This window comes from Magnolia sinica, chromosome 2 (assembly GCF_029962835.1).
Source record: "Magnolia sinica isolate HGM2019 chromosome 2, MsV1, whole genome shotgun sequence".
In the NCBI taxonomy this organism is placed as follows: Eukaryota; Viridiplantae; Streptophyta; class Magnoliopsida; order Magnoliales; family Magnoliaceae; genus Magnolia; species Magnolia sinica.
Genome location: NC_080574.1, coordinates 10,420,580 through 10,548,574, shown reverse-complemented (window position 1 = coordinate 10,548,574; position 127,995 = coordinate 10,420,580). Strand labels below are relative to the sequence as shown.

Below are 127,995 nucleotides of genomic sequence, written 5' to 3'. Positions count from 1 at the left end.
ATTCTGGACAGGACTGACTGCAGAATTTTAAAAATTTTTGTAGTTGAAATTTTAGGTAAGATTCTACAGAGACATAGTAAACTTATAATAAGATATCTAAAAAAAATTTTGAACCTAATCTAAAATTTTAAAGTATAATAAAATACAATAGAAACAATAGTTTTCAAACTGAAAATCAATCTGCCTATACTAACTTTCTATAGATTTAATTAACAAAATTTTTCATTTTGATAATTATCCTTGGTTAAATAAATATTTTTATTTAAAGTACTTTATTTAAAGAAAAAAATATATTAATTATAATTAAAAAAAAAAAACCATAATCTCTACTAAAATTTAAAAATTTCTTCCTATAGGATCATAAGTCCATATTTAGTAAAAAAAATTTACTTTAAAAAAATAATAATAAATAAAAAAATTAAGAAGAAAAAAAAATTTAAATATCAAACTCACTAGAACCTTTTTCAGGTATAAGACAATATCTTCCCCAAATTTCAAGGTATGGAAAAATTATTTCTAATTTTCTAACAAATTCCAACATTATAGAGTAAAAATCTGAATTATTTTAATATCCTTGATTAAACCAGATAAAATTATTGCTCAAAATAGTTTTCGAATTTTTTTTTCAAGTCATGTGCATACCCCCGGACAACTCCATAAAATTTTACGATGATTTGAGTTGTACAAAATTTTTAAACATATAAGCGTTAGGTTGTAAACGATAGAAACGACTGTTGGACAACAAAATTTTTCCCCCTTAGCAGTGATAAAAACCTTGGTAAAGATAATAAATTTAATATGATTTTTTTTTCCTTTTTTCACCATATAGTTAATGACATACTTTCCAAATCTCAAGTCATTCTTACTTTTGGTTCGAATGTTAAAATTTCGTAAATAACATTTTGTTTGTCAGTTCAAATTTAAAATTTTTCATTGGTCATTTTGAGAGATGCAATACATAAGATCATTGATTTTTATGATGTTTGAAACTTATAAATCCAACTTAGAACCCCATAATATTTAAAAATAAAATAAAATAAAATTTGCCCCTCATATTTTGTTAAATAATAAAAATCACCTAATTTGAGAAATTCATAACTAATTAAGTATGAGTCCAAATAAGGTGATTTAAAGGTCACATCGTAGATTAATAAATTGAGTTCAAAAGAAAATAATTAATAAAATAGAAATTTTAGTTTTTTAAAACCAAATTTCGTTTTTTTTTTAACTAGAAAAAAAAAATGTTTATTTCCAGACAACCCTCACTGACTAAAATTTTGAATTTTCTATAAAGCTCATTTTTTGACAAAATTTTACATACTTATAAATTCACTATTAGAAGAATCAAAAGACCAATCCAGTGTTTAAAACCATCCATAATATAAGTGTGACCAATGCTATTAAAACAAAGAAATTTTGAGATGTTAATTTCTAAATCTCGAGGATGAGATTTTATTTTGAGGGGGTAGAATGCAACAACCCTAAAATTTGGTGCATTAAAAAAAATAAAAAAAATATTTAAAACTTTTATTTATAAAAAAAAAATAAAAACAAGTCAATAGTTAAGTTGGTAGAGACATTTTTAATTGTGAGAGAGGTTTAAGGATCGATTCTTGAAATAGTAATAATAAATTTTTTTATCAAATATCAAAAAAAAAAAAATCAAATTCAGGATAATGGAGGATGTACTCAATCCTATCTTATTAAGAGAAGTTTCTTTTTAAAAAAATGATACGATTTTAAGAAGGCTCGATCAGGTAAGTTTTAATCGTTAGATCTTTTTAATTTTTTATTATATTGTTAATTTCTTCCTGATCTATACAATGGATTGTGTGAATTATTTACACTATCATTGTATAGGTGTGTAGAGTCAATTTTAATAAAGTGATGTTTTCATGATTTCGGATTTGATTAGTAACATTTTAGAAATATATTGAATGGATGAAATATGATTGTGCTAAGATAGATTTGTATGGATCATATGATCCCTAAGGCTAAAATATACATGGGCCATAATTTTCAGATCAATCTGACTATCAGATAGGGCATATTAGTCAAATCTAAAAGTGTTTAATAAAAGAATCTTAGATTTTTACGCAAGTGTTTGTATCACTTGACGTAGAGGTCGAGATGGGCCATTGGTGTATATGTGATTAGATCAATACCATTCATCCAATGTGTAGAGGCAAAATATGCCAAAACCTCAAGAATCTGGATGATCCAATCATCCGGTGGGTCACCTCAATTAATTATTTGACATTCAATTTTAAATCTTAAAAAGAAAATTTAAATTTTGATAATTAAATTTAATAAACATATAATTTTAATTATTTGATTATTTAAGATTTAGCTACCTAAGATATATATATCAAAGGTGAGCTCCACCATATAAAATAACTAGATGGATAATAATGTTGTTGATATAATTTATAGGATCTCCGAATTCTAATCAACCCATTTACCCTGTAGATTTTACACTATTAGACTCAAGTGAATAACCCAATTTGTCTCATAATTCATTAAAATTAAAATAAATCGTTTGTGATTATTTGATTGATTTGAGTATTTTGTTATGATACTTGTACGTTAAATTTATATGTAAATATTCTGATCAAGATAACTATGCCAAATACGAAAAATATGCATTTACATATCATTCATTATTCATTACATTTATATAATGCACGGTCGATCCTGTGGGCCCTCCCTAGAAGAAATGTCGATCCCCAAGCGTTATCAGATGCGGGCTATGCCCAAGCTTACCGAAAGGTGGAAATCTACCAAAGGGGTAAATGCAGGTTGATGACCTCCAACCCAAGCAGATGGACAATCACCTCATCTGATTCATTCATACATCATTTGCATCCATATCATTGTACATCCATTTTATGTTATTTTAATTGATATGATTATGAACCATGCCGTGTTATTTCACTAAGCCTACCCAACTTACATTTTTATTGATAAAAAAATCGTATAGAGGAGCCATTAGCAGATGATGTGGCGCATGAACCGGAAGGATGCATCGTACCTGAACACGATCCATGTGAAATATGACCATACTTATTTGAAGATGAAGTGACTCCATTAGACAATTTCTGATTACTTACTAGTATAGTTTGATTAACGTAAAATGCATATCGGTATTGATTTTGAAATTTTAAGAAATTATTTAGATTTATTTCATCGAAACAATGTTAGTATAGAATAAATATAATTGTAGTATGACAATATAAAAAATGAATGATTTTTAATATTTATTTTATTATAAGGGTTGTCAAGATTTATATATGCCTGGTTGATTAGTGCTAAGTGTCATATATGTGTGATTGAGATTATGGTGGAACTTAGACTGAATATAATTATTATCTCTGATTAAACTGATTAAGAAATTAAATTAATACACTTTGTGTACGAGTTACGAACTAAAACTTAGGTCTGAGGGTGCACACTCTGTTCCCGAATTTCGTGGCGTGACATACACAATGCCAAATTGCGTACCAGCTGTAAAACAAGATACATTTTAAATGGGATCTGATACTCAAGCCTAGTGATTCAGCCCGTCTGGCATGAAGGGGACTAGGTCTAAAAGCCCAGGAAACGAGCCTGGCCCATTGACAAACTATCCATCTGCACAACAGATTTCACTTACACTTGCCAACTTACACATGTAGTGAGCTTTGAGAGGGATGACTGTGGGGTTAGTCTACCGCAAGATAGTAGCAGAGCCATGAATCGTGATTAAGGCTGGCAATAGGCTGGGCTACCAACTAAATCAAAATTTTGAAGCTGAATGCCCAGACTAGCTAGTTTAAATTCTAGGCCTGAGCGCATGGCTAACCGTGATTCATTTCTAGGGGCCACCTGGGTGAGCGAACAAAACAACAACATGCATGGTGATTTGGGCAGATAGGATACTTGTAAGAGATCCAAGCCGCTCATTAGGCAGGGGACCCTTTGCGCATACCATACACTATAAATAAGAGTGATACACTCATCAAGTCAACCACGTGTACATTCAATTTGGATTGTTAGCCTATTTTCTAACCGACTCATTTTTCTATTACATGTTTGACCTCCTTGGTCGGCGTACGTGCAGCCCAAGTGGACTTGCAAGTTTACCTACAATCATATGTACGAGTGGCAGAGATGTGAGCCGCTAAACAGTTGGGCACGCTGTGTGGTTCTCATGGGCCCAAAAGAAGCTGGTCTTCCAATCGCATTGGCACATTTACTAAAGCGCGAAATCAAGCAAAGCTTAACCCATTTCCTGAAAAGACCAAAGGGCAAGACTTCAATATTCTGACCGATTCTCAACTCAAGAACTACAGCCCAGCCGTATCCATTCACTCAGGGCCTATTTGGGAGCCACTTCAAAACGAGTTCTCTCATTGTAGCGAATCACGGATATCATGTATTATAGATCAATTTCATTTTGTCAAGATTAAAACTAATATTGATAGCCAAAAATCGTGGTATCTAATACATAATTAGGATCGTTTAAACTGAAATAGACCCATTCCAAGGTAGCACCCAAACAGGCCCTTAATGAATCTAATTTAAAATTGTAGGGCCATGATAAATTATTAGGCCCATGCTCTACTCAGCTTGACCTATTACTTAGTGGTCCTTGCTTTCATTGTTTAAGAGTTTGTGGATTAAAACTTTCATTTTCTGAACTTTCTGTAAGAAAGGCTAGCTCGCTTGAGGTAAGCTTGGTTGGAGCCCAAACCCGGTGGAGAAGCCGCATCATAGTAAGTTTTGATTAATCAGACACATACCTTATCCATTTTCTTAGGTGCTAGATAAACAATATAAGAATAGTTGCTGGATGACAGCGAAGTCTGTAATCCGGTTAGCTTTGACCATGACATCTTGTCCTGTACTAAGGGCTGTAAATAATAGCTTATTACTTATTTTTATAAAACAGCGATTTTATTTATTTTTTAACACAGCTGGTGTGGTTTTTGGCCATGTGAGATATGTGTGATGCTTTGCAGGTATGTCATAGCCAATCAAGTTCGATTCAAACCATAATTACCGTTGACCCCAGCGTTGAGATAGATCGGTACTTTGTTCACGTGACCAACATATCAGTCCTCTATTCACCCAACAATGCTCTAGTTAATTAGGCAACTTATAAAGGTTAGAGTTGTAACAATGATGAATAAATAATAATAATAATAAATTTTTTTAATCTCATATCTATCTCATTACTATCTTATTTGTATCTTATATCCTATTTAATCTCTATCTTATATTATTTATTATCAGAATTCATAATCCTTATCCTTTATAAATATTTCTCTTCTTACATCTCTTCATCTTTCAAATAAGTATTCCTTTTAAGAAGTGCGTCAGAGAGAGAGGGAGGAAATTTTGAAGAGCTTTATATACAATAAATTTATTATTTATTATTTTCATTTTTTTTTTGTACATTTGATATAATTTAACTCGATTCAAGCAATAAACGGTGTAGATCCACCACATGTTTATTGCATTGATCTGTGGATAGATACAATGTAAAGATGATAGAAATCTAGAAAATTCAATACGAGTTTCTTTCAGATTGATTGGTGTACATCTGATTGAATCAAATTAAATATGTCCGGATCATAATGACTCTAACTTCCATATCAATTTGACCATTAGATGGGCCATACTAGTCATATTTGAAAGTTTTTAATAAAAAAAGCTTAAATTTATGCGTGAGTGTTGGTATTACTTTGCGTGACATGTTGAAATGGGCTATCGGTGTATGTGGGTTTATATTTACACCATTCATCCAATGTTTACAGGCTAAATATTACAGGACCTCGATAATCTTGATGAACTAATTATCCGGTTGGCCAACTCGATTAATATTTGCCAATTAATTTCAAAATCTTAAAAATAAAATTAAAATTAAAATAAATCTAAATTTTGATAATTGAATTTAATGAACATACCTAGTCATTTAAAGTTTGAGCATCTTTGATGTTAATAAAAAATAAGCCCCATAATATATCCAGATAAATATAAATGTTTGTGTATATAATTAATTGGATTTTTTAATTCAATCCTGTCTGATTATCTTATGCATTATACACCACTAGATAGACCGCGTACTAGGGCTGAAAGTCAGGAGGGTTGGTGCTCAACCTTAGCCCAACCCAAGGTTCTTATACCTCAACCCTAACCCAACCTAACCCAACCTCGAGTTGGGACTTCTTGACCCAAGCCCAACCCAAGCGAGTTCGCTCGGGTTGGTCGGGTAGATATATGCTAATATTTTCATTATTACATTAGTCTATAATATTTTCAATACAAGATTTATTTTTTATACCTACAATTTTATTAATTATATATGTAATTATTTATCATAAAGAATAATTTTTTTAAACAAACAAGCTAAAATATAGGACAACTACTCCTTTAAAGTTATATTGTGTACCAAGCAATCTATTTGGGAGAGAGAAATCCGGTGTATCTTGTTAAATTGAATCATCAGAAATGACGTGGACCGATGAAACCTGATGGCATTGGAATTTCCCGTGCCTTTAACATAGATGATCTGCACTCAATTATAATTAACTTATAAGGAACTAATATATTGATCGGGTTCGAGCCAGGTCGGGCAACTGAAGACCTCAACCCGAGCCCAACACAAGTTTTATTGGGTTGGCGTTTGTATGGCCCAAGCCTGAAACCAAACCTGATAAATCCTGCCCAAGCCCAACCCAATGTCGGGTCGGTCACGGGTCAATCGAGTTGAACCCACCCAACTTTCAGCCCTATTGCGTACTGAGTAACTCAGCACATCTTATGGGATTCACTATGATTTATGTATTTTATCAACCCAATCCATTTATTTTTAAAGTTAATATTAAATCCCGATCACATAAATGAAACATATTCAAAGCTTAAGTGAACTACACCACATGAAGTAGTGTGAATCGAGTGTCAACCGTTGAAATATTCTAAATGGCCACGGAAGTTTTGGATCAAGCCTTTTGTTTTCCCTTTGTCCAGGTACATGGATGATAAATAAAAGGTAACTGTGGGCCCTGGAAAGGTTTCAATAGTCAAAATCATTATTTCAACTGTTTCCTATGATATGGTCGACTTGAGCTTTGGATATGCTTTAATTTTTAGCTCAACGGCTAAAATGAGCTGAAAAAAGGGATGAAGGGAGTGGATAAACTGAATACATTCACGGTGGCCCAATCGAGTTTACTCAGTCTATAAAAGCGTCCCAAAGAAATTTTCCAGCAGCATACAAACAGTTAATCTAAACCGCTGCACCCTGTTGTCACGTGGCATGGAAGTGTGTCAATCTACCCGTCTCGAATCACGGACGTTGCCGTATATTGGACATAGATCCGAAAACAGGCTAAACAATCCTCAAATACCATCGGCGAGCATTTGCTTTTCGAACTTGTACATTTGATATGTTTTCATGTTAACCGTCCAGTTGAACGGTTAAAATCACCCCGCGACACATTTTTGGGGTATGGTCAATTCACAAAGCAGTTAGACGGTTTGGCGTGAGGCATGTCTATGCCAGGCATACAACGTATACGTGAGTGTGCATGAATAATCATGGTCGACCAGCACATATAAGAACTCCTTCAAAATAATTCGGTGGTCTGGCTGACGACCGTATTAATCCATTTCATATTATATTCCAAGCTACCTTATCCGAGAAAGCATGTGGATTAAGGAGACCGTATTCGAATTCGTGAGGTCCAGTAAGTGCAGCCTTAAAATAACATGTATTTTCAGCGAGTACGGGTGCCGGCCAGTGCCGAAGTTTCAGTAATCCCGACCGTTGCTCCCATCAGAACCGCTATAAGTCGACCACGCTCCAAAAATCATCTGAAGAACCTGCCAACCAGTCCCAGGACCTCTTCTGGTTGAATATTGACTGATGCTCTATTTCTCTTCTTATCATCTCTTTACACGTAGAAACTGAGATAATAGGCTTGTAGGATCAAGAAAATTCAATGGTCATGGACCATCCACGGTGGATCTCAACATATCAATGGTCTGGATCACTGAACCATGATTCTCGCTTGCACCAAATGGTAAAACCCGGAGACACTGCGCACCCTCTAATCGAGGAACATACAGGGCGTGTTTGATTTTCCAAACACTCGGGGAATACATTCCAAATGGGTAACAATGATTTCCTCTGCTAATTACAGCATTGTTACTTATGTTTGATTTGGCGCTTACTTTGTTTAGCACTAAAAGGGATGACACCGCTAAATATATGTGGGGCCCACCATGATGTTTGTGGCTTATCCATACTGTCCATTCGTTATTCCAGCTGAATATAAGGCTTTAAATAAAAAATGAAGTTGATCCAAAGCTCAAGTGGACCACACCATAAGATTTAGGGAATCCAACACCTACTGTTAAAAATTTATTGAGGCCACTGTTTCCTTTGGTGTGGTCCACTTGAGTGATAAATATGCTTAATGTTTTTATATCATGCCTCAAAATTTTATGCTAAAATGATTGGACGGCACAAATACATTATATATATATATATATATATCAGATTAGGTGTCACAATTTTAAAATTTAAATTACGAGTGTATTTTCAAACAGGTAGAGTAATGTATTGGACCTGCTTTGGCTGGGGCCCAAAACTTTTACCTTCGAGGAATAAAGTGGAGAGGAATTACACCATCGGAAGCGGTTCCGTCCTGGCGCAGCCTGGTTCCGTCCAGGCAGGAGCCTGTAGGACCCGCCATGATTTGTGAGTTCTATCTACGCTGTTCATACATTTTTTTTTTAAAGATTATTTTCGACATGACCCAAAAAATGAGGCAGATTTAAGGCTCAACTGGACCACACAGTGAGAATTTAATACCTACCATCCAAAACTTCTTAAAGGCCGAATAAGTATTGGATCAAGCTGGAATTTGTTTTTTGTTTTTTTGTTTTTTTCACTTCTTTTTTTGTGACCTTATCAACAGGTTTGATGGCAAATAAAAATCAAGGTGGGTCCTAGGAAGGTTTCAACGCTGGACGTCATCATCACTACTGCATAATGTGTTATGGTCCACTCGAGCTTTGGACCTACCTCATGTTTTGTATACCATTCCAAAATGATTCAAAAAAAAATGGATGAACGGCCTGGATAAAACCCACACATCACGACGGTGGGTACCATAGAGCAACTGCCTTGACTGATTTCCGTCCAGGCCGGGACAGAACGCAATCCACTTACCACCATATCTGCCTGAGTATGTATCCTCCGTACGATCCCTAGTGGGGGTGGCTAACATGGAGTGTGTGTACTGACATGGATGTGCACTAACAAGCTAACCCAAAAAATAAAATAAAATTGTATCCTCCGTACGCGAGCCAGGCTTGTGCCTCAGTTTAGCCGTCAAACGATGGGACCCACTACTAATGCGCAAAATGAAATTGTCCACATGATTCTGACCATGCAACTAATTTTCTTTCATTGGGTTCCTTGTTTAATTACCCATCCACAGGGACTCCAGCAATTTTAACGGTTTGGATTGAGATAAATACATTTTAGCCATACAGATGGCCTTATGAATGAGTACGACATGTCATAGTACGGTAGAGCACCTTATAATTTTGTATTTAGTCCGCGTGTGTGAACGTTGACTGAGCCGGCAACAAAGACTCGCACCCTAACGCTTTCGAGACGGTAGCGTCTCTTCTGCTGGCAGCCTCACTGCCATTACCGTGACGAAATCTGCCGCAGCAATACCACCGTAAGTTCCCTGTTCCCGTACCTTCTTCTTCCGATTATCTCTTTCTCTTTTTATTTTGAAGAATCAATGCTCCCTTTTATTCATGAACATAGTCATAGTAGAATATCGCTGTTTCATGAAAGCTTGAAAGAGGCTGTTCTTGTATCGGTGGGAACTCATATGTTGCTTTTTTTCCCCTTTTGAAATCTTTTTTTTTTTTTTTTCCTGTTTGTTTGATTTTATGTGGTGATACTTTGCCGCCATTTTTGAATTTGGGCTGTGTCATTTGCACGTTGTGTCGGTGTATGGCGATCTTGACCGCATAAACCGTGGGGCCCATTGTGACATTTAGAACGATCTTTATGTCTGATCTGGATTGTTGAATTTGCGCCAGCAGAATGTTTTATTTTTAAATGTCCTTTCTATTCCCACCAATTGGATGGTCGTGATCGTTTAATTAGCATGGGCTATGGTCCATCTGAATGGGGCCTACAATTTTGACGGTTTGGATCGATGTTCATTAATGTCACTTGGATGGTGGATGAGATACTGCGGCTTAAAAGATGGCCGTGGATAGTCTGCGCTCTCGTCCTTTAGTTTCACACAGTTGAGAAGGTGAACATTGAACTGGAACTCACAATGTACGGACTAAAGAATGTGGTAGACATTTAAGAGTGGGATAATGGTTGGAGCTTGGAAGCTGTGCTAAGAAGCCCAGACCCAACTCAGATTCAGCTGTTTTAGTTTCTTAGCTCAACTTGGCTGAGTCAAAAGAACACCACATGGCCAAACCCGTCTTTGAACCTGGTTCTTGGTACCTGGCAGAACCGAGTTAAATCAGCTGAGTTTATGACCAGTGATTTCTTGCAAGCTTTCAATTACTACCCTTTTGTTGCATTTAAGCATCATGCATATGTCAAGGGGAATGGTAACGTCGCATGCAATATAATATGGTGCACATCACAATTATTAGACGCATGGATAGTCCAATTTTTGATCTGGTTGTTCATCCAGTGTTGCACATCTTTGTGGGCCACCTTGCTAAAATTTCAGCTATTTGACAATTCTATATACGCAATCAATGGCCTGAAACGTGGAAGGTATGACCCTTCTGTAACAAAGTCCAGTGATCAATCTGGGCCATCCATTTTAGTGCACCACCCTGGACTGGGTTTATTTCTCCAGAGTCACTTTGATTGCACAATTCAAATCAGTCAAAAGGTGGCCTGAGAAACGGATGCTTAAGTGTAAATGTCAATGATTGGATGCTTAGGAACATTTGATTGGTGTATTGTGGCAAGGTGCTCGGTGAAAGGTGAGCTGGACCAGAAGGAGGATGTTTGGGCCATTGATGTTTATATATTGATAAAAAAACCATCCATTAATAAGCTGGGAGCATCAGTTTGCTGGACTGGTCCTCATTAATTATTTTTATATACAGTGCAATGTCTATTTAACTTCAACTCTAAAGTAGACTACGTTAGGTTTGAAAATATAGATTTTATCCAATGAGGAAAATGCATTAGAAAGCTGAAGATGAAATATATGAATATCATTCCTTAACAGCATTTTTTTTTTTTCCCTTTTGTTTCTCATCATATTGGATCTGATGCGATGTTATAAACTATTTACAGTACTTGATTCTTTGATGCACTCTGCTCATTTTCTTCCTTTTTATGCATACACTAACTTTTCATGGACCCATGATACACTTCCTTTACGCTGGCACAATGCAGTTAATTTGCCTATAGACCGGAGTGGGGCAAGAGTTCTTCATATCATGGCTCTTCGTTTTGAGGTATGACATCTAATTTGGGTGTTTCAATATAGAGCTTGGCTAAATGCTATTTGACAAAATAGTTTTTCATTGGACATAGCTTCTTTCCATTAAACTGTCCATCACTGTTTTACAGAAAAAAAGGCCCTTCTTTCATTTACTATAATTAAATATGCTGAAGATATGGATGTAGATGTGATGAACAGAACTCGCTGAGGATGCAGTCTCAATTCTTTATTATGTTAATTATCAGAATGGATAGATAAATGGGAGAAGTAATGATTGATACTGTGCTCTAGCTCATTTATAAGGATACCAACTTAACCTTTGAAAATTTTCTAAATAATTGGGTTGTCCTTTTGCGTTTTTTGTATTGAGGGCACAGCGTAATGTTTTGCAGTGGGGATATGCAAAATATTCTACTTTTGAAGGTTGCACAATCTTTTACAAGTATTTCCATATCTTTAAATTTTGCAGGACATGCCGGTTACCAATCTGTGCTCAAATGTGTTACTTTATTTTATAGCTTGAGCCTTCTTCTGTTAATTCTTTCTGGATGATTCTTTGAAACTTATTCCTTAATTGCATTTTTTGTGACTGTAGGTGTTGGGGAGGTTCAATCGTGCTCGTGCAGCTCAACTGATGCTTCCTCACTTTATGTGTCAGACACCACTGTTCATGCCTGTGGGGACACAAGGTTGGATAACTGGTTTCACCTTCTTCATGCTGACAATAGTTTATAAGGACACTAGTACTTCATAAGGTGTTTGCTTCTGATCACACATGTACGCAATATCCTACATTGGAATGAAGGATGTAGGTAATAGATTCCAACCTAATATTCCACTTAATATGATTAGGAGAAAGGCTTGTAAGTGGGTTACATTTTATAATTTCTAGATCAAGTGTTCTTCAGAGATTGGTTTATAGACCCTGGATAGAGTATGTTGATCAGATACCATAAAGACACGCAATTCTATACCCAGGAAACACACAATACCTATCCAATAATATACAGCAGTACAACACATCTTTTCCATTTCTTTGTTGAGAACTTTGTTGCACCTCCAGGACCCTTTAATCTCAATTGCAACCACTTGGTTGTTTCACTATGCCTCATACCTCTTTAAGATAGGGCTGTCCACAGGACAGGTACTGGTGTACTTGTGTCCCAACCTCCCTAACGAATTTGGATTTGGGTCTTCTCGGGATTGGACATGGGTGCTATATATGAGGTAACAGATCTGAACCGGACCGGATTCGGGTACCGCATTGGACCCTGTTGGTTCAGGCACAAATTCAAATTTGAAATGTGGTTTGGATTAGGAATGGGGCCTGGACGCGCGTGTTTGTCTGGATTTGGATCCACATTCACATCAGAAGCTGTAACAGCCCACGCCCACACTGTATGATATTGTCCGCTCTGGGCATAGCCCGCACGGTTTTGTTCTTGGGGAACTCCCCCAAAAGGCCTCATACAGTATAGGGTGACAACTCCACATATAACCACCACAACTTCAGACGACACTTCCGATGTGGGATAAAGTTTCACCTTCACTGTGTGCACAGTAGCCTGCCAGCACAGTACCATGCCAGTCACACAGTAGCCTGCCAGCCATCTTGGGGCCTGCCTACATATGCGCCCGCCCACGTGTGCCCGCCCACATGTGGCCACAGTGACGGGGCGTCACAATATCCTCCACCGAGGGCAGAGCCGTCCTCGGCTCTGATACCATTTGTAACAGCCCACACCCACACTGTATGATATTATCCGCTCTGGGCATAGCCCGCACGGTTTTGTTCTTGGGGAACTCCCTCAAAAGGCCTCATACGGTATAGGGTGGCAACTCCGTATATAACCACCACAACTTCAGACGACACTTCCGATGTGGGATAAAGTTTCACCTTCACTGTGTGCACAGTAGCCTGCCAGCCATCTTGGGGCCCGCCCACATGTGCGCCCGCCCACGTGTGCCCGCCCACATGTGGCCACAGTGACGGGGCGTCACAGAAGCATACCATTTGAATGGTTTTTAACTGATAACTATCATTAAATAAAGCATAAACTTTTAAAAAACACATACTCAGGTACTTGACGTGACCGAATTTCTATTTGGGTCCAAATCTGTGGAGCCGACCTAATTATTGATGGGGCCCGAAATCTGGATACTTTGGGCATCCACAGATCCAGTAACCCATTGACAGCCCCACTTCTAACCTGTCATTTGTCAAGGAAAGAGTTTATTGTTCCTCGTGCTGGGTTCATCACACGGCTTTTGCCCGTGATTTTATTTGTTAGTATGATTCTCTAGTCTCCGTCGTACTTTCAACATCTCAACTTGTGAGGACTTTTGAAGATATGAACTTTCCAAGATCATATGTGCTGTGTTCGAGTCTGATTGGTATGATATTGAAGATGCATGGAACCAACAGCTGTTAAGTCCATCAGAGTTTTGTTCCTTTCAGAATCTTAGGTTTTTTTTTTTGGATGTTTTGAGTTCTAAATAAACCTGTTTTGTACTTTTAGTTGCACTTTCTCCTACCTCTTCTTGTAATATAGGTCTAACTGATGTTCTTGTTCCATTTTTAGTGATTGGTTCTTATACATAAAGATTAAAGAGTTCATGGTCCTAATGTTTACTGCTGTCTTATTGGTATCTATGCAGGCACAATGTAGCCATTTTAATGTTTATCACTTCCATTCTCAGCCATGCACCCCTTTGATAAATGGCATGCATCTTCTCTCTATTACTTTTAGGTAGGGGTGGAAATGGGTGGGCCGGGCCTAGCCCTACACGTAACCCAAGGCCCAAGCCTGGAAAAAATTGGTTGGGCCTGACCTGACCTAACTCAACCTGTTTGGCCTGAAAATTTTGATAAAACCCTGTTTTCCACCTGAGTTTTCCTAATCTATCCGTCAATCAAGTGGGCCACACATGCACAAAGAAATAGCATTTCAAAGGAATGAAACTACCTGACAGGGTTTGGGCGAGCGGCCAACGCATGGGTTTGCTCGTCACAGGCGTGGGTTCGACTCCTCTCCCTGGCATTACCCGATGCACGTGGTTGCGGGTGATTGTGTGCATCCGCAGGGAATAGTTTCGCCTCAAAATGGGGCAGGAACACCCTGACATCATCATTAAAAAAAAAGGATGAAACTAAGGGTCTACATTCAAGATAAATGGGTTGCTTAACTAAGGATTAGAATGACATATTTGTAGGATATAACACATGTACCTAGAAAGTTGGGTTGGGCTAAAATGTTTGGAGCCCAAGCTTTCCCTGAAAATTGGTTGGGCCATGCAAGGCCCAAGCCCAGCCCAGGGCCAAGCTAGTAGGTCCAAGCCTAGCCCAAAACCAGATTGGGCTCGTTGGGCCGGGCAGGCTACCCGACCCACTGCCACCTTACTTCTTGGTACCTCTGACTACTTGTTTCCTTCTATAGTTTTTTTTTTTTTTTTTGGCTCTTCCTTTAATTTTTGTCCTCTTGCTATATGTACAAATATAGCAATGCATTTTACTGCCTTCAATAATTCAATTACAGATCCTCTTATTGCTTTATACCACACATCCAGTGAGTGAATTTAAAATAATTATTCATTGATGACTGAAGGGTAGGATTGTTTTTGGCTTATTCCATTTGATAGATGCATGTTGGTTCTGATTGAATGAAATTTTCATTAATGGCCGCTTTCGTTTGTTTTAGGTACAATAAAAGGTTTAACAACTAGCCAACTTGAGGATATTGGTTGCCAAATAATACTTGGAAATACTTACCATTTGGCACTTCGCCCTACTTCTGAATTGATTGATGAATTGGGTGGTCTTCACAAATTTATGAATTGGCCAAGAGCACTGCTTACTGACTCTGGTGGCTTTCAGATGGTTGTCAATTGCTAAGAGTTTGTTTCTTCTTTCATGTTTCTTTCTATATATCCATTCCATATAAGTTATCCTTTTTCATGGCTTCCCATTAAACAATTAATTTATCAGTTTCTACGTTCCAGCTAGTTGATTGCCAATTTTGCATAAGTACCGCTTTGTAACTTCTACGAGTTCTATCATTACTTGAAACAATGATGTTTGGAATGACATGAACCATTTTCTGGCACTTGTTGCTTACCCTCGTGTTTTCTTGGACAAATAGCAATAAAATTTGAAATTATACTGCAAGTTTTCTGCATAGCAACTGGAAACTCCTTGTTGTTTCCAACTCTACTGGTTGTTAATTTGGACATGAACCTTACATTCTGCTTTATCTGGATCCATGAACCAAAGAATTGTTTGCCACCTTTAGGGCACATTCCTAAGGGTGGATGGATTTTGGATGGGGGGAGCTCTTATAAGTTAAAACTAATGAAGAGAGTGACTTGAGACCCAAGAATGAAGACTTTGGGATTGTTTGCTGGGTGAATTTGAGAAGGCATATGCAATGCAGGAAGGGAATCCATGGTGCTGCTTTTCGCAGGGGGAGGAATTCGATTTCGGTGAGCGGCTCTAGCATTAACTGTTGGAATCCTCTAAGGTTGCGCTATCCACAAGTGTCTCAAGCGTTGGTCGATCCCAATCTAAGCAAGATCAAGAGAAATCCTCCTCTCACTCTCTACTTAGAAGAGTATCAAATTTCATTTCAGAATTCCAAAAGCTCCATTACAATCTATCAAGAAAGTATTTATAGAACAATCCTAACTAACCTCTAACTAATCATGTGATTAGTGTGGTAATCACAACTAACATTTAACTAATCAAATGAACTCAAACAACCTTGTAACTCTCTAACTAACAACTTATAGCCAAAATGAAATGACTAAAATAAACTAAAAAAAGCTCAAAATTACAGAGAACCCCAAATCCCGCCAAAATAGAGACGACTGCATTCGTTCCATCTTGGTCCTCTTAAGGGGTAGTCTGCTAGATGATGATGCGGCCCACGATCGGGATCTCTTTGGGGTTTCTCCTTTCATATTCTTTGGTGTATCTAGGTGTCTAAATGTAAGCCTATGCAGCCCACAATGAAGGGCTCCGCCATCCTCCTAGATAGGCGTGGAAATGAGAAGGGCTGCCCGGCTCGGCCTACCAGCCTGACCTTGCAGAGTTAGGGTTTGGGCTCCTTAACTTGGCCTAAAGGCTGGGCTTGGGCTTGAAATCTAGGCCTAGTGTCCAAATACTAGGCCTTTAAAAGCACTTTTAGGTTTAGGGTCATGTTTCTATGATCAAAACCATTTATTTGACAAGATTCATTGTGGATGGAGGGAATGTTGGGAAAAACCAATCTCAAAAGGATAAAAAATCTGGGTGACGAGATTTGGGCTGAGTACAGCAGCGACGAGACAAGAAAAAGCGATGAACTGCATGAAGAAAAGCGATGACAAGAAAAAAAGCACCAACAACTTCCAAAACAGCAGTGACGAGATCTGGGCTGAGTACAGCGGCAACAATAGGGGCGGTGATCAGTGAGAGTGGCGAAGATGGGTGTATCGAGGGTGACGAGGATGAAACCGAGGTGGCGCTCCGCAAATCCATTCTATCGTTCGAGGAAGATAGGAGGCAACAACATTCTACGTTAGAAGGGGTAACTAATCCAGGGAAGAATGCAAATAACTAGATTTAGGTGGGAGAAAAATCGCGGGTAAGGTCCACGAGGAGCAACAAATTCGATTTCTTACCCACTCTTTTCGTTAAAGGCTACCCGCACAGCTGGTTTCCTCTGAATCTTGAGAGAGTGTTTGGGAGGGCAGGCGCAGTCATGGACGTAATCATGCCCAGAAACAAGAAAACCGGCGAATATCGGGGATTCGCCCTTATCAGGATGAGCTTCGAAATTGAGTTGTCTCGGGCGGTTGAGATGTCGCATGGACAGAGTTTTGGAGGGAAAAAGCTGTTAGTGCAAAGAGCTAGATTCGGACCAGAACGAAAGGTTAACAAGCCCACCTTCATTCCAAGAGTAGTAAACAACGACATTTCCGTCCCAGTTCCTATCCCAGTTCATCAACCCCTTTCTTTCAGGGACGCGCTCCTAAAACCCCCTCATGACAAGCACCAGTTTCTAGCGCCGTCAGCATCCTCACATGGTCATCATGGCAGACCCGCAATCGCCGAACCTCCCTGCATAATCTATTCCCCCTGATGAAACCCCTGACCTCCCTCATGCCATTCGCATCAAATTTGACGTCCTCCTGAAAGCCAAGGAGGCGTTGAAGGATACGGTAGTCATCTTGAGTCACGATAACGCCACCATCGACCAACTCAATGACTGGATTGATGGGTGCACCAACATTCGAGCTGGCTCTTTCAGCCTTCGGCCTATAGGTTACAATGAGGTATGGGTGAAAGGTAGAGCTGGGCATTTTTGGTCCGATGCGGTGGATTTGACCCAATCCTACCCGATCCGACCCGACCTGAACCGAACCGAAGGCCTTGATCGGTGCAGTTTGACTTGGATTAGTCAGATCCGACCGTTCATCGGATCGAGGTCGGATCATGGTGGATTTGGACCGATCCGAACCAACAACTGAACCGAATGGATCCAATCCAAACCGATCCGGAGTGATTCAAATGGTGGAAATCAATACTTTTTTCCTATGTTATGGTCCACTTGAGCTTTGGATATGTATCAATTTTGGGTTTACCATTAAAATGATCTGGAAAAACGAATGGACGGTGTGGATAATCCACATGCATTCACGATAGGCCCCAACAGAGTTTACTCGGTATGATCTGAGCCCGCAGTGTAATTTCGTTGGGAAGCGGATTGGGTACTGAATAACTCACTACGCTAAGTGTACTGAGTAAACTCTGTGGGGTCTCTCTTGATTTATATATTTTATCCACTCCTCCCGTCCATTTTATAAGATAATTTTAGGGCTTAAGCCCAAAAATGAAGCATATCCAAATTTCAAATGAACCACACCATGGGAAATAGTGTGAATTGAAAGTCTACCATTGAAAATTTTTTGGAACCATAGAAGTTTTGGATCATGCTTATATTTTTATTTTCCCTTCATCCATGTCAGTATGATCTTATGAACAGGTTAGATCACAAATAAACATCACTGTGGGGGCCTAGCAGGGTTTCAACGGTGGAAATCATTATTCTCACTGTTTCTTGTGGTATGATACACTCGAGCCTTCCATATTCTTCAATTTTGAGCCCAACCCCTTAAATGAGCTGTAAACACGGATGGACGGCATGGATAGACCACATACATTCATGGTGGGCCCAACTAAGTTTACTAAGTACAATAAGAGAGTACTCACTAAATCGCAAACCGAATTCAAATTTCGTGTCGTGCATGACACGTTAACACAGACCTTACAGGCTGGACGTGGATTTCAAAGTTTCTGCGCAAGATGCTGGGTGGGGCCCATTGCAATGTACGCTATAAATCCATTCTGTCCATCCGTTTTTAGAGCTAGTCTTAGTACATTCTACCAAAAATGAGGTGGATACAACTCTCAGGTAGGTCACACGAGAGGGAAAATTGGGGAAAGAAATTTCTACCGTTGAAACATTACTGGGCTCCACCTTGATGTTTATATGATATCTAAACCTTTTACAAGGTTATTCCCAATGGGATGTAGTGAAAACACTAAAATTACAGCCTGATACAAAACTTTCACGTCAATACATACGCTTCAACGGTGCTCACTGAATGCCCACTTTTTCCTCTTGTATGGCCCACGTGAGTGTTGGATATACCTCATTTTTGGTCACACATCCTAAACTGATCTCATAAAACGGATGGACGGGATGGATTTCTCAAAAATATTTCGGTGGGCCCCACCCAGCATCCTTGTGCAACAACAAATCCGTTTCATTACAGGCTACAGTTACAAATCACGTCACTAGTCACTACAGGCTACAACTGTGTGCAGATACGTGTCGTGCAAATACTAGCGGAGACGTGCCTCGAGCTCCGAGTTGTACGAACGACCTAAATGAGATCAAAATTACATGGGCCCACACGATGTAGTTATTATATCCATACCGTTTATCCATTATTCACGATCATTTTAAAGCATTTGAAAAAAAAAGACCCACAGATTCAACCGATCCGAACCATACCTTACCCGATCCGACTTGGTTTTCCTGACCGAGTCGGACTCGGTTCGAGTCAGGCCAACTGTACACCGGATCGGTTCGGGTTATATGTCCCGAACTCGGTCTCGGATCGGATTGAGTTTGGGTTAGTCCATGCAAATTGCGGACCGATTTGAGTTGGACCCAATTCGGTCCGCCTCGGTCCGATGCCCAACTCTAGTGAAAGGTGATCCGGGCGTTAACCTGGACCCTTTGCTGATGGCAGGAGCTATTCATAGGGATGATCTGGTTAGGGGAGTCATCCCCTGGAACGACTATTCTATGTTCGACTTTGAGGAGATGTGGATCCTTGTCTGGGGGGTTCCTCTCGAACTATGGAATGATCGTTTCTTCCTTGACGTCGCCTCGTGTTTGGGATCTTTGGTTGAACTTGATCTGAAGACCAGTCAGGGAGTGGAGATGGGGGTGATACGACTTCGTACTAGTAGAAAGAAAGGTCTACCCCTCCCTCCTATCTTGATTCTCGTTGACGACAGATCTATCGAGCTTCCTGTCTAGAGAGAAGGGCCCAATATTCCCCTCACGCATTGGGGGGGCCTCTGGCGGAGTAGGGTTTCTTCTCACCTGCCGGAGGCTCCTTTCGCCTGAGTCAGAGAAGAAGATGATATTCGTTTTCGGTGAGCACCAAAAAATTTCACAGGAGTAGGTGAAGCAATTAATTCCTCTCCAGCGAAGCGTCCCGTTCTCTCCCCATGTGGCGGGCGTACAGATGTCTTTCAGTCTCGAGCCGCGCCCCCTGTCAGTCCGTCTGCTCCGTCTACCCCACGTGGCACGAGGAGAAGCTTTTTCCCCTGCAACGACGTCGCTCGCTCGATTTCGCCAGCACGTGTAGCCCCCGAACCTTGGATCAATAAGGCGGTGGCCTTACCCGCGAGCCCACGTGGCGATCGTCTGGCGACGATCCCACCTCCTAACCTCACCTTTCATCCCGACCCTCCCTCCCACCCTGATCCCGCTTCCACCTGTCCTGCTTCGGTAAGAGATGAGGATTTTTCTCCCTTTGATCTCAACCGGACACCTGTCTCCCCTAACCTACACCTTGCCTCTCTGTCCTTCCTTCCGTTTATTCCCACAAATTCGGCTATCGACTCAGAGGAGGAGGATTGTAGCTCAGCGACACTGGGCTCACCTTGCAGGAAGACAAGCTTGCAACTGCAACTAATACCGTTCGACGCCCCTCCAGACCCGCTGTATTTCGAAGAAGACTTGTCCTTCTCCTCGTTATCCCCTTCATCCTTAGCGACTTCCAAATTTGAGTGTATCTCACTTCCTTTTGAGGGCTCCGACCTCAACCTCCTTTCTCTGTTCCAGGATCACACAGGCGCAGACGTCATTATGGCGAAACCTCTTCAGACTAGAATAACCATTACAGAAGTCGGGTTGATAGAGGAAGAACAGAGGGCCATGTTGAGTAAGAAGATGCAGAGAAAGAGGTGGATTCGGGACGCCATGGATCACATTGGAAGATTGTTGGGTCTCTCTTTCGGCGACTGTCCTGAGGATTATCTCGCACTTTTTCAGTGCATGGAGAATAGGGGTCGTCTGTTGGATCCCAACAGATCCTCTCAGAAAAGAACCCCAAGGGGTAGAAGGAAAAAAGAACAGAAGCAGAAATCTATCAGCTCAGAAACCATTCCAGCTCTCTCTGACGAATCAGAGACTAAGGAAGCGCGGGGAAGTGAAGTTGTCCCATGAAGATAATTTCATGGAATGTTTGGGGGTTGGGGTCCAAACAAAAAAGGAGACTTATCAAGTCCTCCTGCAGCAGAAGCAACCCCCAGATTATCTGCCTTAAGGAAACCAAGGTGAAAGCGACGGACAATCGGCTCATGAGTTCTATTTGGAAAGCCACAGATGCTAGCTAGGTGCTCAAGGAAGCTTCGGGAAGTTCAGGCGGCATTATCATAGCCTGGAGATCCGCGCATTGGTCCCTTCTAAATAGCTCGGTGGGCTCTTTCTCAATCTCAGCTGTTCTTAGGAACAACGTATCGGGTTCTGACTATCTCATTTGTTCGGTCTACGGGCCCACCAACAACAATCTGAGGAGCGAGTTCTGGAAAGAATTATATTCTGTTTGCCAGAGTTTCAATGGCCCTATCTGCTTCACCGGGGATTTCAACACCATCGGGTTTTCGACAGAGAAATCTTTTGGGAATTCACCAGGGATTTCAACACCATCAGGTTTTCGGCAGAGAAATCTTCTGGGAATTCCTCTTGTTCCCAGATGACTGCTTTCTTTGATTGGATCGATAGCAATAGCCTGATCGATCTTCCACTTTTAGGCTCCCGTTTCACCTGGACTAACGGGAGGTTGGACCCAATCTTGTGTAGATTGGACCGTTTTATTATCTCCGCTAAATGGCTGAACCTTGAGCCTTCCTCCTCTCAGTCAATCCTTCCCAGGACAACTTCTGATCACCGGCCTTTGATCTTATCGGCTGAGGAGGCAGACTGGGGCCCGAAGCCGTTTCGATTTAACGTTTCTTGCCTTCATGTGACATGTTTTAAATCGATGGTCATTGATTGGTGGATAGAAGCCCAGTATCAGGGCTACGCGGGCCACAAACTTTGCTGCAAATTAAAGTTCCTGAAAGATAAACTCAAGCAATGGTCTAAAGAGGAAAAGCATCGATTGGAGCAGGAGTTGGATTTGATTCTTATGGAAATTAAGAAGATCGATTCTCAAGCTGAAAGCAGTCCTATGTCAACCCAATCTCTGGTGAACAGAATTCAGTTAGTTCAAGCTCTCTCAGCAAAAATTTATCAGAAGGAAATTTCTTGGAAACAGAAAGCCCGTGCGAAATGGATCAAGGAAGGTGATAGGAATACGAGCTACTTCCACAACATTGCTACAATTCAAGCTAAAGTTAACCGTATTAGCTGTATTACTTTAGATGGTGTCTGGACTGATGATAGAGACACGATCAGTAGATCTGCGGTATCTTTCTTTCAAGATCTCCTCCAAAAAGAGAGTTGGGCCAGACCGCGATTGGACAACCTTCCTTTCAAATGCATCAGCGAAGAAGATGGCAGATTTTTGGAGTGTCGTTTCTCAACGGAAGAAGTCTAAAGAGCCGTGATGGACCTGGGTAGCGATAAGTCTCCTGGCCCAGACGGGTTTCCCATTATCTTCTTTCAGGCGTTCTGGGACCTCCTCCATGAGGAAGTGTTGTCCTTCTTCAACGAATTCTTTGATAGAGGAATATTGTCAACAAACATTGGTGCAACTTTTATCGCGCTGATTCCGAAACGTCCGGGAGCCTCTGAGTTCAAGGATTATAGACCTATTAGTCTCATTGGTAGTTTGTACAAAATTCTGGCTAAGGTGCTCGCCAACAAATTGAAGAAAGTAATTGGTTCGATTATAAGTCCAAATCAGTGTGTTCATCCCAGGAAGACAAATTACTGACGCTGCACTTATCGCCAACGAATGCCTTCACTCCACCTATCATTCAAAGAAGAAGTTTATCCTCTGTAACTTGGATATGGAGAAGGCGTACGATCACGTGGATTGGGAATTCCTTCTCTACCTGATGAAGCGTATGGGCTTCGGTGACATTTGGAGACATTGGATTGAGGAATGCATCAGTTCTGCCTACTTCTCAGCCGTTTTAAACGGATCCCCGAAAGGATTTTTCAAAAGTTCTTGCAGTCTTAGACAAGGAGATCCCCTTTCGCCCTTGCTCTTCCTCATCATTGGCGAAGCCTTATCTGCTATGTTCCTGAAAGCTCAAACGGAAGGCATCTTCAGGGGAGTTCAAATGAAAGGTGTGAAAGATCCGCTATCCCATGTCCAATTTGCGGACAACATCCTAATCTTTTCTGAAGCAACTCCTGATTCCATTGCCAATCTGTGTACGGTGATCAGATGCTTTGAAGTTGTTGTAGGTTTGAAGGTGAATCTATCTAAATCCAAATTATTTGGGGTCAATTTGGATGTCCAGGAGAATGCAGAGTTAGCTGATCTTATGGGATCGTGTCTCGGGGTCCTTCCCAACTGTTTTTGTTGGCCTTCCCTTATGTGTTGGGTAGCCCAAAAAGCAGCTATGGGAAAAAGTCTTTCAGAGATTCTGTCACCATTTAGCTGGGTGGAAGCATCGTTACCTTTCAATTGGTAGGAGACTCACGCTTATTAAAGCCGCTTTGTCCAGCCTTCCCACCTACTTCATGTCTCTTTTTCGTTGCCTAGCTGCGGTCCTCAAGTCCATCGACACGCTCAGACTCAACTTCCTCTGGAGTGGCAAGGTAGACAGGAAGAAATTTAGTCTGATGGAATGGAGAAAAGTCTGTAAACATTTTAAAGATGGAGCTGGTATCAAGGATCTTAGACTGATGAATCGGGCCCTTTTAGGTAAATGGATCTGGAGACTTGGATATGAAAAGGATAGTCTATGGAATATTATTATTAAAGGAAAATATGGGAAATTGAATGGAGGCTGGTGGACGAATGACTCTTCCCTATATAGGGCCTCTGTGATATGGAAAGGAATTTGTTGGATGAAAGAAGAGGTCACCCGTATGACCGGTTTTGAAGTGGGCAAGGAAGACTGTATTTGGTTCTGGTTAGACACTTGGATAGGAGATGTGCCGCTGAAGGACAAATTTCCTTCCATTTTCCGGGTGGCGAGCAAGAAGAACAACTTCATAGTTGATAACTACTCCCTTGTAGCTGACAAGGCTGTTTGAAATGTCCCCTGCAGGAGGAACCTTGAGGATTGGGAAGTTGATCACTTCGTGGAATTGATGCAGTTCATCCAAGACGTCCCTCTTAATCAGGCCCGCAACGACAGCATCATTTGGAAAGCTGATAAGTCATCTGTTTTCACGGTGAGGTCTTTTTTTAAGATTCTATCGGCCAACAATGGTACTACCCCCTCTCAACATCCCCATTTTATTTGGAAATACGCAGGTCCTCCAAAGCTTCAGGTTTTCGGTTGGCTCGTTGGGAACAATAGAATTCTTACCCTGGATAACCTTAGGAAAAAAGGAATGATTCTCCCGAATGTCTGTTTATGCTTTATGTCCTCTGAGGAATTGGTAAACCACTTGTTGATCTACTGTTCTTTCGCCTTTTTAGTATGGTTTGCCATTCTTTCTTGTTTCAAGATTAGTTGGTGTTTTCTTAAGGATGTGGACACGCTCCTTAAAGCCTGGCATGGGGTCAGAATAGGCAAAATCAAATCTAGGATCTAGCGGACGGGAATTTTGGCGGTTTGGTGGGTTCTTTGGATTGAAAGAAACAAGAGGTGTTTTCAGAATGAAGCGAAGCTCTCCCACTTAGTTTCCTCCTTTGTTAAATGTTTCATTGCTGAATGGGTGTCCCATAGGGAAGGGATCAATGTATATCTTTCTTTTCTTCTGTCTTAAGGGTCTGCCTCCTCAGCAGCTCCCTTCTTTTGTGTTTTTCTATCTTTTAATACAAGTTATCTTTCAAAAAAAGAAAAAAGAAAAAAAAATAATCTTAGATTCAGATTACTTCAAACCTTTGATCATGACACTCTTTTCCTACAAGGCTGGCCCTAGCCTAGCCCTGCAGGGTTACGACCAGGGTTGAGGCCTTTTTAGCCTGATTAGGGCTAGCCCCGGGCCACTTCCAACCGCAGGATGTCCCAGTACGACCCCTACTAATCCCTAGAAGGCTTATTTGGGATCTTCGACGAGGACCCTTTCTTTCTCTATGCCATTGTGTCTGAGGAACCTAGTAGGCTTATGAGAGTCTGGTTTGAACCTCTCGATATCTCCTCATCAGTTTATTGATGATTCTGTTCTATTCCTTTTCTTTGTTCATTACCCAAGTGAGGCTCTTGCGATTAATCCTTGGATGCTACTAGGCTATGTTAGGGCAGCATGTTTGGCCCTGTTTGGATGACGGTTTTAAATGAGTACCAAGTTTTTCAAGTGGACATGTATGGCGCATGACCAAGAATTCAGCAAATCCATACAGGTGGCTCAGTGGAGTGGCATAACTTTCAGGATAGGGTACATGGCGGTGACCCACCTAATGAATGCCTCAGACTGCTCCCATGTGTGCCATGTTGGCACATCACATGTAAAAGGGAAGGGGTTAACTTCCCATTCATTGGGAAATGAGGAATGGCATGAGAAATGGGTGAAATCATGCTTTTAAGGCCATTTGTCATTCTCGTGCAAAAGCTTCAGTTGTACCCCTGACACATCCATTTAACTCTAAGCCTGGGTGGGTATAAATCATTCAAACACAATCATGGGGTTGGTTTAATTGGAACAGGATTCATGTAGGCTGTAGCTGACCCCAATTAATTGGGACAAGGTTTAGATGATGACGATGATGATGGGGGTTGGGTTAAGTATCATTATTAGAGTATGGGTCTAGGAGATTGGGATGTAAAAAGGCTCTTTGGCTATCATGTATTCAGGGTTTCCTCTGCATTAGAGTACAATGGGCATTGGGTTTAGGGAGGAGATTAGATGTAGAGTCAGCATAGCAGATGTAATAAGGTTGTTGAAAGATGTTTGGTGAGTGGAGATGTCTTCTGTTAGTTTTGGGTTTTTGCTAACAGATGGAATCTGTACAACATGGTTGCATTATGAATGGGAATATTAATCTTAAATTAATCATAATTGATCATCAGTTACAATTTCTGTTATGTTTATACGAGGTGATCACATTTACAAAATATCTATTTGCTTCCGTTGTTATCAATGATTTGACATGAACACGGTAAAGATTTCTTAGTGAGTGTGAAAGAACATTGTCTGATCAACGAATTCTATCTTGGATCCCTTTCCCTACATGTAGCAATGCCACATTGTTGGGTTTGTATGCAGTTGCTTTACATTCACCCTATGAGTTAGGACTGCTACTATTCTCTATTATTACTTCAGTAAACCACTTCCATGATCAAGAACTTCTTGCATGATATGTCATTGGTGCCATATGTTTTCATGTGGAATTGCTATGATATTCACAAGCTCTTTAACTTGGGTGGATAAATGCATTTAATCTAAAAAAGGTTTGCAATATTCTATTATGTGTGTTCAGGTGTCCTTGTTGCATTTAGCTGATATCACTGAAAAGGGTGTTACATTTCAGGTAATTCTTTTGTACTGCTAAAATGAACTTCCAAGAGGTGCACTATTATTGATTTGTGTGATTTATCAGTTGCGATTTTATGCAGATATATCCATTTTGTCTTGAAATTTGTAGCTTTTATCTTCTGATTTCTGTGTTCATAGGAAGCTGTCTTCAAAATTTATTCACAACAACAACCACTGTCCATTCTATGCTTCTCTAAAATGCTTCTTCAAGGAAATGCAAGTTTTGATGATCTACTATTGTGTCAAAAATATGAAGTAGCATTTTACTGGAAATGTGAATCGACAGGGATATGGTTTCACTTGCCAAATATATCAATTTTAAGCATTGATATCTTTGAGAAGTAAACCACAATCTCACAGAAGGAAAAAGGTCTTCTTTTTCCATTAGCAATTAATGAACATATATCAATAATCAATGCAGCCACCTATTACGGGAGGGAGTTGGTATACATAACCAATGTCAGAGCTTCTTCGTCTCTGCCATTCTTTGTATTTCTGTTGTGTTACTTCTCACCTCAATTCAACTGTTAGGACATAACAACAGATCATTTTACCACCTAAAGAATGAGTGGAAAGGTCTTTTATTTATGTACCTTTTTTTGTTTTTGAGTTTTTTGCGTATGGCTCCCTCCCTTTTTCCTATGCTGTAAATAGGCTCTCATGTATGCATATTTGTAAAAACCCCCATCCATTTCGTCCTATGGGTGCAATTAACCCTTAGGTTACTTTTTCTAACTTAAATAGCAATGCCGTTAAGTATTTTTCATATAAAGACAAAAACGCCACTGCTCAAAGATTTAAAAAAAAGGCACTTAAAAGAGGCTACAATTCCAGCGGTCTGAACAATGTGGTGCGAATGTACGGTTATAAATAGTGAGGGAGGAAATGAGCAGTGGTGTGCATTCAGTGGGGTGGAGTTTGCATTTATTGGATGGTTAGTGTTGTCTGGTTGCGGTGATTTTGGGCTATGGACTTGTCCACATGGTGGCCCATCGGATCAATGGTTGTATCATGTGAGTGCTTGTGAGCTTTGGTTGAGATGGTTGCTTGCTGTCACTGGCACCTTTTTTTTTCCAGAAACAATCCACCCCGCTAGAGAACAATTTTTTGGATTATTCTTTAGTATAACAGGAAAAAATGCCATGGTCCAAAACTACATAAAACCAATGTCTCTCTCTCCTGGCCATGAACATCCCATGCAGTGAAGCTAACGTCTCTCTCCCACAGCTAATGTTTTTATATTCTGGTGATTGGGGCTTGTCCTGTATTGATGAGGATATTTGATGATTACAAAAGACCTGGCTTATGTTGATAATGTGTAACTTCTGTTTGAATTTGTTATAGCATATATGTAACCCTTGATTAACTTTGTTCCATATACTCATTCCATCTGTAAGTTCAAAGGTCTTATTCAATATGGCTTTCAGAAAAGTTCTCTCCCAGATATGGCTGCTTTTTTGTTCATCATCTCTTTTTGGTACAGATCTGCATAAAATGGCAGGCAATAGATCAAAAGGTCTTGTAGGGTTTGAATGTCTGTGCTCTATGTTCAAAGATGTGTGATAATTCCTCATTGACCAGGCAAAACAATTTCAACTTTCTTTACCAAAGAAAAAAAAAAATCTAAACTCGGAAACAAACTCAGAAGATAAAGACAGAAAAGGTCAGGTGATCTCTAAAAACGAAATTCCAAACAAGATATGTTATTCAAAACTTGTTAGCTCCCCTGTGAGTATTGGAAACCATACAGTTGAACTTGAAGCTGTCACCTAGAATGGGGCAGATCTCTCTAATCCCCCAAATAACAGTAGGGGACCTCCCTTCTCGACGACTGAAGGAAGAAGGGATCCCCGAGGATCCTAACAACTCTTAACATGAACTTCAAAGCCTTTGTGTATGCTTTGTATCATCACCGATCACTAGTGGAACAACAAAACAGGTATTTTCTAATGCATCCTTATACACCACTGTAGACTAATATTATGTCATGGATAAAGAGCAAATTAGAACTATCTCAATGTTTGATTGTTTTCCTCATACTACCCTCTTCTTTTAATAAGAAATGATGTTATTAAGGAAAACAGACAAGAAATGCCTTGGATACACCTTTAGCCAACATGTTGGCGTTAGATATTGCCTCTTAGGCACTAACCTAAATGAGGTGGAAGTCAATAACATACATTTGATCTCATTGCATTAAATAAACAATTCCAAGGACAAGGAAATGACTGAAGACCCAAGAAAGTGCAGATTTCAAGTAACCTTCTGGGGCCTGCGACTCTAGAGAGCCAAGGAAGCGATGGTCAACTCCCCCACCCCACAAGGAGTGGAGAAAAGAAACTTGGTTTGGCCCTGATCATCTCTAACAAATCCACCCCCGGGGAATTAGCTGGGCTGCCAAGGGAACTCCTGTCAACATTAAGCTTCCACCACCATGGGGGAGTGACCCAGGCAGCAGTATTATTGGATGGCTTTTTTTTAGTCATACTACCTATCGTTTTGATCAATGGTAACATGAAGGGAAGAATGTCATATCCTCCCTGAACCTCACTTGTTTCAGCCGAAGATATCATGGGACCTCTGAAGACAATTATTACAAAATTGTGAAGTTTGTCTTTGTTTTTTTAAAGCTGTATTCTTCCTTCTTTATGTTCTCATGAACATCTACTCTTAACAATATGATTGTCCTATTGGTGAGATTGAAATGCCTTTATGGATGTGTGATTGGTGATGAGGTCCTTTGTTGTTGTACTGCTTCTTACCTTTTACATGTAATCTTGAAAGGCTTATACTATGAAATATGGCTTTTTTGTTGCTGCATTTTGACTGATGCCTACTTTCTATTACATGCATGAAATGCAAAATATGTAATGTATTATGGCAGTGTTTTCTTATTCAAGTATTCGACTTGAGAATTTGTTTTGTTAATCTCAGTCACCAGTTGATGGGAAGCAAATGCTTCTAACGCCTGAAGAGTCAATCCAAATACAAGTAGGTACATTTTGTGCACTTCCAACTCAATATTGGCATATTATGAGTTGTATGAATGGTATTGTTGATTTCTGTTTAATTTGTTATCCCTGATTTAGTTACATTGGTCTTCAACCAATATCTAACTCATTGATGTGGGACATCAATATCAAATATGATGTGCGAGATTTTAGGCTTAAGAGTTCAGAAACAATTACACAAATTCCATATCCTACATGAAAGTCCAAACATTCAATTAAGGGGAATCTATGTGGGTCCAGGCCTACACATGTTCGGCTGGATCAATAAAAATTATGAACCAAACGATACTAACAAATAAGAAATAATCATCCACACATGCACAATAATCAGTCCTTAATCCAATGGATTCACTAATTTTAACTCAAGGAACCATAGAGTGAAAAAAAGGGCAAATAAATTAAGGGTAATGCAATCTAGGGTTAGAGTTTATGAAAATAGGTATGAAAATGAGAAAATAAGAGAAAACCTGAACCAAACGACAGCTCCCGTGTGCGGACTGCGGCTCGGGCCTGACGCACGTGCGATGGGGGCTTGAATCCCCAAACTGCTTCCTTGACCCTGGTTGGCCGGGGGGGGGGGGGGGGGGGCCCACGTGGCGATCCGACGTGCGGTCGGGGCGCAATACTCCGTCGAAGTTTTGGCCCTCCTGCAGGGCCAAATTCTGGAAACTGGCTGTAGGGAGATGATCGGCTACAAAACAGTCGAATTTGATGCGAGAATGATCATAGAATGAAAGAATTATGAATGATATGAGATGTGGGCGGATTGGGATAAATGTGGCTTCGCACCACGGTAGTTAGCCCTTCGAAAAGGGAGGGCTTCGCACCCAGTTGAATTTTTTCCATAACTCAGAAACTCAGAGAGCAGAAAAAACACGTAGAAATTTTTTATTCAACTTTAATGCCTCAAAAGAACTACAAGGGGTGCCTATTTATAAGAAAACTCTATATCCCAAAACTTGCGTCATGTGCGCAACCTATTACTTGGTGATGAAGTAAACCAAAATAACAACTAATCAAAGAAATTTAAAGTGTTCATGATATTCTAAATAACATAAATAATCAAAACCTAAAATATGAAATCAATTCGACTAGTGGGCCCCGATCATGAGATCCCATGATGGGCTTTACTTGATTATCGGGCCCACTCCAATGAATCAAAACTCTGTCTTCTAACTAGGAGGCCCTCCCTAGAAGTCGTCATCGAGCCAGATCGACGGTGAGGCCATCCCTCTCCTTGTGTACGTGCGTAGGGGCGGCGTGCGTGTGCGCGTGATGTCCCCATCAATTCTCTCAGGCTGTGAAGATTTCGCCACTGGCGAAATAAAACTCCTGAACCACTCCAGGATGTCAGGATCAAGTCTCTGAAGCTCCTCCTCAGTGAGCCACGTGCTGTTTGAAGCTGGGCGTGACTTCCATTTAACCAGATACTTCTGAAACCCGCCGTCCGATGTTGAAACTATCTGATGGTTTAGGATATTCTCTATTTCCTCTCTAGGTGTGTGAAAGCTAGATATGAGAGGTAGATGCTTAGACGAAAGGTCGGGAAGAGTAGGTATGGGAGGTAGAAGCTGTAAAAATGGGCCGGGACAGGTAGATATGGGACTTAGAGGCTGGGAAAATGAGTCGAGAAGGGTAGGTATGATAGGTAGAGGTTGGGAAGATGGGTCAGGAGGGGGCCATAGATCAAGGGAAAGGTCTAGGGAATTAGGATGGTTAGGCGAAAGGCTGGACAATGCATCAATGGCCCCTTAAAATGCAATTAGATCCTCCACATTGAATGTGGATCTAATTCCCATGGAGGGTGGAAGATTTGCCACATACGCATTAGGACCGTTTCATTTTATAATTTTAAAGGGTCCAGCGCTACGCGTGTGTAACTTACGAACGGCCCCCGGAAGATACCACTTGGGCCTGATGTGGACCATCAAAGAGTCCCTTACATTGAATTCCTTGAAACATTTATGTTGGTTTGCAGAAAATTTGTAATATTCATTACTAGTAGTGATCTTCTGCCTGATTTCTTAATGCCATGAATGAATGGGATGCGCAAAAGACCAAATCTCATACTTGGAGAATGGCGATCCTCACTATTTGTTGGGCTGTTTGGATGGAAAGGAACGACCGATGCTTCAACAACACTCAATCTTCGGCTCAAGCTGTGGGATCTCGGGCTAAAAAACTTCTTATCGAATGGGTGGCCAATGTTTCTAGTCTTAAGGGTTGTAATCTTTTGTTTTTAGGCTTGTAATTCTCGTTTTGCCATCTCAGCAGAACTCCTATGTCTGTTTTTTCTCTTTTAATAAATCGTTGCTTCTGAAAAAAAATGTGATGCGCAAAAGACTCTGCAGTCTCTGACAGCCTATGGAAACAGTAATGACTTCATAAGGACTGAGACCTGTGGACCTATCGACATAACTATTAAACGTAAACTCGTCTGTAGGTATTACGGTGTTTCATGTTCTGGTGTCCTCCATATCCCTCCTAGGGGGAGACTCATCTGGTAGATCATCAGGAAAGACATCACGAAACTCATCTACTACTGGAATGACCTCAATGGGTAACTCCACACTAGCATTTGGTGCACTCTTTCTAGCCACAAGGTCGCATATGTTGTACCCTTCAAAATAGTGGTCTTGATGTCCCTCATGGGGTGGGTGCATGGGTGCACGCCCATAATTGATTCCTTGGCCAACTCCATTCATTGGTCTATCCTCCTGGCCACCTGCCTGAGATTGGACATCCACCCCAATGGTGGGGTTTGTCCCGGTGGAGGCCTTTAGTTGGGTAATGCGCACATCAAATTGATCAAAGCGCTGGTCTATATGTTGTTCCCAGCGATTACCCAAAGACTCGATCTGCTGGGACAGTTTATTTAATGACTCTAGCAGTTGCTCCATGTTTAGTGTAGGGTACAAGCCAAAACCATGGCCCGTGCGTGTGGGCATACACTTGCTAACTCCACATAAGGACTTTCTATGACGACAATATGCAACTAAATAGGACTAAATGATCCTATGAAACTCTATATGAGGGAAACTACGCAGTGCTACTAAAATCCAGCAACATAGTTGTCAAAATAAGGGAATAACAGAAAGTTACAGCAATGTGAATTGCTAACTTCCTGCTAACAGAAATTTCAGCAACTAATATCAGGGACTACGGTCTTCTAACAGCTATATTTGATGAACTGGATGCATGAAGGACTCAAACAAACTAACCCTAAACATGTAATGTATTCCCCTATAAGAACCCTAACAGCTATATGTGATGAACTGGATGCATGAAGGACTCAAACAAACTAACTCTAAACATGTAATGTATTCCCCTATAAGAACCCTAAGGTCTGATACCAAATTTGATGCAGGACATGAAATTCAAATATGATGTGCGAGATTTCAGGCTTAAGATCACGTTAGTTCAGAAACAATTACACAAATTCCATATCCCACATGAAAGTCCAAACATTCAATTAAGGGGAATCTATGCGGGTCTAGGCCTACACATGTTCGGGCTGGATAAAAAAAAATTATGAACCAAACGATACTCAAAGATAAGAAATAATCATCCACACATGCACAGTAATCAGTCCCTAATCCAAGGGATTCACTAATTTCAACTCAAGGAACCCTGGGGTGAAAAAAAGGGCAAATAAATTAAGGGTAATGCAATCTAGGGTTAGGGTTTATGAAAATAGGTATGAAAAATGGAAAAATAAGAGAAAGCCTGAACCAAACGACAGCTCCCGCGTGCGGACTGCGGCTCGGGCCTGATGCACGTGCGTAGGGGGGTTGGCCACACGTGCGATGGGGGCCCGAATCCCCAAACTGCTTCCTTGACCCTGGTCGGCTAGGGGGGACTTCAAACCCTCCAAACCTTGTGGCGATCCGACGTGCGGTCGGTGCACAGTGCTCCGTCGAAGTTTCGGCCCTCCTGCAGGGCTAGATTATGAAAACTGGCTGTAGGGAGATGAATGGCTGCAAAACAGACGGATTTGATGGGAGAATGATCGTAGAATGAGAGAAATATGAATGATATGAGATGAAGGCGGATTGGGATAAACGTGGCTTCGCACCACGGTAGTTAGCCCTTTGAAAAGGGAGGGCTTCGCACCTACTTGAATTTTTTCCACAACTCAGAAACTCAGAGAGCAGAAAAAACACGCAGAAATTTTTTATTCAACTTCAATGCCTCAAAAGAACTACAAAGGGTGCCTATTTATAAGAAAACTCTATACCCCAAAACTCGCGCCATGTGCGCAACCTATTACTTGGCGATGAAGTAAACCAAAATAAAAACTAATCAAAGAAATCTAAAGCGTTCATGATATTCTAAATAACATAAATAATCAAACCCTAAAATATGAAATCAATCCGACTAGTGGGCCTAATCATGAGATCCCATGATGGGCTTTACTTAATTATCGGGTCCACTCCAATGAACAAAAAACTCCGTCTTCTAACTAGGAGGCCCTCCCTAGACGTCGTCATCGAGCCAGATCGACGGTGGGGCCCTCCCTCTCCTTGCGTACGTGCGTAGGGGCGGTGTTCGTGCGTGCGCGTGATGTCCCCATCACTCATTCATGTAGATAATAATTGCAAGAGCCTGAAAGATGAGCTGCAATATTTTAAATGCATGGATGCTTGTGATACCACACAGAGAAAGCAGGCATAGAGTGGCCTCTTTTACAAGAGTTCATCTACCCATACATACCCTTCATGCTACTACATGTGCCAAACCCGTTAAACGAGTGTGACATGCATGCGGTGCATCAGGGTATGACCAGGCTCAGAAAGTTTGGTTCCTCATTTGGCATGGTACATGTGTACATTGAATATGGCCTGTAGGTAATTTTTATAGCCATCCTTTGTTTTGTACATGTATGCTCATCTGATGAGTTTGTTCAGCCTTTTTTTGGGCCAGATCATCTCCATGGTGAGCCCCAGCTGATGCACAGCACTGATGTCCAAACACATGCATTGTCTCATGCTTGTTGGTATCGAGGTGTGAGGGGAAGCTGAAATTGTTTGGGTCCAGTAGTGGGAAGGTCTGTCCTAGGGGCCTGTTTGGATAGTGGGAAAAGAAAAGAAAATGGATGACTTTTTCCATGATGGGACATTTCACGATGCTTGGGTAGCAAAGAGAGATTATATTTCAAAAAAGAAATCATTACCCAAACACCTTAGTCAGATTCTCACGCACAAGAATGAGGTAACAAATGTGAGAGCTTTATCAGATTTCCTTTTCCTATTCAAACAAGCTCCAAAATGGAGTCCATGGGACTCCATTTCTCATGGAAATCTTGGGAAACAATCACCGAGTAATCATTACAATGATTTCTTATCCTTTCTTTTCCCACTATCCAAACATGTCCTAAATGTTAGAAAGTGCAAATGCCTAGGAATCAGGTGTGAGAGTGACAACTTAGGTAGTGGGTTCCTACGAGGCTACAACTAAGGCCTCAGGGGGCATGTGGGCTTAACAGAGGCCCTTTTAAAAAAGATCAAGCACTTTTTGGGCTTTAGTTTTCAGGTGTGATTTCTCAAGTGTGAAGATAGTCTTTTTCTATTTCCTCTTTTCAGGAGGCTAAGCTTGTTTTACCTGTATTTATTTTATTTTACCTAGGGTGTATTAATATGAGATTTTAGGCTTTAAGATGGGACTTTGATGTTGCATTATGGAATCCACAATAAATACAATCTTATGATTTTTTTTAATTTTTATTTTGAAGGCCTTTAAAGCAATATACTTGACAATGAGTCGACTACAAATTTATTATCACCTATTAATCTTTAGATTTTTTTTGTGATCATTCCATTTTGATCTACTCTATTGAGAAAAGAAAAAAAAAGACCCACTCTATAACTGGCTTCAAAGGATCACTGTGACTAGATTTCCTCAACCATTACCAAACAATCTGAAATGTTCATTCCTTGCATCACTTGCCTTTTTACCATCCCTTTTTCTTTTGAATGGCAACTGAAACTTTATTAAAACAGAGAAAAATAAGAAACCAGCATCGCCATACAAAAAGACTTGGATGCAACTTGGCTTTTACCATCTTACAAATGGAAGTCTGAATCTTGCATCTATAACAATGTTGTCCAAGGTCGCATTGATATGTGTGTATAAATATGTAGGAACGTGCACACACAAGCATGCATATGCATTTGTGAAGTACATATGTGTATGCTTGAATATGCATATCATATGTATAATGATAATCTGGCGCTATTTCCCAAAATATTCATTCACACTTGAAAGGCCATATCAGGTTACCCCTTGGGAATGTTTTTCATTGTGCCTCACGACATCCACCATTAGATGAATGCCTTGGCTAGCATTTCCATGTACTGCCAAATCATGTTTGTTTGGGCTTGGCACGCGCCCTTAACTGCTTGCTGTTTGAACCTGGCATGTAAAATGTGGCCCATGTCAAGCAGGCTAATGTTTCCCCACTTTTTCTGCTCCAAATCTGAGGTTGAGATCAGAATGGAAGGTCCTATTCATATATCAGCCACAATTTTATGCTAGTGCATTATGTCAGCTTTGGAGTGCTGAACACCTAAATGTGCCCTTGATTTGCACCACTCACTTTCCAGAAATAATTTAGTGTTGAGTTAGTGAGCTTGCATTGAATTAAAGCAGGCAGCCTCTTTTTGATACTTCAAGGATCCTTGAATGTGAATTTTTAGATTTTTGGTTTCCATGTACAGCGACTCGGTTAATTTTCATCCAATAGAAGTATGTGATCTCTTATGTTCCACATGTTGGCATGGTTTGCAAAAACTTTTGCAGAATAAAATTGGAGCAGATATCATCATGGCCCTTGATGATGTTGTGAAAACAACTATTACTGGTCCTCGAATTGAGGAGGCTATGTATCGCACTCTTCGTTGGATAGACAGGTGTATAGCTGGTAAGATCTATTTAAGGAAACAAACATCTAGTCTCTCTCTCTCTCTCTCTCTCTCTCTCTCTCTCTATCCCTCCCTCTCTCTCTAGTTTTTAAGGCTGACCTTTCCATCTTTTTAAGCCTTGATGCATCAGTTAGAACTTTCAGTCGAATTTCTGCATATACGGGCAACTATTGCAGTTTTATCTTTCATCTCAAACAACATTATGCATGAGGTTTGGTGTTGAAGTATGTTGAGATGATTGCTATCGCTGCTTTTTTACCCCCTTAATTTATTCACATATTCTTTTATTAGTTACCAACTGGTATTTATGCTTATATTCATGTGGTCTTTTTCAAATTTTTTTCCCAATAAATGATGAATTTTACTAGAAGGGAAAAAGGAATAAGAAAAGTTTTACTGAGTGTCATCGTAAAATTTCATGATATTTGGTACAACAAAATGCACCCAAAAAGAAAAAAGAAGAAGAAGACTGGAATAAGAAAACTGAGAACTGCTATTGTTCATTTTCTTATGATGTTTTAAAATTTAAAAGACCCCCATTATTCTTGTGGTTCTATATGCCTCAGTTTCCACATGATAAGTAACATTGTAGCTCCTTAAAAAAAATTATTCCCTCTGTGGATTTGTTAGTTGTTAGAATAAAAAAACTCAAAAAACACATCATTGAACTTCATTTGCATGCCTGCTATCATCATCGTCATCATCATCACCATCAAGTTTGCCTTTCTCCTAGAAGTTTGGAATTGGCTTTTAAATGGTAGATTGGCAAAAAGTTGTGCGATCAGCTGCCCTACAGAAATCACCATCTTCTTTTACCTGGGCTCTTGGAACCATCTATGGCAGGCTCTATTCGATCCCACTCACATGCCAACGTGGTTCAAATATTGACCACATGTACGGTGGTGGCAGGCAAACAAGCAAAGTAGGGTCATGGATGGGCAGTAGCTAGGAAAACCTCCAAGCAGAAGGTGCTGAACTCTATAAATTACCAAATTTATGTAGATGAGTTGGTTCGATCTTGGGTTGCTGTCTGCACCCATCTCTTACAGTCGCTGCTTTTTTAGTAACAACTCTGATATATGTATGCATGTATTACTTTTTTATGGTGAACTTTTTATTTTTATTTTTATGACTTCACATCCATTGCTGAATACTTCCTCTTTTATTACTTGTTTTCTTGGGGTTTTCCTTCTGGTATTTGTTTAGGAAATCATTGATGTTTCGTGACTTTCTGAAAGTTCAATAGCTTTAACTGTTAGCAACCTACTGATTCTTGGAAGTTGGTGTTTGTCTACACCAAATAACAGCTCATGAGAGACCTAGTGAACAGAACTTATTTGGAATTGTACAGGGAGGATTAGATCCTGTCCTCAGGTGAATGAAAATTTGATCTTGAATTTTGACTCTTTCTTTGGAGCAATGAAACATTTTCTTTTCAACCAATAACAAGATGTTACCACCTTAAAAGATACCTTAAAAGACATGAAATGAAACTATTCTAATATGCTGTTTTCAGTCCTAAAATGTAATTTTCACTGGGTAGTTTCTTATTACTGAATCTATGATAATCTCTCGGTCTGCAGAGATATATGTGTGAGAGGCTTGGTCGATCGCAATTTGCCAGGGTATGTGCATATTTCTATCACAAGTTATGTATTTAAATCTAGGCTTAGCTGTATAGTTAGAAAATGCTTGTGAAATTGCTGAGATTTAAGCTTTGAATTGTACTTCCTCTTCTGTTTCATATGTTTGCAATAAATATATAAATAAATGATAAAAAGTGCATCAGATGCTCATATTTTGTTGAGCTCTGGAAAGGCAATTACGTTTTCATGTGTGGTTCTCCAATGGTTGCTCTTTGACTTGTCTGCCTATATAGAAAACTTTTAACATTTGTAACATAATGCAGCTGTGCATTCCATTCCTTTTACATTATTTTTTATTCTTTCTACCTGTTACAGTTTGTTTACTTCATCTGTACTTGTAGAAGAGGACTTATTGTGGACATTTCATCCTTTTGTCTAACAAGTTGCTAATAATTATTTAATAGATTCTCATATAAATTCAGCATTTGTGTGCATACACACCAAGGTATTCCAAAACGGCTCTGTAACGGTGGTTACGTAATGGCCATAACGGCAGTTATGTGACAGTAACGGTGGTAACTGTTACGTGTTCCAAGGTTGTAATGGCCGTTATGGAAAAATTGACCCATGACTGTCCTGTAATGGCCTTGTAATTGTCCGTTATGAGGCCGAAATAGGTTTTCTCAAAAAATAAAAATAAAATAAATAATGGCTGTTACAGCCACCGGTACCGTTATGGAATATCATCATACAAACCAATTAGGCTATTTTTGGATAGCATAGAAAGGAGAGTTGCAATTCCCACTAAATCTCGATTCCAGTGGGACCTCACTTGCCACATTGGAAAAGCATGGTAAAACTCATTTCGTATTGCGGAGGAACCCTGCAAAGCCGTGGGGATTGCTGCTTTCCTCACAAAGCCACAACTCAGATCCAACATGGCATGAGCAGGTCCTCCAGAATCAGATTTAATTGAAGTACTGATTCCTTCTTTTCTCATGTCCCATCACAACCTTAAATAAATGTTATTTATGCATGGCAAGTTCACCACTCGAATTTATATAATCAAGGAGCTGATGTAACAAGTTTACTTTTGTGACAGCTATGCTATTGGTGGTCTTTCAGGCGGTGAAGACAAAGATTCATTCTGGCGTGTTGTTGCTCAGTGCACTGCTGCATTGCCCGAGGATAAACCACGCTATGTTATGGTGCAAATTACTTATTTTATCTCATCATATGCATCTTCTGATAACCATGAAGGGTTCATTGAAGTTAAACAGCTATATATGATTGTTTGCTTCCTATTTTCCGCCTCAAAACTGAAATCCATATTATTTTGCAGGGCGTTGGTTACCCGCTTGATATAGTAGTTTGCAGTGCTTTAGGTGCCGACATGTATGATTGTGTTTATCCTACACGCACTGCCCGCTTTGGCACGGCCCTTGTACCTGAGGTATGTCTTTTACGAAGCTTCCTCATTCAGGCAATTGCTTTTCTGAGCTTTATCATGACAATTTTATGCAGGCCTCAACATGTCCCTTTTGAGGATTGAGGGGTAATTTCACAATCCTCCTCTTTAATGTTTCAGGGAGTGCTGAAGCTGAAACACACAGTAATGGCGGATGATGTTCGCCCGATTGATCCTACATGCACATGCATGGTATGTTATCTTTGACCCATTTTTATGGAAGCATCAACTTGAATACTGTATTTGTTCTCCTTCTGATGGTACATGTATGTGTTCCTTGATTCTCTCTGTAGGTCTGCAAGAATTACACGAGAGCTTACATCCATTGTCTTGTAACAAAAGATGCTATGGGCTCACAACTTCTATCGTATCACAATTTGGCATACATGATGAGGGTACACAGATTTCCTAACTAGTTAAATTTTCCTGCATTTCATGTCCTATTTTATGTTGACGGGTGAAACTCTTTATGATTTGCAGCTTAGCAAGGACTTGCACACGTCGATAATTGAGGGAAGATTTCCAGAGTATGTGGCCTTGGTTTCTAGTTTTAATTTCTGTAGTTGGATGGAGAAGTATTAGGTCAAGCGGATTGAGTTCTTGCTCAGACTTAACCAAATCAAAGGCTGATATCCTCTTTCCTTTTTTATTCTCCTCTTTGGCAGGTTTGTGTGTGGGTTCCTGCAAAAGCAGGTAGGTTGTGCACCCAAAGTAGTTCAGATATTCTTATTTTCATTTTAGGGTAATGGTAGGGTGCTGTGTATTATACCACAACTACGCTGTTGGGATTCTCCCCCACTTCCCACATGTCACATACAATAAATCCAAACCGCTCAAATAGCAGGAGTCATTGTAGATGTCTGATTTCTGAGTGGAAAACACATTTACATTTTCCCCTTTATATTGTGAGAGAATTTGTGGTCAATGCCTAAGACGAGTATAAAATTGTTGATGTGCAGTTCCCAAACGGCGATGTCCCAGAATGGGTTTGCAATGCCATGGAGGTCGCAGGCATTGATATCTCTTCCTGTTGTGCACTGTTCTCATCATCACGAGGCTAGCTACAAATACATTCACACAGAAAATACAAATTTAGGCGTTCTACATCTCTGCCTGTTTCGCTCAGCTTGGCAGCAAATTTTTTTTTTTTGAAAGTACACACGGCAGCATGTGTTGTTTTTGTTTTTGTTTTTTTTTGTTTTTTGCAATTATGGCAGCATATGTTTTGTAGCCAATATGCTGCTCGAGTAGAACCCAATCAAGCGCTGTCTTGTCTGTACTGCTGGGAATTCATCAAGAGCTGTCTTGTCTTTACTGCTGGGAATTCTGTATGATGCTTTAAACTTTTCAGCACGTTTGATGGGCATTATTTGAGGAGGAACAAAATTAAATGGAGAAGCTTGTTAGTATGAGGTGGAAATTGATAATTGTTTTCTCACCATATGCTTTTGATGATTTCATTTTTTTTTTTTTGAAGATGTCACTTGTCATTTTCTTAAATGTTGTGTGTCTTTCTAGGCCTCCTGTAAAGAGTTAAGAAGTGTTCGGAGTTGAGAGACATGGTTTAATCTTCTTGAAGCAATGGGATTTTTAAAAAAATAAACTTGGATTCTGTATACCGTTATCAAGTTTTTCTCTTGCAAATTTGGACTAAAAAGTTTTTCCCCAAGTGGAAATTTTCACCATTTCTCCTTGCTGGAAGGCAATTTCTTCATATTTGATTTTTTTTTTTTTTTTTTGAAGAGATGGAATTTTATTAAGAAAACTGCAAGCAAAACTTGGTGGGGAAAGAATACAAGAAGCCAAGAAAGCAAAAGGAGCCGCTAACAACTCAAAAAAGGCTGCAGCATCAAACAGAGACAGGAGCAGGAGTGGCAAACCACTCTGAAACCAGCAATCTAATGGAAAGCACTAAACATCAAAAGGAGAGGAAGAGTTACGAAACCATTTTCAATTCCTCTCGCCCCATATGACCCACCGTCACCATTTTGTTTATTTATTTATTTATAAACACACGCGCACACACCCCACACACTCACGCCAGTGGAATTTCACCACTTATGGGTAATTGAACCCTTAACCGGGTGTTGAAACTCCTGAGAGTCTGCCACCCAAGCAAGAGTAAGGATCAGGAGTCTGCCACCCAAGCAAGAGTAAGGACCCTGACCCACCGTATTGTTGGTAATGTAATAAACCACTAAGAACTCTCTTACTCCTGCCACCCCCAAGCCAAGCCCAAAGGAGGTCCATTATCGATCCGGGCATTATCCAATGCACCTCAAAGGCAGCTAAGAAATGGAACAAAGTAAAGAGGAATAGCAGGAACCTAACCTAGAAATCGACAGTGCTCACGTTACCAATTTATACAAGTGTTGGCCCGCAGTTCAGTTATCTGGACAATTGTACTGATGCAACCAGTCATTGATGGACTACGTCCCAAAAATCATCCAAATTGAGAGGATCCTATCCAATCATATTTGGCCTTTTTTTACTTAAATATGGGCTGCTGCTTTGAAGGCTACAAATTGATTGATAAAATTTCCTGGGGAGATGCTCATAACAAGGTTCCTTTAGAGGGGTCCAATAGACCACTGGTCAATCCAGATGGAGAAACAGTCGATTGTACGGTGGAGACTGGCCATTAAAACCAAATATGCCTGACACTTTTTTTTTTCCTTGTACAACAGGCATGGGATGGCAAATGAGATCTGGACAGATCATTCAGAGGGACCTAATGAGGATGGGGGCATACTTCCCCACAGAGCTTTCTTTGGATGGTTATGATCAAATTCATTGATGTGAGTTTTTGGGGCACAGCCCATTTATAATATGTCCTGCCAGAACAGCTCATTTGATGCATTTTCCTACGTGCATGTCCAAGATCTCTTACATGTATGTATGCCCCATGTATGTAAGAGGATCTCATGCCTATAATCTAGGAAAATCAATGTGTCCAACATGGGATCCATCTTCAAAGAAAATGTAATCAGTTCATGGACAAAAAAAAAAGAAAGAAAAAAAAAAAAAAAAAACAAACCAGAGAATGAAAAAATAAAGAGGACCCTAAACAAAGAGTACCCACTTTCATGAAGAAAAACACCAGTCAAATGATAGCCACAAGAATTAAAGATTACAAGGAAATAAACCAACTTATATGAGAGTAATCTCTACTAAAGAATTTATTTCTGGACTAGTTCCATTTTCAGACAAGACTCCCAACTCTTTTTATTTATTTATTTATTTAAATTTTCATGTGTAATATTAGCCAAAAATTATTACTCTGAATCCTAAATATCAATTTAACCAAGCATACCTTCACCAGAATATCCAAAACTGAAAACCATGTCAAAGAAATTGGATGGATCCAACAGCAATATCCACGAAGCCTATTTGGGTATTCATATCCCCGGATTATTACAAGTGTTGCGGAATGCAGGCCGTTGATGCATCATGAAGCAGGCTGTTGTCCCGTGAAGTTGTTTCCATTGATCAAACCATTTAAGCAACCATCGGATCCGAAACTGTAAATATGACCACTCTTCAAATGCTTCGTCTCCATCTCTCTCTCATTTTCCAGTGAAATTGGCCTTAATAAGGGGACCTTTTCCACTACTGACAAACCATACCCTTTAAGCCCAGTGTACGTGGCAGGGTTGTTGGTCATCAACTTCATTGTCCGAACACCCAAATCCAGTAATATCTGTAACAAATACGAGATAATTGAAGTATCTGAAGAGATTTTTACAGCTAGAGCTAAACTACAGCATGTGTCAATGATAGAAGGGCAATATTCCATTTTCCAGGGGAAAAATAGAAAAAAGAAATATATATATATATAGTGAAACTTGTAGGATGTCACATTAAAGACACTAAAGCTACATTTTTCCCACTCATTTTAGGACATGAGCCCAAAAATGAGTTAGATTCAAAGCTCAAGTGGACCAAACCACAGGAAATAGTGGGAATTGAACCCTTATCGTTCAGTTCGTTTTTGGGGGAACAAGCTAATATTTGTGTAGGATGTCACATTAAAGACACTAAAGCTACATTTTTCCCACTCATTTTAGGGCATGAGCCCAAAAATGAGTTAGATTCAAAGCTCAAGTGGACCAAACCACAGGAAATAGTGGGAATAGAACCCTTATTGTTCAGTTCGTTTTTGGGGAATCAAGCTAATATTTATGTTTTCCCTTCATCCATATCCGTGTAACATTATGAATAGGTTGGATGACAAGTACAGATCTCTATGGGCCCTACACTCATCTTAACTTTCAATGATGGGTGTTAAATTCCCCCTGTTTCTTGTGGTGCGGTCCACTTGAGCTTTGTATTTCCCCCATTTTTTGGTTCATGCCCTAAATTTAGCACATACAACAAATGGACAACATGGATCAGACACATGCACAATGGTGGGCCTCACAAGTTTTACAACCACAATTTCAGTTGGTTTCAAAGTTTTACGCCACAATTTTCGAGGCAAAATTACAGTGTAAATCCTTCTTTTTCAAACGGGTGTAAAAAGTAATAATTAGCTATTTACTCTCCATTTACCATGTAAATTGAAAAACAAACAGGGCCCTTGGGGAGTGCCATATTGCCACACATAAGCTGTTTGAAATGCAATGCAAGCATGGAAAAGGTTAATGATTACTTTATCGCTTTCTTTGTATATCAAAGAGGTGAAAAAGTATTGTCCAAGGAAACACACTGTCCTTTCTTTTTCCTGCTTATCAAACATGCCCCTGAGTATCTATATGGACTGGATAGGCACCAAATTACAGTTATGTTGCTTTCAAGTCAATAGTTGAAAAGGGATGTAACTGCATTCATTCCACTGCCTCTTTATTATGAAATACTAATGCAAATGGAAGCCTAAAATATCATTATTTCCTCTACATTCCACTAATAATTGCAATTCAATTTGATATTACATGCAACAGAAGCCTATCCTCTAATAGCTTTCTCGAGGGAATTCACGGTTGCATATTGGCATGGACCAAAATATCAAGCCTGAGTTCTCTTAAACAACCATAGAATATCCAAATGCTCTTAACCAATCATAAAATATCCATTGAGAAACTGAAAACTCTACTGGATTCTCATGGAAAAAGAATCACACGCCTAACAATGTGAGATATAAGATAAATCAGCATTGCGAGCACAAATGGTTTTGCAACTTATTTACCTGAGCACCGATGCCATACTCCCGTGAATCAACGGGCAATACCAGTTCTTCATTGGCTTCCATGATGTCGCGCCCAGCATCCTGTAGGTTGTACGAATTGAGCTTGTGGTCTAGGCCAATGCCCCTTCCCTCATGACCACGGAGATACACCAACACACCTCTGCCAGCTTCCTCTATCTGTTGCATGGCAAGCCCTAGCTGTTTTCCGCAGTCACATCTGGCTGATCCAAATATGTCACCTGTTAGGCACTCAGAGTGTACCCTCACAAGAATATCTTGTCCGTCACTGATATCGCCCTGTTCATATCATGAACAAACTTGTATGTGTCAAAAAGTCATATTAATTTTATGATTCTGACTAATGAGTTGGTATATGGGTCATTTGGAGTTTTGCACCTACACCTGAAAATATCATTTTCAAATGAACAGTATGATTTAGATATTTCTCATATTGAAACCAAATACCTTAACCCTTGTAATAGAGGATACTGTCATGAAAAAGTTCCTGATAAGGTTACCTGTCTTACACCTGTAGGATTAGGCGGCTTCACTACACATGTTTCATGGCTTCAAAAGACTTTCCCAATCATCAGATGGGCCACATGTATCTGAAGAAAATGGACGGCTAATAACGTTGACCAGTGGTTCAAATTAAGTTCGAGCTTGACAAACCTAATGAGCAATTGGGCCTAGATTTTGGGAGGCAGGAGCACATGGCTGGTCCTGCCTAATGAACATTACAGATAACGCATGTGTGTCATGCGTAGATGTGCACCAAAGAGTACCCTCAATTAGCGAGCCGCTTCCAAATATCATCCCTGTAAATGACACAAACCCTCTAATGGGAAATTTGTATCAGATTTGGGTGTTCTCTTTCTCTTTGCAAATGATTCATTTCCTAGGATGGTAAAACATGTGAAATTTGGTTACAATTATCAATGACCAAGTACAACCCTAAGCATTGCTTACTTTATTTTGGTACCACTTGAGCATTTTGAGGTTTTACTAACATAAAAGAAATGGAAAATAAAAATAAAAATGGAAGGTTTACTTTAACCATCGCAATATGTTCAATCCCATCCAGTTGTGATCGATAGCAGTAGGCTTGAAACGGACCCCATTCTGTGGGTATGGGTGCACCTGAAGATCGCTCCACCAATCTCTCTCTTTTCCTCCTATATCTGCCAATAACATTCCATGTAAGCAGAACCTTTTATTGTTCACTTTAAATAACAAATGACAAGCTTGCCACTAAGCATGAAGAAATTGGTTGTATTATCTATTTGCTTTCTAGTATCACATATCATAATTGACTTTGTCTAAACACTCTGAGGAAGTATTTATTGCTCCTAATGAAAGCCTAAGGGGTCGTTTGGATGCATGTAGAGATTTAAGTTATAAAACACTTTACACCTAAAAAGAGTTTTAGGTGTAAACTGTTTACATGCTATTCTATTTGGCTTTTAAGTGGTAAACTCTTTACAGATAAACAAATTACATGTTTGGCTAATTTGTAAAGTTTTTACAACCTATAAATTAGGTAGTCAACTAGTCACACTACATAGAGCTTGGGATGGTAAATCCTGACAAAATATGCAAATCACAAAAAAAAAAAAAAAGTTTGAATTTTTGGGGCACTAGGATAGGATCAAAATATGCACACGCTAAACGGATTTGATGTACTACACCCATGATAATGGCCCCCGCACACAATCTCGAAGCTTTTAATGGTGGGCATCCCATCCCAAATGTTCCAATCGTGTGGCCCATTTGGTGATCAATTAGGCTGTTTTTTTTTTCAGGCCCATAGGAGAGAATCAAGGGACGCAGATGATGGACAAATTGGATGTACTGGGCACATCACAATAGGCCCCACATACAATGAGTGTGTATAATCACTGTGTTCTACCATGCATAATGTATTTTCAGTTGTAAAGACTTTACCTGTAATATGAAACATGGCTTTTTGCCTAGAAAAAAGGGTGAGTTTAACTGTAAAGTGTTTACAACTCGTAAACACTTTACAAGCAAATTTTGGCATCCAAACACTTGTAAAGTGTTCAACCGTAGCCATTTACAAATAAGGATTTTACAAGCGTCCAAACAGCCCCTAGTTGGTTTCACAATAGGCACCATAGTTTTTTTTTTTTAATTTTTTTTTAATTTTTTTAAAGCAACAATATGTGTTGTTTGAGGGCCAAAAAATGCCAAGGCACCAGTTTGAGGGCTGAAAGTCACAAGACTCACAGCTTTGTAATATATATAAAAAAAAGCTTATGCCCTTTAACATTCGAGGCATAACACACGTGAACCTTTGGGAAGCATTACCGAAAGCTTGTCCTTTTCCATTTTCTCTATCTCTATTTGGTTCCTTGAATCAAGCCAGATAATATGCAATTGCTTTCCACATAAAATGTCACCTTCAAAGTGAAAAAAGAAGAAGAGTGAAGAAAAATAAAAGTGGTATTATTGAATTAAAATAGTCTCAGAATTGATTCTATTGTAGACTTTATTTCTGCTACTTTTTTGTAGCAGACTTAAAATGAAAGGAAATGAGAGATAATAGACTCATTTCTACCAAATTTCTTACATTTTAATCTTTTTCTATTTTCCGTGCATGATTTTCTAAAGATATAACTTTATGAAAACTAATTTGGGGTCACAATTGATAGCTATAAGGATGATAGTAACTAACTATTAATGGAAATGGCAATCTACATGATATATCAAGTCAAAAGACAATGAAATCTTAGTAACTTTTCAACTGGAGTCATGATGCCGGTGTACCTAATTAAGTCAGCAATTGACACAATTTTCAAGTTCTCTTTCTTTGCAAATTCTCGGAGTTTTGGTAATCGAGCCATGGAACCATCATCGTCATCTACCATCTCGCATAGTACTGCAATAGGGTCTAACCCTGCCAGCATTGCAAGATCAACTGAAGCTTCTGTATGTCCGGCTCTTTTTAGAACACCCCCATCTCTGTACTTTAAAGGAAAGATATGACCTGGGCGATTGAAATCCTCAGGTCTCGAATGAGAAGATGCAAGAGACAAGATTGTCTTTGCCCTATCTTTAGCAGACACCCCGGTGGTTGTACCCGCTTTTGCATCCTACCAAAGCCAATTTTAGATAATCATATAAAAGGCGAGACCTGATAAAATATAACCTTTGTCTCATGACATTGAAAAAAAAACACGGGCCTGTTTGATTTTTGAAAGCTTGTGTAATTACCCCTGTAAATGGTAATTATTACCATTTCACCCCGTTTGAAAATCAAACGAATTTCTGCCTTGGAAACCGGTTCAAAAGAGTTAGTTTAAATTTGTGGACCCCAATGTGATGTGTATTATATATCCACTCCGTCCATCCGTTTTAACACAATATTTTGACGCATGATCCGAAAAATGAGGCAGATCCAACACTCAAGTGGCCCACACCAAAAGAAACAGTGGCCCCAAGAGGTTTTCAATGGGAAGTGTTCGATTTCCTTTTTCCCATGGTGCGGTCCACTTGAGCTTTGTATATGCCTCATTTTTTGGCTTATGCCATAAATTCAGCTGGCATAATGGATGAACGGTGTGGATAAGCAATATGCATCACAGTGGGACCCACAAATATTTTGTGGCCTTCTCAGTTTTTGTGTCTAAAGAGCAGCTGGTCAAATCAAGCACTAGGAATAGTGCTGTAAATACCAGATAAAATAATTATTACCCATTTACAGGGTATTTACCACTGAATTGAAAATTCAAACAAGCCCTTGAGTGAAATATAAGTGTAACTGATCTACTTAGGAGAGAGATATGATATTAATATTTGTAAAGAACTTTTTAAGTACATCATATATAAAGTCCTCATGACATTAGAGTAACAAATAACCCTTGAAAATGAATAATCCACCGGCACAACAATGCAAAAAGATGATACAATAGCAATCATTTAATAAATGGATCATTTTTATTTCAAACTAGTCTATAACTTGCATGGTCATCGTGAAAACAATTAACCAGACCACCTGACATAATTAGCCAAAACTTCACATGATGATATTTGTAGCATTCAGATACAGAAACAAGTGTCAGACAGAAACGAGTGTTAGACAAAGGGAGCTTAGAAACCAACACTTTGCCAAGTACAGACTGACCAAGGGTTGAAAATCAGTTTCGGTGAACCATATTGGTCACCACTGAGACCGATATGTTTTGGCTGATACTGACTGACACATATAAGGGTTCTCAAGCACAACAAGTACAGGCACATGGCAGGGTGATACAAATCATTGTTCTGTTGTATTCCGGACCATCTTAACCTTTTGATTTGTGGCCAACAAGAAGAAAATTACAACAAATGTCTATATTCAACCCATCTGGCATCTCCAGTCTGAAATGACTTTTGGGAATGATACATCCACAGTAGTACAGATCAGACCACGGCTTGGATCATTCTATCTACCTCCTCTTGCAAGTTTTGCATTTGATAAACAATAGGGTCTAAAATTTCAATTTCATTCTGGAGATGGGGCTAGACTACTTTGTCAGTTCGATATCACTTTGAAAATGGTGGTGACTCAACCTCTACAAGTGGCGCTGATGTCCAGTTACCTATACGGCTATACCATCCAAATTGCTAGTCCCATCATGGATGTATCGTATCTCTAAAATCAAACTAATCAAGCAATTCTAATCATCTAAGTAATGTTATCAAATGGATGGTTAAATGCAAAATAGTAAGTGGTCTGAATTCAACGGGGAAAAAAATCAGATAGCTAATATTATCCTCCGTGTAATTTTTACTCTCCATCCACGATTGGGTCAGCGATTGAGACAGTCTGGATTGCAGTACAACTATTCCATGTGTAAGATTGAAGAGTCACCGCGAGCCTAGCCGATATATGACAGTATGCCAACTTATCATGCCGTACCGTTGAGCTATTTTGTGGGCCCAGCCTGATGTGTGTGTGGCAACCAAATCGTGCATCAGTTGTTCTCTACCATGAAAGATGCCTGAAAAAAAGTATGATACAAAACTCATGTGTGCCATCTGACAGGAAATAATATGAAAACACACCCAGCACCTCCAAATCCAAGTGGTGTAGCTCACCCGAGTTTTGCATCAGGTTGATGTTTCCGGCGTCCCTCTGGTAGGTTGCACCTTATGAACTGGTTGGATGGCATATAAACACCATGGTGGGCAACGCAGAATCGGATATTTTTCTACGGTGGCCCATTGCCGGTTTTAGAGGTGGCATAAAAGAAGAAGGTTGATGTCTTGTGGGCAAACAATTGCAAATTTTTTGCCAATCTACCATTTAAAAGCTGATCTGAATAAGAGAAACGCTAAGATGATGATGATGAAATGCTTGAGTTATATAAAAAAATCATTCAAACAACTACATGATAGATATATAATAGAACTATATAAATACATTAGAAAATCAAATGTCCTTGCTAACTTCTACATGATGTCCTAGTGTTTTGATTGATCATAAAACAATATACATTGGACAATGGAACAAACTACATACCACTGACACTGTGAATGCTGTACGAAGTTTCTCTTCATTCTCCTTTTGTATTACCATCAAAGGAAGGTGTAACCGCTCTAGGTCTTCCCCTTTCATGCTCACACACACAATTCCAGTTCCATGCTTAACAATATAAGCCATGGCTTCTGGTGTTACCAACGATGCTGCCATGATAAGATCTCCCTCATTTTCTCTATCTTCATCATCTACAACAATCACAAACTGCAATATCAACAAAAAGGAGTAAGTAACAAACAGAATAGTGTAGCAACCAAAATGTAGAAACATAAATTGTATAGAGGAGAAAAACTGTTAAGAGGTAGCATGGGTGTGCAACAAGAACTTTCATATTTCTACATTTCCCATTGGTACTTTCTACTTTCAACCTTAAGCTGTCTCTCTTTTCTGTATTTCACTTAAGGGTATTTTTCACACTGTAGATGACATTTGTATATAAGTCAATAGCATCCTTACACCCAACATTGTGTGGGAGGAATTTCACACACTTTCACTACTAACCTTGCCTTGGCGAATGTCTTCAATGGCCTCAGGTATTGAAGCGAATCCTTCTGAAGGACAATCCAAGTTGAATTCGCCATTATCAGTGAGAAAATCATCAGCTGCAGGTACGACATCAGCTACAATTGTTCCGAATGCTATGGCATTGGCTTGCATCTCAATACTGGTTGATAGATTTGACTGTTCATTAACAGATTGCGCTGCAACTATACCAAAACAAGATCTTTTCCTAAGACTGATTGATGCTGAATTTGATTTGTTTTTATGTGCTGCCAATGGGTTCGCGAAATATAAACCTCTGAACTCCTTGAAATTCTTGTACCCACTAAAGAAACCACAGAGAATTATGACAAGTAAAAAGATAAAATAAAAAATAAAGAAAAAAAATTAAAGATAACAGGAGAATGGACTAGAGCCTATGCAACAAAATCACATGCTTTATTCAACTTTTGTGCTTATAAATATGTTGAAGAAGGAAAAGCAAAATCAACTTTTGTATTTTTTATGAGTTTCCTTTATTATTATTATTATTTTGATGAAGTTAGTGGTTGTCTATAAAAAATAATTTGTATAAGCATGTCCACAGATAAGTGTTTCTACAATAACAGACAACCAAGAACCATGGTTTTAAAATTGTGCACCAAGAAAGTTCCCAAAATCTAGTTTATAGACTACACATAGCAAAATCATGTGTAGAGATAGCTTAAATGGAACACAGCAAACCTCTCCAACAAACAAGTGGTAGTGGACATATGAAATGGGACCATTCAATATTGGGTCCTAAATTGGATCTTTAAGGTTCAGAAGTCAAACTAACTGGAAAATCTTAGCTATCACTTGTACCTTTTTTCCCAGTGAATGTTGACAGTTAACCAATTTTGTTATCTATATCAGTTTGAAGGGACTGATTGGATGGCTGGATATTGTTCCTAGATTCCTCTGATTTCTGAATCACGGAATTCATAGACCACGGCAGGGTCCATTAGGTGGATGGTCCCAACTCATATACACTGTGCCACTGTAGTTTGTAGAGGGATGGGTGTTGAATGGGACGGGTCTCTTCCCAATCGGATCTACTCCAATCCCTCCCTATTTCCAAGGCTTGATGTTACGATATAGGTCTTTGTGATGTTGTTGTCGCATTGTGACATGAGATTATCGGCTCATGAGTTTTCTGCCTTTTTTTTTTATAGGTCTTCAATTGTGACCAACTCTAGAGACTCATTTCCCCTGTCTGTATTTTGGTTCTTATTCAGCATGAATTTCGCAAAAAATGTCAAAGTGGGAGTTTTATTTAGAAAATGGGAATTTCATCAAGAGAAATTGGATAGAATTCACTTGAACAAAAATTATACAGTTTGGAGCCAAAGATGAACAGTTTTTAATTCCTTGGATTCGATTCTGCACCTCAACTATTGTAAAGTTTGTAAATGCAACATGTGAAATAAAAAACCTAAAACCGGCATTTGAATATTCAAATCAGAATTGTTCACCTTTTACAAAACAATAATTTTTATTTTTTTTTACTTTTTTTTTTTTCCTTCCAAGGGGCTATATGACCATAAATCCCTTATATTGGCACTATTGGAAAAAATAAAATAGAGTTACAGAACCTAGTTTAACACATATTTCCAAATAAAAAATAAAAAATCATGCGCTACAAATTCAAGAACTTAAAACCATCTCCTCCTTTAACATGTATCCAGAAAGGGAACATGAAACCATCCCCTTCTTTAACATGTATACAGAGGCAGAGAATGAAAGAAAGAAAAGGAAAAACAAATTAGATTAGTTTCCGGGGTAATGTCTAGATCATAATATGTATATGGCAGCTGGGACGGTGAGTTGGGACTGTTCGCCTAGTGGGCCTTACCATGGATGGTCCATGGCTCAAAAAACCAAAGCAATTGGGCAATCCTAGACATCAATTCCCTGAACTTCTACCCACCAAAGTCAACAGTTAATTACACTATCCATTTGAAGACCACCAATTAGGTGATTAGGATCATCCAAATTGTGTGAGTTGTGAATCATTGGCAGATCCCATCAGATGGACGGTTCTGATTCAACATACCGCATGCCACGTTTACTATGAAAGGGTGGCTCTATCACATTAGGGTAGAGAGAACTCTATTGTATCATTTCCCTAGTTTCTGATTCCCTCCCAAAAGAAAATAAAGAAAATCCTTAAGAACCCAAATTCCAAGGAATCCAAATACACAAAACAAAAGCCAGATGAGTTTACCGTCAAGAACCCATACAAATTTCATCACAACTAGCAAGAACAGTTAAACCCCCCCCCCCCCCCCCCAAAAAAAAAAAAAAAAGGAAAAAAAAAAAGAAGAAAAATCAAAATCCAGACGAGTTTCATGCGTAAGGTCCATAAAACAGCCATTTCTATACAAATTTCATCACAACAAAAAAGAACAGTTACAACCCAAAAATCCAAACGAGAAAGATGGGAAAAAGAAAGAAAGAAAAAGAAACTCAGATGAGTTCATGCATACACTCCTTAAAAACCGACATTTTCACAAAAAATCCATCACGACGAGAAGGAACGATGACAACCCAAATTTCCAAACACATGAAAGAATCCTCAAAGTAGACATTTCCACCCGAATTTCATCACGAGACGAACGAACAAGTACAAGACAAAATACAAAAAAAGAACAGAAAAAAAGAAGAAGAGGACTTTCGTACAAAAGAGAAATTCTATATGGATTTCAACAGAACATGGAAACTAACAGCCGTCCAACTTACTGCAGACGAGAGAGATCCGTCGTTGGGCTAGAAAGGCTGGCAGAAGCCATTGTTCCCGTCCCAGCCATTGAAGGTGGCGAAGCGCCTTAACCTACGCACACCACAGATAAATCTGCTGAGAACATATCCGTAAAAGCGAGCGAAGCAAGAGCATGAAAGAAAGAGGCTGTTAGCCCACGAACCAAAGGAAAATAGACGGCTAGGATTCTCTCCTACTTGTTCCTTTGGAGAGAAACTGACACGACCGTTAGATTTCTCTTTAGAACTCGACCGTGTATGCTTTTCACGTAGAAGTCTCTCACACGTGGAAAACTGGTACATGTGAGCCAGATTCAAGATGTCCGTCGTTGGACGCCCAGCAGTTTACTTTTTAGGTGACCCACGCATGAACAGGACAATGGACGGTTAAAGAATCTTTACAAACGGTGTCCACTCGGCGTACACGTGTGGCCTACGTAAGGAAAGTACCTGCGTGATGTTAATGTGAGAGAAGTGATGTGTCTGCTTACACGTGCGGCCTACCTGAGGAAAGGACCTGTGTGATTTTTGTGTGAGAGAACCTGACGAGTCCTGGATCTTTCACATGTATGTTTAGTTGGCATTCGTGACGCATATTTCTCGATCCAACTCACGCTTGCGATTCCACACTCAGTCTTACGGTTGAAATTTTCATTGAGACCATTAATACAGGTGTCACGAGCTAGACCGCTTTGCGCGCGAATTAGGTACTACCCTCGCCTGTTGGGGACAGCAGAGGCTACGAGGGCCACTGAGGGGCACTGTGATGTATAAATTTTATCCACACCGTCCATCCACTTTTATATATCATTTTTTTTTTTAAAATTACGGGACTGAAAATAAGACAGATCAAAGTCTCAAACAGAACACACGAAATGAAGCAGCGGTGCTAAGGATGCCCACCATTGAAACCTTTTTAGGGTACACCGTGTTGTTTATTTTCCATCCAACCTTTTGATATAGTCATATACACATGTATTAAGTGAAAAAACAAATATCATCTTGATTCAAAGCTTCTGTGGCCCCCAAGAATTTTTCAACGTTGAGAATTTAATACCCACTTTGTGGTCCATTTAAGCCTTGGAACTTAGTTATTTTTAGTTTCATGATCTAAAATGATATTTAAAATGGATGGAAGGTGTGGATAAAATTCATATATCATGTTGGCGCCTCAGTGGCCCTCGTAGCCTACGCCTGTCCGAGCTCCGAATAGGCGGGGCAGGGACGCGGATTGCCTCCTACCCCCGCCCGGACGGTAATCCGTCCGGGCAGGGCTCTGTTGGGGCCACAGTGATGTAAGTGTTTTATCCACGCCGTTAATCGTTTTTCTCGTATCATTGTAAGGCATGATCCAAAAAATTAAGTAGGTTCACAGCTCCAATGGACCACACCAAAGAAGCTTCTGTGATAATGATACTCCCGTTGAAACCTTTCTAAGGGCCACAGTGACTTTTTTTTACCATACAACCTATTCATAAGGTCATGTAGACGTGGATTAAGGGAAAAAACAAATATCAGCTTCATCCTAAACTTCTCTAGCTCCCAAGAAGTTTTTAATGGTGGACATTCAATCCCCATTTTGTGGTCCAATTAAGCCTTATGCCTTCCTCTTTTTTTGGGTCATACCTTGAAATGATTTGAGAAAAATTATTAACGGCGTGGATAAAACACTTTCATCACTGTGGCTCCCACAGAGCCCTGCCCGGACGGATTACCCACCGGGTGGGGGTACGACGCAGTAGTACCTAATCCGCTCCCACCCGTTCAGAATCGTCCATGTGGATGGCCCACTGTCCAAAAGTCTTTCGGACAGTTCAAACAGTAATTTCATGGTCTTGGATGTAACAAAATGAGTGTTGAGAGCCTTGGCCATCCATCACATGACCGTTAAGATCATTTGAAGATGCTGCTCTGTGCACCTTATTTCCACTAAGCTGGATTTATGTATTCTTTTCTTGGGACCACTTCAGCACGAGTGTGCCTGGGCACTAATAATTCACAAGGACAGTTGAGAAATGAAAGAGGTTTGCTAATTCCACATACAGGCCCACAAGCCAATGTGGATCAGCCGCACAAAATCTAGGTTTTTATCTGGTTGAAAATAATGTTTAGATTTTCCACCTTAGAAAAAATTAAAATTTGTATAAAATAATTTTCTAGTGGTATGCTTGGACCTGACTCGAGTTTAAGGGACAAGATTATTTTAGGAGCTAATTTTGAGATTTAACTAAAAGTTTACCATTTTTAGTGTTTAAGATACTGTAGGATTTTGAAGAGTCTTAGAGTTGTAAGTCTTTTGTTTGAGTCATGTGAATGGGTTTGAGTTTGTTAAAAAGTTGTTTATTATTTTTAGTAAATTTATTATTTTGAAAAAAAATTTATTTAAAAAATAATAAATTTAAAATTTAAGACTTATTAAGTTATATTAATAGACTTTGTAAATGGAATTTATTTAGGCTTTCATTAATATTATCGATTTTATCTCATAGTTTTTAAAGATTTCTCTTTCTTATGGATTCAAATGTTATTTTTGTAAAGTAAATGACCTTACATCTGCTGGGCCCGGTCTTGTAATGCTCATACTTGTCTTGAATCCAACTCAAACCCTAGATCCAAAGGCCCCATAGGTGGATGAACCTGATCAAATTAAGGTCTAGGTCTTTAAGAATGAGAGACCCGGGTCCATAGGACTATGACCCTGCAAGATCAGAACCTAGTTAGTTTGGATACGGGTACCATAGGACCCGAATAAGATTCATCCTGTTGACATCCCTATCACGAGGACTATGGTAACAGGAGATTCCTTGCACTGGTCAACCAGGTCTAGCAGCCGTAGCCCTCAGGGGATTGAGGCTTTCAGCTGGTGGCAATGATCCCGGTGGGTCCGTCCTATAGGACTGATGATTGGCCATTAGCCAGTCTAGTTATCATGGGCCACCATCCTATAGAGAGACTGGATGGTTTAGAGACACTCGTGAGCTCCTTTTTCAATATCCATATAGGTTAAAGGCACTCATGGATCTGCTGTCGAGTTCCATAGGTAAAAACCATTTATATGATGACTCATCTAGGATGGAGGGATGGCTTAAAATAAAACTTTTAGATTGAGCTATTTCAAATCTTTTTTCATTTTACTCTTTTTCTCCACAGGACCAACCCAGCCCAGCCCAGCCCAGCCCAGCCCATGGGGTCAAGGTCCTTTTAGCCTGGTTAAAGCCAAAAGCGAGGCTAGGGCTGGGGACCAAGGCCTTTGTAGGCCCAACCCAACTCAGCCCATTTTGGGGCTTGGGCTGAAACGACCTGAACTTGACAGAACCATCTGGGAGCTGGAGATATCAATCAGGGCCATCAATCTAGAGGACCACATTGTCAATGGTACGCGATCCAAAAACTACACCCATGCTACATTTATATTGATGTAGGACATGGCACGAGTACATTCCTAGCATAGCTGGACCAAAAGACGGCTAAACATAAATGAAAGTGATCCATTAGATTTGGTCCCAGTCCTACATAAGGCATGATGTAATTGGGTTTCAAGTACGTCGAAGAAATTCAATTCTGACAGGAAGAAATTGATATTTGAAGTGTGAACTATAAAACGATCATAACTTTTGATCCGGGTATTCTTATGGAATGCGTAACTTATCAGTCTTTACTGTAACACTTTTCTATAGAAAAATACACTTCCAACTCAAAAATGAGATTTTAGAAAGAATATGTTATTTTTAATAATTTCAATTTTTATAGTATATCTTTAAATTTTTTTTTTTTTTTTAGAATTTTGGATTTTCATCCTTTTAGAAATTATTTATAATCATATTAGGATTTTTCTAGACTTTTTTTATTTTTGACAAATTAAGCTTTAGATGAGTTTACGAATTTAGGTAACTTCTATTAAGATTAGAATTTTACTATTTTTGGTAATTATAAGTTTTGGTTTATATTTTCTTTATTAATAATGTAATTGAGAAATATGCACAAAATTTATTATTATACATTATTCAATAAAATTATCAGAGTTTTATCTTTTTTTTTTTTTTTTTTTCTCGTGGATTTAAAAAACTACCTCCTAAATTTAAAGTTCCAATCACTTGAGGAAGATGACCTTTCTTATTATTTCTGCATGCTCTTCCCTTGTGGGCCTTAGTTAAAGATGTACAGTCATGGCAGGGGCTCTATGGATCCTACAATGATCTCTGTGTTTTATCGACGCCAGTAATCTATTTTGACATATCCTTTTATGGATGAGCCTAAAAAGGAGGCATGTCGGAAGCTCAAGTGGACCACACTACATGAAGATGTGGGGATTTAAAGCCTACTGCTGAAAACTTTTGTGGGGCCACAAAAGTTTTGGGTCAAGCTATATTTATGTTTTCCCTTCATGTAGGTGTATGTGACTTTATGAACAGGTTGGATGGCAAATAAACATCATGGTGGGCCCTAAGATTTTTTCAATAGTAAGAGTTTAATCCCCGTTGCTTCATGTGATATGGTCTACTTGAGCCTTCAATCTATGCCTCCTTTTTGGGCTCATGGCCTAAAACAAATTGTCAAAATATATCGACGATGTAGATAAAACATATAGATCACAATGGGCCCCATAGAGCCCTTGACATTCCATCCATCTCTAGCTACATTCTTGTGGGAGTAGTACCCTGCATCCTTAATTTGACTTTGACAACACCAATGTTCAATCAAATATTAAGTTCAGTACAGCTTTGGCAGGCTCGCACTTCCCTAATTGCACACGTTAACTGAATATATTCATTGGCTAATACATGTATCCTCGTGTTTGATCGAATTGAAATCTTAGATGGACCTAGTGGGAGGAACCCAATTAACAGGTTGGATTCAATATTTCAACAATTTTATGAGCCCCTCCCACAATGTTTGGTCAATCTCCATCGTCATCATTTCTTGTTGTGTCACTCACCCAACTTGTGAATTGAGCTTATATTTGACCTAGGGGCCATCACATGTTAACCTTTGGAGGAATATTTTTGACATTTAGGGTTAGTTATGTTGGGGTTAAGAGTGAGTTACGATTTGTTATATATATATATATCTTTTGAAAGACTGTGAGAGACAGTTAAGATTTTAGCTGTAAGTTCTCTCTATCGCTATAAATTTTTTTAAATAGTAGATTGATCATTATTTTGTGCTATGAATTTTTTTTTTCTACAAGAGTTTTTCCATGTAAAATTTGTGTATTCTCTTTGTGTGTGTGTGTGTGTGTGTATATATATATTTGTTTTTGTTTAAGTCCATATTAAAGTATTTTTGCTGGGCCAAATCTCCATTATAATTCTTTTCCTTTCAATTAATGATATGATCAATATTACTTAACCGGTGAATGATCGAAGGCTGAAATATTCAGCTTTTAGATTACCATTGAACCTTACATGTTAACTTAAAATGCTCTTTATTTTCTGACAACGTGTAACTTGTGCATAACATTTGAGCTGTGCAAACGGTGGGTCCCTTAATAAAGTTAGCTGGCCTTCAAATCAAGCGGGCTACGATGTAGAAATTAGGGAGAGCCGATGTTCTGACTCAACTGTTGTATGTGGCCACGTTATACATGAATTCTTCCAATTTTCACTCCGGTGATCATCATGGCATGGTCCACTGTATCAGACCCTAAGACCCTACAACCGTTTGCTAATTGGGACCGTTGAACAGATGGGTTCCATAGTAGATGGATGATTACCCAAATTCTTTTGCATGGAAAGATCCTAGCCATCCCAACTTAAGGGGGTGTTTGGCGCAGGGTATTAGATGGGATAGAATTGCATTGGTCGTGCAATTCCATCCGGGGCGTCTGGAGAGGAGGGGAATGGGTGGAATGGAATTGCATTTGGTCCTATGCTCAATTTCGGTGGATTTTGAAATTCACTACACGTGGGTTCCACATTGATGCATGCGTTTATTCATGCCGTCCATCCATATATGTGTATGAGTGAATGACGTCCATTGTGAATTTAGTGATTTGATTACAATTCCATAGTCCACCAAATATGATTTTGCTTAATCCTATGTTTTCCAGTAACAAAAATTTTATCCCAAACATGGGATTGGATGGCTACAATACTATGGTATTTCTAGGTATGCAATCATTGTGCAATACTGATGTTAATGCAATCTAATACAATTCAATACCATTTAATTCCATGGACCAAACACGTCCTAATGTTTTTTTATTTTTTTAATAAATTTTTATAACCATTGAATGTGATCTATGCCTGGGATAGTTGCATTGGAGAGATTTTTGGTGCATGGTCCATTTATTGCTGCCGCACACAAGAAATAATCTGGGCCCTATTTGTACAAATCAGGGCCCAAGGACATTCTACATATCATGTTGTTCTTCCTGGGTGTATGGTCCCCTCCCTCTACTCGTTATCATATGGGCCTACTCAGTGTTGAAAGTCCATTGCAAGCATACTTTAGTTATGTTCCTATGGCTGCCTATGGGTTCTGTGGGCATCCGATGGACCCGGCCCATTTTTTATGGGTCTTGGTCCCATTTTTGTACCCGCAGAGACGCAGGTCAGGCTCGGGTCTCACTTTTGGACCCGGTTAAAAATCAGGTCTAATCCAGTTTGGGTTGCACTGATGGACCTGGTTAAAGTTGGGGTGGACTTGGGTCTAGACGGGTCCTTCAGGTCGAGTCCAGTTATTTTTAATAGTATACTTGTATATTTTACTGTATATTGGTTATTATAGGAAAAGAAATGAGGTTTCCTAAGTCATACAAATGTCAAAGTGACCGCTTACACACTATGCAAGTGTTAAAATGGCACGTGTGTGAAATCTAATCTATCCTGCGGGTGGGCTCAACCATGTAAATGTGCTTATTTGTCCCGAACTGACGCAGAATGGACATGATGAGGTTGATTACCGTCTTTCTCATGGGATAATTACTTCGAATCCACAAAGCTTCTCCGAACTCATAGAGATATCAAAGCTAGGATGATTTTACGATCCTTTAAACAGTGATATGAAAACTATGAAGAAGTTTAGAATCAAACTCCAACTCATACTCTCTAAAAAATGTGACTTATTATAAATAGTAAACTTACTATTTATAGACGGTCATGATTTCTACTAGACTATATGGTTTTTGGCCAAAAATAGTAATGTCCAATTCGGCCTAACCTATTTTTCTCCTAATTTATCTAAGCCCTTTTCATGGTGATAACCTTGCAAATCTAGCATGGGCAACCCAGCAAAATGGCTAAAGAAGCTTCTCCTGCCCCAAAATCATATATGGTAACTTGAAAAACTCAATCTGATTTGCCAGATATGCCTATTTTAATGTTTTGACGGTCCTGATCACTTCGGCCTCCGATTGGGCCTTGGCTGGTCCATCTTGGCCATGAAAGTGTCCGCTGCATGCTCTACATCACAAACTCAACCCAAATCCGAACCAGATTAGCGCAGGTACGGATAATATGGGACTAAACCCGAATCCAAAAGGACTAGACCCTCCAAGACCAGAACCCAAAAGGACTAGACCCTCCAAGACCAGAACCCAATTAGCGCTGGTAAGGGTACTATAGAACCAGACCCGAACCGTACCTATCGACAGTCCTAATCTTCCAGTAGCGTGTGACACAATCATAAGTAACTTGTTCGATAAAGATAGTTGGGTTGTTATGTAGGTGCTCATGTGATTGAGTTGGTCAAGTACATTTGTTTACCGAGGTGGACAAGGACGAGTTATCAAGGTGTGAATGACTATAAGTTCCCGTATTTAGGTTGACTTAGGATGGCTAGTTGGTTTACACGAACCGAGTTAGCTTGATGGACTCGACTTGAAAAATCTCACTTGTGACTCGGTTCGAAACGGAGTTCGAGTCGAGCTAATTTTTGGAGCTCGAAAAAAAATTCCGAGCCGAGTTTGAGCTTGTCCGAGCTCAAATCAACTCTAATCAAACCCCAACTTGAATTGAACTCGGATTGAGCCAGTTTGGTGACTCGGTTATTTTGATATTGATGTTGCTAACAAAGTGTTTGATGAAATGACTCAACGAAGTGTTGGCTGGTGGTGAGGAAGGTATGGATATGAAATAAATACCATTGTATCTTGATTTTGATATTGTCTACTGATTATTTGATGAAATACCTGTAAACTGCTGCTACTGTTTTACATACCATGAGAAATTGAAGGTGCACTTCATGTTTTTGAGAAAATGCCGCACATGCTCGATCTTGGCTCGAACTCAGATCGACCTGGCTCGAGCTGCTGACCGAACCGAGCCGAGCTGGCCAATGAGGCTCGAGGACTGAGCTGAGCCAAATTTGAGTTGGGGTCAGCTAGTGGCCGAGCTGTGTACAGCTCTATCTAATGTTAGTTTTTCTTCTGATTTGATGTTTGGTTCCTGCCAAGATAGTTAGATGACAGGAATCATCGACGTTCTATATGCTATGTCGTAAGTACCGAAGAGAATGCATGAGTTGAGCAGTGGCATGTGTACCAATATAGCATGTGTAAGAAATTAGATCTTATAAGAAGTGGGTTCTACAATGTAAATGCACTCACTTAAAATCCAGTTGCTGTGGCATTGGGTCGCATATGGCCGAATATGGTTGCAGTTTGGGATGTAGTGTAGAGAGCACTTTTTTTTAATAGAGACCATTTGGATAATTGAATGTCACTATCTTCCCTTCGACAACAATTTATTTGATTTTTTTTTTTTTCGTTTTTCAAAATTGTCAAAATAGACTACCTTGTTTAAGAATAATAACACAGTCAAACACACATTATGTTATTTGGATATGGAAATCCTTGTCTTAGTGAGTTTTCCAAATATTCAAATTTAGTTGTTGGGGCCTATTTTGGATGCAAGCCAAGTTATGCTGACACAAGTTATTTGAATCATACTGTCTTGCATAGCATATCAAGTCATGATGCGTTTGACTAGTGGTAGACTCACAAAAGTTTCGAAAAAAGAGTATTTTATTCTTTATTTTTCAAACATCTTTAAAGACGGACTGTAACAAATGCGGGGAGCTTACACCAATGATATATTTTGACACTAGAAGATTAATGGTGAAATATGTGCATGTGTAGGGTGGTTGAACATGGACGGTTGTGCATGTGGCATATTTAGTATATGTGACCCATATACACGAAATATTGTGTTTTTGCATGCATGAACAAGGGATAGGCTATCCTCTTTTCTTTTTAATCTTTTTTTGCAAAGACATAACATCCCTGCTAATTTTCAAAATTTAGGGATACGATATCCTTATTTTCCTTGTATAGACGGATTTGACGAACTTGAAGATATGTTAAGGGCATGTTTGGATATCACCAAATGAGCTACTTTCTCTACTTACAACAGTCGATAGGTAACTTATTTGAGAAAAGTAAGTTTGGATTAAAATCAATTATAAGTAACTTTTTAACCTAAAGGTACTTAATCACTTCAGCTTCATAAGTAGAAACCAAGATAAACTACTCTTAAGGCATAAGTAGCATATCTTAAATAACTTATGGTCCAAACGCCCCTAAGTATCCATGATTTACTTTACAAATCAAATAAGAGAAAACAATAATGATTACACTTTCTTTTTCCATGAAATTTCACTTACCAAACAGGCTGTTTGGCTAAAGGGTTGATATTTTTTCGCCTAATGAACAGAAAGTTATCAAAGGGAAAAACAAACTATGCCTTTCGACTAAGGCAAGCTACCACAATGGAGGGTCCACACAAAGGATATCTCTCAAAAAGAAGATCATAGGACCATCTCATCCAGCAGTGAGGGTGAACCTTCCAACAGGAAACTGTCTGCTACCTACTTACATTCCTTGTATACATGTTGAACCTTTCAATAGGAAATATGGGACAAAAGTTCACTGCATTTGTATAGATTCTTGGAATACATGCGGAATTTTATACTAGCAAAGCATGAAAGACGCGGACATTTTTGGTGGACGACCAAGTCGCATGAAAGGTTTGACAATTAGGTGTAGGTTGAGCAGTGAAATGTAATGCCGCTATAGTGCTGATTCGCAATGGCTGGATGTCAACTGAATTATTCTCTGGCTACAACAGGGTATTCTGCTACCGATTTTCCCCGCACAGGTAACAAACCTTTGATAGATTTTCATAGGAAATCAGGCGTGAAAATAGACACCAGAGATTGAATGAGCTTTAGTTATATTGATTTCAGTGCAAGATTTAGGAAACATTCTCACATTTTTCTCTTTCATAAGCACATCCAGCCTCCCTCTAGATTTCCCAACGACATTTTCTTCGACTACTTGCCCTAACTACTGTTTGAGTGGTTTCACAGCGAATGGGTCTCACTACTATCCTAGCTTTAAAAATGTTCAACCCATTCGCAAGTTGTAGGCTATCCCAGAGTCCATTTGGTTCCTACATTCAAGGGAGGCGAACACATAGTATAGCAGTGTTCATTTTCTGAACATGAACTTACCAATTAGGCCATTCCGCTGTAATTCATGACAGCCTCGTTCAGGTTGATTGGGTACTGGCCACAAGGAATCAGACTGGCAAGATGAAACAGAAGAGGACTTTCCTTTTGCATTGCTTGAATTACATCCATTGAAAACTGACAAATACATCCATTAACTAAAATACATTTCATCACATGAACTTTTAGTTATAAGAGAACTCAGCCCACAAGCATAACATTAGTTGGACCAAACCTGCTTATTTAGGGCCTTAAGGCAGACACTCCCGGGTCCCGCCAAAACCGTTACTGAGCCTAAACCTGAGCCCACGTCGGTCCTGCCCAAAGTTGAATGTGTTCAAGGCGGAAGAATCAGGTGGTCCCATTTATCAGGTGAGCCGTACATATATGTTGAATGTAGACCATTGATTAAGCTTTTTTTGACTGTGGATTTGCCATATAAGTCTGTAAAAACCTGAATTATAAAAAGGAAGTGTTGAGAAATGGAAACTAATTTAATATGCAACCAACCAAAGTTTACAAGAATATCCAGCTCGTGTTCTGAAATTTATTGATAGTTGTTATTGGTAATGGCCAAAATATCATTATCACATTCAGGCCATGTATCAGGTGGGACACTGCGTCCATGATCTAGCTAAGAATATAGGCTGTTCAATTATCATGTGGGCACATGTACAAAGAACCTATGGAAGTTCTTCGTCAGCTTATCCATTGTTTTGTAGCCTACTAGACAGCTGACCAGCCTGAGAAGCTCGGTACTACTTGATATACAGCTCCAATTTCCTATACATGTGCCAGTTTGGCATTTGCGTACCCGACGTAGGGATGTATTTGGGGCCAGAAAACGTTTAAAACCAAATAAAAATTTACCAAATTCTTTCGAAGGAGTTGTGGGGACTGCATACCGGATTAAGTCCGCAATTGAAATAATTTTCAACTTCTCTTTCCTTGCAAATTCACGAAGCTTGGGCAATCTAGCCATTGAACCATCTTCATCGTCCACAATCTCACATAGTACTCCTATGGGGTTTAAACCTGTTAGTATGGCAAGATCCACCACAGCTTCTGTGCATCCCGGTCTTTTTAGAACACCACCTTTCCTGTACTTCAAAGGAAAGATGTGACCGGGGCAGTTGAAATCCTCCGGCTTTGAATGGTGAGATGCAAGAGCTAAGATTGTATTTGCTCGATCTTTGGCAGACACTCCAGTGGTTGTGCCAACTTTGGCATCCTGTACAAGGCCATGTTAAATGAGTAATGAGGAGAAGTGATCTGTCCAGTCCTTTGTATTGTTGAGAAGTAAACTTAATTTTCTAATATTTATACATTTTTGTAAAGGAATTTTTAAAAGATATAGCGAAAAAAGATAGCTAAAAGTTTAAAGTATTATTTATTAAAAGGTTTATAGAGTTAATATTCCCATTATAAAATTATCTATGAGTGGTTAGAGTAAGTAGGAACTGTTGCATTTTTAGAGTTTCAAAATAATAAAAATTAATTTTTAAATAGTTTGAAATTTCCCTTCAACAATTTCAAAAAGTAACAAAGGCTTCTTATCTTGTAGTGGTGTGGGTTTAGTCCCACATCGGATAGGCAAGTGGACCTATGCCCATGAACTACAAACGCCCTAACCTAACCTATGCTATGAACTACATGTGCGCTCGCCAGGCCAAGGACGTGGCATGGTGCAGTGAAGTGCGGTGCGAGTATACTTATAAAGCCTATACATTTTTTTTGCATTTCAATTATTGACAGGGGTGCTTCTGCACCCATTCACGGCATCCACTGAAGTCTATAAAATGTAACTTCTCCTACTCCAATTTTCATAATCATTTCAACTTCAAGTTGAGTGATTATTCACGCCTTGAATCGATAACTTTTTTGTATTCTTCCTTATTCAAAATTTCATTTCTATTTTCTTTTACAATAATTTTTATAATTACGGATTTATAAATCCAAAATTCCAACAAGAACTCATTAAATAAAAATAGAAGTGTGCAGAAAGATCCTCAAATACCTATATATACATGTAAGGACCTTCGTGCGGTGTGTCGAGTAAGAAATACTAAATAAAAGTGAGTTTCATCCACCATATTTTTTAAAGTCCTTTCTCTTATTTCACTCTTTATTTGTGTAGGGTGTTAGAATATCCAAGGTCTCTTTGCATATCAACATGCATGGAGGGAAATTGGAAATAAAAACTCTAATGTCAAAGAGAAAAGGCTCAAGCAAATGAAAGGTTGTTAGTAATTAATCCTCATAACAACAAATATAAGAGTTAAAAGTTTAATTGGTCCTTGCAGCATATTAAAAACCTAGCCAATACGCCAAAAGCCTTGTGCCTGAGAATGCATCAAGCTAGGCTTTTGAACTACTACGGATCCTAACACACCACCATGCTCTCTACATATGATGTCCACAATGGCTCACCCTAATGTAGCAAACACTTTGGTCTATTGTCCAGCTTAAGCCATTTCATGTAGGGCTTGCCCTCTCGTTCAAGTAGCCAGCCTTTTTCTATATATTTTTACTTTCGCTCTGGTCTAGATTGCCCTTCCATAGGCCACCACCTTCAGGACTCAAATAGATCAAGTGGTGGAATTTGGCTCTAGTACCAATTGTTAAGAACCTATCAATACGCCAAAAGCCCTTGGACTGATGGAAGATGTCAAGCTAAGCTCTTAAACTACAAAGGATTGTAACACAACCTGGCTACCAACTTGTCATGTGTTAGGACATCCAACCCTTGCAGAAGGTGGTGTCTGCCAAGATCACCTAGATCAAAATCATGTCGGTCCATTCATGATGCTGGCCAACCGATACTCTACAAAACCAACTGATGTGTGGGCCAGCCAGATTTTTTCCCAACTGAGTTCTACAGTGGGTCTCAACTCATGCAAGGCTAGGTGGCCCAAAACTCCCTTTCTTTCATCAACTTCTGACTCCTAGCTTGTAACTAAACAACAGAGCAAAACACAACATACCACTGTAATGGTGAACGCAGTGCGAAGTTTCTCCTCGTTTTCCTTGTGCGTTACCATCAGAGGAAGTTGTAACCTCTCAAGGTCTCCTTCTTTCATGCTCACACACACAATTCCGGTACCATGCTTTACAATATAAGCCATGGCTTCTGGAGTGACTATGGATGCCGCCATTATAAGATCTCCTTCATTTTCTCTATCTTCATCATCTACCACAATCACAAACTGCAATATCACCGCCAAACAATTCAGCAATGAACCAAAACAACCCGGCATTATTTATTTTATTTTAAGGTCAGGTTGTATCCCTTATATGTACCTCATTTATGGAAAAATCACCTATGACCATTGTGACATGCAATTTCCCCATGTAACTTGGTTCACATGACAATTTGTTGTGTATGGGACATTTGAGCCTGTATAATGTGGGCCCCACTATGATGATATTCATCTGGCGCAAAAATCTAGCCACTCCATTGACCGCACCCTATATCATACAAAAATAATGGACGGTTGACATCAGCTTAATTAGTCTGCCAATAGCTTGATTCAATGTATACATGGCCCAGGAAGTGGACTAGGCTGATTTTTATGCCAGGACAGTTGATGGGGGACCTGTTTCATGCCCAGCTTGTCTCTCCTACACAACGATATGTTGGCACATGAGGTGGTTTGTTTAAAGTTCACATGCAATGGATTATAAGCGATCATTTCTTAGCATAGAATCGATATCCTTTAGGCATTTTCATAACCAACCTTGCCGCGGCGGATGTCTTCAATGGCCTCGGGTATAGAAGTGAATCCTTTTACATGACCATCCACGTCGAGTACTTCGTTGTCGATGACAAATTCATCTACTAAAGGAGTGATCTCTGTTGTGATTGTTTCAAAATGTACTGCATTAGCTTGCCTTATTATCTACAATCCTCTACTTAATAAGATTTAACATTTTATCTAAGTAGCATGAAAGGCCATCGTTCCATCATAGATTAATCCGAACCACATTTTGACAATTTCCAATAGTGGGCCCCATATGCAATTTGCTACAAAATACCAATATCACAGTGTATGGTCAATATAATTAGTTGTTATTTGTTTTATTGATAGGAAAATAAGGCTTGCTATATATTCGAGTTCAAGCTTGTATCTCAAAGGTAGGTAAGTCATATTTCAGAATTATGGATTTGGTTCCAGCACAACTTATGTAAAAACATAATAAAATAGGGAAGTAGTTGGCAATGCTTTCATATTATGTAATTGAAGTTCTTAGGAATTATATTTTGTATGGTTGTCATTATATACGTGGCATACATGTACCTAAATCCAAATTGCTCAAACAGTGGTGTCTATTATGTAATATGAATTTCTGATTTTTCAAGATCTCTATATATTAAATTATGGAGTTTGAAGACAAGAAAATATATCCAAATTATTCTAATTTAATGCCATTATTGTTCTTTTGATAAAATTTTAAATATTCTTCTTCTTCCTCCCCTTGTTTTTGTTAAATTACTCTTAAGATGAGAAAGAAATACAAAATATGAAAGAGGGATCAAGACTATTATAATAGAGGACCATCACGAGTGTTCAATCAAGTCTCCATACTTTTAGAAAGTTCCCTCTTAATAGGATTTTGCCAATAAATATCTATTTATCTACTTATCAAATAACTTGTGAAATAAGCCCTCATCATGTGAAATAGGCCATGAATACCAAATGGGCCATGAATATGTGAATGGGTAGTGGTCCAGCCACATGGACAATAAATGGGGTTTACACTTGACGTAGGGAAAGATGTGAGGTCGAGCATCATCTTCCTCAGGGGGGTAATTGTTCTGAATCCACGTAACTTCTCTGGAGACCTCGAATCTATGAGGAAAAAAAAATAGAAATAATTTCTAGAAAATTCATAATTTGATTGATGATCTCAATAAATGAGTTTACACCCCTTTAAATAGGGATACTAAGCTATGGAAGAAGTTTCGGAATCAAACTACAACTAAAACTCCTAAAAATTGCGACTTACTATTATAGACGGTCGTGATGTCTACTAGTGCGCATGGTTTTCGGCCAAAAATAGTAAGTGTCCTATTTTGCTTCACCATGATGTTCTCCTAATTATTCTAAGCACTTTTCATGTTGGGCGTAGCTCCTAAAGCCTAACAAATGAAGAGTTATATTCAAACTAAAACTTACTAAAAAAAATTGTAAAAACAAAAATAAAATGGGAATTCAACCATCGATATGATAATATTTCACAAATTTGGCGTGCGCAACCCGGCGTAGCGGGATTAGGTGGCTAAAGTAGCTCGTCCTACTCCAAAATCATATATGGTATGTTGAATAACTTGTGAGATACGCCCGATTTAAGGTCTAACGGTCCAGATCACTTCTGTCGTAGACTGGGCCTTTTTTGATCCATCTTGACCATGAAATTGCCTGCGACCCGCTTTACATCAACACTAGATCTAAAACGGGTCTTTGGACCACTAAGTGAGTTGATATCTGGACCGTGATTATCTAAACGGATCCGCTCACTATCATATTGACCGCATTAACTGAGTCTAGTGTCTCTTGTCATGAAAAGACTGGGCACCACGGTTGATTCGCACAATCGCACGGCCTATTTTTAAGGCTTTAGGCACTCGGCATGTCAACCACATCATTTTAGATTTGATCACATCACCGGTAGCCTCACCAACATACTCATTGATGATACTTGATGACAATCATACATTGCTGACCTTTCCCACGATCGTAATTTCAGGACTCTTTTGGGTGACTATGAAAAAATGTAAAAAAAATAAATATATATATATCATTCCAACTTTCTACGTCTATGCATGTAAGAGGGTGTCAAGGGTTATTGAAAGTCAACCTACAATTCAAATTTATTCTCACATTTCACCCAAAAAACGTGATGGCCATGATTTTTATATCAAAATAGACCGTTCGACGGGTTCACCATGTTGGTATGGGTTCGCTTAATAGACCATTTCAATAGCACGGATGTGTGTACAGGTACAGGTGGTGGAGATGAACAGCCTTAAATTTTTTTTTTTAATTTAAAAAAAAAGGGGAGTTGTAGCTATGTTTCGGACCAGATTTGTCTACAATGTTTATTTTAGGTTCTACAATGTTTATTTTAGGCAACCTGTAAGACAGGCAAGCTTGTGGGGTTTGTTGATTGATGTTTTAAATATGTAAATCAATATATTTGTTGATGATAGTTTGATGCCACTGAAGTTTTGCTTGATGCCATCGTAAAAATTTAAAATTTTCTTTGTTTGGTTGCTAGATACTTCGGGGGTCTTGTTCGATGCCATTGAAGGCTGTTCGATGACATCAAAGTCCTGCTCGATACTATCATAAAAGTTTAAAAATTTCATATTTAGTTGCTGAAACGTTTTGATGTTAGTTGGATGCAATTGAAGACTATTCGATGATATCGAAGTCTGTTCGATGCCGTTGAAGTCCTATCGAAGTGCCACCGAACGATTGCAAAGAGTTACGTAGAGTTGCATATCTGTGGGATATGTTTTCGATTTTGATTGCAATTCCCCCAAAAGATATATATATATATATATATATTTATATATAATTTATATATATATATATATATATATATTTATATATATATATATATATATATATATATATGGACAAAGGTTCTATACGGTCGAGCTCATGGGAACTCCCCATGAGGTTGAGCTGTGTGGGCCCCACCATGGTGTATGTCAAACATCAACCCCGTGCATTTGATGGGTCCCCTTTAAATTATGGGATATCCCAAAAATCAGCCGCATACGGAACTCAAGTGGGTTATACCATTTAAGATCATATGAAGACATGCGTAAAACATATAAAGCACTTGGTGGGGCCCACTTGAAATTTGGATGCGTCTAAAACTTGGTCTAACCTCTCATCCAAGTGGGACACACATAATGGATGGGATGGATTTGTGAACCACATTTCGGTGGGCCCAAAAAATTATTATGAATGTTTTAATGGAGGGTAACCCCTCTCAACTTTTGTATGTGGTGTGGCCCACACAATTCACGGATTGACTTGATTTTTAAGCCCTAGGTCCACTATGGAATGGTGCATCTGACTAATGGGGTTGATGTTTGACATACATCATGGTGGGGCCCACACAACTTGACCTCATGGGGAGTTCCCATGAGCTCGATCGTATAGAACCTTTTCCATACATATATATGGGTGTAATTGGGATTACGATGTTTCAATGTGCTTTCTAATTCATTCTTAAGGTTTTTAAGGGCTTGTAAAGGGAGATTCGAGGCTTGTTCAGGTTGGGTATTCTCTCTGTTATAATTTCTATTTTTATAGTGATACATGTCACTTTGTACTGCAAGAATTTTTTCAAGTTAAATTTGGAGTCTTTGTGATTGGGCTTGGTTGTGCTGTTGGCATACTTTACTTAATTCATCTCCGTGTGCTTCCGTGGTCCCCCAATAGGGTTCACCTTAATGTCTATATAAAATCTACTCCTCATAAGTTTACACCATGTGGCCCACTTAAGTTTTCTATTGGACTCGTTGTCATATCTTTTTTTCAACCCGGTGATTTATACCTTATTAACCCATTTGATGAAAGATACACATCATGGTGGCCCCACACATCTACTTATGGTTGTCATCCCATCCTCATTGTTCCATTGTCACGTGGTTCATATGAATTGTGGATCTAGCTATTTGGCCTTAGGGCCTAACATCGAGGATGAATTCCTTATAGACGGCCGGAGTGGAATTACATATGCGACATGATGGCCCTCGAGACTTGGGTGTTTCAAACGTTGCCATAAAAACAGGTGTTGTAGAGGATTCCAGGGGCCATCTGATTAGTGGCTACCTTATTTTCTATGCAAGGATATATAAATAGACGAGCCCATTTAATGAACGACCTGGATCTCACATGCCATGTCAACTCATGAATGGAGTGACACGTCAAGATGAATGGATCTAGTGGGCCCGATAATGTATGGCCCATTGTTCAGAAAATGGCACGGGGTAGACAATGTCATCATATTTTTTTCTGTACTTTCCGTTGTGAAATGTGAACCGTTACCCATTTTTGGTTACGACACTGCCATGAAGTTCACTTATCAGATGGTCAGGGTCATCCGATCTATAGTGTTGATTGATGTCTTAAATCTATAAATCAATGTCTGTTAATGACCGTTTGATGCCATTGAAGTCGGCTCAATACCATCGGTAAAATCCAAAATTTATCAAGCTGGTTGCTGGACAATTTAGGTGTCCTGTTCGATTTTATCGAAGCCCTGTTCGATGCCATTAGTAAAATCTAAAAAATTCATGTTTAGTCGTTAAAATGTTTTAGTTTTTAGTTTGATGCCATCAAAGTGGGTTTGATGCCATCGATGGTCTGTCATTGCCATCAAAGTCCCATTGAAGGTGCCATCAAACGATCGCACAAAAAATACGCAGAATTGCATAATTGTGTAATTGCAGGATTTCTTTCTGATTTTATTTGGGATTCTTCTTAAGGCTATATATAAGGGTGTAAATGGAATTAGGGTGTATCTTAGAGCTTTCTAATTTATTTCTAGGATTTTCAAGAACATGTAAATATAGATTTGAGACTTGTTTGAATTGAGTATTCTCTCTATCTTGTAATATATGCTTTTAGAGTGATATAAGTCACTTTATGCCGTGATTTTTTTTCCTGTAAGAGTTTTCCATGTTAAATTCGGGGTCTTTGTGATTGGGCTTGATTTTGCGATTGGAATACTTTGCTTATTCATCTCTGTGTGCTTCCTCAGTTCCCCAACAATCTATGTATATTTTAAACCGTTTTCCATCCACGGTAGAATCAATTAGATGGACGGTCCCAATGTATGGTACCACCGTATCCTCTGTTAGAATGGATTACTTTGCCATGCAGCTGTATTGAAACATGATGTTTTCATCAGACAGATTGGCGTCGAAGTAGAGCCCTTGTTATTTGCTGCAAGTGGGCCCGCGAAGCCCAGCCCTTTGAACACCTTCGAGTACTTGTAGAACAAAAAACGGTTGTCCAAAGAGAATTTTAGTTCTCTAGTACAGTACGATGATCCACATATGTATGTATACACTTAGATTACACGTGGCATGCATATAACTCAAGATAAACCGTCCAAATTGTGGACCCCAACGTTAAGGGTCATAAACCAAAAATAACAATGAATTTGTGCTTTTATTGGTAGGAAATGCATGTACAAAAGAAACAGAGAGTCAAAAGGACATTGATCCGTTTCATATTCAATGTGCACTATGTGGCCGGACGGATCAGTGGAACATGCTGACCTTTGGTCCCAGTAGTGTCCATTATGGCCCAAACCTGGAACGGGCCAAGCACAGTAAATCAAAGCCCGAGTCAGGAAAAAAAAAAAGGTTGGGTCCATGCCTGACCTGAGACCAACCAGCTCTGCCTGAAAATTGATTTTTAAAATCCATACCTCCCACTTGAATGCTTCTAAATCTATCCGCTTATCATGTGGGCCATACATGCACAAAGAAATAGACATTGTAGAGTAATGAAATCACCGGTCTACGATCAAGATGGCATGGGAACTTCCCATGAGGTCGAGCTGTGTCGGCCCTACCGTGATGTGCGTCAAACACAATTATATACATTTTTATAAAATCAATCATTATTTATTCCAGTAATAAGCTTGTGTGGGTCCTTACTCTTGCTCCGGTGATAGACTCACAGGAGTTTCAACATCAGGTCAAGGGTTTGAGTACTCATAGGTGGTGAAATCCTACTATGATGTGAGTGTGGGTGCGTGTGGGCCCGATGCTAGCTGCATCAGTAAGCTGGGAACCCAAAAGATAAAAATTCATTTATAAAATTGTACGTCTTGAAACAGGAAGATTAGAAATTTTTCTCTCCCCTCCCCTCCCCTTTATTTATAAAAATATAGAAGTAAGAAAATAATAATACTCTTAAAGTCTACAAAAATACAAAATAGGAATATATATTTGTATGCACATTTCATCACAAGGACCATGGTCACAATAGATTGAAAGGAAAGCTAACCGTTGAGGAGAGAAAGGTGTTGTTGGGAGAGAGAGACTAGTGCAAACCATAGCTTTCTCCCGTCAAGACTACCCAAGGTGATGAACAGGCTTTGCGGACACCATCTCCCGGATACATGTGTTTATAGGACTGGAAAAGCAAGCCAAACAAGAACATCATGACAAGAACATGTTGTTTGGCGACCGACCAATGGAGCATTTACGGTTGAGAGTTTGTTTCCCTGGTCTTGAAAACTATCCCAAGTTACGTACACAACCCGTTAGATGTCCCTAGTTTTGATCGAGTTACTAAGCACGTCTTACTCCGTACGGTAGAAGGTGCCCCATGCCACACGTGCCAATATGGCAAACGTGGGATAGATCGAGTCCATTAGTCGAGTGGGGCCTACCATGAACATTCCCTGGTCAACAAATCATGCTGGCCCATTATCACAATGAATGTGGACCAAAAGTCGCCCCTTTCTAGCCGTTCATGTGTCTGGTACAAGTGGGGTTCACTTGAAAGGTAGACCGGCCTGATTTATAAATCAGTACATGGTTGTGGAATCCTCATCTGATGAATGGCCCAGATCTTTCACACGTGCATGATGTTGGCATACCCTTCTCTCAGCCTTATACTACCCACCGACTAATGCTTGTGTTGGATAATCCGAAGATTCCGACCAGGGTTTCTCCTGTCTCTCTAAACTTTAAAATCATAACGTTGAAACCTCTGAAATTATCGCGACTGAGGCTGTGGGGAGGAGAAAGGAATACAGTTTGCTGACGCATAAGTGTTTTCTAACGGTAGGGCCCGCAGTTTGGTGATCTAAACCGTTGAACTGAAGTATCTCTAGTGAATCAAACAGAAAAGATCCTGGCCGTTTGATATTTAGACTTATTTACATTGTGAGGCTATGTGTGGACGGATAAAATTCTCAGGGAATTACATAAAAGGAAAAGGTTTCCCTTTATCATCACTCAAAATTATAGATTTCAAGGTAACATTTTCATCATAATATAGGTCTACATTTCTCAAAAAAAAAATAAAAAAATAAAAAAAATAATAATAATCATCCGGTCTCCCAAAATATTGATATTTTCTCTTGTAAAGAGTTCCACGAAATGGAATTGATTTTTGCCCATTTTGGATATTTTGGATACTGCTTAATGAGTAACTTTTTAACATAGTTAAGCTAATAAGTTACTTCTTGAAGTTGGGAGGCACTTTGAAGTTGGGTCCGACATGATGGATGGACCACAATAAAGGTGGACCTGCATTATGAACGGCCTACATTGAATGTGGGCCCTACATGATGGATAGCCTATGTCAGTGGTGGGCCTTGTAAGGTGGATGATCCACATTGAAGGTAGGCCCCACACATTGGGCAATTCACATTGAAGACAAGGCTAAGGTAAGCCCAACATAATGAATGGTCCACGTCAAAGGTTGGGCCCATGTAATGGACGGTAGATCTTAAGGTGGATTGAAATAATATGAAGAATAAGTACTCATGTAATGTTGGAAACCAAGTATACTTTTTTTTTTTTTTAATAATTTTTTTTATACATTTTTTCATGTCAAACATATATTTTTTTTATTATTATTTTTACATTTTTTCATATTAAACATACTTACCTATTCAATAAGTAGAAACCAAGATAAGTTACTTGTGGGCCATGTAATGTAACTTATGATCCAAGAGGGCCCTATGTAGTTATTGACTTTTCCTTTTGCACACCCAAACATAGAATTTTGACGCTGATGCACTGATTTCTCTTTCTCCCTTTCTTAAAATGGGATTATGAATTCGTGTTTGTGGTAAGGATCAATGGTTCTGGATCATGTATCCGGTAGACCCCACAAATGTAGGTAATCCTGTAAATTTGCTGACGAAGACCATAGAATGTTCGTGGGAAGGAGGTCTATCATAGGGCCAGGCTCCGGTCAGGCCGAGACCTGTCCAAAGCTAGCCTGAAAAGTAAAACCTATGTCCGAGACAGGCTCAGGCCCAGTCCATAATAATTGTAGCCATCATTTTTGTACTGGGCTAACCATCCATCAGATATGACAGAAAATTCTGTTGACACCCCAAAAATGCAGCCTGGGACAATGGGTTCTTAAACACAACTCAAGCCCAACATGGTTGAATTTTTCGCCCGCCCTGCCCGACCCAAAGGGAAAAAAAATATAAAAATCAGTGGTTCAGGCTCAAAAGCCTGCATGCAGCTCGGCCTATTACCGGCCCTAGTGGGAAGGGGCCCACCTCGTAGGCACACACTGAGAAAACATTCCTTGATCGAGAAATGAAGCTGGTCTGCTCATCCAGTGGGCCACAAGTTTAAGTTCAATCTGGTACCTTCCATTTTTCTTAGTCTTGGCACACTATCTCAGGCCAGGGCATGTTCAAGGTGGTCCATTCCTGATTAATGGCCCGTATCATGCACGTACGTTCCATGCTGTCATTCGTGTGGCGCAGCCACTTCATCATCTGTGTCATTAGCAAGCCCCAAAGAGTCCAAGGATCCCAAATGCACTCTATGGAGATCTATCTCTGTGGGACATCATATTTGTTGGGGGAATCAAGGAAACACCCATAGACAAATCAAGCGAAGTACTCGCAATGACACAACCAAATTCAAACAAGAGCAATTCGAATTTTACGTTAAAAAACTCTTGCGGGAAAAAAAGAAGAAAAAGTGATGAATAATGCACTATGAAAGTATAAATTACAGGAGATAAAGTGTTACCGATTCAAACAAACATCGAATCCAATTCATAAACCTTAATCATGACCTTGAAATCTATAGGAACGAATTAAAAAACCCTCTCTATACTCTAATCCCAATTACACCCGATATATATACTATCACAATCGGAATATGAAACAAATTCCGTACTTACACAAATTTTCCACATATTTGATGGGACTTTCGATGCCATCGATGACCCTCATTGTTATTGAACTTATTTTGATGGCATCGAGTAGCAACACTAAAATGTTCTAGCAACCAATATGGGATTTTTCGATTTTTCTCGATGAAATTGAGCATCAATCAATGGCATTGACCGAATGGCTTGTCAATGGCATCGACAAACCCTGTTATTGACATATTTAAGACATCAACAATATTATGATAGAGATCCTCTCCAGTGTACATGCGGCAAGAAATTGGGTAGATTGGGTCCATCTTCCTAGTGGGCATATGATGGATGCCATATTAGAAAAAAAAATAAAAAAATCTCGTACTCCACGCCACATATTCCACCTTACATTATTTAGTGATCAGGATAAAGTGGACTTAGGTTGTCCAACACTAACCTCTGCTAGGTTCCCACCAATGTTGAATATATCAAGGCCTCTAAATTGGACCTTTGGAAAAATGCAAGCCCATGTTCAGCGCAATTAGTAAGTTGGCCCGCAACTTAAGACAAGTCCAATGCCTCAAAGATCGGTGCAGATTGGCTTAAAATAAGATGGACTGAGACGGACCAACCTTGCAGTGGCCCATACATTTGCTGGGCCCCACTGTTCATATCACTTACAGAATGCGTCGACTGGGTAATTAGGGTTATTCAAGCAATGCAATTTGCCATTGGATGATCTGGATTGACTCAAGTTTTTCATACGTACGTGTACGGTGGATGATCCACCACCATTTAAGAAATGGTTGAAAAGGATCAATGGATATTATCTACTGTTGATTGGAGGGTCAGGTTCGTCATTGATTTTTGGACCGTGCTTCATTCACATTAGTATCCTCAAATTGCACAACTGGATGAATGTAAGCATGCCACGTGTATGATGGATTTAGGCATGATCGGATGAGTATGGTCCACGTACTGTACCAATGTCGACTCTGGTATAATTCCTAAAAACAACACATTCCACCACCATCCATAAGTACACGTGTCAAGATTGTGATTGGTCATCCAGTGGTCCCACCATCATGGATGGACACCCCAATTGCATGTTGAAAGCCGACTTCTTGCCTTTTATGTTCAAGATCGTCAATTGTAAGAAGCTGATCCATGACTGATGGGGCAAGTTTAAGATCAACCTATTGCCCAAGGCATTGTTTGGAAACAATCAACTCGGACTCCACTCAGTCAACTAATGAATCAAGATTTTGACGAGTCAACCAGCGATTCTGCTGAGTCTCCTGCCTTTCCACCAGGTCTAACATTTTTAAACGTTTGTGAACCCATTACGTTACATAGACAAGGCTCATAAAAAAGAGAAAAAGGGCTGCTAAGAAAAGTAAGGAAAAACCATTCAGTTTTTTTTTTTTTTCATGCTAGGAAGGATGTGATGAGCTCAAGCACCGTATTCCTTGAGGAATAACTACTTCGAATCCATTGAGCTCTCTGGACTTCTCACAGAGCGTTCTCATACCCATGAGGGATAAAAATAGAAATAATTTGTAATAATTTCGAAATAAATAAATTGACGATAAAAACTAAATTACGATCCTTTAAATAATGAACTCAAAGCTAGGATGGATTTTTAGAATCAAACACCCTAAAAACGTGACTAACTATAAATGGTAAACTTACTATTTATACATGGTCTCTATTCCCATTAGATTTCATGGTTTTCGGCCAAAAATAGTAAGTGATCAATTTAGCCTAACCATGTTGTTCTCTAGCTTTTTTTTAAGTCCTTTTTTATGTTAGACACAACTCTTACAACTCAAAGGATCAAAAGTTATACTCTAATTAAAGCTTACCATTTGTAGTGAAATGAAAATAAAAAAGGACTTTTGACCATTGATCTGATGGAATCTCGCAAATGTGGCGTGGGCAACCTCGCATAGCTAGGTTAGTTGGCTAAAATAACTTTTTCTACCCAAAATCATACATAATACATCAAAAGTCATCTCTGCTTGCGAGATACGATTGCTTTAAGGTTCTAGCAGTCTTGATCATTTCCACCTCCAAACGGAATTTCTTTGGTCCATCTTTGCCTTGAAGCTATTCACGACCCGCTCTACATTACTTTTTATTAAAGATTAGGAGTATTTTGAAGGCATGTTTGGGTGTCACTTAAAAATAAATTCATTTTATTTTAGTTAATTATAATTTTGTATTAAAGATCTTGATTGTTGGTTATAAACATTATTTTTAATCATTATCAAAAAAAATTATGATATCTAATACATAATTATGATCATTAAAAGCAATGAATTCATTTTTTAGTGCCATCCAAATAGGACTTGAGTGCTTGAAGCGAAGGTACTCAACATCAATAGTAGAGCTTACTACAGCTGATAAAGAGAGGAAAGCAAAGAAAAGATAGAGAACAATTTACTAATGATTAAAAACAAAGAAAGCACTATATAAACTAGCACCTTAATGAGTTCCTTCATTTGGCTTTTCCTTAATACACCTCTAGAATTTGAAAAAAGTTCTAAAAACATAAGTAGGCAGCTCACTAACAACTAGAGCACTAAAGTATATAGTTTTGACAAAGGACATTGTCCCATACCTATGAGGATATGAAAAGCTTGGCCCTTTGCTTTTTACACCCGAGCGTCGACTTGTTTGCCCTTTAGCCCGCGAAAGGTTTGCTTTTACACTGGAGAAATTAATATAAGGTGTAACTAAATTCCTTATGTGCATACATGTTAAAAACACAAGTTTCATGATCATCAATTCTTTTGGAGAACACATATCACAAAATCATTATAAAAGGAAAAAAGAAATTAACAATAAACACATTATATGTAGATTTTTTACAAGCACCTTCAAAGAAGTATGGTTTTGTGTTGAATCTCAATCTTTTTGGATTTATAATCTAATCAAGGATATAATAGATAAGAATTGAAAGTAAAAAATGAAATATTAGAAACGTTATTAAAAAAATAAAAGAAAATCAATTTGGTCAAGTAGTTTTGCTACTGACATTTTTCTTCATAGGATTGCTTCCAATTGAGTTTATTTCACTCTGTCCAGTTCTATACATGAATGATCCAAAGTATGAATCAGCTAGCTTTCAGTCGATTTGAGTTTACTTCATTGACTCTCTAGTTAACTTGCTGAGGTTTTAAGCGACAAATCAAGATTTAAAAATTTGGTTATGACCTAACAGTTGTGTATTGTTACCTAACTGAAATGGCCATTATAAAATCCGAAAAACAAGCATTAAAAAACAAACGAATAAAATGCAGTCTCATGAACCAAAAAAATAGAGGCTTACATACCAAAATATGAATGTCTTTTAAAAAAAATTAGCCCCTCGTAACTAATGGATATGCTAATGGCCGTTGTTTTGAAGATAAAACACTGTTCCACTAGTTTCTCATTAGGTAGACCAGATGGAATAATGATTCTTGTTGTCACTATTATGGTGGGCGACGGGTGCTGTGGTGTTTTAATTTGTAAACTTTGATTATGACCTATCCACGGTTGGGTCCAATGGATAACCAACTTGGGATGTGAATCGGGTGGTGAGGAGCACGTCAGTGACGAAATGATGTACTAAGATTTGATTAGTGGGACTAAACATTGTCGGGGCCTAACCTTTTTTCGAATAATTTTTTGGTCAAGTATATACTTAACTTATATCTATTGCCTATAAGTCCAATCAAATTTCACCATGTCATTTCATGAGCTATTTACCACCCAATCTACAGCCACTGATTTGACCCATTTACACATATATGGTTCTAGACTGACTCTCAAAAGAGACAAACCTATGGTTGGATAAGCCTAATCCTTTGTTTTGATGGCCAACATGGTAGGACGCTGGATGGGTTGGATGTCATAAAAAAAGATATCGTGACCCAAAAACCATGATTTGACACCTTAAATAAGTTCATAAAATCATAATTCTAGACTGGTTTTTAATTAAAACCCCGTATCTTAAATCCTTTCCAAAGTGGTACACCTGCTTGGGCAGGCGTTTTTATATATTTTTTATTTTTTTAATAAGTGGCGACGTGGACCAATGAGAATTTGGGTATCATGAATTCTCTGTTGACCTGATAACAGAGGATCCGGATTTTTAATTAAAACCCCGTATCTTAAATCCTTTCCAAAGTGGTACACCTGCTTGGGCAGGCGTACAAAGTTTACAGGGCTCAAAACTTAAAAAGAAAAAAATCATTTATTGGCACAAATTTTCTCAATTTCAGCACCAAACATCACTTGTAACTATTTCTAATGATAATATCACAAAATCTCTTTATTTTAGAAAGAGAAGGAGAGAACAAACAGCCTCCAAAAAAGATTCTACTTTTCCCATCTTTTCAAAGAAGTGAAAGGCATCGATGGGATTGTCGAGGAAAGTAAAAAGCTGCCTACAGCTAAATGAGTCTATTCTCCTACTCTACATACCTAACTTATTTTCTCTACACACCATGGTCCTCGGACTTTTCAAGTGATACCTGTTATACCCCACCTAGGCCACGTGGATCATTGCAAGGACCCACATCATAAGGTGGGCCCCACAGTAGATAAGCCATTGATGGTCCACTTTTCAGTAAAGATGATCATAAAAACCAATCCAAAAGTTCAAAATGGACTTGAATGTAAACCATCGATCATTTTGTGATTTTTATCTGTGGTTCCAGTGGCTAGGATTTTTCTGGGGAATTCAACAACTTTCCCATTGTCTTTATCTCTTGAACGGTTCGGATCTTCTGTCCCGAATGCCTTATCTAGCGGCCATGGATTAATTTCAGTACTACGCAGACCACGAGAGCGGGCTTCCTTAGGTCTGTTGAATTCGTGCAGGAATCTGTAGGCTCACATCATTTTCTTTCTTGAAAGTGAGGCGAGGCATTGCATTGCATGTGATCCGAAAGCTTAGCTTGCCGTCTTCGTACATAAAACTTTCATACGTACGTTTGATTACTAGCTGTTTTGGTTTTGAAAAGTAAACATCATTTCATTTGAGTGTGTTCGCACGAGTGAAGTAGACTGTGGAACACTGATGGGCCACACCTGCTGACGTGGCGTGAGTGTATGAGATCCATCCCCTTATACGACAGTACCCACCATTTGAATGCCCTGGCCCAAAGATCAGGCCAATCTGGTCATTAGGTGGGCAGCACATACTGACTTTAATCATATGGTCAATAGCATAACAAATTCTCTTGGTTCAAAGGTTAGGATCATCGCATTCCCAGGATTCTTATACCATGTCTTGCTCTAAATGCTACAATCGAGTGAGTCATCCAAATTGATGATTTGAAAACATTGCTCACATCATATGAAGGTGGGGTTGTTAGCAAAACTCTATACCTATGTGTTCCTAATAAATTATTTCAAATTTAACTTTTAAGGGCCGTTGGGAGTATGGATTTTAAATTTTGGATTTGAAACCCTTAAGCTCAAATATCAATTTTCAGTTGCGTTTGGTATTTTAAATTTTAAAAGTCTTAAAATATAGAAATTATGTGTGGTAGCTTAGATTTTGACCCTGAGGGTTTTTAAAATTATTTTTGTATATATTCAGAGGATATTAAGTGCAATAGCATAAATTATCTCAAATATTTTAACAATTTACATATGAGTAAGGTTTAAGAAAATTGTTATATTGAGCTCGATGTAAATTAGTAATATTGGTCAAAAGAGAAAGAAAGAAAAAGAAAAATAGTTAGAAGTATTAAGTAGCCCATAAAAGTGGGCTAACTAATTTTACGAGTGATTGCATAGGTAAGTACTCAAAAATCTTATATTTCTTTTGGGGTGATTAATTTTTCTATGGTGTGGTCCACATAATGATTATAAGGTCCACATAATGATTATAAGAGTTTAATTTTGTAATATTATATTATTGTGGTCCAAATGTAGGTAAAAACATCAAATAGTTTGAAAGACACTAAATACCTTGAAGAAAGAGTAGATGGTAGTAATTATGACGTATGAAAAAATTTGAAAATTCAAGTTTTTGCAAGCTTGGGTTTGTTTTACTTTTCCATTAATTGTTTTTGTGAGGCACTATATCGGAACCATGCAATTGAACAATTTCCAAAACTAAGGCCCACTAATCAAAAGTGATTGGCAAACTAACTAACCTAGATAGCCATTCAAAGATCAAGATGGCTGTGGGTCAGATGATCAGTAGGTGTGAGGGATTGATTCTAGATCATCTAGCCATGACCCACATCTTGTGGTATGTTGATGACTCTTAAAATTCTTATACCAAGTACTTTGAACTAAAAATGTTACCGTTTGCACCTTATATAATGATTATTAGATCCAATTTTTCCATGAGATGGGCCATGTTCAATCCTCAAGCATACAAGATTGTATGGAATAAATGGACTGCATAAGTTATATTTTTCTAGTCATCCACTCGTTTGTGCACAAGGGTGTACACAAACCAAGCTAGCTCGGTTAGCTCGCTTGACTTAACTCGAAATAGCTTGATTCGACATGGTTTGAAGCTGAGTTCGAGCCGAGTCGAGCTAATTTTTTTAGCTTGAAAATGATTTCGAGCTGAGTTCAAGCAGGCCCCAGCTCGACTCCACTTGGATCGAATCCAACTCGAATCCAGCTCGAATCCAACTCGGATCGAACCAGTTTAGTGACTCGATTACTTTGCCATTGATGTTACTCACCAAGTGTTTGATAAAAGGACTCAACTAAGTGTGGCCGTGGCTGGTTTTTATGTTGCCTAGAAGGTGTTTGATAAAATACCTGTAAAACCATTGCTTCTGTTTCACATACAGAGGGATTTTGAGGTGCAGTCCAGGTGTTTGTGAAAATGCCTTAATGGCGAACTCGGCTTGAACTCGACCCGATTTGTTGTCTGAACCGAGCCAAGCTGGCCAGTCAGGCTCGAGGACCAAGCCGAGCTGAGGTCAGCCATTGGTCGAGCCGATTTGAGCTGAGGCCAGCTCAACTCGGTTCGACTTGATGTACACCCATAGACCAAGGTCATGAGCTTGTTTGGATGTGTGGAATCCAAGTCAATGTTATTTCTACAAGCTATGTAATCCTATCTATTTCAATTTTGATGGTCTTATTTGGATAGAGTATGAAAACCTCATCACTATTTGACAACAGTCGCCTTATATGTTATATGTTGTGCCTAAAAATATTAATTACGAAAAAAAGCTAATACTTGTTTCATACAATCCACTCTTTTCTTTGCTATTCAAACAATGCATCAATTAAAAGCCATTTAGGGCCCGTTTGGATACTACCAAATAAGTTACTTTTTAACTTATGTTAAGTCATGAATGTATTTTTTCACTTAAGCTAATTTGGTAAGCAACATTGTAAAAGTAATTTATGTGTTAGAAGCTACTTATCTTGATAAGTAAATTTTTTTTAAAAAACTTTTAAACTTCTCCCTCTCGCTGTCCGTGTCAAACGAGGCCCCATGTGATGGATTGTCCATATTGAAGGTGGGGCTCATATGGTGCTCAGTCCACATAAAAGGTGGGCTCCACATGATGGATGACCCTATATTAATGTGGGCCACATGTGGATGCTTGATGTCAAAAAGGTTGACCTATAATGATCAAAAGCCCACAGCCAAAGTGAGATGAAATGATATGATGGATGACCCACTTCAAAGGTGGGGCCTACATGATGGACGGTCCACATCAAAGGTAAGCTCCACATGATGGACGGTGGACATTGAAGATAGGCCTCACATAATGGATGGTCCACATCAAGATAGGCCCCACATGATGGGGTCCACATCAAAGGTTGACCCTAATGATGAGTGACCCATATCCAAGGTAGGCCCTAGATGATATATGACCCACATTAGAGGTGGGGTCCACATGATGGATGGTCCACATCAAAGGTGGATTCCACATGATAGGTAGTGGATATTGAAGGTGGAGCCCACATGATAGACAATAACATTGATGGTGGGCCTCACTTGATGGATGACCAACATCAAATGTGGGCCCTACAAAATGAATGGTGCATATTAAAGGTTGGGCCATAGTGATGAATGGTCTACATCCAAGGTGGGGCCCACGCAATGAATGGTCGACATTAAAGGTGAGGCCCATACAATGAACGGTCCACGTCAAAGGTTGGCCACACATGATGGATGATGGATATAAGGGGGACCAAACATACGAGAGAGTTGTTTATGATGTTGGAAACGTAAACGTGCTTTTCAACCTTTTGGTAGATATGGATATTGGATACTAAACATACTTACTGGCTGAACAATTAGAAAGCAACATAAGCTACTTACGACATCAGCAACTTACGATAGAAACATTGTATTTTCTTCTCTTTTTATTGCCGTGTAAACAAAACGTTAGAGTAGAAGCTTGAATTTTGTGCCATATGATCTAGTCAAGATGACAATATTGTGGAAAGCTCAAGTTTAAAATGTGTTGGTGTGCATATGAGCAAGGCTATGCACACATGGGACTCAGCGAATCTTCAATCTTATGGATTGTTTAGTTGTAACAAAAAGTTTAATCTCTAACTAGTTAGTCCCAGACAAATCTTTTGCCCACTGTTGATTTTCTACCTTTTTTTTATACATAAACAAAATAAAATGATAAGTTATCATCAATAAAACTTTTTTTTTTTTTTTTTTGTTTTGTACACACGCAGCCGACACACACACTATAGTAGGATTTCACCACTTATTGGTATCAAACCCAAGACCTCGTGTTGAAACTCCTTAAAGTCTACCACTAAGGTACTTTAACCCAGCCATTATATACATTCTAACACCTCACATGTGCTATATATGCAAACGTATATTTTAAAACACCATCCATGTACCTAGTTTTCAATATAAACATTAGTCATATATGCCATTCTCTCTTTGATGAATATTTATTGAAATTGATCATAACCATTCTTGGCCACTAGCAGCATATAAATAGACATTTATGGAGAGGAGTATGGTGAGTGTGAGAGAGAAAAAAAGAAGTGAGAATAGGAAAAAAGCCATCATATGTTTTTTTTTTAATGCGCGCACACACCACCACACACTTATGCTGTAGTGGGATTTCACCACCTATGGGTGCCCGAACCCTCGACCCGGTGTTGAGTTGAAACTCCTGAGAGTCTACCACCGCAGTAAGAGTAAGGACCCAAAAACCCATCATGCTGAAGTTGAATGGAATACTTTGATATGGATGTGGTGTACCCTGAAATATCACATTGGTTGGAAGATCCTTGCCAACTGAAACCACTAAGGGCCCGTTTGGCCGGGTGGATTGGAAGGGATTGAATGGTATTAGGGTGGATAGCATGGATTTCTAGGTAATGATGGTGTTGTCAGTGGATTGTCTTGAGATCCATGGGATTGTTATATCCAATCTGTTTGGCACGCCCGGCCAATCCTGGAATTAAACCTTCCAATCCCTTGAACCAAACACATCAGGCAAATTTGAATGGAATAGGGTGGATTGGAAATCACCGACTCTGTTTGGCATGCCCGGCCAACCCCGGGATTTAACTTCCAATCCCTTTTAATACCATCCAATCCCTTCCAATCTGACCAGCCAAACGGGCCCTAAATTACTTTGAACCACTTCCAAACAAATACGATGTAGGGACTGTAAACCGTATCATGTACATCTATATTGCATGTAACATAGACAGCTCTCGGACATGTTTCTCCTCTCAAATAATTTAGTAGGCAGAAAACTTTGAATATTTGAAGGCTATGGGAAAACATTTTAAACAAACGTATTTTCAGGATGGAAAAGGTAGTTGGATTTTATGTTTAGTCAATTAACTTCTTTAATTAGGTATAAGTTTGTTTTTTCTAAGGAAAATTTTGTAATTTCAAATTATTCCCCCAAGTAGACCACGCACATCTCCACTTTATTATCTTTATGTATAACCTACAACAAAGTCGTTCATAGGTTCTATGTAACCTCTCTTAATTGTGAGGCATCCACTCCTCGTGTTAAGAGGATAGTAAAAAAATAAAGATAAAAATCCAAAATTTGAGTAAGCCACTATTAGAATACTTGAGATATCATGTATATATGTTTATATTATATATAAGAATGAGATAGATACATGTATATCTATTGAGATTTTGATAAATCTCTACATTCTTTGCAATGTAATCCTTAAAATAACAGCTACAGCACAATAAAAAGTTGTAATGGGTCATCCATCGTTGGAAATACTCTGCACACCACTCACTCTTTTCTGTGTAGCCTACATATGGGCGTGGCGGAACTGTTTTACTATCTCTCTCCTCCTCTAAAATTGCTTGCATGACTTTGGTACGTAATTGTAAGGGCTGTGACTGGGGCAAAAAATTAGGCAATATTCAATTTGATGGTTTATACCACATGAAATTATTGAGATAGAATTTGAATACTCTACTTGCCACAAACAAGAAAGCTATATTTGTTGCAATGAAATTGGGCTACATTATTATAGATTGCATTTAATGTAACAATGCTAGCAATGTTAGTGACGACCCAATCATGATGCATGAAAACAGAAAATCCTTATTTGTGACAATCAAATGATCCGGATACATTGAGATGAGGAGTGCCAATATTGAAATCATCGAAATTGTGTAAGGTTCAGCGCTGTGTTTATATGCCATCCAATCTACTCAATTCACGGGCCGCACCAGCATAAAGGATTGCCAGAAAATTAATCAGAAGTACAAAAATTCATAGGACTGCACCACGTGAATTTAGATGTCTTAGGCATGACTTTACACTATTTTCTATAGTTTGGCCCACTTAACTCTTAGATTAGATTGATTTTTAGGGTCAATGATAAAATTGTGGCAACGCAGTTGATGGACGGTGTGGATCAGATTCACCTTTCTTCAACTTAGCGGCTAGTTGCTGCAAGTTGCGCCTCTCTTTTTTTTCCTCCCCCACTCTCTCCACGTGCATTTGCACGTGCCATAACCATGAAGGATGCTAATTTCCTTTTTTCCATTTATAATTAGCAAAATTCAAAGGTGAATGATCCCATGTAATGTGAGTGGGCCTGGGATCACAAACCAAGGGCCCAGATGAGTCATACAGCCGTGTAAGTGGCTCCCTCTGTTTTGACGCGGCGTTGGATCATGAATGGATATTCATTGCTCAATACCTAACATCTGGTAAGTTGGGAAATGGCTCCCATCCGTCCATCTAGTGGGTCCTGCCCGCAGACGGCTCTTATATGAAAATCACACTGAATGAATGATCCTAGCCCATAAGATTCTCCTGTTAGACGATTTCATCTCGATCGTCCATTTGAAACCCACCGTCAGCTGACCATTTATAACAACAATCTAGTAATGGACAGTCTGGATCCACCACACCATCTTCCACGTGTCAGTTATGGGTAACGAACGCCCCGGGCGCGGATTGGCTACTGACAAGTTGAGTAGCGAGACTGCTACTGAAGTGACGTCATCAAGTTCTGTGGGCCCCACCATGATGTATGTTTTGTATCCACGCCGTCCATCCATCTGGAGAGATCATTTTAGGGTAATGTCCCAAGAATGAATCACATCCAAAGCTCCAATGGATCCCACCAGAGAAAACAGTGGGGAGAGTGACACCACCGTTAAAAACTTCTAATGTCCACAAAAGTTTTATATCAAGCTGATATTTGTGTTTTCCCTTCTTTAATGTCTTTGTTAACTTTTGAACCAGTTGGATTTCGAAAAAACATCATGGTGGGCCTTAGGAAGGTTTCAACGGTGGGCATCAATCTTCCTGCTGTTTTCTTTGGTGGGGTCCACTAAAGCTTTGGATCTGCCTCGTTCTCTGGGTCATGCCTTAAAATAACATATCCAAATGAATGGACGCTGTGGATAAAACTTATACATCATAGTGGGGTCCACAGAACTTGGTGACGTCACTTCAGTAGCGAGTCTCGCTGCTCAACCTGTCAGTATCTAATCCGCATCCGAACGCCCCTCCCCAGTTCCGTGCGTCGTTCCTCCGTTGGAGTCAGTCAACGTCCCAAACAGGAGAAAAACTTTCATACTCCGGCAGAGAGTGATAGATGATACGCAGGCACTTAAGAATTACATACCGTATACATGTATCGTGAACAAAAAATTACGCTTATTTGTTATCAGAGTATCAGATCGGTGGACATGTATTCAACGGTTGACAATGAAAACATCCAATGTTCTTCTTTCAACAAACATCTACAAATTAAAGGTTAGGATGATGCTTATCACCTACAAAAACCATCCTCCTTGAACGGTTTGACTATTTATTTTCTTTTTTAACAGTCAATCCATGCAATCCGCATCACGGCCCCACTATGGATGGACCATTCCCAAAACTTACACTATTTTTAGACGATCCAAACCATCCATTCAGTCACAATCAGATGGATGGATAAAATGGAAAATGGTCATGAGCAGTTTAAGATCAACAGGTGATTTCAGATGGTTAAGCTGTTTGATCAATATGATTTCCAGATGTACTACATGCACATCGGGTCCCACTGTCGGCTTTCTGGATTGTGTCATGTATATGCAATGTCTGGGGCGGTTCAGTCACCACCATTTAAGGGATTCTGAAAACTCACATATTACTCAAGCCATCTACTGTAACGTGCATGCATATCTTAACACTCTTTCTTAATCAAGTGGGGCCCATATAATTATATGTGGATGGGAGATCATCTAATCCAGAAGCATCACAAGATTCCAAATGGGAGGCTACAGACGTGATCGAGTGATCCAGACCAATGATAGGTTGGGCCACACCTTGGATGGTAGGCTCCCAGAAAATTAATCTTCTAGGCATCACCTTTGAGTTTTTCTCAGTTGATGAACATGGGCTGCCACTGTATTTCTCATCTCAACCATCTATTTGAAGGTCACAAATTGAAAGGTTGGGATTATCCTATCAGGGAGATTTTCAAAAGATGGTCCATCCATTGTGTTGCTCAATATACCAACGGTACGGATCACTAAACACCATGGCCCCACTTGTAAAGGAAAAAAAAAAAACCTAGACTGTGTATATCCTCGGGCCGAGGACCATACAGCTCCTCTTGCAATCAATTCAAAGAACAACATGCCCACAAGCAATCCATCAAAGCCACACAGCCAAGCATGCAACTTTTGGGGGTTGAAAGATTGAAAAGGCACTTGACACGTGCGGAGTGGAAGAAAAGAGAAGGTGGGCCACCCATCAAGTCCATGAAAACTACTTGCTGAGCTGGTGGGATCGGTTTTATCAACAACAGTGCAGTTGTCGGCTTTGAAAGACAGTGAGATGAGTGAAAGAGAACCTTTCTCACACTGTTCCAGCCTCACTTGTCTGTGCTGCTTTGATGCCTCACTGGAGTTTTCTGTACAGATGCATTATTGAATACTCAGATCCCACGCTCTGCACTTTATACTCGGACTTACATTTCTGACAAGTGGGGCCTGCGCTTCAGTAATCCTGACCGTTGACAGGTTGCTTAGAAATCTGGATGGATCATGACCGAGAAATCTCCTCGATAAGACAATCCTAACCTTTTGATTTATTGCGTGAGAAAAGGCCGTTTGAATGAGAAATTACAACGGCAGTCCACATTCAAATGTGGGTCGTCCACATATTGGCGGCCGAGATATTCTGTATCTGATTATCTTTTGGCTGTGGTCCATCGACGGTGGAAATAACACGGACTCCTCAAACCCAAGGACAAGGTACGAAGCCTCCTGTGAGGGTCATAGGATTCCCATTTCCTAGTGTACAAGGTCTAAATATACTCGGGTCGTTAGTTTATAAAGGTGGGACCGGTGATGGGTCCTGACTCATGCCTCAATATACTCGCAAGAGATTCAAGACGAGGTCATGGGTCCCAGTGCTCATTGCGGTGAGAAACCACTGTGGGACCCGTGGATCACTAATCCAGGCAATTGATATGCGGGTCCATACGGTGGATGGACTATTTCTTACCAAAATAGAAATCTTTTGTTTATCATATATAGGATTTTGATCCATCCATGATACGGCCCAACAAACCAATGGTATAGATCACTGAAAAATAGGGTCCACTTTTATAGACCATGGACCCGAGTTCTTTACTTATACCCCTGCAGGATCTCGAGACATTTCATTTTTATATGAGTACATGCGTTGGAGTTGTGTAAAGCCCACCCATGACGTGTATGAAGAATCCAAACCGTGCATCTTGTGCGCCTCGTCATAATCACCGTACATCACTGTACTTCGCCAGAATCACCCTGATACAAAACTCAGGTGGGATACGGTATAGGGAGCAATGTGCAAATACGCCTAAAACCGATAAATTGTAAATTTGCTTGTTGTGACCCACCTAAGTTTTCAAATGACTTAAATTTAGGCGTCTCCCTTCATGCTGGGATGGAAGACCTGATGAACGGGTTGGATGGCATGTAGACAACACGGCGGACCCTACACTCCGTCTGGAATTTTCTAAGGTGGCCAATCCCCTCCTCATCATTCCGTGTGTAGCTATTGATCAGCCTTTATTTTGGGATCTACGACCAACATGGTGGGTGCATATAATGGACGGGTTGGATGGAAATCACACGTCACGGGTAGGTCCCACACAGCTCATACATATGCTAATTGTCATTTGTCATACCCCAACGTATGGTTATGATCGAACATAGGTGATTGTCCCCCAATTTCCATTACCGTGAGGCCCATGGTGCGCCAATCTATGCCATCGATATATTCTGTCCAACAGAGATGAGCTGTTCCTGAAAAATCTTCGCCCTGATGATCTAATGATCTTGACCTCAAGACTTATGATCTAAACCAAATTTGATGGCTAGGATCTAAGATAAATTATGGATTGACGGTCAATGATGGGACATAACAGCACAATGGTTTGGAACCATCAATTCGGCTGGCCAGAACTGAAGAACTGAGTACATGTAGCGAAGGCCACAGTTAATAAACCATCACATGTCAGGGACTTGGGAAAGAGGTACGAAAGATCATTTAAGAAATTACATAATAGGTTTAAAAAAGGGCTTGTAGTAAAAATCGTTAGAGTGAGAAAATTACTAGATATGTTTTTACACGCCGTACCGAAATCCAACATCCGCGAGGAGGGGGCAGAGAAGGACACGGATTCGTGTTGAGTAACTCGGTACTAGCATCGGTAAACTCTGTAGACCACCGAATCCGTGACATGTGCGTCCATCCATTTTCAATTCAGTTTAGGGCATGAGTTTGAGGATCCAAGTATATAATTAAAGCTTAAGGGCCTGTTTGGCCGGGCAGATTGGATGGGATTGGATGGTATTAGAGTCGATTGCATGGATTTCAAGATAATGATAGCTGCATCAATGGATTAGTGCAAGATCTATGGGATTGCTATATCCAGCCTGTTTGGCAAGCCCGGCCAGTCCCAGGATTAAACCTTCCAATCCCTTTCAATCCCTCGAACCAAACACGTCCCAGACAATTTTGAAGGGATTAGGGTGGATTTGATGGGATTTAAAGGTAATGATGGTGATGTCAGTGGATTGTCTTAGGGCGTGTTTAGACGGGCACGCTGTGTTGGAGTAGCCCGTATTAGGTTGGATAGGGCACTCCAATCCTACGATGTCAGAGCAGCCGTATGTTTGGACGGGTGATGGATTCGAGCCTGGAGAGAAAATCCCCTGGATTACAAGGGATTTCGTCACTGGATTCGAAGGGTTATCGCGTGTTCACTCCCCATGTATAGGGTTGTGATGTAGTAATAAACTCGGTAAGACCGAGGTCGAATCCACAGGAACTGAAACTTGTACGTTGTCTGAAACCAAGTAGAACTAGAACTATACTAAGATGTGATCTAAACCAAATAGAATTTAAGGAATAATTTGTGGAATGATTATCTAATAACTTAAGGAATTCAGAAGAAGAAACTAGGGATTCAGAGGATCCACTTGTAGAGATCAGGGAGAAATTATGCCTGCTTCAGAAATCATGGAATTTAACTAGATTTCCTTTGATATAGTTTTCAAGAGGTGAAAGGTATATGAATTAGAATGGATTCCATCACCAAGCTATGCCCAGGAGACAAAGTAAACAACAAAATTAAACTAATTACCAACCAACCAACAATGTATGAGGATCAGGAAGGGTACTGTCATCCTACCATGCCCATGGGACAATGATGAACAACAGGGGTTCCTGACTTCATAAACATAAAAAGGGAAAAGAAATACTCAAAGCCATTGCAAACCCATTGTAATTTTAGTCACAACAGACCATAAAAGACTAAGAAAAATATTCCTTTGATAATCAACTATATCAAATTCAGTTTATGAATTAAAGGCACACAGTAAAATCTCCCATCTCGCTACAGGCTTCACCTCTTAGCCCTAGCTAAGAGGTTTAGCCACACATGAATGGGCTAAATTCCAATTAAAAAGAATAAGAAGAAGAAGAAGACGAAGAAGGAGAACCGGGTCAGCTCCCACGTCCAGCAGCTCTCTCCAGCCACAACCTCTCTCTCTCTCTCTCTCTCTCTCTCTCTCTCTCTCTCTCCCTTTCTTCACATGCGCCAGGATGCCCCCTGGTCGAATGGAGAGGTGTTCTTTATAAAGAGAATTCGTGCACAAGTCATATTCCAACCAGGAGTTGGATTTCATTCCTGCGCATCTTGTTTTTACACAGGGACGATCGGATGCTAATTGTTGTCCACTGATTCACTTTCGATCCCATCTGTCAGCATGGGGACAAACGAAATCCCCTTACCTATCATCTGGATGGTCCGGATCATAGTTTCAGATCGTAGAGGTGGTCCACAACAGTTCTCAACGGAGGCCAGTGCGTGCGCAAAATGGACTGCGCAACTCTGTTCTGTGTAGTGAAAACGCGAAAACAACTTACGTGTATTGGCTGTTATGGGGCCCAATAATCAAGCCTTCCTCATCCGACGTCTGGGAAGGAATCGGGACTCACGTCCTGTGATCTTGGACGGTTCGGATCAAATCCCTTATGCCAGGTTTTGATCAACGTATCGGCTTTCTCAGACGTTCACAGAACGTAACTGCGCAACCTTCTTGCGCTGATGATTGGTGAGGCCCAAGATCGGGACTGGCCAGGAAATCCCCTCCATCCATTGAACTTTCCATGAAATCTTGGCTCAGACGGTGAAATTTCAGGAGAAGTTTTGCGGTGGATGTAGAGATCCGTTGTTTTCTGTTCACGCTGTCCGTCCGCTGTTCGATAAGGAGAGGGAGACGAATCTCCGTCTCTGACCGGGAGACTTCTTGGTGGTGGTCACAGCTCCCTGTTGATGAGAATGAACGGTTTGGATTGCTGATCTGATCACCATCTTGATCAGGGAACGGCCCGAAAATTCCAGCTGCGCACAACAGGGCTTGCGCGGTTCTTGCGCTTGGATGTTGGTGGAGGCTATGAACGATGCTGGAGAGGAAATCCACTCCGTCAGTTGGATTCGCCTCGGAATTCCAGTTGGAGATGGACGGTTTTGATTGTCCGTTGATGCGGCCCATTGAATTGCAACTCAGCCGTCCATCCTGCATTTAAATAGAGACCCACGCATATATGCGTGTATGGGTTTGAAAAACCACCTTTTGTACGGTCGGTTTGACGTCCTGTGATGAATGGACGGTCCAGATGGACCACATGATGAACGATGATGGGCCAGAGTCTGAGTCGGTGCGGACGCTGCAGAAACGGAAACAAGAATTTCTGTTTTCGTATGAGACTCGTCGGGTCAGCAAGCACTGACCGACTTGTCCTCTATGGTGCACAGCGAGTGCACCATTTCAGTGCACTCCACTTCAAAAAGCGGGTCCCACTATGATGTTTATGTGTGATCTGTTCCGTCCATCTGTTTTAGCCACCTCAATTAAGGGTTGAGGCCAACTTTAAAGAATATCCACATATCAGGTGGGCCCCAAATCAGGATTTTAAGGGCTGATTTGTCAGTTTAGTCACTTCCACAGGGATTCAGGAGCTAAAATTCGACGTGTACGGTTAGTTTTTGGTCCTCGAGCCATGTATAAAGTTCCGAGCCGAACAGATGATGGAAACCCAGTGATCTTGCATTCTGGCTGACTTTCAGGCCGCTTGAGCTTTAGTTTCTCGATTTTCGTGGATCCCCGTCGTGTAATTCCATCGATCTTGGTCCCCTGGAGTTTGTCTCTTGCCTTGGTTCCTTCTGAACGTTAAATCCGTGCTTTTAGCATCCTGATCCAGTCCCAGCTCGCAATTCCACCTTGCAACACAAACATGATTAAAATGGGCTATTAAACGGTACCATGTTCATAAATCCAGGCAATAACTGGGTCTGATATACAATATTTGACCCTGAACACAACCCCCAACCAGCATTTTGCTAGTCCCGAGCAAAATATGCGAAAAGTAAGTTGAGAATTACAGAACAATTTCTACAAACTTGAGAGATTTATGAAAAACAATTCAGATATTCGAATTCTAAGATTCATGAATGTTGGCATTACTTTCTCCTAGAATCAAACTCACGGTACTTCATAATCAAGCTCAAATATTAATCCATTAATTAGAACAATTCTAAATATTAAATTCCATGGATGTATAGTCTAATCTCGACTTGTCAACATTAAGATTCACCTCGATATTTAAGGATATAATTGGTAACAACTAAGAGAATTCACGATAACCCAACTTGGCTTACACATTATCTTTTTATTCTTTTAATTTTTGATTTTTTCATTAGAAGTAACGCCAAGAAGAGGGATCAGATCCTCACCTATAGGGAGCAAACCTAAGGTAAAGACTGTACACCCAACTTTTTCACATATCATTCATGGGGAATCGAATCCTCACCTATAGGGAGCAAACCTATGGTAAAGACTGTTCGCCCAATCCATTCGATTTCTCAAGTTGGTTCCTTTCATGTTTAGTGATTACCAAGTTAATCCTTTAATATCGAACTGAAACCTTAATATGCAAGCGAGATGTGTCCTGCGAATTCATGACTCAATCAATGTTTACAAATTCTAATAATGGATTAACAATTCAAACTTAGCTGTGAAATTTAATAGATAACTGAATCCAAGAGTCATGAAGTACCAACATCACGCATCTTGAAATTCTAAGTGCCCGAGATGGCCTGTCAAAATCACTTCGACTTCATCAGAAATCCTGAAAAATTAAAAATTTTCACAACTTTTGCTCAAGACCAAGAAAACACTGATTAGGAAACCTAATCTCCCACCCCAACCAAAAATCTACATTGTCCTCAATGTAAAAAGAAATGGACATGCAATGCACCTGAGACAACGGAAAAATAGGAGTGATGGAAAGATAGTACCTGGACGAAAGAATCAAGAGGCTTTCCAAAGATATCTACGTACGAGCGGGTCAGCACAAGAGAGAAACCAACAAAAATAAAATAAAAATAACAAAAATGAAATCCTAGCTACACCGCTTTCGTAGGTGCTCTCGATTGCATTTAGCGTATGCAACAAGCCTTTAAACCCCTAGGTTGCCCCTAGTGGACGAGTTGTAGTCTCGTGAGGGTTTGCAGTAATGTTACCCACAAACATTGAACTAACTAATGATATAAACGAAATGAAATGAAGAGCTGGGCTGCCTCCCAGGAGCGCTAAGTTTACTGTCTTCAACCAGACAAATAAAGCAACTACCCTAGTCCTAAGAAAACAGGAAACCTACCTATACCTCCATCAGACTAGGAGATCAATCCTGGTAAACAGGATCAGTCAGAGGCATGGACATGTCCTCTGGATCAAATTTCTAGACAAATGGTTTCAATCGATGTCCATTGACTTTAAACTCCTTGCCATTGTCGGGATCTCTAATCTCAACGGCCCCATAAGGAAAAACAGTAACAACAATGTAAGGGCCGGTCCAACGAGATCGAAGCTTACCCGGAAAGAGATGTAATCGAGAATTGTACAAAAGTACCTTCTGACCAGGCGTGAATGATTTTCACAAAATGTGTTGGTCATGAAATGCTTTCATCTTGTCCTTGTAAATTCTCGAATTATCGTATGCATCATTCCGGATTTCCTCAAGTTCATTCAATTGAAGTTTGCGTAGCGAGCCAGCGTTGTCCAGATTGAAATTTAGATTTTTGATCGCCCAGTACGCTTTATGTTCCAGCTCCACAGGCAAGTGATAAGCCTTCTCATAGACAAGTCTGAAGGGAGACATCCCAATAGGGGTTTTAAATGCAGTACGGTATGCCCATAAGGCATCGGTCAATCGAATTGACCAATCCTTACGATCAGGGTTGACCGTCTTCTCCAAGATGTGTTTAATTTCCCTATTAGAAATCTCGGCTTGCCCACTTGTCTGTGGGTGGTACGGGGTGCTCACCTTATGAGAGATACCGTATTTCTTCATTAAGCTCTCGAATGGTCTATTACAAAAGTGTGAGCCCCCATCACTAATGATGGCTCGAGGCGTTCTGAATCGAGAAATGATGTTTTCTTTTAGGAATTTAATGACCGTGCGATAGTCATTAGTTCGACACGGAATCGCTTCAACCCATTTAGTGACATAGTCCACAGCGAGTAAAATATACAGATTTTCAAATGATTGGGGGAATGGTCCCATGAAATCGATGCCCCAGCAATCAAATGCTTCAATGATAAGGATGAGATTCAAAGGCATCATATTTCGACGGGACAATGCTCCCAATTTTTGGCAACGCTCACATGCTTTGCAAAACTCATGAGTGTCCCTAAACATAGTGGGCTAGTAAAAGCCACACTGCAGAATCTTAGCCGTGGTCTTTTTAGCAGAAAAGTGACCACCACAGGCCTGTGAGTGACAGAAGGAGATGACGCTCTGATGCTCATCGTTTGGTACACATCTCCTTAGGATTTGGTCTGGGCAATATTTAAATAAATAAGGATCATCCCAGAAAAAGTTGCGCACCTCGGTGAAGAATTTCTTCTTATCTTGCGCAGTCCACTGTGTCGGTATGACACCTGTAGTAAGATAATTAGCAATATCAGCGAACCAAGGTGAATGAGAGACTTTGAACAGTTGTTCATCAGGGAACATATCATTGATATGGGTCGCCTCAAGGGAATCAGAGGTATTAAGGCGAGAAAGGTGATCGGCCACTACGTTCTCTACTCCCTTTTTATCTTTAATTTCCAAATCAAATTCTTGGAGTAGAAGGATCCATCGTATCAAACGGGGCTTAGAATCATTCTTAGAAAGAAGATACTTAAGTGCCGCATGATCTGTGTAGATAATGATCTTGGATCCGATCAAGTAGGACCTAAATTTGTCCAAGGCGAACACTACAGCTAAGAGTTCCTTTTCCATAGTCGAGTAGTTCACCTGGGCAGAATTTAAAGTTCTACTTGCGTAATGAATGACGTAGGGCCGCTTATCTTTTCTCTGGCCTAGGACTGCTCCAAGAGCATAATCAGAAGCGTCGCACATAAGCTCAAAAGGAAGGCTCCAGTCGGGTGGCTGCATGATAGGTGCAGTGGTTAATGTGCCCTTAAGCTTGGTGAAAGCTTCCTGGCATTGCTCAGTCCACTCGTACGGAGCATCCTTTTGAAGAAGATTACATAAAGGATGAGAGAGGAGACTAAAGTCCTTTATGAATTGCCTGTAAAATCCTACGTGTCCTAGGAAGGATCGCACGTCTCTGATGTTCTTGGGTGGAGGTAGGTTAGAGATAAGATCGATTTTTGCCTTATCTACCTCGATTCCCTTGGACGAGATGATATGCCCAAGGATAATTCCCTTCTGAACCATGAAATGACACTTCTCCCAATTAAGTACCAAGTTCTTTTCTTCACATCTTTTCAGCACACATTTAAGACTTTCCAAGCACTTGCTGAAAGATGGACCGTAAACAGAGAAATCGTCCATGAAGACCTCTAGATGTTGCCCTACCATATCAGAAAAGATACTAAACATACATCGCTGAAAGGTGGCAGGGGCATTACATAGTCCGAATGGCATCCTTCGATAGGCAAAGGTGCCGTAGGGACATGTAAATGTGGTCTTTTCCTGGTCTTCAGGGACTATCTCTATCTGGTTGTAGCCCGAATACCCGTCAAGGAAACTGTAATAGGAATGACCAGCTAACTTTTTCAGGATCTGATCAATGAATGGTAAAGGAAAGTGGTCTTTCCTCGTGACGGTATTCAACTTCCTGTAGTCAATGCACATTCTCCAACCAGTAGTGACTCTAGTTGGCACGAGTTCATTATTAGTATTGGCTACGATGGTGATTCCGGACTTCTTAGGGACCACTTGAGTTGGACTCACCCATTGACTATCAGATATAGGGTATATAATACTCACGTCCAATAGTTTAAGAACCTCGGCCTTAACCACTTCCTTCATGTTTGGATTTAGTCTACGTTGTGGTTGCCGAGCGGTTTTTGCATTATCCTCAAGATATATGCGGTGAGTACAAATCGAGGGATCGATTCCCTTGAGGTCCGCTATCGTCTATCCCAAGGCTCCTTTATGCTTAATGAGAGTAGATATGAGCATACTCTCTTGTTCTTTCTCCAGGTGGGTAGAGATCACCACTGGGTATGTCTCATCTTGACCTAAATAGGCATATTTCAAATCAGAGGGCAAAGGTTTTAGGTCAAGCTTCGGCGGCTTGAGGTTAGATGGTAGATGTACTACATCGGTTTGTGGCAATTCTTCAAATTGTGGCCTCCACCGGTTAACTTCAAGTACCGGTGCAGTATCAAGCAAGGCACACGTCTCCCTAATCATGTCGTCATCAAAATCATGGGAGTGGGGCAGACACATCTCCAGATGGTCGGAGGATAAGGTCAGCGGTGTCGTATCTTCCACGAAAGAGTCAATCATGTTAATGTCGTGGAAATCGTCATCATCCTCTGAGTTGCTGCCGTTATTGAAAAAAATGTTTGACTCCAATGTCAAATTTCCAAAAGACATAGTCATGACACCATTCCTGCAATTGATAATTGCATTTGACGTGGCAAGGAATGGGCGACCAAGAATGACGGGGATCTGAGTGCTCATGTTATTGATGGGTTCGGTGTCCAGGATGATAAAATCTACAGGGTAGTAAAATCTATCGACCTGGACTAACACATCCTCAATTATCCCTCTTGGTACACGAATAGAGCGATAAGCAAGTTGTAGTGTGGTTAGGGTGGGTTTTAATTCACCCAAACCTAACTGTTTGTATACCGAGTAGGGAATCAGATTGACGCTCGCTCCTAAGTCAAGAAGTGCGTGATCAATTCAATGGTTCCCGATTACACATGATATGGTTGGGCTACCGGGATCCTTGAATTTCTGCGGCACGTCTTGCTTCAGGATGGCACTCACTTTCTCAGTCAAGAAGATTTTCTTTTGAATAATTTTCCGTCTTTTGGTCGTGCATAAGTCTTTCAGAAATTTAGCATATGAAGAATCTGTTTCACGACATCAAGTAGAGGAATGTTGACTTTCACTTGTTTCAACACCTCTAGGATATCTTGAGAGTTAGAAAGAGGTTTTGGTGAAACCAACCGTTGGGGGAACGGAGCAACTGGCTTCTCTAGAAGTTTCGGTTCTAATTTTTGTGGGGCATCACTAGCTCCATCATTGTTGTCCTCTTCTGGTTCTTGAGATTTTTCGGGTCTAACTGGAAGAGTTTTAGCAATGATCTTCCCACTCCTAAGAGTGGTGATGGATTTAGCATGCCCCATCTGATTTGAAGAGCTGGGATCATTAATCTCGTACTGCGGTTTAGGATTGGGGAGAGGTTGTGCAGTGATGTTTTATTTAAACCAACATGATTTAAATGATTTTTAAACTCGCAAGTATACGAATCAGATGTAGATACGGTACGTATTACGAGATCGTTCCCACAAGGACTGGTCGTCACAATTCAAATCTATGATTCTCCTTAACTAATCCAACAAATAATGGAATGAATTACTAAGCACAATTTTATGAAAAACAATTAATTAAGAACAGGAAAGAAAATTCAATCAGAGAGAAGGCACTAGGACTTTCGAATCCACCCCTAATTATCCTAACCCTTGTTTTGTCTGTTGATTCACCTTGATCTAGATTGATACCACTTAAATAGAGAAAGCACAATCTGTGTCCTTAATCGGGCATACAAACTGTCTAATTCCTTTAAGCAATGCCATGAATGACATATCCCATATCCTTGGTCGGGTCCATGGAATGTACATTCATTAAAGCACCCTGTTTCTTCCTCTATAGGAAACTTGTTCTTGATCAGACACAAGTACCTATAATAAGCATCCAAACAACATCCATATATATACTTTAATCAAGTTCATAGATGGAGAAGTATAGAATTTAAACCCATAAAGCCCACTTAAAGAAAGAAACAAATTAATTGAAATTCAAAGTAAATCAACCAATACAAGAACTAATCAAATTAGGGGCTTCATCTCATCCCTAGCTGAGAGATTAGTGACCCATAAAATCCATAAAAAATATTAAATAAAATTCATAAAAGAAACGTCAAACCAAACAATCTCTTTCTCTCTTCTTTCTTCTCTTTCTTCTCTTTCTTCTCTCCCTTGCTCCAGATCTGGAATCCCCAGGTTCCGAATGCCTTTCCCCCCTTTTATAGCTGCTGGATGGCTGGGGTCGGTGGCAGAGTCGTAGAAGGACTCGAAGTGCAATTTTTCGCAGCCGTGATCGGTGGGCCCCACATAGGCATTTTCTGGAAAATCTACCCCGTCCATTGGATTCAGGACGAAATTTCAGTCAAGAATAGGTGGTTTTGAAGGTCCATTAGTGCGGCCCAGAGAAGAAAATACAAAAAGATCAGTTTTGAACGTCCCGGGGCAGTCTACTTTTGGCCTCTGCACCGCACACGTGTGTACGCATGGGCGAGGAATATCAACATGGTTTTGAAGCTCTCGACGCCCTCTACACGATGGACGGATCAGATCTTCCATCTGATCGAAGATGTTGGGCCACAACCGCCTGGAAGTTAGCTCTTCGCGGACGTGCGTAAGCCTTCGCACGTCCGGCGCTGTGATGCTCGGTGGGCCCCACATAAGCGTTTTCGAAGAAATCCACCCCGTCCATTGGATAGAGGACGAGATTTCGTTCAAATATGGATGGTTTTGAATTTGCGTGGACGCAGCCCAGAGAAGAAATCAGAACAAAATCAGTTTTGAACGTCACAAGACGGCCTGTTTGTGGCCTCTGTATCACGCACGTGTGCACGCATGGGCACAAGATGAAAACATGGTTTTGTAGTTGTCAAAGCCCTCTATACGATGGACGGCTTGGATCAACCGTACGTGCTACCGGTGGGGCCCACAGCGGTCCGTAAAAACGGACTTCCGTCCGTTACGCGCGCTGGAAACGGAATTTTTCGTTTTTGAAAAGGAAAGTCGGGTCAGCGCTGCTGACCGACTTAGGTGCATTCGGTGCTCCGATAGTGCACATGTGCACTATGTACATACATTATACATATGTGTCCATTGTGATGATTTCGAGAAATCCAATCCGTCCATCCTATTGCTCATCTTCTTTAAACCGTCAGGACCAAAATTGATGTATATCCAGATATCCAGCGGACCCCACTTAATGAATTAAGGGGCTGATCTGGCCGTTAGACCACTTCCTGAGATTATCAATGGCTGAAATTTAATATGTACGGTTAATTTACGGCCTTCATCCCATGTATGAAGTTTCGAACTGATTGGATAGCGGGAACCATGTGATCTTGCATTCTGGACCCTTTTCGGGCCCCTTTGGCTTGCTTTCCTCAGATCTCAGGCACCAATAAAGAAAAGAAATAACTTCTCTGGAGTCCATCCCGTGCTCTGGAGACTTTGGATCATGAAATCCATGCCTTTAACATCAATTTTCAATTAACGCTCCTGACTTCATCCTGTAACAAAAATACAATTAAAATACTCCATTAAGCATTATCATATACGTAAAATCTGGTAATTACTGGGGTCTGATATCCAATATTTGACCCTGATCACAACCCCCAACCAGCATTTTGCTAGTCCCGAGCAAAGTATGCGAAAAATAATTTCAGAACTGAGCTAGCTCTTGTATGGGATTTTGAACCGGTTCCTCTTGAGGTTTCACTTGATTTGGATTTTGATTAAAGAAACCTGGAGGAGTAGCCGTTTGTCCATTCCTCCAACTAAAGTTTGGATGATTTTTCCAGCCAGGATTGTATGTATTGGAGTTAGGTCTAGTAAAAAGTCTTTGATAGTTGTTTACGGCATTAGCTTGTTCATTCAACACTCCTCGAAAGGCGGGTATTGTAGGACAATTTTCAGTTGTATGAATGTTGCAATCACAGATGCCGCAAACAATTTCATTGACCTTATCCTTCTTTCCTTCCATGGCCTCAACTTTCCTTATGAGCGTAGTCACTTTACACTTGAGATCATCCTCTTCTTTCAAGAGATATAATCCACCTTTCTCCTTTAATTGAGTCGGCCTAGACGTGGTGTTCGACTTTGGGTAATAGTCCCAAGATTGTGTTTTTTCAGCCAAATTGTCGAGGTAGTCCCATACCTTGTCGACATCTTTATTAATGAACTCTCCATTACACATTGTCTCGACCATTTGGCGCATGGAAGATGTCAGTCCATCGTAGAAAAAAATTGTAATGCGCCACGTTTCAAATCCGTGTTGTGGGCATGAACTGACCAAATCTTTGAACCTTTCCCAACATTGGAAGAATGTTTCATCTTCCTTTTGGGCAAAGTTCATGATCGCTTTTCTGAGGGTAATCGTTTTATGATGTGGGAAGAATTTTTTTATGAATTCCCTCTGCATGTCGTTCCATGTACCAATGGATCTAGGACGCAGTGAATGTAAATACGACTTAGCTTTCTCTTTATACGGGGGTGGATTTTCGTCTTCTGTTTTTCTTGGTTTCGTGTTATGCTTTTCCTGTTCTTTTTTTGGATTGAGTCTATGGTATCTTCTGCTTTCATAATGAAATGGTTTTTTGGGATCTATCAGATGGTTTTCTGGTATCTGTCACATGGATTTACCAGGATTATCTCAGATTGTTTGCTGTGTTGGTAGATCAATTGTTGGATTTCTCTGTTGTTGCTATATATGAGATGGATTTTTTGTTGCAGGATTTTACATGTACACATTATATACCTGTTATTTATAATCATGTTCTGTAGATGAATTTTTCATGTATAAAGTACATTTATATATGAATTGTTGATGAACGAGTATATGGCAATTATGAATTTCTATGGCTTCCTTTCTCGGCCAAGCGAATGCCTGGAAATCATAATCTGTGGAATTTCTGGGATCACCTTCAATGTTACAATCGTCACATTCTGTGAACCCTCCTCATTAGGTGTCTGTTTGGGTTGCATACAGTGTTTATTTGTAGACTGTTTGACAAGACAATACATACATTCTGTGAACCCTCCTCATTTATGTATTTTTCATCTGGATAGCTAACTCCTTGCAAAATGCGCATCTTAGTCTATATAGCCATTTTTTGATCTTTTTTCTCTGCCATGAAAAATATATGTTAGATGTCCTTATGTTGGTGTTATTGTTGACTGTTGGTTTTTTTCATTTCTTTTCAATCTTTTCTTTCTCTTCTTTTTGATTGAGTCTATATGTATCTTCTTCTTCTTCTAAGTACTGAATTTCCTGATATATACCAGATAGTTTTCTGCTACATGTCACATAGAATTTTCTAGATTACATCATATGGTTTTTGTTCTGGTCGTATATCAATTGCATGAATTAAGAGTTGTTGCTATATCTCATTTGGATTTCCTGTTGCTGGATTTTTCACTTGGACATCATAATCCTGTCTTGAATAATCAGGTTCTTCTTTCCAATTGTACATGTGTGAGAGTCTCATCAGTGTATAGATGAGTCGTATGGATTTTTTAGGCTTGTTCAAGGAATGGACTGTATGCCTTGTAATCCAGTGGATTGATTTTTTGTGTTTCTTAGTACATGGTTTAAATGATAGTTCTATCAATGTATACATCATCGTTGTTTAATTTGACACTATTCTTCTGATAATAGACTGTTCTCCTTAGATTCCAGTGATGAATTTTTTTATATATATAAAATACATGTATACATGATGGTTATATCAATGTATACATGTATACAGATTAACTGTTCTTTATATTTCTCTTCTAAAACAAGGGTTGTATTTGGTATACCTCATGTAGCATTACTGAAATGAGATGTTTATGGTGATAACGATTGTGAAATATACACTTTCTAGCCTGCATGGATAATGACCAAAATGTAGTCAATTGATTGAGTGTTTAAGATAATCCAATCGGTGGAATTTCAGGCCAAAAAAAAAAAAAAAAAAGAGAGCTGCCATATGCCATGCTAGCTTAAATGGATAAGGCCCTGTTTGGCCGTGTCACGTCCCGAACTCGGAAACCGGGCTCACAAAATTTTCGATTACCGAATTCAGCGTCGACAGCTTCCATAGTACCCCATTCTCGGCTCCCGGCACCCAAACGCCAGGTTCCGATCCTGCGATGCTACAAGGAGGATTTCTAATCATCAATTTGATTTGTAATGAGCATAACCAAGCATAACCCACGAACAATAACCACAAGAACACCATCACAAAATCCACTATGATCAAAAACTTTTAAGTACAATGTGTGTAAAAAGAAAATACAAGGTGATGATAATAACAGGAACTCCAAAGCTCGACTGCACGCTCCAACTCTGATGAGGCTACGGCTGCATCCTGGGATCACCTGCACACATCAATCGTGCATAAGCTTATAGAAAGCTTAGAGGGTGGTGTAAGTGTGTGCGCAATATAAGTGTGCTCAGAATGCAAGGTCAGAGTAATGCGAAATTATGGTGATGAGTACATGAATGCAATCAGCCGTACCAAGGCCATGCGTGCAAAACATGAATGCGATCGGCCACATCAAGGCCATGCGATGCAGAATGCAAGTCAAGCATGTTAATCCGCATCCACATATCAATGCAGCTCCTCATTAGAGCATCAAATCAATGCGGTTCTTAGTCTATATAATCACCGGGGTCAAGTACACTCTACGCCAGCTTGCTGCCCCTATTCAGACGCACAACTGGGAGGGTGGAAGAGACCTCACTATCCGTCTGCCAATATTGGGCCCGGCTCGTCGATAGCGGATCGATTCCTTAAGCTGGTCAAACTCAACCTAGAAATTGCCCCCTCACTCAGGTGGGTAAGGTCACACCCCTTTTCAACCGACCACGACACAGTGGGAGATGCAGCCTACTGGTATATGGCCCTCGCGCGCTCGTGTATCCACTCAGTTTCGATATTGGAGTCATCCTCTAGTACCATCGGGTTTAGAAATTTTCACCCAGGGACATCTACGACGCCCGTATGCTAGAATCAAATATTTTCGGTATCCAATCCTGCCATCCACGATGTTTCTATCGAGGCTATGGCCCTGATGTCGCTAGGGCATACAGTAACTATAATCACACAAATGCAAGTGCATGAGTCACACTACCAGTCATGCAACAGTCCTGCGTGTACCATGCACTTATATGGGGCAACTCTGCATATCAGGGAGCCCATAAACAGTCCGCCCGAAGGCATATGCTATGATCGGTCACTCCTCACATCAGGCATACATATGATGCGAATGATCATGAATCATGGATCTATACTAAACATGTATAAAGAGATGGGCTCTGTGTATAACGGAGATGGGCCTAGACGGCCTACTTACTACAAGTATGGGCCTATCAGTGGGCCTTAGGGAGAGTTATAATGCGGACATTTAACCAACATTATCCATTCAATGTGGAGGTCAAACCATTATTGCTCCCAAGGCGTAGCCTACTACAATAGTCAACACATGAACCATGGTAGAATCACGTTGTGATGGGCCTCATGAACATCCCATTGGGCCTCGACCCATGGGCCTTCAATACATCAAATGGGCCTCAAACCATGGACTCATATATCTCAAGTGGGCCTTAGTGGGCGGCCACAAATATATTAAGATGAGCCTCAACAAATGGCCTTATACAAATCAAAGTGAGCCTTAATGGACGGCCCACAAATACACCAAAATAGGCTAGTCACATGGGCCTCGTATATATCAGAGTGGGCCTCAACATCGGGCCACAAATACATCAAAATAGGCCTAGTCACATGGGCCTCATATGGCAGCCATGATTGGCAAAATTAGAAGGACAGAGAGTCCGACACACTCATCACGGTGGGCTTGCCTAGAGTGGCCCATATTTGGGGCACATAAATAGGGTGGACCCCACAAAATAAATGAACAGTGTGGATACAAAACATACATTAGTGGGTCACATGTGGGCCCACCATAAACGTTTATTTTTCCATCCAATATGTGGATAAGGTCATACAGACCCTGGGGCCACTGTAATGTTTATTCCCATTCAACTAGTTGATAAGGTCACATGGACCAGGGCCCACTGGAACGTTTATTGCCATCCACACAGCTCATAAGGTCACACAGTCAGGGAGGTGCCCACCGTAACATTTATTTTCCACCCAATCTGTTGACTGGGTCACATGGGCAGGGAGCCCACCGTGATATTTATCTGTCGTCCAACCTGTTTATAAGGTCACTTGGACCTGGGGGTGGGCGTGGGGCCCACCGAAATGTGGTTCACAAATCCAGCCCACCCATTATGTGTGTCCCACCTGGCTGACGGTCCAGACCAAGTTTCAGCAACATCCAAAACTCAGGTAGGCCCCACCAAATGATTTTATATGTTTAGGCATGTCTTCACATGATTTTAGATGGTATGGCCCACCTGAGTTCCATTTACGACTGATTTTTGGGGACGTCCCGTGGACAAAGGGGACTCATCAAATGCAAGGTGTTGATGTTCGAAACACATCACGTGGGGCCCACAGCTAGAGCCGAGAGGCCCAGCCGGTCCGTCCATCAGGCAGCCAGCGCAGGCGTTGCTTGCGTCTTCTGTCAGCAGTAGCAGTTGCTGCTGCTGTTTTGGTTTTTTTTTTTGAAAAAATGAAATTCTGTGGTTTTTCCCCTGCAGGGCCCACATCAGATGAATCCACTCCAGCCATTGGATTCCACGGTCCAAGACCGACCAAATGAGTCCAATATGCGGCCTGTTTTTGGTGAATAGAAGGATCAAGGTACGTTTCAATGGTAACACCGCTATTTCCCATGGTATGGCCCGTCAGAAAATGGGATCAGCTTCATTTTTCGGCTCAACGCCTAAAATGAGCTGAAGAATGGAATGGATGGCATGGATTGACCCCCTACATCAAGGTGGAGCCTACATAGGTAGCCTATCCCAAAAGCAACTCTTTTTTTTAAAGCTTTATTAGTACCCACCCACGTCAGTACATACACTCCATGTTAGCCAACCCATGTCCAGCGTCCAGGGACACTGGACGGTGCAAACACAGGCGTCATGGTGGGGCTCCACATGCATGTGGAGTGCCTACACCTATATACATATATAATATTTATATATCTTATATTATATATATATAATATTATATTATATATCATATATATATTATATAAAATATAACATATAACAAGAAGGGCATTGGATCCATTTCAACAGTGGATGGTGTGGATCTTCACCTATAATTGGGTGGGCCCAACCGTCTGATGTTGATGGATGGAGTAGATATAACACATTTTGGTGGGATCCACACCATCATAATGGAAAGAGAGAGAGAAGGAGAGAGGAAGAGACAAGAGAGACGGTGATGGAGAGGAGGGACCCCGCCACTATGGGCCCTCCATTGATACAACACATACATCAAGTAGGTCCCACAAAAAGTGGATCCTAAAATTTAAAATTAACGGTGGATCACCCACCTCTAGGCCTTCTCCTTGCTCCCTTAGCCTTCTAAGCTCCTTGCCTTCGCCTTGGATGGTGGATGATGGGGTTTGGATGGTGGAGATGAGAGGGGTGGGGAAAGTGGGCCACACTTGGCTTGGGAGAGAGAAGCTTGGACGTATGAAATTGTTGCTTGGGAGAGTGTTTGAGTAAATGAGGGAAATAGAATATTAAGAGTGATGGATGAAGTGGTGGGTATAATTAATGAAGTATGGGTTGGTTTGAAAAATGGGTAAAAGAGGGATGGTAAGGGAGAGAGAGGTTTGACTTATGGAAAAAGGAGGAGTGGGGTGGTTGTACTTGGATAAAGGATACATTTATGGTTTATTGATGAGACTTATTGTAGAGATTTCCTCGAGATTAGCAATGCGCGGCGTTTCTTCGGAATAAATGCAGACCGATATCTTCTAGCCTGGGTATCGGGTCGGTGCGTGAGTCACGGCGTTGGAACCGCGGCGACGACGCGGTCGCTAAGATACAGGTTTCGGTTCGAACTGACTTCGGTATGCGGGACCTGGTTTAGAATCGCTCGCAAACGTCGGATACGGTGCGAAGGTTGCCAGAATTTGACCGAAAGGACCGTGGAGGCTAACGGAACGGTACGGACTAGGACACGGGTCTTATAGGCTGCTACTTAAAAATGAGTCCATCTTATTTTATATAAGGGTGTATTTGGTTGCACCAAATATCATGAAAAATTTCACCAAACTGGACTGATTCATGGTGAAATGTCATGAAATTTCAATTGGTGCAACCAAAGACATCCTAACATTAATTGTGTATTAGAGATTTCCATAAGGACAAAAAAACTCTTGATAACCCATAGTTTACAAAAACTAAACTATAATCTCTAATACATAATACTGCTAACTAAATGAGATGAAATCACTTTGAAGTGGCTACCAAACAGAGCCTAATGATGAACTTCAATGGCTCGTATTCAGCTTCATATATCAACAATTGAGCTCATCCTAACAGCATGATTATGGGATGCGCGTCTTCTGTTTTTCTTGGTTTCCTGTCATGCTTTTCCTGTTTTTTTTTTGGATTGAGTCTATGGTATCTTTTCCTTTCATAATGAAATGGTTTTCGGATCTATCAGATGGTTTTCTGGTATCTGTCACATGGATTTACCAGGATTATCTCAGATTGTTTGCTGTGTTGGTAGATCAATTGTTGGATTTCTCTGTTGTTGCTATATATGAGATGGATTTTCTGTTGCAGGATTTTACACTTGCACATTATATACTTGTTATTTATAATCATGTTCTGCAGATGAATTTTTCATGTATAAAGTACATTTGGAGGTCGTAGTATCGATCCCTAGTGGGGATGGCTAACATGAAATGTGTCTACTGACATGGGGTGTGTAATTACCACCTAAAAAAATGAAAAAAAATTACATATCTGTTCATTTTTGGAAAAAGAAAAAATGAGCGTCTACAGACATTTTTGGATTTTTCCATTCATCTGGGAGTATACTGTTCTCCTATGAATCCAGTTCTGAATTTTTCATTTGGTTAATGTACTCTATTGCAACTCAATAGTTGGCAGTTTGGTAATTGAAGTTGAGACTTTGTGTTCACTCCCCAAGTATAGGGTTGTGATGTAGTAATAAACTCGGTGAGACCGAGGTCGAATCCCAAGGGACTGAAACCTGTACGTAATCTGAAATTAAATAGAACTAGAATTAGACTAAGATGAAATCTAAATCGAATGAATTTGAGGGAATAATGGTGAAATATTAATCTTAAAACTTAAAGAATTCAGAGGTAGGAAACTAGGGATTCAGAGGATCCACTTGTAGAGATTAGGGAGATCTACAGTTGATTCATGAACTCAACTGGACTTCAAGTCCCATCTTCATCCAGTTGGAAGATATAACCTGAAAATCAATTCTTAACTTTATTTAATCTAGTTTTCAAGAGATCAGACGGGTGTAAATTAGAATGGATTCCATCACAAAACCATGCCCATGAGACAAAGCAAACAACAGAATTAAACCAATTCATAGCCAATCTGAGTGATGTATGAATGTCAGGAAGAGTTCCGTCATCCAACCATGCCCAGGAGACGATGGTGAACAACAGGGTTCCTAAATTCATAAACCTATAATGCCAAGAACATGCTCAAAGCTATTGCAGATCTATTGTAATTTCAGTCACAAAAAACCATTAAAAACTGGAAGCATTCCTATTAATCAAACTAAATCAACATCAACTTAGTCTAACATGAATCAAAGCCATAACATGAATTAAAACCATAGAATCGTTCCCATCACACCACAAGCTTCACCTCTTAGCCCTAGCTAAGAGGTTTAACCTGACATAATGCGGCTAGAACTCTCCAAAAATAAGAGAACACAAAAACAACAACTACTCTCTATCTTCTCTCTCTCTTTCCCTTGCAATTGTCCAAGCCCAAACCGAGATTGGATTCCCTTTTTCTCTTTTCTTTCTTCCCTTTAAAACAGATGGAAGGTCGGTCGGATGGTGCATACACACAAGGAGCAGTCCGTAGACAGCTGGCTGGAGACGTATTTTTTTCTTTTTTTTTAAGAAACTGCCTCTGTTCTGCGTAGAGGAGAAACGCACAACTCCTTGCGTTTGATCCATTTTTTCAAGGAAGATACCGTCAACACCGTCTATTCTATCTTCATACGAAGGGTCGTGATTTGCGTGGTTGCCATCTGGACGGTCCAGATCAGCTTCCTGGTTGCAGATTTGATCGTTGATTACGCTGAAATACCCGGTTTTCTCGGTCGTGCGTAGAACAGAGCCTTCGCACATTACTGTGTATAACTGTTTGATTGGAGGGGCCCATGATCAGCGTCGGTGAGGAAATCTAGTCCATTCATTAGCTTCCTCTTGAAAAATCGGTCAGACATGACCTATTTTGGATTAGCTTCTTGGTGGCCCATGGATGATTTCATTCCACCGTCAGTCTTCCTTTTGGATGTTTGCGATCCCATCCTCCTTGTTTCCTCAAAAATCGTCACCTATGACTTGGTGAGCAGAACTTTACGAATTTGATGAATGGTTTGGATTGTCCATATAGACAATGGGCGGGGCCCACGACATCAACCGACGAATGGTGCAAAACTCCGCTGTAACGGCAGTTGCCGTTTTGCATAAGGAGTCGGTCAATACCGACCTTGATTGGGTTTCTCCATCCGGTGCACGTTGAGTGCACATACACTCTCTATACACACGATGCTCATAGGCCACCATCATGATGGTCGTGAGAAATCCGTTCTGTCCATGTCTTTTCTCATATCATCTAGTGGATAAAGCCTGAGTTTGAAGCATATCTGAATATCAAGTGGGCCTCAGATCAGTAATTCATGGTCTGATCTAACCGTTGGACCACTTTCACAGGTATCCAACTACTGAAATTTGACATGTATTGCTTATTTAAGGTCTTCAGGCCATATATGAAGTTTCGAGCTGAACGGATGGTGAGAACCCTGTGATCTTGTATTCTGTATCAATTTCAGGCCACTGGAGCTTCAGTTTCTCGATTTTCTCAGGTCTTTGGCGTGTGAATTTGTCGATCTTGGTCCCCTGGGGTCCCTCCCTTGCCTTGGTGACTCATGGGCGTTAAATCCGTGCTTTTAATATCCTATTTTCAGTCCATGCTTATAAATCCACGATGCAACATAAATACGATTAAAACAGGCCATTAAACAGTATTACGTTCATAAATCCAGGCAATAACTGGGGTCTGATATGCAATATTTGACCCTTAACACTTTGTCACCGTTAGTTAAAAAATTTATTGTACACCTGGATTGATACATACAGGGGATATTTGTGGACTTTATTGCAATATATTTGTATTTATGAGAAATTAAGAAGAGGAACGTTGCCATTCCAAACATGTGCATCATGTCTAGGGAGGCGGAAGATTCAACCAGCCATCTCTTCCTTCACAATGGAGCTAGAAGAGCAGTTTTTTGACATTTCTTCAACATCTTGGTGTGTCTGAGGCCCTTAATGAATCCATCGTGGAGTTGCTTGTGATATGGGCAAAAAGTCCATTTTATCCTTGAGTGTTTACTATTTGGAAGATGATCCATATGGTACTGTGTGGGGGATATGGAAAGAGAGGAATAGCAGAACTTTTTTAAGATAAAAGAGTTCTGGTTGAATCTCTAAACATGAACATTCAATATAAATGGTATAAGCCAAATCTAATCCCAGATTCAAAAGGTGTCTTTTTTAGACTGGGATATCCTGTCCTGAGTTAGTTGGTATACAGCTAAAATGTTGTTGATGATTCTATTCTGTAAGATCCATGGATATTCTTGCATGCGTTTTTGGGGTGAGGGAGCTGATTTGGATTTTCTAGATGGAATGATCTCTCATAAGCTCTCCATGTGTTTTTTTGTTTTTATATTTATTTATTTACTTTTCTTCATCATAATACAATCTAGTTGCCATTTAGAAGAAAAAAGTATGTGCATGGAAACCAAAAGTAATTTTTTGCTGGTACAGACCCTTCATCAACATTTCCTAAAAGGTTTCTTGCTTTGTTTAAATTTCATCCTTTCACTATTAAACAGACTTTGTTCACTACAATTTCTCATGCATGTCCATAAGCAGTTTATCTATTAATGACAGTTTTCTCAAAATTTCAAACTAGTCAATCCAAAAATCGATTATTATTGTACTTATTATTGTCAATCTGAGTATACGAACCTGATGGTGTTGGTTATCAGTTGGCGATGGAGAGTGAAGAATCGGGAGAAGATACAGATAGTGTCATGGTTGCAAGGGCGATGATAGCTTGTGTGGCGGCTGTCGGGGAATATTATCATGAATACATGTTTAAACAGCTGACTCGTCATAGAGAGGATGAGCGCGCCAGGTTCATCAACTCTATCATTAGGGCCAGTGACCGGGATTGTGTCATGCAACTTAGGATGAATCGAGAGACGTTCTTGGATCTATGTACCCAGCTACGTGAAAAGACTGTGCTGCGTGATACTCGATGTGTGAGTCTTGAAGAACAGTTAGTAATGTTCCTACACACATTGGGGCACAATGCTCGGAATTGCGTAATTGGTTATATATTCATTCGATTGGGTGAAACTATGAGTCGCCACTTTCATAGTGTATTAGATGCAATTGTGTCGTTGTACCCAATTTTTGTTAAACAAGCTGGACTAGCGACTCCATCTGAGATTCAGACAAACACAAATTGGGTTGTTTACTTTCAGGTATTAATTTTGGCGGGTTATATTTCCATATACGCATTTTATACTACCCTTCATTCACACTTATATCCAATGTATCTAGGATTGCGTTAGGACAATTGATGGTATACACATTCCTGCTCATTTGCCTACCATTGACCATGCGAGCTTCCGCAATTGGAAGGGGGTCCTCTCCCAAAATGTACTGGCGGCGTGTTTATTTGATATGAACTTCATTTACATATTGGCCAGTTGGGGGGGTTCTGCTTCGGATACGAGGGTCTTACACAACGCATTGAGTTGATCAGATGATCCCTTGCTTGTCCCACATGGTATTTGGTTATCTTTTAAGAGATTGCCAATCTATTTCATCACCTTGATTGATGTTATTATTCACTCAATGAGACTTTGATTCAAATGTGTAGGAAAATATTACGTTGTCGATGCCGGATATACACATTCACCCAGTTTTATGGCTCCATACCGGGGCGTTCGATACTGCTTACAGGAGTATCGAACCGGGAGAGCACTTGCCAACATGAAAGAGCTGTTTAATGCAATTGAGCTTTGTTTTGGTGTTATGAAAGGCAGATTCCCCATCCTGAAGACCACTATACAGTATGAATTCCACACACAGATTCAAATTGTGATAGCCTGCTGTGTCTTACATAATTTCATACGTACTAAACTAGAATCTTAAGAAGAGATGGACTAAGCTAGAGTATCTGCCACTGATGGGGAGAGTAAATTAACGCCTCACGAGGTTTCAACGAACGACGAGCGACAATGGTTACTGCGAGCATCTAAGCGTGAAAAAGATGATTGGAATCGCATGTGCGATGCTATAGCAACCAGATTGTGGGCAGATGCGCAACAAAATAGTAGGACTAGATAATTAATCGCTATTTGTTACAAATTTCATGACTTATTGTTATTTACTTTCTAAATCATGTTACGTACCTATCAATGGAATTGCAATCTTCCAATCTTTGATATGGTAGAGTCATCATATGGAGATACCAGATGATGTTTTTAATAATCGATCTTTTAAAATAGGGATCACATTCTTATGATTATGGCTGACTTTATGCAAATCATCATATGTACTTGATATTCAGGTGGTATGACAAACAAGATGTCTAGTGATCCATCGACACCAACACATTCATTGGCCAAGACACCAGTGGTACCCACACGATCTTCCCCACGCATGAAGACGGTGAAATCTCTGGCCGAGCCTGCGTCTCGAGCCTCGAAAATAAAATGGACTCCCGATGGCATTGGGACGCAAGGGCGATAATGGTTTCAAACGTGAGGTGTACCAAATTGCCACCGACGTCATTACAAAGCATACCAATGTAGTCCTCAAGTGGCAGAATGTCTCTAACTGACTAAGGTATTACAAGAGGGAGTACACTGCAGTGAAAGATATGCTGGCGGCGAGCGGGTTCGGATGGAACAACGAGCGGATGGTGGTGACGGCTCCTGATGAAGTCCGGGAGGAATATCTCAAGGTATAATTTTTTCAATATAAAGTGAAAAATTTCGCATTAGTATACACTTCTTATTGTACTTATTACTCATTAATGTACGGTTGCAGTCTCACTCGTGTGCGGAGAAACTCTGCGGTAAATGGATTGAGAGTGGATGATCTTGTAACTATCGTCGGTTCGGACCAGGCATCGGGACATTTTGTCCAAAGCAGTAGGAGTATAGCCGCATCAGCGTCATCATCTCGTCTTCAACAAGAACTCAATGATGTATGGAGAGAGCTTGATGATGACCTCGATGATACAATTGACTTGTCAGATGATTTTATCACAGACTCTGCAAGGACCATCCCATTTTCGCCAAACAGTCATTCGATTGGACAACACGGCTCACGTAGCACTCCCACTCACACGTCTAATTCCAATGCCACTCTAAGTGGGAGTGTAGGGAGAAAACGATCGTGCCCTGCTCGTCCTTGTGAAGTACTCGAGGCCTCTCTACAGACCGTTGCCGACTCGATGCTTAAATTTGGCCTTGGCAAGTCGGTGAATCGTACTTCTAAAGTACTTGATATACTAGAAGAGGTCCAGGGCCTAACCAACTCAGAGTTTTTTGAGGTTGGTCAGCTCTTGAGTAAGGACAAGGATCTGACATCGTTTTTTGTGAGTCTGTGACCTGAGCGTCGCATTGACTGGTTGAAGAAAACACTTCACGACCACTTTGGTGATCGAGGTGTCGGATCCATCTGAGGATTCAAATTTTTAGGTTTGTTGTTTTGGCTATTAGTTGTTGGTCTGTAATAAATTTGAATTACATGATTTTCTTAGATGATTTGATAACTTGCTTTACTTTTTGGGACTGACACATGGTAGTATAAGCGAATATGAGGATTATGCTATGGCCATAACTTTTATATAATTAACATGTTTTTTATGGTGTCACATGCATCCATTGGTTAGTTTATTTTCTTAAGACACTCGAAGACCATACAATCCACTTGCTTGGAAGGGTACGTATATACGAGTGGTTTTTGTTTTCATTTAGTAAGTTTTTTTATACTTTCCAATGCTATTCAATAGGAGAATACTGCATGTCCACTTAGTTTGTGAATTTTTATTCCAACACACGAATCTCGTGCCAATTACGTCCATGTCATTGCAGATGGGAAATGATAACTATTACGTCGTCTTGGTGGGGCGTAGGCCTGGCATATACATATCTTGGGACGACGCTCAGGTAGAGGTGGAGGGGTTTAGTGGAGCAAGACACCGCGTATTCAGGAACTGGAAAGAGGCAATGGCATGTTGGGATGAGCACTTCAGCAAGGCATGTGTACCGTCGAGACCTTGCACGACATCTCATGTGGTTTAGGTCGCCGCATTTTCTGACAACCGAGACATCCGCCATTCTTCGTCACACTCTAGTCGACAGACAATGCTGACGGCACAGGCGTCGAAGGTCGTGGTTTCTAGGGCCGTGTCGACTGATGATCTTCCCCCATCACCCTGATCAGATGGAGAGATATTTTGTGCTCTTCTAGTTGGCGTCGTAGTCCTTTTTCTTGCCTTCCTTATCATTTTTAAATTCTAGCCCTATCTGGATGACTGTCACTCTTATTGTGTCACTTGATACTTTCTCTCTTTTTGCAACACAACGTTGGTTCTCATGTTTTCAGACATCGTTATTCTAACCTGATGTATATTTTTTAGGATCTATCTCTATCACACCACTGCCATATGTTGTGGTCCATGCGGATACGTGGACATGTCCCCTGCTGATAGTAATGTTGATTGAATACACTACATATTGCCAATTTCATGAGACATATATTGGTGGGCCCCACACAATTTTATTACCTTCGAAAACACCAGTGTGGTCCACATGCAGTTCGAAATATATTGATATCTGTTTTATATCTCCATATGGGCCTGTATGGCAGGTATGAACAGATTTGATCTGGGAGTAATTGGTAAAATAAAAGGCTGGGTAGTTATATGTTGAGGTGTTGTGGTTCACCTGAGAAATGAGAGGTATGTGTTTCATCCTTTCCGTTAATACATTTTTACCGATCATTTTATGGCTAGATCCCAGAAATGAGACGTATATACATTTCAGGTGGACCACACCACATGAAAACAAAAATGATTGGACATGCATCATTAAAGTCCTCGTAAGGCCAACTGTACTGTTTATTTGACATCCAATAGGTTGATTAGGTCGTACAGCCCCAGATGAATGGAAAAAAGGAAAATGAGCTTGATCCAAAACTATTATGGCCTGAAATTGTATTTTAACGATCGACGCTCTCTTAAAACTGTTTCCTGTAATCTGGTCCATTATACATTGGGATGCACCAAATATTTTTTTTTCTTCTATCTTAAAATGATCTGTTAAATTAGATGGACGGCATGGATGAGACATGTACATCATGGTGGGTCCCACGGAGCAGCGACCACCAGCCAAAGGCTGCTGTCAGGGGGAGTACCCAATCCGTTTCCCCGGTGCAAGCAGGTGGTTTGGCCGGAGACGGTTATAACTGTCCTTTGCTTGTGACATCTGCCTGTTGTAGTTGAAGTGCCTGGATGGCAACCAATCCCACGCCTGTCCAAACACGCCCTCACTCAACCCAATCCCATCCGGCCGCCCGTCTAAACAGGCCATAGGTGGGACGCTGGATACAGCAATCCAGTGGGATTGCATGTAATCCACTGACACCTTATCGGAAGGCATGCAATCCACCCTAATACAACCCAATCCCATCTAGCGTGCCCGTCCAAACACGCCCTTAAGATCCATGGGATTGCTATACCTCGGGATCAGGATCCCATGTCTGTTTGGCATGCTTAACCAATCTCGTGATCTATCTTCCAATCCCTTCCCATCTGCCCAGCCAAACAGGCCCTAAGTAGACCACACCACAGTACATAACAGGATAATGATTACTACAAACCTTTTTAGGGCCTACAGTGCTGTTTAATTGTCATCAACCTATTCATAAGGCTATAAAAATAGTAATATTAGCTTGATTGGAAACTTCCATGGCTTTTTAAAAGTTTTCAACAATAGGCAATCAATTCCCACTATTTCTTCTAATGTGATCCATTTTAACTTTAGACATGGTTAAAATGCTAGGCTCCTTCGTGGGTAAGACATGCACACTACGGTGGGCACCACAAAGTTTACCCCATGGAATCTAGTTTACCAAGTTAGTATGCAATCTGCCTTGATGGTGACCCCAGTGCCACCCAGCTAGCTGGTGGAAAAGATCTTTGAACCCTAACATGATGTATGCGTTTTATCCATGTCATTCATTTGCTTTTTCAGCTCATTTTTAAGGATGAGCCCCAAAGTGAGGTAGACCCAAAGCTCAAGTTGATCACACAACAAGAAACTATTGAGGTAACAAGACCCACTATTAAAACCTCCCTAGGGCCTATAATGATTTTTGTTTGCCATCCAACATGTTCATAAGTTTATATTGACATGGATAAAAAGAAAACACAAAAATTAGTTTAATCCAAAACCACTAAGAAATTTTCAACAATGGCATTCAATCTTCACTCTTCTTGTAGTGTTTGTCCACTTGAGGTTTGGATTTGCCTTATTTTTAGGCTCATGCCTTAGGAAGAAGAGGCAAATGGATTGGCAATATAGATAAAACACATATATCATGGTGAGGTTCTGGTGGTGCGGGGTCACGACCCAATCCAAATTTGCAAGGGGGAGGGGAAAAAAACCTAAAGGGGGTAGAGGGAAAAGTGAGGTTTGTTGACCATGTACCATTGACCTAATGAAGTTTTGGGTTAACAACCTAAGATGAGCCGATGCATAGCAAATGCATAGAAATGATATAACACAATAAATCAGGCAAGGCTCACAGAAGATTCGATACATGGTCAGCTAATTTAGACACTTCATGTACTTTACACACAAAGAAGAGAAACCATTCATTGTGCATCTTGTGCAGTGAAATCATTCCTTGGTGGTCAATTATATTTTAAATAATAATTTTATTCTCTCATAATCAAAATTCTTAAAACTAATTCTAAAGGTTAAGTTACCTTCAACTACTGCACTATATACAATATAGATATTGCACATAAAAGCTTGTTAATTCCACTTGTGTGTATGCCCGCATGCATGCACGTATGGGCTTAAGTGCAAATATGAAACATGTTTATAGTGTCTAATCTGTTTTTCACAAGGTTGAAACTTGATGAAAAGAATAGATCTAAACAGAGTAAATTGATAGTTAAAAACCTGCGCTGCACATTCACTTGTTTTCATGTGTTGTGGCCCACATGACAGTGTGAAACTCCTTTATGTATTGGGTGATTGATTGATTTTTAGAAGACCTAAACAGTATATAATACTTACGGAAAGTTTATATTTCACATGGGTGTCACATCATGATACGTATGCATGTGTGGATGCCCATAGCTCCCATCTGTGTGTGAATGCAAACCTCGTGAGTATAAGATTAAAATGTAAAAACATCTATTAAAGATATTTACTCCTGATAAACAACAACAACAACAACAACAACAATAATAATACTAATGTAAGTAAAACATTAAATTAATGGGTTAATATCATTCTTTGCAACTCTTAAATCCTTTTTTCCTCAATAATACTTAAATTAATTAAATGGGTTCATCTTTGCCAAATGTCCATCAATGCATGATGACCTCATTTCTTTATCATCCTCAAAAGTTTTATGTTTTAATTAATACTATGATTTTTAAAAAAAGATAATACTCTAAATAGTTTATCAAATTAAAAATCATAATAATAATAATAATAAAAGGAAATGAAAGGCTGATATTATGAAGTAGTTTACAACATGGTTTTAAGACTTGGATGAGCCCTGGTTGATTTATACCCATCGACTCAAACTCAGTGGGACACAATCGGTTTCACCACCATGACTCAATTCTGACTCGTCCAAGTCAGCAAGACTTCCCGTAGGTCCCCTAACTCATTCAAGTTGTGATGATTCAACTAAGACTAGATGCGTTGGTCCAAGTCACAAGAACCATGGTTTACAAATTAATTAATGGCTTTTAGGCACGGAAAGATAACCATTGCCACTGGTGAGGCGAGCCGTGTGAAAATGACACATAAAGGGGCCACCAATATTGTAGGAGGAGGTGGCCCACACATGTGACAACCTTTTGATCGTTGCACGAACGGTAAAAGAAAAAAATAATTTCTTTTGCACCGTAAATCACTCAAGCAAAATTTCATGGTAGATTGTCTATATTTGACTATAATTCCTTCAGGTACATGGCAGAGTATGTACCTTGAACTTTTCACATGCAGCGCGTACAAACTGTCTTCCTGGTATGGTATGAAAGACTGAAAACTCGAGGATGATGAGCTTCCTCCACGTACATGCCATGTACGTTCAACTTTCACATGCAGCCCTCCCGGAATCGGATTCAGTGGTGACCCCTCCACTGGTCAAAGTTCTGTGGGCCCATCATGATGTATGTGTTTTATCCACGCCGTTCACCCATTTCTTCAGATTAGTCTAGCTTATGAGGCAAAAAATGAGGCAGATAAAAAGCTCAAGTGGACCACACCACAGGAAACAGTAGGGATTGAATGGTCATTGTTGAAAACTTCTTGTGGGCCACAGAAGTTTTGGATCACGCTTATTTGTGTTTTTCCCATCATCCATGTTTGTATGACTTTATGAACAGGTTTGATGGCCAATTAACATTTCGGTGGGCCCTAGGAAGGTTTCAATGGTGAGCTTCGTTATCCCCATTGCTTCCTGTGGTGTGGTCCACTTGATCTTTGTATCTACCTTCTTTATGCATTCTTGCATTAAAATGATATGGAAAAATGAATGGACGGCGTGGATAAAATACATACATCATGGTGGCCCACATAGCATTTCCATTACCGACCAGTACCGAGCTCAGTACTGGAGGAGTCACTACCGAATCCGAATCCATATTTCCCGCCATCTTGTTGTGTTTATTGGACATCCGAGCCATGAAAAAGGTGGGCCATACTATGAAGATTAGATTGGATGAAAATCCACTTGTTTGGTGTGACACACCCGTACATTGAGTCAAATCGTTGATTGTTTGTTGATTTCAATGGTGTAGACTGCTCAGTGGGTGAACAAACCTGATCTTCACACTAAGTAGCCTTCAGAGTCTGGCCCACCTTTTGCAACACTAGGATGTCCAACACACCATGCACATTGGCAAGAAAGGTGGAATTAGAGAGAGAGAGAGAGAGAGAGAGAGAGAGAGAGAGAGAGAGAGATATGCACTGCATAAATGTCGATCCCATGAAGTATACAAAATCCAACCTATCCAAAGGTGGGTCCCACTGTGATGAACACCTAATGCAAAAATCAGTCCGATCCACTCGTCATGTGGGCCACATCAAATGAAACAATAGTCAACCGTCTATTTGTTCGAAAGTACAAATGTCGGCCACCTGATAAAAGCGGACCGGTCACATCCGTTCGCTACGTAATATTTATAGTTCATGGTGGGATGAACTATTGGACAGGTTGGATGTCATACGCACATGACAGATGGGCCATCGGGCACTATGCTACAACATTTACTTGGATGAGATGTGCTCGTATGGTACTGTGGTAGTACTAGCCTGCCGCGGCTCCAATGTCAAGTCTTCTACAGATCCACCCCATCCATCGTGCTGTCTCCCTCATGCTCACCCTAGAAATCAAATGGACATTTAACAGAAAAAATCATTCATGAATCATAATCTGTGATTTTACCAAACAATGCCTCCATCATTTTTAATTACAGCAGACTGCTTTGTTTTTCTGCCAGTAAAATCACTATAGTGACCTTGCATTTGTATGACATCCAATCTGTACAATTGCTGCATCTAAAAAGTCCGATGATACAATAAAAATAGAAATGAAGATTGTTAAAATCAGAAAGGGCGAAGACCTTCGGGGTAAAAACCCAATAAAAAAATTAGGTGGATCCAAAACCCAAAACTTAGGTGGGATACAGTGCAGTATAGATGAAGATCAAGCCCAAGATCTCTAATTTCATATAACGAGGCCAACTTGAGTTTTGGAACGGGATGATTTTTGGAGTTTTCCTTCCCCGTCTCATGAATGGATTAGATGGCATATACACGATGGACCCCACAAACATTGGAGAAGATTTTATTGGCTGAGCCTCCCTCAAACTGTTCCTTGTGGTATGGCCCACCTGAATTTCCAATCTGGTTGAATGTTGGTCCCATCTCCTGACATTGAGTGATGCATCTAATGGATGGATTGGATCTGATGCATAGTGGAGATGGCACCACAATAGTGTGGTGCCCCCACAAGTTGCGGTGATATGGTGACACACGAGTATCATTTAGTAGCATACCAAAACCTTCTTGACCCAAAGAGGGTTGTAATGAGGTCGATCACCATCCTCCTTAAGCGATATCTACTTTGAATCTACATATAGTTAGACTCTTTGGAAACTTCTTTAAATCCATGAAGGATAGAGTTTAAATAATGAGCTCAAATATAAGAGAAAGTTTTAGACTCAAGCTCCATCACAGACATCCCAAAAATGTGACTTACTATGAATAGGAGACTAATTATAGGTGGCCTCCATTCTTATTAGACTTCATGGTTTTCGGCCAAAAATAATTACCCAATTTGGCCCAGCCACTTTATACCCCTATCTTTTCTAAGACTTTTTCACGATGGGCACGACTTGGGCAACTCAAATGATAGAGTTATACTTGAACTAAAACTTACTACTTGTAATAAAAATGAAATTAAATGGGACATTAGACCAGTAATATGATGGAATCTCGCAATTCTAGCATGGGCAACCAGGTTTAGCGGGGTTGGTGGCTTAAGTAGCTTCTCCTACCCAAAGATCATATACGGTATGTCAGAAAACTCATTTTGATTTGCGAGGTACGGCATTTTAAAGATTTTGACAACCCATATCGGTTCTGCTTCCATTCAGGGCTTCTCCAGTCCATCTTTTCCATTAAAGTGTACTTCTGAATGCCGTGTTTGATGCCCAATCATCAATCGTGGTTATTCATTCAATAGCACCAGGGAAGCAAGCCATGTTGTAAAAACCATGCCCATCAAATGATCCTAACCTTTTGAAATAGTCCACTTTGTTTTAACTGTCCATTGTTGGCGAGCCATATGTCACATGCTTAAAATAATCAAATTGAAGTGCTACTTTTGAATCACAAGCAATACCAAGTGATATCTATCAAATATTTCAAAATAATGATTGGTCCTTTTTTTGTTCAATCTTTTAATCTTAACTGTCCATTTTCCATGCTAATTATAAAGCCGATGATTAGGATAGTGGCATAATTTTTGCAACATGACTTACTCCTAGCCATATGAACGAATGAACGATTCAAATTGACGATAGTTCACCCTGTATGCCATTTAAAATTTTAGAGGACCATGCTAATATCTCCTAATGTCCTGACTTAGGTGAGGACTTTACACACACAAATAGCCACTCACACACGAACACAAAATTCTAATTTGCATTTGTCATCACAAGTTCTTGAGTTTGCCTATTGGACGGACAATATGAAACAGAAAAAAATTAAAAATAAAAATAAACAAAAGGTTTTCGTGTACTTAATGGTTTATGTGTACCAATATAATTTTAAAGAGTAATTAATTGAATTGATTAGTATCAAGACAGGTAGCAATGTCAATGTCGATTAGACCAGCTAACCCACAAACATGTGACATTGAGTCGTGACATTTTGACATTTCCATCTAAGGAAACCTTAAGCTAGAAGTTGAAAAGTGGACCACTTACCATCTTGGTTGTATAAAGAGACGGTCCGGGCGTTGTAACCACCTTTACTAACCTTTTAGGTCCGATACCTTCCCAAGTAATTTCTAACCTAAAGCTCCTTTGGTCGTGACATGTCTAACCTTCCTAGCATATCCCTTTATTCTCCACCAGTCTGTGCCTTCTGGGTCTTTTTTTTTTTTTTGGACTCCATTGAAATGCATGAGAATGTTCCTTATTTATTGCCTACATAGTACACATATGATGGTGTATAAAGGGATTTTTGCAGCAAAATCCTGCCAAAAATTCTCATTTTGGGTGCGTGTAGTTCCACTAAATTTCATGAAATTTCGTACTAAATTGGACTATTAATCATGATATTGGGTGCAACCAAACGTGCCCTTTACCAAATAATGCCCAGTCAACTAAAACTCCTTAATAATGATTCTTCTAAAGTTGAAATGACCTTAATAGGACGGCTGTTTTCTTCTTCTTCTCTCTCTCTCTCTCAAAAGTAGTGAAATTGATCACCATTGGGTGCTGTAGATTATCTCTATAGTGGGACCACCTGATAATTGGATGGCATTATTTTTAGTTTATCTGATCATTATGATAGAGTATACCTATTGGATGGTTTAGATGTCATATGCACACATCACTTGGGCCCTACATTCATTACTAATTTCCAAAAGAGAAAAAAAAAAAAAAAAAGGAATAAAAGAAAAGAATTAAAAAATTTTTTTTGCCTTCCCATCGCTTTCCTCCCAAAAAGCAACTTTGAGTGTTGCGTTGTCCAAGAATTTTGTGGTAAAAAATGACTATCATTAATAGTGGAGCCCATATGGGCCAAATCAAGTTAAAGGGTGGGATAAAGCTAATTCATATAACAATTAAGTTGGAATTATGGACTTAGACCCAACCCATTAAAATTAAGGCACGGTCCAGGTCAAAATTAGCGGACTCATGCATTTAATGATTTGAGCCAAAGTTTGGAAGGACCAAATTCTGACCCTCACATGGGCCAAGTTAGAAAATCAGGTCCATTAGGTTATAGAAATTACAATTGAGGTTTTACAAATAAATTTTGGACATTTAATTAGCGGTCGACATCAGTTTTAATGATAAAGGATGTATTGATCAACCATTCAATCTTCAACGTGTCAAATAAGATGATTATGGTATAGTCTAATTAGTGTAATTTTTATATATTTCTTTTTCATCATAACTGCGCAGAGATGTGCATGGTCGATTGTCACAAACAGTAAATGGGTAGCTAAAAGGTGGTGGGCCATTGTTCTAATCTAGTCTGAAAGAGATAACCACATGCCCTGCTGACTACTTTTTCATGAGTATGGGTCAATCAGGTCCATTTTAAGATGATTTTGAATCAGACCCATTTAAAAATTGAGCATGCGTCTAGTTAAGTCGGGTTGATTTTGAGAGGATTTGTCTTCATCCATCTGGAAATTTTAAGTAAAACTTTTGAACCTAGGCAGTCATTGTTGACCCGACCCACTTAATTGCGTGGTCACGTCCAAAGACCCATCCGGTCGACCCGACCCACTTGGACTGGGATTGGTAGTGGCTCCTCCAGTACAGAGGTTGGTACTGGTTAGTACTGGAAAAGCTCCGCGGGCTCACCATGATGCATGTATCTTATCCAGCTGGTTCATCTATTTTGCGAGCTCAGATTAAGGCATGAATCAAAAAATGAGATGGATAAAAATCTAAGGTGGACCATGCCATAAGTAAGCAGTTGTGATTGAACATTTACCATTAAAAACTTCCTAAGGCCCACTATAATTCTTACTTTCCATCCAACTCATTTATTAGATCACACAGACTTGGGTGAATGGAAAAAATACAAATATCAGCTTGATTCAAAATTTTTATAGCCTTCGGGAAGTTTTTAATAGTGAGCATTCAATCACTATTCCTATGGTGTAGTTCACTTGAGATGTGGATCTACCTCATTTTTGGAATAATTCCTGGTACCAAAACGTATAATGGATAAATGTTATGGATAAATCACATATATCATGGTGGTCCACTTAGCTTTTTCAAGCACGGATCAATACCAAACTGGGTACTGGAGGGGTCACTACCAAATCCGAATCCTACCCATTTGGACCGCAGAAGTGATTAGTACAGGAGGACACTTGTCATCCAACCATGTCTTTTCCACTAACATATGTTAGCCAGCTGCACAAGTCACCGATACCATGAAAAAGTAGGCCCCACCATGGAGAACATATGACCTCATGTTGATAACAAGACTGTGGATCCACCGCTCGTTAGGAATATGTGGCCCACCTCGCGTGTTTATCCAAGAGCAGGTGGAGGATGGCACTTTCTCTTCCGTGCCTAAGAATGTATTCCCTGCATGTGGCCCACTTGTATGATGATCCAAACCAGCCATCCTGCAGGATTTGTCTTTGATTGGCCTACTACCAAAATTTTATTTATTTGGTTTAGTAAATGAAACTTTTCTCACTGAATGGGAGCCGTTGCTATTTTCGTATGGTGTTCAATTGTAATACACGGCTAGGATTGGTCTAGTACTATTGCTTTTGGATTAACCCTGTAGAATATTTAAAATATGAATGAATGGTTTAGATTTCATCCATGCATTTCAAGAATGCGAAAATTACATAGAGGCACGCACGTCGTACGTTGCAGGGCACTGAGTCCAATCCCTCGTTAATCTAATCATACGTACGAGAAAGAAAGCCATAAATCGAACTGGCCGTAGTGCCCAATGAACTGGGCAATTGTGCTGGCTTTACAGGTGGAAATAAAGCACCCGTGCAAGATCCTAGCCGTTGCAATCTCACTGTGAGTGTCTCGTGTCTGCAAAATAGATCGACACAGTCTGTTATCAGCTGAGACAAGCGAGGTGCCACCTTGTGTCGGCATGCTCGTATGGAATCTAAGGAGTTTCAACACCTGGTAAAGGGTTCTAGTATATAGGGTGGTGAAATCTCACTACGGCATCAGTGTGCGAGGGGTGTATGTGCGTGTGTAAAATAAAATAAAATAAAAATAAAAATAAAAAGGAACAAATCTACTCACCACAGTAAAAAAAAAAAAAAAAAAAAAAAAAAAACAAAAAATAAAAGAAAAAAAAGAAGCCATTTACCCAGAAACGTATGCGGGCTGAAAATCTCAAACTTGGTCATCCACCTTACTAGACATGATCAGTAAGCATAGGCTCACTCATGCTGTATTACAGCATGTAAAGGAAGCTTAGCAGAAAAACTACTGTTGTTGGACTATTACTTAACTATTAGTTGGATGGCATGACTTTTGTTTTGAAGAAAAAAAATAATAGCTGGAGAGAGTATATGCAATTGTCCCATATAAAAACAGACTTCAAGAGTAGAAAGCCATACGAAAACAGAGACATTATTACTTACAACAAGATAAGGTCGCTTCTTAATCAGATAACTACTTGTGGAAGATATGGAGTCTCACACACTGCTGTGCCTTTAAGCTTATAAAAGCGGAACCTAAAAGTAAAAAATAAAAAAGAACTTAGGACCTCATCCCAATACAATCACAGGATATTTTCAGCTCAAAGCTATTCAATTAGTTTAATTCCAAGTCCTTTCACTTCTCTCAAGCACCATTATCCAACAAGCTTAAAACATTTAGTTTAATTTTAATTTTATTTTCACTTTTGTCCAACACA

At 39.8% G+C, this 127,995-nt stretch overlaps 3 protein-coding genes and 1 non-coding gene across 6 annotated transcripts; 2 read left to right on the top strand and 2 right to left on the bottom strand.

Annotated features, from left to right (window-relative positions):
* Positions 1-9,547: 9,547 nt before the first annotated feature.
* Positions 9,548-40,945, top strand: LOC131234504 (uncharacterized). 3 transcript variants are annotated; one of them, XM_058231438.1, is made up of 16 exons: positions 9,548-9,740; positions 11,456-11,517; positions 12,100-12,193; positions 15,203-15,381; positions 26,619-26,669; positions 29,609-29,665; positions 36,484-36,604; positions 37,913-37,979; positions 38,189-38,230; positions 39,294-39,399; positions 39,534-39,644; positions 39,780-39,851; positions 39,953-40,054; positions 40,140-40,186; positions 40,325-40,352; positions 40,619-40,945. In XM_058231438.1, the coding sequence occupies exons 2-16, from the start codon at positions 11,500-11,502 to the stop codon at positions 40,718-40,720; spliced, it is 1,197 nt and encodes a 398-aa protein (XP_058087421.1). In that variant the 5' UTR covers positions 9,548-9,740; positions 11,456-11,499; the 3' UTR covers positions 40,721-40,945. The 3 variants fall into 3 exon arrangements, with proteins under 3 accessions (XP_058087421.1, XP_058087438.1, XP_058087430.1); XM_058231447.1 differs by lacking the exon at positions 9,548-9,740 and adding an exon at positions 9,833-9,887; XM_058231455.1 differs by lacking the exon at positions 36,484-36,604 and having other exon boundaries at positions 9,550-9,740; positions 29,609-29,669.
* Positions 40,946-42,881: 1,936 nt separating this feature from the next.
* LOC131234497 (probable bifunctional riboflavin biosynthesis protein RIBA 1, chloroplastic) lies at positions 42,882-53,902 on the bottom strand. The gene is made up of 7 exons (XM_058231426.1): positions 53,648-53,902; positions 50,888-51,212; positions 50,369-50,590; positions 47,632-47,957; positions 45,896-46,025; positions 44,845-45,141; positions 42,882-43,359 (listed from the first exon to the last, which is right to left on the bottom strand). Exons 1-7 carry the CDS (start codon positions 53,713-53,715, stop codon positions 43,108-43,110), a joined length of 1,620 nt encoding a protein of 539 aa, XP_058087409.1. The 5' UTR covers positions 53,716-53,902; the 3' UTR covers positions 42,882-43,107.
* Positions 53,903-64,522: 10,620 nt separating this feature from the next.
* On the bottom strand, positions 64,523-111,616 carry LOC131238039 (probable bifunctional riboflavin biosynthesis protein RIBA 1, chloroplastic). Its single transcript, XM_058236165.1, has 5 exons — positions 111,460-111,616; positions 67,852-67,967; positions 67,099-67,320; positions 65,020-65,345; positions 64,523-64,568 (listed from the first exon to the last, which is right to left on the bottom strand). The coding sequence occupies exons 1-5, from the start codon at positions 111,614-111,616 to the stop codon at positions 64,523-64,525; spliced, it is 867 nt and encodes a 288-aa protein (XP_058092148.1).
* LOC131238061 (small nucleolar RNA R71) lies at positions 103,618-103,724 on the top strand. Its single transcript, XR_009167482.1, has one exon. It is a non-coding gene; the product is annotated as a small nucleolar RNA R71 (small nucleolar RNA).
* Positions 111,617-127,995: the final 16,379 nt, after the last annotated feature.

Excerpts from the sequence above, each read along its gene's own strand:
- LOC131234504 (XM_058231438.1), top strand. Across the intron at positions 26,670-29,608 it reads AAAAGGGTGTTACATTTCAG|TCACCAGTTGATGGGAAGCA; the intron begins GTAATTCTTTTG and ends TGTTAATCTCAG. Across the intron at positions 39,852-39,952 it reads ATCCTACATGCACATGCATG|GTCTGCAAGAATTACACGAG; the intron begins GTATGTTATCTT and ends TTCTCTCTGTAG.
- LOC131234497 (XM_058231426.1), bottom strand. The coding sequence starts at position 53,715 with ATGGCTGGGACGGGAACAATGGCTTCTGCCAGCCTTTCTAGCCCAACG. Across the intron at positions 45,142-45,895 it reads AACATATTGCGATGGTTAAA|GGCGATATCAGTGACGGACA; the intron begins GTAAACCTTCCA and ends TGATATGAACAG. Across the intron at positions 43,360-44,844 it reads AGTATGGCATCGGTGCTCAG|ATATTACTGGATTTGGGTGT; the intron begins GTAAATAAGTTG and ends TATTTGTTACAG.
- LOC131238039 (XM_058236165.1), bottom strand. The coding sequence starts at position 111,616 with ATGTGCGAAGGCTCTGTTCTACGCACGACCGAGAAAACCGGGTATTTC. Across the intron at positions 67,321-67,851 it reads AAGACATCCGCCGCGGCAAG|TTTGTGATTGTGGTAGATGA; the intron begins GTTGGTTATGAA and ends GTGATATTGCAG. Across the intron at positions 65,346-67,098 it reads CTGCGTTCACCATTACAGTG|GATGCCAAAGTTGGCACAAC; the intron begins GTATGTTGTGTT and ends GGCCTTGTACAG.